At 40.7% G+C, this 144179-nt stretch overlaps 2 protein-coding genes across 2 annotated transcripts; both read right to left on the bottom strand.

Moving 5' to 3' along the window:
• Positions 1-9942: 9942 nt before the first annotated feature.
• On the bottom strand, positions 9943-76006 carry LOC117346210 (vomeronasal type-2 receptor 26-like). Its single transcript, XM_033915612.1, has 9 exons — positions 75927-76006; positions 59970-60258; positions 45523-46085; positions 45285-45429; positions 41766-41993; positions 28110-28236; positions 23659-24548; positions 12887-12918; positions 9943-10015 (listed from the first exon to the last, which is right to left on the bottom strand). The coding sequence occupies exons 1-9, from the start codon at positions 76004-76006 to the stop codon at positions 9943-9945; spliced, it is 2427 nt and encodes an 808-aa protein (XP_033771503.1).
• Positions 76007-96648: 20642 nt separating this feature from the next.
• LOC117346211 (vomeronasal type-2 receptor 26-like) lies at positions 96649-126958 on the bottom strand. Its single transcript, XM_033915613.1, has 6 exons — positions 126912-126958; positions 125655-125943; positions 123025-123825; positions 117540-117767; positions 116382-116508; positions 96649-97544 (listed from the first exon to the last, which is right to left on the bottom strand). Exons 1-6 carry the CDS (start codon positions 126956-126958, stop codon positions 96649-96651), a joined length of 2388 nt encoding a protein of 795 aa, XP_033771504.1.
• Positions 126959-144179: the final 17221 nt, after the last annotated feature.

Here is a 144179-nt window from a genome sequence, read left to right on the forward strand (position 1 = left end):
ATTGGGGTGGTCAGGCAGGGTTAGGCAACTGTCTGTTACAGATTGCATTTAATACAAAATACGGCGGTCCGTTTGATCTTTGGTCTGAGAAAGTTTGACCATGTGAGTCCTTTTTATCAAAGCTAAATTGGTTGCCTTTCAAGGCAAAAATTCTGTTTAAATTTGGGTGTATCTGTTTTAAAGCATTATTTGGCTTAGCGCCTGAATATCTTTCCTCTCAGTTTAAATTATATAATTCTAAGTTATTGATGGTGGCCTACTGAGGTTAATGTTATCGATGATGTTCTTTCCGTGCATCAATCATTGACCATCTTAGGTGTAAGACTTGATTCAGGCCTAACAATGAACTTGCAAATAACTAAGACCATTCAGGCATGCTTTGCACAAATGCACTTGTTGCACAGATTGAAACCAATGCTTGCATCATTTGATTTTTGAACTGTTGTTCAGGCCATGGTCTTGTCACAGCTTGATTACTGCAATGCTCTATATCTTGGAATAACAAAAGCAAAATTTAGAGCACTGCAGGTTATATAAAATGCAGCAGCATGTATGATACTAGGTGTTTTGTAATATGACCATATTTCACCATATCTCAAAAAACTCCATTGGCTTCCAGTCGCCTTCAGAGTCCAATATAAAGCAGTGATGATTTGTCATCAATCCTTCTATGGCAACATCCCAGAATTGCTTAAAAGTAATATACTCAGCTATACACCAATGAGATTTCTGCGTTCTGAGAGTTTGGCCTTACTGAAGATGATGAATCCAAGACTTGTTGAGACAGATAAACAAATTTCTGTTGTGCAGATGTTAAGTTATGGAACTCCTTGGGTCAGATATGAAACTGCTGTGAAAAGGGTAGGTTTAGAAAATTACTAAAGATGCAGCTTTTCGTAGGTACCTTTTTTAAGTTATCTCAGTTAAGATTAATGAATTATTCAAGAGCCCTGCTATCCAATCTATGGTATTTTCTTGAGGATTGTATGTAATTTTACATTTATTAGATGAGTATTTTACTATGTATTTGTTTTTATTTTGTCGTCATTTTAACACTGTGTATGTAAACCGTTTAGTTTTAGACGGTATATAAATTTTTAAAATAAATAAATAAATAACATGAATACTCAAAATAACAACATGTTTATGTATCCATCTATAAAATCCTTTAAAAAAACCATTAACCCCTGGTACAATAATGAGCTTCAACAGATCAAACAACAACTGCGTTCCCTAGAAAGAAAATGGCGTCAAAACAAAACAATTGACAATCTACTAAAATACAAAGATAAAGCTATTTATTACAAATTTAAAATTAATCTAACAAAGAAAACTTATTATTCCAACAAAATTGAGAAAGCGAAAAATTCCTCCATACTTTATAATATCTTAAAATCAATGGATCCTTTACATAAACTGAAAAACTCGACGCAAAAATCAACCTTAAAAGCCCAAGAACTGTCGGACGCCTTCAATCTTAAAATTAATAACATCCGGAAATCCTTCATTCAAAATCCACCTGCCCTTTCTAACGACTCTGATCAATCTGACCTTATACCAACAGCAAAATGTTCTAATTTTAAAATTCCATCCTTACAAGACATTGAATCTTTGTTTTCTCAGGTTAATCTAAAAGGCTCCCGATCTGAGATAATTCCTCCCTTCTATTTAAAAAAACACCTTTCTCATTTTGGCCCTTTCATATTGTCTCTTATTCAATGTAGCTTAACTACCTCTATAGTACCACCACAATGGAAATCTGCCTACATTATTCCTATTGTGAAAAATTACAAATCCAGTATCAATGATTTAACTAACTATCGTCCGATAGCCAACATTCCATTTCTCGCAAAATTAACTGAAAAATTGATATTCAACCAACTTTCCGATTTCATTGAAAAAACAAATGCATTACACCCGAACCAAACAGGATTCAGAAAATTCCATAATACCAAGTACTCCTTAATAGGTCTAACCTCTAACATCCATTACTATCTCGATCAACACAAATCAGTAATACTTTTTTCCTTAGACATTTCCACCGCTTTTGATACCATTGATCATGACTTACTCTTAAAAAGACTTGAAGAAAAAGGAATTAACGAGAAAGTTTTAGACTGGTTTAAATCTTACCTCACCAACCGAACTTCTATCGTTAGATTTAATAATGAGGAATCCGCCCCTTACACTTCAACCTTTGGAATTCCACAAGGTTCAATTTTGTCTCCTCTATTATTTAATATCTTCCTTGCACCTCTATTAGAACTTTGTCAGGCCATAGGCTTCATTCCCTATTCATACGCAGATGACATCCAACTCATACACCCTTTAGATCCAGAAAACACTACAGATATTTCCTCAATAAATCAAAAGCTAGAGCACGTGCAAAATTGGTTAAACACAAATAAATTGGCATTAAATATTAATAAGACTCAATCCATCCTATTCAATTGGAAAAAAGATATATTTCTTTCTAAACCTTTTTTTCTCAATAACACCCCCATTAACATGGTATCTTCAACAAAAATTCTTGGCGTTTACATAGATGACAAACTATCCTACCATGAACATATATCTTATATGGTTAAAAATTGTTTTTTTAAATTACGGCAGATAAGATCTATTGCCAAATTTCTCAGTCCTTCTTCTCTAAACATACTAATCCATTCATTTATAATAGCGAAAATTGATTACTGTAATGCCCTATTCTTAAACATCACACAAAAAGAAATAAGAAGAATACAAATAATTCAAAATACAGCAATAAAACTAATTTATAATTCTAAAAAATTTGACCATGTGTCTCCACTACTGATAGATGCACACTGGTTACCAGTAAATCATAGGATCTTTTTTAAACTAATGCTCCTAATTTTCAAAACTGTAACATCCAATGAACCGCAATTCATCTCCAAATCTCTAATCCCATACAAACCTCATCGATCTCTTCGCTCTACTGATCAATGCTTATTAGCTGTTCCATCTCTAAAAATCATAGGCACTAGAAGAGCAGATATATTCACTGTCGCTGGTCCACAAAGGTGGAATAAACTCCCTCAATTTATTAGAATAGAAAAAAATATTACAACATTTAAAAAACTTTTAAAAACATATTTATTTAAAGATGCCTTTGATTTTTAACAGTTCTTTTAAATTTCTTATGTTTTGGTTTTATTGCTTATGAAGTGTGCTTGAGCCACCTTGTACTACCTCTTTTACCCTACCTCTTGTTCTTTCCCCTTATTCTTACGAAACCCGAAATTGTAACTTTTATTTTTTCCCTTTCCCCTCAAGTAAGTTTTAAATGTTTTTATGTTATGTTAATATAGCTATTTTGTTAAGTTTCCTATTTCTTTGTATTATATTATGTACATCGCTTAGAAACTGTTATAGGCGATCCATCAAAAGATTGAATAAACTTGAAACTTTGAAACTTGAAACTTGATATAAGAGATTTCATGATGTTTGATATATGAGATTTCATGAAAGGACATTTGTTTTCCAGGCAGGGAAAATGAACGCTTGGCTGTGCTCTCTTATTCCCATAGCCCAATGTTACTATTCTTTTAGGATGGTATTACAAACTAAATTATTTGAAAAATTGTGAAACTTGATGGATTTTTCAATTGTTTATATTGTGACAGGGAAGCCCCTGTCCTAAGGGAAAGAACAGTTAAACTTCCCCAGCAGGCATCAAAGGGCTTGGTAAAACCTGGCCTGGAGCAGTCTGAGCTGACTCAGCTCAGAGGGAAGGCGCAGAAGCAAGGTTCAGTACAACATAACAGCCAGGGGGGAAGGGCACTGCAAACTAATTATCTCCCCTACCTATCCTTTCCTCAGAGTGAGAAACCTAAACCCAACCCAGGAGGGGGTGGGGTTAGCACTCGTGCTAGAGGAGACCAGCTGCATCAAATAGAGTGGAGGCAGAACAAGCAGGGGCTCTCAGCTGGCTCTAAGGGAGAGAGTGCAGCTACTAGTCAAAGGAACAGTTCCAGAGTTCCAGTTCCCCAGCCCAGGACGCTGTGCAAAGGTCAGCCTAGTAGGAGGGAGACTATAAGCCCTGGGAGGTTCATTGCCTTGCCTAACAGACCCTGGGAGGGAGACCCGGGAGGTGTATATGGGAAAGAGCACTTTGGCAGAGAACTGACAGGCAGGCAAGGTGGGGGAGGGGTGGAACAGAATGATAGAGGAACATATCGATGCAACCTGGACTACCTGTCCAATAAAGAGGAAATGCCCAGTATTCATGAGGACAGTGAAGGGGAGGAGGACATGGAGATAGGGGGAATGAAATGTGAAGGATGGTTCTAAGGAAAACCCCTTAACTAAAGCAAGCTGTAAGAAAGGCAAGAGCAACTCTGCCTAACTAAAGACAATTTGGTGGAAGTTTGTCTTCCAGGCTTTCCAATGAGCCCAAAGGACTCCAGAGGCAAAGTCAGGAGTTGGTAATTGCCTCCGGGAGGGAGACCCTTGGGGAGGGAGAGCAAGTAGCCCAACAGCAGGGTATATTGGCTGAATGAACTCCTGAACAGTGGCTGGAAATTGCCAGCCTACCCAGGGAGATGTGAGCTCCAGAAAACGAAAGCATACTGCTGAATGTGAGTTTTGAAAAAACATTTGTTTTTTTTGTTGTGCTTTTGCTGACAAGTGCAGGGCAAGTTGCCCACACTGGAGCAAGAGGGACTGCTCCAAAGGACTTATAGGACATTGCCTTGAGGAACGTATTGTTGTTCTGCCATGCTTGTGGATTACAAATAAAATGAAGCTGTTTTTCTTTTGAAAAATTCCTTTTTCCTTTCTGCCAGCCATACAAAAGGCGCTACATAAATCTACTTGTGGTCCTGGTCTGGCTTTCCTCCAACCTAGGAACCGGCCCGGCCACAATATGCATCACTGATTGTACAGTTTTCTTCTTATGTAAACCGCTCAGAACATATAGCAGGGCAGTATATAAGAATAAAGTTTTATTATTATTATTATATAGGATGCCCATATGCGATTCTCAAAAACCACTTAGATGACTGCTGACTAAGCATTCTATACAGAATCAGGCTTGAAACATTTATCAAAACTGTAATGATATTCTTTTAAAGCAACAAATATCAGCAATAAATCTGCAAAAACACATAGCAGGTAGTTCTATAACAGGGTACCACCATTTAGTAACCAAAATTAAGCAGGTCAATGGACCACATAATAGATGTGACATTTACACATGAAACATACAATATTCTGAAACTCAGGGGCTTAAATGTAAGACCTATCTATGGTCCATCCATGTTCCTTCCCTGTGATTACTCCTCTGAAATTTTCCTAACAATTTGTGAGGACTTTTCTTTTCAAATGTACTTTTATGGGTTTGCAATCAATAGAGTTCTTGCAAATTTTGACCATTCTTTAAGAGTATAAGAAAGCAGGAAAATTATCTTTAGATTTGGGCATTCTAGTTTGTGAAAGTACTTTGCTCCCCCAAGCCAAAGATGTCCTCAGGAACACCCCTAAAAGTGCATGGTTCATGAGCCCTCTGAGTGCATTGTTAAGCAATTCACTGACCTACTCTGGCAACATGGCTCATAATTGAATTTGCGGATTTAATGTCAGCTGTGTTCTGTAAAATGCTAATCATTCTTTTCTCCTATAAGGCTGATTCTGTTTGGTCAACTTTGCTAACTCAGTTACAATCTATATCTAACTTTAATATCACGAACACATCTCCTCCATTGTTAAACAATGTTTCTTCAAACTTCGACAGATAAGATCTATTTCTAAATTTCTCTATCCCTCCTCTTTAAAGATTTTAATCCATTCATTCATCATAGCCAAAATCGACTACTGTAATGCCCTATTTTTAAATATCAGTCAAAAAGAAAAAAGAAGACTTCAAATCATTCAGAACACGGCCATAAAATTAATCTATAACGCAAAAAAATTTGATCACGTCTCCCCATTATTAATAGACGCGCATTGGTTACCAGTTAACCATAGGATCCTCTACAAACTGATGTTCCTAATCTTCAAGTCCCTCACATTTAGTGAACCACAATTTATTTTAAAATCACTTATCCCATACAAACCTCAAAGATCTTTGCGCTCATCTAATCAAAATTTATTAACTGTGCCTTCTTTAAAAATCATTGGAACGAGAAGAGCTGATATGTTTACTGTTGCAGGTCCACAATGGTGGAATTCCCTTCCCCATTATATTAGAATAGAAAGTGATATCCTAGTATTCAAAAAGCTTTTAAAATCTCATTTATTTAAGGACGCCTTTGATCTATAACTAAATTTATGGACATCTTTAACTAATTTTTAATCTTCTAAATTGTTGATTTAGCTCAAACAAATATGCAAGAAATGCTTTGAAAAATTTTTACCCTACCTTTCGTTTTTCCCTGGTTTTTTTGTTTTTTTTCCTCTTCCCCATTGTAACTTTACCCTCCTTCCCTATCTCTCATGTCAGTCTTAATTGATTTTATTGTAATTAGGTTAAAGTTTCTTTATTATATTATGTACATCGCCTAGAATCCTGAAATAGGCGATTCATCAAATGTGAAATAAAACTTGAAACTTGAACTTGAAACTTAAAAATATATTTAAAATGCCCTTGTTCCTGAAATTAAACCTTTCTAGTTAATGGGTGAATCCTCTTAGCTAGATTGATTTTATTACATGTATATCATCCAGTATATGCACATGGAGGAGTGGCCTAGTGGTTAGGGCTGCAGTCTTAACACCCTGAATCTGCAGAGCCAAACCCAGCACTGCTCCTTGTGACTCTGGGCAAGTCACTTAACACTTCTTTGCTCCAGGTACTTTAGTCAGATTGTGAGTAGAGAGTTGCGCGGGGACAGAAATCCCACCCGTCCCCACCCGTCCCCGCCAAAATCCCACCCATCCCCACCCGTCCCCGTGAGGAATCCCTCCGTCCCCACCCGTCCCCGTGAGGAATCCCTCCGTCCCCACCCGTCCCCGCGAGGAATCCCCTCCGTCCCCACCCGTCCCCGCGAGGAATCCCCTCCGTCCCCACCCGTCCCCGCGAGGAATCCCCTCCGTCACCATCCTTCCCTATAAACTTCAGAAATAGTTATTTTATTTAATTATGCTACTGAATTAAAGGCTCTGGTAGAGACCCATTTACAAATAAGCAAAGAGACTATTAATTTGGAAATATTAATTGGGAAGAATACATACTTTGTAAATGGGTTTCTACCAGAACCTCTAATGTAAATATAAAATATAAATACTCAGCTGATGAGAACCCACAAACTGTCAGCTGAGGACTTCCTTTGCAGTTGGCCTGGGGTCCCTTTTGCCAAGCTTGGCAGGCAGCAGTAGCGTCCCTGAGTCACAGATGCTGGCACCTCAGTGGCTCATGGATGCTGCCAGCGACTGCTGCGCTTGGTGGAGGGGAGTTCTGACCATCTCTAGAGGAGGTCCTCTGCTGGCGGTGCTTGGGGATCCCCACCAGTCACAGCAAGGGCCAACAAGTACTTCAACACTGTAGAAATAAAACCAGAAATGCATTTCCTTTTCTTTTGAACACAAAACAAAGATATCTGCCATATACATTTCCCAAGGCAGATGACTCTATGCAATGTCACCTCGGTAACAAAATACAAAAATAGACAAATACACCCCCTCCCTTTTTACTAAACCACAATAGTAGGTTTTAGCACAGGGAGTTACGCTGAATGCCTCGCGCTGCTCTCAATGCTCATAGGCTCCCTGCGCTAAAAAACAATATTGCGGTTTAGTAAAAGGGAGCCATAGTGCAAAATATAGACAACAGATATAAATTCTCAAAACAGACACATTTTGATCACTAAATTGAAAATAAAATCATTTTTCCTACCTTTGCTGTTTGGTGATTTCATGAGTCTCTGGTTGCACTTTCTTCTTCTGACTGTGCATCCAATCTTTCTTCCTTTCTTTCAGCCTCCTGTATGTTTCCTCTCCTCCAGACCTCATTCTCTCCCCCAACTTTTTCTTTCTGTCTCCCTGTTCCCCCTTCTTTCTGTCTCTCTGTCTGCCCCCTTTCTTTCTTTCTCCGTGCCCTCCCCCAAGCCACTCGGTTTGCTGCCACCGCCATCGGGGAATAGTCCCCAAGCCACCGCTGTCCCAAGCTTTCCCTGCAGAAGCGTCGCGCTGACCAGCATTCCGCTCCCTGACGTCAATTCTGACGTAGGAGAGGAAGTTCCGGGCCAACAAGGCATTTCTCCTCATTCCATCCAGCCTGAGCCCCATCTCTCCTTGATCCAGCATTTCCCTTCTGTGTCTGTCAGAATTACCATTCCACCTATTTTCCAGCATCACCCTTCTTTGTGTCCATCTCACCTATATCCCTATCTCACCACTTTTTCAGAATCTTCATTTGTCTCTGTCCTTGTCTTTACCCCATATTCACCATTTGCCCTTTCAATGTCTTTATCTCCCCCCCCCCCACACACACTTTTTCAGCATTACTTCTATGTCTCTATTTCACCTCCTCTTCATGTCCCCTCTGTATCTCTATCCTTATTCAGAAGGTCCTGCTTACCCTTTCTCTTCTTTGTGTCACTATCTCCATTTTCAGCTTTCCCCCTTTTTCCTTTGTTAATGCACCCTGTAGCCAGAATCTTTCCACCCTCTCTCCACTCCGGCCCAGCCCAGTATGAAATATTTCCTTTTGTTTCTCTCCCCTCTCTCTTCTCCTCCCTCACCCACGAGTCCTGCATCTGGCCCTCTCCCTTCTACCTGCACCTGGCAACACCCCCCTGCTCTCTTAAGCAACTCGTCAGCAGCGGTGATCAAGACAAGCTGCCGACATCGAGGCCTTCCCTCTACGAGTCCCACCTTTGTGGAAAAAGGAAGTTGAAACAAGCGGGACTCGCAGAGGGTAGGCCCCGACGCCAGAAGCTTGTGTCGATCGTTGCTGCTAAGTTGCCGAAGAGAGCCGCAGGTAGAAGGGAGAGGGAGATAGGAAGGCTGTAGAAGCTCCGGAGCATGACACCGAACCCGGCCAGGATGATTTCTTTTTCAGGCTGCTGCTGCCGCTACCATCCCCCACCCGAAATGACAAAAAACAGCCTAATGCCCGCGTCGGGAAATAGCCATGCTGAGCAGTGAGCTCAGCACGTACACAGATGAAAGCCTTGCTTGCTGATTGGTCCGGCGGCACGGTGGGGCGGGGCCGCCGGACCAATCAGCAAGCAAGGCTTTCATCTGTGTACGTGCTGAGCTCACTGCTCAACATGGCTATTTCCCGACGCGACGCCAGACTTGCATCGCCAGAATTTAGGTAGGTTGTTTTCATCCCCGTGGGAGTCCCGTGGGCAAGGGGGCGTCCCCGTGGGAGTCCCGTGGGTCAGGGGGGCATCCCCGTGGGAGTCCCGTGGGCCAGGGGGCGTCCCCGTGGGAGTCCCGTGGGCCAGGGGGGGAACCCGCGGGATCCCCGCGGGACCCGCGGGATCCCCGCGATCCCCGTTCCCGTGCAGACCTCTAATTGTGAGCGCAATGGAACAGATAGGGAGTACCTGAACATAAACAACTTAGGCTAAGGGCTCCTTTTATGAAGGTAAGTTAAGGCCTTAACACGCATGCTAGCCACTACCACCTCCTTTTGAGCAGGTGGTTGATTTTTGGCTAGCGTGCGCTAATCCGGCGTGTGCAATAAAACCGCTAGTGCACCTTCGGAAAAGGAGCCCTAAGTGGTCTATAAATACTAAAAATAGATTTACTAATCTAGCTTCTTTCTATGTTATCCACTATGAACTAATTGCTGCCAATATTTAACCATTCTTGAAAACTGATACCATTTTTGAAATGCTAAGAAAATATTATTTCTTCTCAGATATGGATAACTTTATAAGATGCCCAGAGGACCAGTGGCCCAATGAAAAAGGAGATGTCTGCATCTCAAAAATAATAAGCTTCCTTTCCCATGAAAAACCTATGGGAATTGTTCTACTTATCAGCATTTTCTTTCTCTTCTTCACTGTCATCATTCTGGGAATCTTCATTAATTACCAAGACACTCCTATTGTAAAATCCAACAACAGAAACCTAAGCTACATTCTTCTAGTCACCCTCATGCTCTACTTCCTCTGCTCATTGCTCTTCATAGGCTGTCCTGATAAAGTGACTTGTGTTCTGTGACATTCTGTCTTTGAAGTAACTTTCTCCATCTCTCTCTTCTCTGTCCTGGCAAAAACAATCACTGTGGTCATGGCTTTCCAGACCACCAAACCTAGAAGCAAGCTCCAGAAATGGATGGGTTCCAGGGTCTCATACTCTATAGTCCTTTCCTGTTCCCTTTTTCAAGTCCTCCTGTGCCTTGTTTGGATGGGTATTACTCCTCCATTTCCGCATCATAACAATCAGAAATTGGAACAATATTAGTTGAATGTAATGAATTGTCAGCAATTTAATTTTACTGTGTTCTGGGTTACCTGGGATTTATGGCTGGTATCAGCTTCATTGTAGCTTTTCTAGCAAGAAATATACCTGGCAGTTTCAATGAGGCCAAACACATCACCTTCAGCATGCTGGTGTTCTGCAGTGTCTGGGTGTCTTTCATTCCTACATACCTGAGTACTAGGGGAAAGTATATGATAGCAGTGAAGGCATTTGCTATCCTGGCCTCTGGTTCTGGAATACTGGGTTGTATATTTATCCCCAAGTGCTACATTATTCTATTGAGGCCTGACAGGAATAACAGGAAGTTTATCACAAAAAATAAATTGACTTAAACTTCCCTAAATGTTCCAAGTTTCGGTTGTTTTCATGCGTTTCCATGCTTTGAAGGAGTCCTTCTTTTCTTTTATGGCTTCCTTAACTTCTTTAGTAAGCCATGCCGGCTCTCTTTTGCCATTTGTTTTCTTTGCTTTGGACATCCATGGAATGTAGAGGCTTTGTGCTTCCGTGATAGTATTTTTCAGAAGGGACCATGCCTGTTCTACCATTTTGACTTTGCCCATTTTTTTCTTGATCCTTGTTTCACCATGGTTCTCATACTATCGTATCTTCCCCTTTTAAAGTTTAAAGTCGTGGTTGAGGGTTTTAGTGCCTCTCCCCTTCCCGACATCGAGTGTGAAGTTGATCCTGTTGTGATCGCTCCCCAGCAGGTCTGTGACTTCTACATCTTTAGCCTGCCCCGTAATGCTGTTTAGGACTAAGTCCAAGGCTCCCCCACCAATTGTTCCAGGAATCAGTCCCCTAGAACTTTCAGGAACATTGCCTCCTTGCCACAATTTGAGGTTCCCAGGTCTATCCCCGGAAAGTTGAAATCCCCCAAGATTTGATATACTGCCAGTACATGAGTATTAAGTGGTTTGCATTATTAGTACAATAGAAGTGGAGGTTACAAAAACAAAAAAGTAAGATACATTAGGGATAGGAGTGACATGTTTACAAACCATCAGAGGGTAGAAGAAAGTTGAAAGTGTCAACAGAGGGTATGAAAGCTCAGGAGATGAAAGGAGGGTAGGAGTAATGAAGATATGAGTCATTGCTGTAAATTCTAAAGACTCAGACCCAGACTATGGTAAGTAACCGCATAGGGTTCCATAGCATTGGAACAGAGTTGATTTCAATTGTTTCTGGAAGGAAAGCTAGGGGATTTCTTCAATTAATCATTGAAGTATGGTGTTTCATAGATTAGGACCCATATATGAAAAGGCTTTCTTTCTAGTTGATTATAGTTTTATATCTCTCGGGCCTGGGATTTCAAATCAGTCATGTTGAGATGATCTTAGAGTTCTATTAGGTTGATATCTGATCAGTTTCTCGTAAAGGTATTCTGGAAGATTGAAGATGCTAGGCAGCCTGCTCATGTGGCAGCCCTTAGATCAAAGGCCAGTACTCTAAAGGAGTCCAGCCTCATCTGCGTATGTTCCAATTTAGCAGGAACTTGTCCAACTTTGTCTTGAATCCCTGGAGGGTGTTTTCCTTTATAACAGACTCTGGAAGAGTGTTCCAGTTTTCTACCACTCTCTGAGTGAAGAACTTCCTTACGTTTGTACGGAATCTATCCTCTTTCAACTTTAGAGACTGCACTCTCGTTCTCCCTACCTTGGAGAGAGTGAACAATCTGTCTTTATCTGTTAAGTCTATTTCCTTCAGTATTTTGAATGATTCAATCATGTCCCTTCTCAGTCTTCTCTTTTCATGGGAGAAGAGGCCCAGTTTCTCCAAATTTTCACTGTACGGCAACTCCTCCAGCCCCTTAACCATCTTAATCGCTCTTCTCTGGACACTTTTGAGTAGTACCATGTCTTTCTTCATCTATGGTGATTAGTGCTGAACGCAGTACTCCAGGTGAGGGCACACCATGGCCCGGTACAGTGACATGATAACCTTCTCTGATCTGTTCGTGATCCCCTTCTTAATCATTCCTAGCATTCTGTTCGCCCTTTAAACTGCCGCTGTGCATTGTGTGGACAGCTTCATCGACTTGTCGATCAGAACTTCCAAGTCTCTTTCCTGGGAGGTCTCTCCAAGTACCGCTCTGGACATCCTATATTCATGCATGAGATTTTTGTTACCGACATGCATCACTTTACACTTATCCATGTTGAACCTCATTTACCATGTCAATGCCCATTTCTCAAGCTTCATTATGTCACATTGAAGATCTTTGCAATTCCCCTGTGTCTTCACTACTCTGAATAACTTCATATCGTCCACAAATTTAATCACCTCACTCATCATATTAATGTCCAAATTGTTTATAAAGATGTTGAAAATCCGGGATCCACTATGATGTGGGCCCCGGTAGTGGTTCTGGTTATTTGGAGGGGATGGGGAGGGGGTGTGGGGAGGGGAGTTTGGGTTTGGAGTGGGCTTGGGATAGTTGGTGGTGGGGCTGGGCATTGAGGGTATATCCGCAGTCCCTTAAATTTTTATTTACAGAGTGTAATTTTTTCTTCTTTGAAATGTTTCGTCAGGGCAGGAATATGGGGAGGAGCATTTTATAGATGTATAGTCTTTGGGGAGGCTGGGCTCCTGGGGCTTCTTTATATTGGTTTCAACTGGAAAATATTTTCTTGGCTAGTTTATGAGTACGTCTCTTAGGCTGGTCTCCTGGAATGTGGGGGGTATTACTTTGCTGATAAAGCGACAAAAAATTCTTGTCTCCCTACAACGCACTAAAGCAGACATTGCCTGCCTCCAGGAGACCAGACTGACAGATGAAGAGCATCTTAAGCTTAAAAGATCATGGGTGGGAGAAGTATTTTTTTCTTCCCCCATAGGCCATCATGGCGGTGTGGCCGTTCTTCTTCATAGGTCCTCCCCCTTGGGCGTCCAGATTTTAGATAAAGATATGGAGGGTAGATATTTACTGTTGCATCTTCAGGTGGGGGACTCCTTTTATCTTTTGTTAGTGGTTTATGGGCCAAATTCTTCACCATTTCCCTTTTTTCAATGCTTGATTGCATTGTGTTCCCGCTATTCTAGTGATCCCCTACTTTTGGTGGGGGATGTCAATTTAGTGATGGATTCTGAGCTGGATAGGTCTATGGGGTTTAGTGCTTCAAAATTTTTGCTCCACCCTCGACTTAATTGACCCATGACGGCTCCTTCATCCGGAAGTGCGAGATTATACTCATCTATCTTGTGCCCATGGTTCTTGGTCTCGTCTCGATTATGTTTTGTTGTCTTCCTCTTTGTTTTCGCAGGTCACTGCAGCAAGAATTTGCCATATTTACATCTCTGATCATGCACCAGTTTGGATTGATATTCGATTGGAGGCCCCCTTCTTTGATTCAGGGCATTGGAGGTTTCCTGCTTATCTTGCCCAAGATTCTGAGTTTCAAAAATTTTTACTGGGTTAATGGGAGGATTATGTTTCTAATAATGCTCAGCACCTAGATGACTATTGTTTTGGGACACTGCTAAATTGGTCTTTCGGGGGGAATATTTTAGCCTATACCTTTACTAGGATGCGGAGAGTAAACAAAGCCATTATCGTACTGGAACGGGCATTGCAGGTGGCTAAATGTATCTATGGGGCGAAGCCTTCAGAGGCTACCAAATAAAAGTATTTAACTACACAGGTTAACCTCAATACCCTGCTTCAATCTAAGATGCAATGATGGGCTTCCTATCGTAAATATCATTTTCAAAGATATGGTAACAAACCAGGCAAATTGATGGCTAAATTGGTGGATTTGCATAAGGGTAGGTAGCCTATTTTAGCTATTCTCCCAGGGGCATGATCGTTTCCGCACCGTAGATATAGCTAATGCTCTGAAAGATTATTTTGCATCTCAATATGATGCAGGTTCTCCCCTGTCAGCGGAACTGGTTAATGATTATTTGAATTTTTCAGGGATGCCGCGTCTGTCGGAGGAGGCAGTACAGCAGTTGAACCATCCGTTACAGGCCTCTGAGCTACAGAAGGCTATCAGGGCTATTAAGCCCGGTACTGCTCCCGGTCCCGACGGCTTTTCAGGTGAATTTTATCGCATCCTTGAGACTTTGCTCTCTGGTCCCTTGTTGTCTTACTATAACGAGGCTGTGCGAAGTGGCTCATTCCCTCGATTTGCCAATGAGGCATCTATAGTTCTTTTACTCAAATCTGGTAAGGCTGCTGATCTCCCAGGTTCATATTGGCCTATTTTTCTACTTAATGTAGATCTTAAGCTTTTTTCCATATCTTAGTAAATAGATTGCTTCCCTACATCCCTTTGTTAATTCATAAAGATCAAGTTGGCTTTGTCCCAGGACAGCAATCGGTGTTAAATGTGCGCAAGATTTTACTTGCTTTAGCCCACGCTCATTAAGTGGCGGTTCCAACTCTATTTGTGAGTCTGGACGTGGCTAAAGCATTTGACAATGTCTCTTGGACTTATATATATCAAATGTTGGATTATATTGGAGTCTCTGGATTCTACCATTACGCCCTTTCTTCCCTGTACGCCAATCCTATGGCTTCCTTATTGGTTAATGGAATTTCCTCTGAGAAATTTCCTGTCCGCTGAGGAACCCGTCAGGGATGCCCGCTATCCCCACTATTATTTATTCTCAAATTAGAACCTCTTTTATGTACTTTGCGTAATTTCGTGGAGGTGCAGAGGTTGCATATAACTGATCAGGAACTTAAAATATTGGTGTTCGCAGACGATCTATTGCTCATATTAACAAACCCAACACGTTCTCTTCCGGTGGCTTTGGATTTAATATCGGAATATGGGTTTTATTTGGATTTGGTCATTAATCTTGATAAATCGATGGCTATGCCTTCCCATCCTTCCCTCCGTCATCAGTGGAAGGGCACATTTCTAGTACAATGGGCTGACACTTATTTTAAATATCTGGGAGTTTTAATTCCATTAGATCTTTCCACTTTATATGCCATTAATATAGGACCTCTGTTTCGCTCTTTGTCTGTGAAGCTACGTATGTGGCATACTTTTCCTCTTTCTATTATGGGTAGAGTTGCATTACTTAATATGATTGTGATTCCCTCTTGGCTATATGTTTTTCAAACTCTTCCTTTATATTTTTTGAGTCGAGATGAGACCAAATATATCCGTTCTCTTCAATATTTTCTTTGGAGGGGCCACCGGGCATGATTATCTTATCATCAGATGGCGTGTCTACTTTCTAAGGGGGGCCTTGGATTACTTAACCTTCGTTATTTAACTATTAGTTGTGGCATGCCATATTAATGATTATTTTAGGGGAACGTCTGATTTTTCTAATACCTCCTTAGAACTTACTTGTTTTTGGGAGACCACTTCAGTGCATATATACATTCCATTTCTCTGCCTTCTCCCTCTCATCCTGGACTAAAGTTGTTTGGTATGAGATGGGTTTGGGCATGGATATGTAGATTTCATGGATTTAGTATCCGCGAGTCCCCCTTCTTGCCTAACACGTTTTATGCCTGGAATGGGGGTCTCGCGGTTCATTTATTGGGAAACTAAGGGGTTGATATATTTGTTTCACTTAGTTTATCGGGATGGCACCATTAAATCCTTTGCCCAGTTGTGTAGAGATTATGACTTGACTGATAGGGATTGGTTCACATATTTGCAGATTCCTCATTATGTGAATTCCCTTCAACAATCTAATTTGGGTGTTGCCAGATGTGAAATATTGTCTGAGGCCTATGCGTTAGATGCCCAAATGTTGGTGCCTCTTAAATTTCATCATCGGTACTTGAAAGATGAGACCTCATTGCCTGATTATGCTAAATATCAGATCACCTGGGCACAGGATCTTAATGTTATACTGCCTGATGATACTATTTTAACTGCTGTAACTCGATTGCCTTCTTTAAGGAAATATATATATTTTTTTGAAATGCAATATAAATTGCTGTTTTGATTTTATGTTTCACCTAAGTGGGCGCACCAAGCCAAGCTTCACCCTTCTCCCTGTTGTGCAACAAGTGGACACCTGGAAACCACTCTCTGCCATATGTTTTGGTCTTGCCCGGCTGTTCAGATCTTTTGGACCAGCTTATTTGCTTTCACTGGACACATCTGGAAGATGACAGTATGTCCTTCACCAGAGCTACTTTTCAGAGCTTCACCTTCTCATCACCCTAGACAACCTGGTGCTAGGGCCTTTCTGCGATGGTCAATTTTGTCTGCTCTTAAATGTATTTTATTGTTCTGATTGGAGCCAATAGTTCCCACACTTTCCTTGTGGAGGGTCCAGTTGATTACTTTGCTAGCTTGGGAACGTCGGAGTGTTCTGGACCTTTCCTCAGTACGTGGTCTTCATTTCATGGGTGTTTGGGAACCTTTTTGGAATACTATGACACCCGTGGCCAGAAGTCAGATTTTGAACTATAAAGATGTTGAAGAGCACGGGTCCAAGCACCAAGCCCTGTGGCACCCCACTGGTGATGCTCTTCCAATCCAAGTATTGTCCATTTACTCCCACCCTCCGTTTCCTATGCTCCAGCCAGTTTTTAATCCACATGACTATTTCACCCTTGATTCCATGGCTCGCAATTTTCCGTTCATATGGAAGCTTGATGAAAACCTTCTGAAAATCCAAATATACAGTGTCGACCAGGTCGCCCTTGTCTATCTGCCTGTTTACTCCCTCGAAGAAGTGCAATAAAGTTCGTCAGGCAAGATCTGCCTTTACTGAAACCGTGATGGCTGGTCCTCATCAGACCATGTTTGTCATGGTGATCAATGATGTGATCTTTCATCAGTGCCTCTACCATCTTTCCCGGTACCGAGGTCAGACTCTCCAGTCTGTAGTTTCTCAGGTCTTCCCTCAAACCTTTTTTGAATATTGATGTAACATTCGCCACCTTACAGTCCTCCGGAATCTTTCCTGATTTGATCGACAGATTGGCTATTAGTTGAAGCAGTTCAGCTATTATCCCTTTCAGTTCCTTGATGATCCTCGGATGGATGCCATCTGCTCCCTGGGATTTATTGCTCTTAAGCCTATCAATCTGCCTGCATACCTCTTTTAGACTGACTTTTAACCCTGTCAGTTTCCCGTTTTCATTCCAACATATAGCCTGATGGGTTCTGGTATGCTATGTATATCGTCTGGTAAATACAGATGCAAAAAAATGTGTTCAGTTTGTTGGCGATTGCTTTGTCCTCCTTTAGCACTCCCTTTATTCCATGGTCATCTAATGGTCCAACCGCTTCCTTCGCGGGTCGTATCTCCTTAATATATCGAAAGAACAGCTTGAAGTTTTTCGCCTCCTTGGCTATTTTTTCCTCGTATTCTCTTTTGGCCCCTTTTACCGCCTTATAGAACCTGTGTTGATATTGTTTATGCTTATTTCAGTTTTCATCTGTTCTTGACCTTTTCCATTCCTTAAACAAAGTTTTCTTGTCTCTGATCGCTTCCTTCACCTCTACAGTGAACCACACCAGTTCCTTGTTCTTTTCCCTCTTGGATCTCTTGCTGATAGGCAGTATATATAGATTTTGCACCTCGGTGACTGTGTCCTTAAAAAGGGACCAAGCTTTCTCTAGTGTTTATATAGTGCTTATAATCTTCTTAATCTTCTTCCCCCCCCCATGAGTCTCATCCCTTTGTAATTCCCTTTCCGGAAGTTCAGTGCCTTGGTCATCATTCTGGACCGATGTTTCACCCCTGCATCCAGGGTGAAGCGGATCATGTTGTGATCACTGTTTCCCAGCTTCCCATCCACTTCTACACCTTGTGCCATTCCTCATAGTCCATTTAGAATTAAGTTCAGAATTGCATTTCCTCTTGTATTTTCTTTGACTAGTTTTTCCAGGAAGCAATCACCTACAGCATCCAGGAACTTGGTCTCCCTAGCGCAGCCGGAGGTGCCTAGGTTCCAGTCTATCCACAAATAGTTGAAGAAACCCATGATAACTGCATTGCCTCCCTTGCAGTTGTGTTTAATCTCATCCATCATTTCTTCATCAATTTCTGCAGACTGCCCTGGAGGTCAGTAGTAGATGCCGATCTTCATTTCCAGTCCATTTGTTCCTGGATTTTTGACCCATAGAGACTAACTTATCCGTCGGTTCTGGTGTATTCTCTCCAGTAGATTCAATTTCCTCTTTGACGTATATGGCAATGCCCCCACCTTTTTGAGCCACTCTGTCTCTACAGTATAGTTAATTTACCGGTAGCACAGTGTCCCAGACATTTTCCTCAGTCCACCATGTTTCTGTGATGCCGATGACATCCACATTATCTTTTTGTGCCATAGCTTCTAATTCACACATCTTATTCCTAAGGTTCCATGCATTCATGTATATACACTTGAGTTTGTGGCCTGTTCCTTTCTTGCATTTCCTTCTCTCTTGTATCCCTTTCAATCAGTCTTGCCTGTGATCCAGTGAATCCTCCCCTCTATCTTCCTACACAGTATCCTCTTGGTATACCAGTTTCCGAACCATCAACTCTCTCTCTCAGTCGACTGTCGGCTTTCCCCTTCTTCCTAGTTTAAAAACTTCAACGTCTCTCTTGATGTTGCTTGCAAGTAGCCTTGTTCTGTCTGCTGAGATGGAGTCCATCTTTCCTGAATAGCTTGCTGTTCCCTCAGAACGTCATCCAGTTGCACACAAAGTAGAATCCTTCTTCCTCACCGCGTCCACGTGTTGACTTCTTGCAGCTCCATCTGCCTCTTCTTGTCGGCCCTGGATAACAACAGGATCTCTGAGAATGCTATCTTCTGCATTCTGGTCTTCAGCTTTCTTCCTAGCATCAAGAACTGGTACTTCAGTACTTCCCTTTTGTAGTTCCTGTTGCTCACGTTGTTCGTCTCCACATGGATCACCACTGTCGTATCTTCTTCTTCTTCCACACTGTTGATGGTCCTGTAGATGCGGCTCACTCTGTCTTCTACCTTGGCTCCTAGTAGGCAAGTCACCAGCTGATCCAGTATTCCTCCCGCTATGTGGCTGCCAACTTGTCTGATGATGGAGACCCCCACAACGACTGCTGTCCTCTCTATTATCTCTTGATTCTCCAGCCGCAGGTTCATGTCCCTGGTGTATGTCCATCTCTCCAGCCGTAGGTCCATGTCCTTCATTCCCATCCATTTTCTCTCATCCTGGCATTGGCTTGCACCAGATTTGTCTTCTTGTGGATCCCCTCCGCTGTTTCCAGATCTCACTGCTGTTTCACCCATTTCTTTCTGGTGGTTGTCTGTCAGGTGGCCCACACTCGCTATAGGTGTATTACGGCAGTTCCACTTTTGCTGGTGATTTTCCACAGCCTCCCTGTATGCCTCCTCTATGAACTTCCCAGCTCTCGGACTTCTTCCTCGATGGTGTCTTCTGTATTGATGTTCTCTGTATCCTGTCTTGATGTTCTCTGCATCTCTGTCTTCCTCCTCCACTACTTGAAGTGCCTCCAGTTCCAGTATTCTGCCCTCCAGGAGTCTGACTTGTTTCTTCAGGCTCTCCAGTTCTCCACATCGAGTGCGTACTTAAGACTGCTTCCCAGAGGGGAGGTAATCATACATATGGCAGACGGTGCAGAAAACTGGGTAGCTCAACATCCTGCTTCTGTCTACTGCTTCCATTGCTGCCTGCTTGCCAGTCTGATGTGGATGGCGTCTGTGTCTGCTGTGGCTGTGTTCTGTGCCTGCTGTGTCCTCTGTGCCTGCTGTGTCCTTTATGTCTGCATGGTTGTGTATCTTCTGTACCTGCTGTGTCTGCCTGGTTGTGTGTCCTCTGCAACTGCTGTGGTCTCCTTCTGCTCTCCTTTAGCGATGGCTCATCCCTTCTCAAGACCCTTTCACAAAGGTGCATGTGCTGAATAGCTGAGTTCCATTGGCCCTTCCCCTTTTAAGGAGGAGCTCCGGTGTATGATGTCAGGGGGTGGGTGGAGCTACCTATCACCGATGCCCCTTGCTCTTTCCTGCCTTCTGTTGCTCCTTCTTCCCCTCTCCTGTTCTCTGCTCTGCTTTTCTCTCCTTCTCTTTTCTTGCCTCCTGCCCAAGTCTGTTTAACTGAGCTCCGTTGGCCCCTCCCCTTTTAAGGAGGAGCTCCGGTGGATGATGTCAGGGGTTGGGCAGAGCTACCTCTTGCCGATGCCCCTTGCTTTCTCCTGCCTTCTGTTGCTCCTTCTTCCCCTCTCCTGTTCTCTGCTTTGCTTTTCTCTCCTTCTCTTTTCCTGCTTCCTGCTTGCCTGCCCAAGCCTATTTAATAGAACAAGGGGCTCATGGAAAGGGGATTATGGTTAGGAAATTGGAACCAGGAAAAGGGGTGAGATCATACCAAAGGGAGCATTTTAGGGGGGAGGGGTAAGATCCAGGGAGTAAATGAAAGAAGTTAAAAATCTGCAAGGTACATCCAGTCTTCCAGTCTGTGCAGGTTACATTTCATTCCTCTAGGAAGGTATCTCACAAATTGTTTTAGCTGTAGCTTAGAACATTAAACATAACAGGGTTTTTTATGGCACATTATAATTGAAATGATAAAATGGTGAAACCAACAAATATTAAGTTTGAGAGTTAAAGTTCTTTAAGCTATGTGTGGGTAATTGTAACAACTATGAAACTAAAGTAGATAGAATAGAATTGCAAATCAATGTGATAGATTTTATCATTTCAATTATAATGTGCCATAAAAAACCCTGTTATGTTTAATGTTCTAAGCTACAGCTAATAAAACAGTTTGTGAGATACTTTCCTAGAGGAATGGAGTGTAACCTGCACAGATTTAAAGACTGGATGGACCTTGCAGATTTTTAACTTCTTTCATTTACTCCCTGGATCTTACCCCTCCCCCCTAAAATCCCCTTTCCATGAGCCCCTTTTGAGTGCAAATTAGCTCAAAATGTGACTTGATAGTCAACAAGCAAGTACATATTTCATCATCCATCATCTGAAGTCATTCTCTTTTTAAATTTAATTTCTGTCAAAGCAGAAAATCCAAGTTTACAAAGATAAGTAGATTCAAATGGTATCAAAACCTTGATTGCTGCATTGCTCAAGTTAGGATAACTACTGCATAAGAAAATAAAACTAAAATTACCTGCTGTGAGTTTTCAAGGACCAATCACATCGAAGAATGGATGCTTGTCTGGACTGTTGTATCCTAATGCACACAGACAGCCATAACATTGACAGACACATACTTACATGGTGTACATGTCATCTATTCTAATGTACACTTATGAAGGGAATTTTTTTAAAAATAAAGTAAAAATTCTGGAATCTCCACGGCACACCCAGAATCTCTTTGGGGTACATCACTGTACCGGGGCACACAGTTTGAGAGACAGTGCTCTAGGATATGTTTGTTCAGCTCTCCAAGTCTCTTTCTTTTTTATTTATTTATTTATTTATTTATAATTATACAATCTTATTTTACAAGAATTAATTCTTGTTACATTGAATACAGGGAAGAAAATTTCAACACAATAGTACTTTTACAACAATCATCATAATGATAAACCCCTTCTTAGACCACAATAATAGGGGGTGACCAAAACATAAATTAGAGAGAAATTTAGAGGAATACTGCAAAGAAGAAAGGCATAACGTATCAAGCGCCCATTACTATTATTGTCCCTTAATCCTTGATGATCTGCTTAACATCTAGAAATTCCTTCAGATGGTTAGGAGAGAAAAAAACATATTTAACACCTAAGTACCTAACCATGCATTTGCAGGGATACACCAATAAAAATGTTGCTCCAATATTTATAGTCTGTTGTCGCATTGAAAGAAACTCTTTCCTCCGTTCTTGTGTAGTCTTAGCTACATCGGGATATATCCATATTTTCCGACCCCCAAATAATTTTTGGGAATTTTTGAAAAACAATTTCATAATCATATTCACATCCTGTTCAAAGACAAATGATACTAGTAGCGTTGCTCTGTCCATTTCAGATGTTATTGTTTGTTCCAGTAAAGCCGTCACATTTGCAAAATCTATCACATTTGTCTCCAAGTCTCTTTCTTTACACACTTTGATGAAACCCATACCATTTTGTTGCCTTGTTTCAAGACTATTTTGTTCTTAGCAATACACTGCCTCCAAAACTGAACCCAGAACTCCAAGAAGACCATCACCAGCATTTGTGCAAGAGTGTTAATATGTCCTATTTTCTGCAAACTGGCATCTTTTAGTCACAATGGCTCATCTCCTTGATATCACCAGACACCATCAATCCAAGGTTCCTCTCCTGGTCTGTGGATATCAGACTCTTGCTCTCTGTCACATACAACTCCTTTGGAAAATGCTCAAACTCTAATGGGTCCAATGAAAGTACACAAATACTTAAGTAGCCAAAGATAGGACTGCCATTTGTGTGGTCCAATCTAGTCACTTAGATGTACAGGCACCAGCCCTCAATATGGCTCATGACCATACAATTACTCAGTACTCTTTGGTCACCTGGGTATAAACAAGGCAATGCTGAATATTGACCCCTAGATGTCTCTGTTTATGTTTCAAACTTGATAGGTGTGATAAAAAGAAAGTTGTTTGTTTCAACCCTTCTGATTGATCAGAAAAAATTATTTAATCATGTCTACTTGTATATATTCAAACCTATTTCTATTTTGTATGATATCAAAAATGCAGCACATCTTAGTTTTCCTTTATAATTTTTTTTTTATTTCTAAGCCTTTAAGAATACAATGGAGAGTGCAGCATTTAGTTCACCTTAGCAAGAGGACCCCTGAGTTATTACAGGATCCTTTTACTAATGTGCGCTAAAACATAGGCCCTTTTTAATTAAGGTACGCTAAATCAAGGCATGCTCTAAAAGCTAGCATGTCCATAGGATAACATTCACGCTTTAGAATTTAGCACATGTTTAGTGTGTGCTAAAAAGCATATCGCACCTTAGTAAAAGAGGGGGATAGTCTTAATTGTGTTTTCTCATGGTATTTTCCTGTACGCTGTCATATTTAAGGGCCAATATTTTTTTTTTTTTAGGACACATGCTAAATTTATCTTTAGCACTCAAAACTTGCAAAAATTAAGGTGGGAGCACTTAACACCTCCTGTTTAGGAAGTTCTAGCATCATTTTTTAGTTCATATTATCCATTTTACATGTGTTTATCTTAACGTGATAGCAGGATAACACTGGAAAGCATATTCCCTTCCCATGACCCACCACCTTCAATTAGTACATGTTGACAGGCAAATTACTACAAAAAAAGCTTTAATGTACTTTCTGAACAATCCTTTCCTCCATATTAAGTGTGTGATAGCATTTAATGCAGTTTGATAAAAGGGCCCCTACATTTTTCTTAAGTCCTTCTTGTTGTTCCTTTCAGGTCTCAGCAGAATAATGTAGCATTTAGGGAAAAAGATACAACCCAACAGTCCAGTGCTGGAGGCCAGAATAGCAAATATCTCCACTGCCACAATGTACTTGCCCTTGGAGCTCAGGTATGTTGGGATGAAGGAGATCCAGGTGCTGCAGAAGACCAGCATGCTGAAGGTGATGTACTTGGCCTCATTGAAACTGTCGGGTAGATTTCTTGCTAGGAAAGCTATGATTAAACTGATACCAGCAAGAAATCCTAGGTAACCCATAATACAGTAAAAAGCAATTACTGACCCTTCATTACATTCAATTAGTATTATTCCAATTTCTGATCTCATATTAAGATATGCAAATGGGGGAGCAGTGAATAACCAGGCAAGACATAGAACTATTTGAATAAGGGAACAGGAAAGGACTATATAATTAGAAACCCTGGCACCCATCCATTTCTGGAGCTTGCTTCCTGGTTTAGTAGCTTGGAAGGCTATGACCACAGTGAAAGTTTTTGCCAGTACAGAGGAGAGAGCAATGGAGAAAGTGATCCCAAATGTAGTCTGTCTGAGGATGCAAGTAACATCCTCAGGATGCCCAATGAATACCAATGAGCAGAGGAAGCAGAGCATGAGGGAGATGAGGAGAATATAGCTGAGTTGTCGGTTGTTGGCTTTCACTATGGGAGTATCTCGGTAATAAATAAAGATTCCCAAGATGGCAGCAGTGATAAGAAAGAAGAATATGCTGATAGAAGTTAAAATAATCCCTAGAGGCTCCTCAAAAGACAGGAAATTTATCACTTTTGGGATGCAGGCATCTCTTTTCTGATTGGACCATTGATATTCCGGGCATGTTGTACAGGTGTCCATATCTGAGAGAGAAGATTAGAATCTCATTATTTCAGAGACATCATGAGATCTGTTTACTAAAGTGCACTTATAGTAAAATAGCATGAGCCCTATGTCCTTCACCACACAACCATGATGCTGACTTCAAGGAGAGTGAATGACTGTGAACTGCTCATTGAGTTAACACTTGGTACTTTAACTCTAATGTCTGGAAATAACATGGCTGAATGTAACAACAGGTAGTATATGTACTCATGGTACCCTCAAGCAAATACGACAGATCATTACACAACAATGCAATCATTCCCCCACTCTTAATCCCTGATCTGAGAGAGACCCCCAGGAAAGAGACTTGGGAGTACTGGCTGACAAGTTGAAGAAGCTGTCCACGCAATGCGCAATAGCGGTGAAAAGGGCGAACATAATGCTAGGAATGATTAAGAAGGGGATCACAAACAGGTCGGAGAAGGTTATCATGCCACTGTACTGGGCCATGATTCGCCCTCACCTGGAATACTGCGTCCAGCACTGGTCACAGTACTTGAAGAAGGGCATGGTACTACTCGAAAGGGTCCAGAGAAGAGTGACTAAAATGGTTAAGGGGTTGGAGGAGTTGCCATACAGTGAGAGATTATAGAAGCTGGGCCTATTCTCCCTTGAAAAGAGGAGACAGAGGACATGATCGAAACATTCAAGATAATGAAGCGAATAGACTTAATAGATAAGGACAGGTTGTTCGCCCTCTCCAAGGTAGAGAGAACAAGAGGGCACTCTCTAAAATTATAAAGGGGATAGATTCTGTACAAATATAAGAAAGTTCTTCTTCACCCAGAGAGTGGTAGAAATCTGAAATGCTCTTCCAGAATCTGTTATAGGGGAAAACACCCTCCAGGGATTCAAGACAGGGTTGGACATGTTCCTTCTGAACCAGAACAAATGCAGATAGGGCTGGTCTCAGTTAGGGTACTGGTCTTTGACCTGGGGCTGCTGCCTGAGCGGACTGCTGGGCACGAAGGACCACTGGTCTGACTCAGAAGTGGCAAATTCTTATGTTCTTATGTTCCCCTCCCATTCCACTGGTGAAGACTTAACCTTTTTTCATTCATACTGATAACCCAGCATTTAATGGTGGTGATTCTGGGGTGGTAGGCAGAGGGCTTTAACAATCCTATGACATTTAAGTCACTTTTCAAGCTCAAATTGAAATAGTGTCTCTGATCCATAACTGTAGTGTCATAGTACTATAGTCCTCCAAATAGGGATTGTACAACCTTATTTGATAACTTTACCCCTAGAGATGGATCTGAAAGATTACAGCTATTGATTAGAGCCATGATTTTCAATCCAGCCTGATAAAGCAACATGAGCAATTGGGAATCATTATTATCCCACTTGTAATGCTTGAGAGACATCCACAATAAGTGGTAGGGGTGTGATTAAGGTCTCTTGACCTTCATCAGATAGTTATGGGTCAAAGATATTAAGAGGGAAAAATGTCCCAAAACTCTTTGGGACGGTGGGAAGAGTGGTCAGGTGAGTGATATAGAAGTCTAGAATCTTATCAGTTGTATGGTGGTTGGGGATGTTATTAGTGATAGTAATGGTTAATTTGATAAATTAAAGATTAAGAAGTCAACTGGACCAGATGGTATACATCAGAGTACTAACAATGTACAAAATAACAAAAAATTATAGGAAAAAGGAATTAAATTGCAATGTCACATCAAATGCAATACAATTGATTCTCATCGTAGTTCCAATTACTTAGTTCAGTTCTGGAATCTTGTTGTATGTTCATAAACTGATATTTCTAAACATAGGTTAAGTATACAAACTTAATAAAACCAAATTTTTGTCTGGACCTTCGGAGTAATAGTATAAACTTCCAGCTATTGCCATCTTAATTGGTCCAATTTTTATTTATTTTAATATTATTTATTTTCTTCAATATTATAATTTGATTTTGACTTATACTTTAACAAGAAGAGAGCTTATAGTGGATTATCACTCAACTTTCCTTTACCTTTCCCGACATGCTTTCAGGGTCGAGGGAAAACTAAAAAAAGATATAAAAACAACTTCAGTGTTACCTACTTCTTCTAGCCTGTTTTATCATTAAACTATGTAGAGCTACTATTACTGCCTCTATTGTATATATTATATGTTTTCCTTTAATGGCCATTAAAAAACAGAGTTGGATTTGCCATTTAAAATCTTTGGCTCCTATGGGTCTAAATGAAGAGATAGAATGGCTTTCTATCATATAGACACAGTGTAATTCAGTTTAACTTGTTGCTAGGCCTCGATGCTGGTAGGGGCGTGTCCATGAAACCTTTTACGCTGCCTTTTTGATGATGCCAGATGCTTTATCATCTGTATTTAAAATCTTAATTGCAAACCGTGGCCTTGTTACAATACAGTTGACTGCCCCCTCAAATGGTAAGTGTCTTTATAACTTTAAAGCTTTATAACTTTACAGATAAATATATACAAAAGTTGCTGTATATAGTTTAATGATGGTATGAGTATGTACATCCTTAAAGGAAAACATCTTTTTTAGTTTTACCTCGACCCTGAAGAAAAGTTTATCTTGAAACATGCAGGGGGGTGGGTGGGAGGGCAGGTTGGAATGTGTTTTTCAATTTCTCAATTTGAGTGTAGTTTTTAGATATAATTATTGGGGGGATATATCTTTTTGTCATAGATTATAATTGTAATTGTTTTTAAGTGCTTTTATAGAGTTATATGATTGTATTATAATCTACACTTACTTATGGCTTTAAAATGAATAAATAAATTTTTTTAAAAAGATTATAAGCCCTCTTGGGACAGGGCAATATTCATTTCATTTTATTAAAAATTTATGAATCACCATATTCCAAAGTGGTGTACAATACCTGCAGCTACTAATACAGGTGTGTGTCTAATATAAAATCTTAAAAATTCTATTCTAGATACAATCAGATTTTTGTTTACAAGTTGGTGATAGTAGGGGGGTCTACTTAATTTCCCTAAGACAAGATTGATGCATTTTTTTTTTTTTGGGGGGGGGGGTTCAGGGTATTTCTCTCTTTGGACTAGACTAAAAATCTCAGTTTTCATTGAAAGATAGAAACATGACAGCATAATGGCCCAGCTAATCTGCCCTTCTCCACTTAAGCGATCTCTAATGCCTACACTCTCTTGAATTCAGATTCAGTCTTTCTCTCCACCACCTAAACCAGGAGGTCATTCCACACATCTACCACCCATTCTGTAAATAAGTCTTTTTTTTACATTACCCCTGAGCCTATTTCTTAGCTTCATTATATGCCCTCTTTTTCTGGTATCCTTCCCTATGGCAGTTTGTTTTTAAAGGGCAGTTCCTGAGTTATCATCATGACTGATTGGCCTGTTGATGGGAAGGGAGGAATCTTATCAAGTATTTTCCACATTATGTAAAGAAAAAAAATAGTCCCACACAGCCTGTAGAACAATCAATTAAATGTTAAGGAGCCCTACATCCCTCCATAATTTCAAGAGCAAAGACCATAATAGATACCCTAAATTTATTTGTAACTCTTGTGTTCCATGATATCGCCTACCAGTTTGGTTGGAGACTTCTCCCTCTGCACACGGAATACATTCATAGCAGCAGACAGGCTTTCCTTCCCTGGTTAATTTCCTGTAACCAGGTTGGCAACTTGGACTGCATCTGAACTGTGGAGGTTGCTGAGGATTGAGAAAACATGTTATGTAACTTAATTTGATACTGTTGTTTCTATAATGGAATGCTCCTTTTCTGATCAGATTTTCAGATATTTTCTTTGGACATCAGAAAAGGTAATTTGTGGGTAATTTTTAAATTGTCCTGGCTATTTGTAGCAACATATTTCATGCTTAGGAAGGTCTTATAAAAATACCCTAAAAGTGTTTATTCTTATCAGCACATATAGTAGATAGATTAGAATAGCCTCAGATCAGATGTGAGCACTTTCATGAAGATACATTTATAAAATTTATAAAGGCTAATTAAGTTATATAATAATATTTAGAGATTACTAATCTAAGGACAGGTTATAGTAATCAATAATTGAACATTCATAATGCATCACATTAAAAACAAAATCTGAAATTAAATCAATTTAAAAGGCAGAACAACCAACAGCTTTCAAAATAGAAAAAAAAAATACAAAGGATACTATGCCCCTCTCACATCCCACTTCCTTCCTGAAAAAGAACACCTTCTCTTTTCAGAGGGGAGAAGTTGCCAAGTGGTTCAAGCAGCTAAATTAAACTAAGGGCTCCTTTTACTAAGTGCGTTAGTGTTTAGCGCACACAGGAAATTATCGCGCGCTACATCACGCACTACGCTTTTAGAGCTAATACCAGCTCAATGCTGGCGTTAATGTCTAGTTCATGCGGCAATGTAGCGTGCGCTATTCTGCACGTTAAAGCCCTAACATGGCATAGTAAAAGGAGCCCTAAAACTAAACTAAAGCTTAACTTTGTATACTGAGTCATCATCCTAAGAAGGCTCGACTCAGTTTACATCAATTAAATAAACAGGGGAATGGTTTACAAATGATAAATAGAAGATAATAGCAAAATTTCAAAAGAATTAGTTTTCAAAATGTTTGGCAAATAGAGTAGTTTTTAAAGATTTACAGAAAAATTGAAACAAACTGGAACTCCTTAAAAAAGGGGGAGGTCATTCCAGAATTGAGATAATTTAAAGACCAAAGATTGAAGATCTTGACTCCTTTAATCTCTTTTTAAGAAGGAAGGGGTAAATTGTTGGATACCTCTTGCAAAGGAGAATCGGAAAACATTCCAAAATAAAGGCATAAGAGGATTAAAGATACCATGTAGAATTTTAAAAGAAATACAAGCGCATTTAAATTGAATTCTAAAATAAACCAGGAGCCAACGAAGACTCAGAAGCAAAGGGGTCACATGGTCAAATTCACATTTTCCGAAGATCAGCTTCACAGCAGTATTCTGAAATAATTGTAATCTATGAAGACAAATTTTTGTAATGCCCAGGTAGATAGTGTTACAGTAATCAAGACAAGATAATATAATTGATTGAAATAAGATAGAAAAATGACAGTGATGAAAAAGATGTCTAACCTTTCTCAGCATTCACAAACTAAAGAAGCATTTCTTGACCAAGGAATTTATTTGGTCCTTAAAGGAAAGAGAGGAATCAAAAAGGACTCCCAATATCTTAGCAGAGAACTCAGAGAGCTGGATCGAGGATGTATGCTAGATGTAATTTACTTAGATTTCAGCAAAGCCTTGATACAGTTCCTCATTGGAGGCTGTTGAAGAAACTTGAAGGGCTGAAGTTAGGACCCAAAGTGGTGAACTGGGTTAGAAACTGGGTTAGAAACGGACAGATGCCAGAGGGTGATGGTTAATGGAAGTTGCTCGGAGGAAGGAAAGGTGAGTAGTGGAATCCCTCAGGGTTCGGTGCTGGAGCCAATCCTGTTCAATAGGTTTGTGAGTGACATTGCTGAAGGGTAAGAAGGAAAAGTGTGCCTTTTTGCAGATGATACCAAGATTTGTAACAGAGTAGACACTGAGGAGGGAGTGGAAAATATGAAAAGGATTTGCAAAAGCTAGAGGAATGATCTAATGCCTGGCAACTAAAATTCAATGCAAAGAAATGCAGAGTAATGCATTTGGGGATTAATAATCAGAAGGAACTGTATATGCTGGGAGGTGAGAAGCTGATATGCACGGACGGGGAGAGGGACCTTGGGGTGCTAGTGTCTGAAGATCTAAAGATGAAAAAACAGTGTGATAAGGCAGTGGCTGCTGCCAAAAGGATGCTGGGCTGTATAAAGAGAGGCATAGCCAGTAGAAGGAAGAAGGTGTTGATGCCCCTGTACAGGTCATTGGTAAGGCCCCACTTGGAGTATTGTGTTCCGTTTTGGAGACCATATCTGGCGAAGGACGTAAGAAGACTTGAAGCGGTCCAGAGGAGAGCGACAAAAATGATAGGAGGCTTGTGCCAGAAGACATATGAAGAGAGACTGGAAGCCCTGAATATGTATACCCTAGAGGAAAGGAGGGAGAGGGGAGATATGATTCAGACATTCAAATACTTGAAGGGTATTAATGTAGAACAAAATATTTTCCAGAGAAAGGAAAATGGTAAAACCAGAGGACATAATTTGAGGTTGAGGGATGGTAGATTCAAAAGCAATGTTAGGAAATTCTACTTTATGGAGAGGTTGAAAATGCCTGGAATGCATTCCCGAGAGAGGTGGTGGAGAGGAAAACTGACTGAGTTCAAAGAAGCGTGGGATGAACACAGAGGATCTAGAATCAGAAAATAAAATTAAATATTGAACTAAGGCCAGTACTGGGCAGACTTGTACGGTCTATGTCAGTATATGGTCGTCTGGGGGAGGATGGGCTGCAGAGGGCTTCAATAGCTGGGAGGGTTTAGATAGGTTTTAACAGAGATTTAAGCAGTTGGAACCCAAGCACAGTACTGTGTAGAGCTTTGGATTCTTGCCCAGAAATAGCTAAGAAGAAAAAATGTTAAAAAAATTAAATTGAATCAGGTTGGGCAGACTGGATGAACCATTTGGGTCTTTATCTGCCATCATCTACTATGTTACTATGGTAAGGAGGGCCCAGATACCAGAGCTACAGTAGGAAGAAGATAGTCCAATCTTGGACCTAACCACAAAAGCTTAGTTTTAGTTGTATTAAGCTTCATCTGGACAGATAAAGCCCAGGCTTGACGTTTGGAAATGCAAAGATTTACTTTGGAAACTAGATTGGTAATATCCGGATCAATCTCAATCAATATAAATATATCATCCACATAAGTGAATAACGTTTCCCAAGCTAACAGCTTAAAGGTGTTCAATGTGGTCATATAGAGATTGAATAAAATTGGAGAGAGTGGGAAGCCTTGAGGAACCCCACAGGGAGATTGCCAGGAATTGGAGATATCGCCTTCAATATTTACTGAATAGGAATGTGAGCATGGGGCATTGACGCCATTTGTGAAAGCTTCAGGTTTGAAAATAATTCTACATGCAAAATGACACCAGCGCAAGGTTTTAAAATTATAACCAGGATTTATTGAATTATTGGTTCTATTTTCCCATTATTAGATCAAAAGAACAGCATAATTGCTTACGTTGCGCTCATGGGAGATCATCATCGTGGCCAAAGACTGGCCTTCTCACAATGGTCTCGTTTTTCTATCTCATTACAGTCTATTATATAACTTTTGGTTTAGTGACATCATCAAGTTTGACGACCAATAACATTTCTATGGGTGGTCTTAAAGTTTAGACAAAGAAACATTCCTCCATGTTTAAAAGTTAGTCAAAGTTTCAGATGATTTCTGAATTAACATTAACATTCAAAAGAATTCACAATTATTAACATGGTAAATTCTCAGTCCTTCCATGCTGACAAGTTCTGAGCCTTAAAGGAAAAAAAACTCCTAAGCTGACAGATTCAAATTGCACAGCCTTACACAGAAATCTTACTCAGGAGAAAAATGGGGGGTTAAATCCCCCTCTCCTCTTCCTGAAGCGTGGGCTTCCAATGCCCCCCTTTTCCCTATTCTTGAGACTGACTCTAATTACTTCCAGATGTTGTGCTCAAGATTTTTCCTTAATATTTCTTATAAAACCATTTATATAAACCATTTATATTTCCACATATCACATCCATGGGCCCCAAACATTCATAATTTCATTCATATCTTGGCCATTCATACTTCATACATTTTATATCTCAGTTTGGAATATGGAGTTTTCCTAACTGGCCTGAGCACATCTGTTTTCAATTAGAACCACGAGGCTAAAGGCGGGAAGCTGAACAAAGAACAGAAACTATTCACTGGCACAAGATGCTGGCCTAAGACAGGACAGTTATAGTACATACAAAAGAATCTAAACTGGACTCCATGTCTCATGTAGTCATGATTTCCACCATGATTTAGCTCAACAGCAAAATACACAAGAAAACACCATTCTTTCCCTTATATTAATCTTTAGTGTGTTTTTTTTTCTTCTGGCCTTAGCTACATTATATTTAAATGTTTTATTCACCTGTTTTTCCGTACGCTTCTATTGGGGCGCGGTCCTTAACTAACACAGATGTTTGTCTAACTAGAATTACCCAGAATCATACGAAAAACTGGTGCTACAAAAATACTGCACTATCATGCTTCTGACATCCATTGCATCGTACCATAAACAGCACGCTAGCCACCACGAGCCACGCGCCACGCGCCATGCGCCACGACTCACTCAGTCCCCTCTTGGATATTACTGAATTTATGAAGTAATATTCATAATTGAGCTCGTGGTCTTATCTGTGGCGCTGGGGTTTACTCAGGGCACGGTTCTTCTTATGGATCAGTGTGTCTGTGCAAGTATATTCTTTTAAATGCCAATTAGATAGCAAAAGCCAGAAAAATGTACTACCTAGGCCTGCAACGGCAGGTGCCTAGAAGATCTTACCCAAAGCTTACTTGAATTCTCTAGTGAGAATGCAAGCAAATCCCATCCACTATTCTAGATAAAACCCATCTAAGTGTACATTTATGTAAGTTGCTGTCTAAACCATATCATATAGGAAACTTACCATTCCAGTGGTAGTTAGACAGTCAGTGTCTGTTCTAGGTGCAAGTACAGTCCTAGAGCAGAGACGTCTGTTGTTTTATTCATAGAGGTATTCATGAAACTCCAGTACTTTTAAAGTTTAAAAGTCAGAAAATTTAGAGAAAGTATAGCTAAAGAAAAATAGAACCCTAGATTTCCCTAAGATAAAGAGAACCTCAGTATTACCTAATTTAATTAGTCCCTATGCTCAAAAGTGTTATGTTATAAAATCTTGGAATTATATCAATAAAGTGTAAAATAATGCACAGTGTTAAGAAAACCCAAATATATGCTTAATATGGAAATGTACTCATGTGCAGATAATGCATGCACATCAGATATAAGTTTTCTTTTTCTGTGTGTGTTGCAGGAACTCATTTCTCAAATTTAAATTAAAATAATTAAAAGGACTGATGATATCAGCTGTTAAACCCAATTAAACAATATTGCAGCACTGTGTTACAGCTTAGAAGCTGCCACTGTGTATAGAAATACAGTCATATGAAATAAAATTTAAAATACAGGACAAAATATTTTCTGAGAACAATGCATGAAAACAATGATAAAGAAAATACAGTTATTAATACAATATCAGAATAAGTCTATGAAATTATGCAAAAGCATAATTAAAGTTCAGAAGCCTAATTCAAATGAAATGATTTAAAGTAACGTGGTTTAAGATAAAGTCTGTTTTTTCCGTTCAAAATTTTTTATATGAGTCCAGAAATGTCTTTTGCAAATAGTTTTAGCAACTTGTAAGGTCGGAGTCTCTAAATTAATTTCAGTGAAATTTAAATCATGGCTTTAAAAAGTTCATGCTGCAACGTTTTCATAATTCAAGCTTGGCTTTTCTGTAACTATGGAACTGCTTTTTTCTTTACTGGTACAACTGAAAGGTAAGCACAGCTCATTAGTTGAAGACAAAGGAACACTGAAATTCCCGCCGAAAATTCAGCATCGGAATTTTTCTCTGTGTTCTCCACAGCTCTAGTGGTGGTATGTGGTACTGCTGATCAGTGTAAATCCTGGAAGGAAAGCACATGTTCATTAACAAAAGAACAAAGAAAAGAGAAACACATGAAAAGTTTTTCCCCTCTGCAAACTGTACTAATTCTTGTATTGCAGAGTTACAGTTTCTGTGTTGAATTGTTGAAAGGATTCAAAGAAGGTTCTTAACTGAAACACAAAACATACAGATTAAATAGACTTTTTTCAGGGTCCTGTAGTACCAAAATATGGCCACAGGAAAATTTAAACATGCAGACACATTCTCTACATGGTAAAATTAGACTTTCTTTTTTTCTAACATCAGGGAATTATTCTCAATTCCATATTCTTTATTAGGTTCCTATCCTGAAGAGCTTACTTGTAAAAAGTAAGCAAAATTTCAATTCTGAATTCATCCACTTACATAAAAGTTTATTATAATTGTTCTTTTCCCGTTAACCAAGGTAGCAAGCCCTTTGTTTCACATTTATTTCGATTTTCAAAAAAATATAGGTACTTAACCTCTACTTTTGTTAATCTTTTTATTTTAAACTTCCCAATTTAATTTTAAAATGTATTTAAATTTAATTACTCCCTAATCATACATTTCGGACAATGCACAAGTTTAAAAATACTTTATAAACCATGCAGGGGCACAAAAATTCATATTCAAAATTAATTTGAACCCTGAGATAAAAATATAAAGGCAGGGATTTTATTTTTCCCTTATGCACACTTGCCTGCTTTTAAGCATGGTATCTGTTTTTTGGAATAAATCTTTTTCTTTTCCACAAAATTATCCTTTCACTGTTGAATACATTCCCAAGTCCAGCAGAATTCTTTTCTTTTCTCCCATCTTCCCTATCGAACTCCTCCATATCAGATCCCTTACAATCAGGTCATAATTCATAGCACATCCTTCCTTAACACGTCTCACAAAACTTTCTTCCACATTCTTGTACGTTCGTTCTACAGACTATCTCCCTGCTTTGAAATCGCCAGACATTTAATTTTCTTTTCCTTTTCACTTCACTTTCTCGTTTAAATATCACTTTCCAATTACAGTTCTGTTCTTCCAACATTCTAATAACCTTTTTTAAAATATAAAGGAACAAGGGAAAAATTCAAGCTACATAACGTCTTTTTTTTTTTCTAGAATGCATCTTGTACAGAGCCCTTAGGCTACAAACAGCTTCTGAAACTCTCCCAAAGTACCTCCATTGTTCCTAACACCGCAGGGATCACTTAGCTATGTAAACTCTGCTCTCCCAATACACTGCAAGCCTTTTTGAACTTAAATCAACATATTCAACTTCTCGACATCAAAACAATTGAATTACATGCTCGTGCTTAGCTGGTAAAGTTTTATCAGAGAGAGACCACATTGAATCCTGATATTTACACTACATAAGCTTTTCTTTTTTTCTACTACATCGGAAACAAATTTAAGCCACGGATACATAGGATTCTCATGTCTTGCTAAACTACCAGTTCTCAATAAACCCTTTTAATATGCAAAACAGACTTGCTCCGAGATAAGCAAATACCTGTTGGAAATCTGTAGCCCTGAGACAAAGGACTCCATTGCTGCTATTCCCTCCCCCTCTTTCCTCCCCCTTCCCCTCTTCCTGGTAGCTCTGTAGAAGGCATAGAGGGAGGAAAAAGGTGGGGGTGAAAATCCCCCATTTGCAGCCCGCTCTTTCAAACAAAGGAACAGCATAGAACGATAGGACTTCTTGTAAGATACCATTAACTTTTCTTTTCTTTTTCCAGAGACAAGAGAAACAGTTAGGGCAGAGCACGACAGAGAGAGACAGAACTGGAGTTTAGAAAGACAAAGCTGAGAAACACAATTTCTTTTTTCTTTTCAAAGTAGTTACTTCAGATAGGCACTGAAAAGGAGGGGGTGCCCTCAGCCCATTTTTTCAAACAAAAAGACGGGACAGAGGGAAACTTTTCAAAGTCAGATTAAAACAGACAGTTTTCTTTTTCACAGAGAGAAAGAGTTAGTTCAGAGACAAAGCTTAGACACAGTAACTTCTGTTATCAGACAAGCAAAAACTTACGTTCACAGAGGAGACCTGCTCTCTACTGCACTGCTCAGTTTAAAAGCCAGATGGAAAAATGCCAGCACTGCAAAGGATTTTTTTTTTTTCTTTCTTTTCACAAGCCATCTTTGCTGTTCCACTGGGCTGTTACATTCTTTCTGTGTTACTTTTATTTCTAATTTTTTCTTTTTTCTTTTTCCATTAATATTTAATTTCCACTAACTTCATATAATTATGTACAGATATATACAAGCATGCTCCTTATTGTTAAATAATATTTTTTAATATTTTTAATTTTTTTTATTAATTTTTTTTTTTTTATAATTTTTTTTCTTTAAACAGGCGTAATACTCACAATTTTCCAGTTTTCCGGTCCCGTTTTATCTCTAATTTCCGCCATATTCCTGCGCAGCCAGTCAACCTGTGACTACCTTTTGTTACACAACCATGCGAAATCTCTAAAGTTCCTAGAGCTTCTATGAATAACCTATAAGCTTTTTCAAGGCGTCAAATTAGTTAGTTAGTTCCCGGGTTTCGCCACCAATTGAGCATGGGGCATTGACGCCATTTGTGAAAGCTTCAGGTTTGAAAATAATTCTACATGCAAAATGACACCAGCGCAAGGTTTTAAAATTATAACCAGGATTTATTGAATTATTGGTTCTATTTTCCCATTATTAGATCAAAAGAACAGCATAATTGCTTACGTTGCGCTCATGGGAGATCATCATCGTGGCCAAAGACTGGCCTTCTCACAATGGTCTCGTTTTTCTATCTCATTACAGTCTATTATATAACTTTTGGTTTAGTGACATCATCAAGTTTGACGACCAATAACATTTCTATGGGTGGTCTTAAAGTTTAGACAAAGAAACATTCCTCCATGTTTAAAAGTTAGTCAAAGTTTCAGATGATTTCTGAATTAACATTAACATTCAAAAGAATTCACAATTATTAACATGGTAAATTCTCAGTCCTTCCATGCTGACAAGTTCTGAGCCTTAAAGGAAAAAAAACTCCTAAGCTGACAGATTCAAATTGCACAGCCTTACACAGAAATCTTACTCAGGAGAAAAAGGGGGGGTTAAATCCCCCTCTCCTCTTCCTGAAGCGTGGGCTTCCAATGCCCCCCTTTTCCCTATTCTTGAGACTGACTCTAATTACTTCCAGATGTTGTGCTCAAGATTTTTCCTTAATATTTCTTATAAAACCATTTATATAAACCATTTATATTTCCACATATCACATCCATGGGCCCCAAACATTCATAATTTCATTCATATCTTGGCCATTCATACTTCATACATTTTATATCTCAGTTTGGAATATGGAGTTTTCCTAACTGGCCTGAGCACATCTGTTTTCAATTAGAACCACGAGGCTAAAGGCGGGAAGCTGAACAAAGAACAGAAACTATTCACTGGCACAAGATGCTGGCCTAAGACAGGACAGTTATAGTACATACAAAAGAATCTAAACTGGACTCCATGTCTCATGTAGTCATGATTTCCACCATGATTTAGCTCAACAGCAAAATACACAAGAAAACACCATTCTTTCCCTTATATTAATCTTTAGTGTGTTTTTTTTTCTTCTGGCCTTAGCTACATTATATTTAAATGTTTTATTCACCTGTTTTTCCGTACGCTTCTATTTGGGCGCGGTCCTTAACTAACACAGATGTTTGTCTAACTAGAATTACCCAGAATCATACGAAAAACTGGTGCTACAAAAATACTGCACTATCATGCTTCTGACATCCATTGCATCGTACCATAAACAGCACGCTAGCCACCACGAGCCACGCGCCACGCGCCATGCGCCACGACTCACTCAAATGGTACAGAAGAAATTTAGAAAACTAATCCAAAACATCCTGATGGAGACCTGATGGAGTAGCTGAAGTAAAATATGATGTACTACATCAAACACTGCAGATAAATTGAACTGTGGTAGAGTAGAACATTTATTTTGAAGAGAAATTTGTTGAATTTTTGAAAGAAGAGAAATCAATAAGGTTTCAATACTAAAATTAGAGCAAAATCCATGTTGAAATGACTGAAGTAAAGATAATTTCTCCAAATAGTCAGTAAGTTGACCAGCTACAATTGACTCCAACATTTTTGTTAATAAAGATATATTAGCAATTGGTCAGTAGTAAGAGGGGACTGTAGGATCTAAATCTACTTTTTTTAGAAGAAGAATAAGTGTTATTTGTCCCATGAATTATGAAAAGTAACCATTTTCTAAAGAGAAATTCAGTAAAATGGTTAGCCATGTTATAGCTTCAGAAGGAATATTAAGAAACAGATATGACGGAAAAGGGTCCAGTGAACATTTACATTTTCTCATCTTTTCACACAGTCTAGAAACTTGAAGTTCAGATACTGGAGTGAAAGAACACCAGTAGCGATCAGCTGGAATCTCCTCTATAGAAGTTTTGAAATATGTAGGGAGATACTTAGTTTCGCTTGTGGGAAAAGACTGTCTAATGAGAGAGATTTTATCTTGAAAAAAACAAACAAACAAGCTAGAGTATCAGCAGAGGGAGATGAAGAATGGTAAGATTTAGAATCGGAGTTGGTCAAAGAACACCAGAGTTTAAAAAGAGTGCCACTCTGGTTATCGGACTTAGCTATTTTACAGCTTCCTCAGCACTCTGAGGTTATGAGTTCAATTTCTACAGCAGCTCCTTATGACTCTAGGAAAGAATAAAATACGTAAAACACTTTGTAAGCACAGAGAAAAAGCATTATATCAAGACCTATTCCAATGAGCTGGAAGTTTGTTCTAAGTAAGTAGGCAGACAGAAAGGACTACCAGGTGAAACTGAAAGAAGCCAAGAGAGAGATACATCTGGTGAAAGTGCAGGTGGAAGAGCAAATGGCTAAAAGAATTAAAAAGGGAGACAACTTTTTTTTCAGATAGATTAGTGAAAGGAGGAAGATGAAAAATGGAATTGTGAAACTAAAATATGCTTTGAACCAATATGTGGAGAGTGATGAGGAAAAAGCAAATGTGCTAAATAAGTACTTCTGTTCTGTGTTCACAGAAGAAAATCCTGGAGAAGAACCAAGATTGTCTGGCAAAGTTACACAAGAAAATTAAGTAGATTCTGTGCCATTCATGGAGAAAGTGTTTATAAACAACTTGAAAAACTGAAGGTGAACAAAGCAATGGGACCAGAAGGGATCTATCCCAGGATACTAAGGGAGCTCAGAGAGGTTCCTATTAAAACTAAATCCAGATAAAACAAACTTCATCCTACTTGAAAATATCAAAACCCCAACCATAACAAACCTTGTCATAAACTCTACAACATACCACATCCAACTCACGTTAAAACTCCTGGGAGTGCTAATAGACAGAGGCACTAACACAAACCAAACTAACACAATCAGAAATGTCCCAAACATCACCTACAACTACTACATATGAACTTCCAATATCATGACAACTCAGATGTAATCCTTAACAACTCAAAGAAATGTACGAACTACTCCCTAAATACTTCTAATCTCCAGAGAGTCCATTTGTAATTCACCTTAACCACAAGGTAATGGTGGAATAGAAATCCCTAATGTAATGTAATGTAATTAAAGACTTGTTCAACAAATCACTGAAAATAGGAGTGGTTCCTTGGGATTGGAGAAGAGCAGATGTGGTCCCTATGTGGTAGCAGAGATGAAGCGAAAAACTATAGGATGGTAAGCCTTACTTTGGTTGTTGGGAAAAATGGAAGTGTTGCTGAAAGAGTAGTGAACTTCCTAGAATCCAAGGCAACATGGCTTTGCTAAAGGTAAATTGTGCCAAATGAACCTGATTGAATTTTTTGATTGGGTGACCAGCGAACTGGATCAAGAACATATGTTAGATGCAATTTAGATTTCAGCAAAACCTTTGACATAGTTCCTCATAGGAGGCTCTTGAACAAGCTTTATGGGCTGAAGTTAGGACCCAAAGTGGTGAACTGGATTAGAAACTGGTTATCACACAGATGCCATAGGGTGGTGGTTAATGGAAGTTGCTCGGAGGAAGGAAAGGTGAGTAGTGGAATCCCTCAAGGTTAGGTGCTGGGGCCGATCCTGTTCAATATGTTTGTGACTGATACCAAGATTTGTAACAGATTAGACACTGAGGAGGGAGTGGAAAACATGAAAAAGCATCTGAGAATGTTAAAAGAATGGTCTAATATCTGGCAACTAAAATTCAATGCAAAGAAATACAGAGTAATGCATTTAGGATCTAGAAATGTGCTGGAAGGTGAGAGCTTGATGTACATGGACGGGGTGATAGTGATAGTGTCCAAAGATCTAAAGGTGAAGAAACTATGTGACAAGGTGGTGGCTGTTGCCAGAAGAATGCTGGACTGTATAAAGAGAGGTGTAACCAGTAGAAGAAAGAAGTTGTTGATGCCTCTGTACAGGTCATTGGTGAGGCCCCACTTGGAATATTATGTTCAGTTTTGGAGACCTATCTGGTAAAGGACATATGAAAACTTGAAGTAGTCCAGAACAGGGTGATGAAAATGGTAGGAAGTTTGCACCAAAAGATGTACGAGGAGCCTGGAGGCCCTGAATATATATACCCTAGAGCAGGAGTGTCAAAGTCCCTCCTCAAGGGCCACAATCCAGTCATGTTTTCATGATTTTCCTAATGAATATGCATGAGATCTATTAGCATACAATGAAAGCAGTGCATGCCAATAGATCTCATGCATATTCATTGGGGAAACCCTGAAAACCCAACTGGATTATAGCCCTTGAGGAGAGACTTTGACACCCCTGCCTTAGAGGAAAGGATGGACAGGTGAGATATGATTCAGACACTCAAATACTTGAAAGATATTAAGGTAGAACAATTTTTTTTTCCAGAGAAAGGAAAATGGTAAAAACAGAGGGCATAATCTGAGGTTGAGGATTGGTAGACTCAAAAGTAATGTTAGGATATTCTTCTTTATGTAGAGGGTGGTGGATGTCTGGAATGCTTTCCCAAGGGAGGTGGTGGAGAAGAAAATGGTAACAGAATTCAAAAGAGTGTAGAATGAACACAGAGGATCTCAAATCAGAAAATAGTAGTAAATATTGGCGAACTAAGGCCAGTACTGGGCAGACTTGCATAGTCTATGTCAGTATATGGCCATTTAGTTAAGGATGGGTTGGGGAGGGCTTCAATGGCTGGGATGGTTTAGATGGGCTGGGGTGAGCTTTGACAGAGAACCTAAGCACTGTACTAGACAGAGCTTTGGATTATGACCCAGTAATAGCTAAGAGGAAGGAAAATTTAAAATCTGTAATTTAAAGAGTGGGTAAGTTTGAGCAGGCTGGATGGACCATTTGGGTCTTTATCTGCTGTCATCTACTATGTTACATGCCTGAAACAACTAATTAGTGTCAATTAGCCCCAATAATTGATAGTGCCTAATTGACTAATGTACACATCTGGGATCAGCTAAGTAACCAATCTAAGTGACCAATAAAGAATGTGGAGGCTAAATGTTTGCCCATAAAGCCTTTGAGCATTTTATCATAAGTTTCATGTTACCTGTTTGGATCAGCACCTCTGATCACTTAAATCTGACCTGAATGAAAGAACTCTCCCAGACGATGGCCTTCTCATCAATGGTGAAATCCTGCCCTGGGGGAGCATGGGGGTTATAATGTCCAACAACTTCATATTTTAATGTCTGATTAGGAAGAAAGATCAAATTCAAAATATTGTATCCAGTGGCGAGGTCTCCATTTTCATCCATATACATCTCTTCCCCTAGACCATTCGTAAAGCGGAGGTTCCTCAGATAATGATGGAGCTAAGGAGTGAGGGGTGCATTTTAAGTAATGCCAGGTTAAACAGGTCATTTCAAGCATACATAAACATACTTCATTATAAGGGGAACTTTATTTCTGGAGGTAAAAACCATTTCTGGAGGTAAAAACCATTTCTGGAGGTAAAACACTGTCCATCCAATTACACTGACAGATGTATAACCTTAAAGTACAGACCAACCCCCTGAAGATGGAAGAATAAATTAAAAGGATAATGTAAAAGGATAATGTATAAGTGTAAAGACCACACCATGGCACTCATATTTGAAACAGAAAAATGACTTGAAAGTGGCACCAAATGGCAAATAGATATTTTTCCGTGCAAAAACATCAGTCATGATTTTTGAACCTCAGCATTGGTTTGTTTTACTCTACAGATTATATAAATGGGCTGAAGATGACTTTGATTTTAATTCCAGTGCTTGGAATGTGAGGATAGTCTTATGGTCTGTGTCCAGTATATGATAACACAGATTCAAATAGGCTGGAGTGGAATTTGGTGGTGACTCCAGTGGTTGGAATGTGAGGATAGTGCCTCACAGATTTCTATGGTATATTTACCAAAAATACCAAAGAAAAGTGAGGATCAAATCATACTCATTGATGGTTTAATCATGAATTAATATGAATTTAACTGTTGGGCAGAATGGACAGACCATTTGTTTTGTTCTGGTTATTTTTTCTTCTGTCATCTACTAAGTTACTATTAAGGACATAATAAAAAAAAACTTAGATGCCCAGAAACTGGCAAAAATTGGCACTTGGATGTATTACTAGTCAAAATATCCAAGTGGTCCTTTTCAAAACTGACTTTATGAATGTCTTTCAGGACTTCTTACCTGCTAAGTGTTCAAAGTAGAAATGGGCATGTTGAGAGACATGTTATGGGCAGGGAATGGGTGAGCTTTGGATGGTGTTGCAACTACGGCTTCTGATAAGCGCAGCAAGCCGGGCACTTTGCAACTGATACTGCTCTCAGCGTGTTCCTTCCAACTAAGGAACCCTTCAGGCTTCCACCCAGGCTCCAGCCTAGGGTGAATATTGTCAGATAAATGACCTCAGTGTAATAGGCAAGGAAAAACACACACACCCAGGAGTGACCAAAAATAAAGGTGTACTTTTATTTTTGACCTCTGGTCAAGCTGCCCTCATATTATTAGCAGATTGCAGTACTTTTCAATACATTTTGTATAAGAACCAAAACATAGAGCTCTGGGCCAACCTGGCCACACTGGCTTCACAAACAACAGCCTGACTCTAATTCAAAACACAAATATACACGACTTCAGTCATGGCTAGACTTCAGTCTTTATATCTCAGTCCTCTTCACCAGCCCTATGGGATTAAGATAATCCCAGCATTACTCCCTCACTAGGAAAGAGCCGGGGAGAGAAGCAAACAAAATACTTGCACTATGAAGAATAAAGTTTTGCAAAACAAAAAAGGAAAACTGCTAACCATGAAGCTCTCCCACGGAATGCCTGCAGATAGGGAGCTCATTCAAATGGAGCTCCTCCATGTCTTAAGTTTCCTGCAGTATCTTATCTCCAGCTAATTAGCCTCCAGCTGAGCTGAGAGGGAAGAGCATAGTTTGGAATGTTACACGGTCCAAGGCAATAGTTCAGGTACTTGAGTGCTTCAGAGCCTAGCTCTGGGAAGCTCAAACAATTCAGCATACAAAACAATCTTAGTCCCAAAACTTTCAGGCAAAAAGCTAAGAAACAAAAATAGCAAAAACACTTCCAACCTTGCTCAGCTTGTGTCCATTGCATCCAGTCTCCCTCCAGGAATAACCAGCACACTATTGTCCATGGGTTCCCAGCCTTCTAGCTGCCTCTCAGCTGTAATCTCAGGCCCATCTGAAATGTCCACCATTTCCCAATCTTTTCTCAGCTCGTCAGAATTCAGCTGAGGAGGCAAGCCTTGCTGCCTCTGAGGCTCTTCTTGTAGCCCCCTTTGCTCCTCCTCCTCTATGGTTCTGAGTTGCCTAATTTTAATTGGCTCCAAGCCACTCCTCCCTGCTCTGAAGAGGGGGAAAGGAGAAAGCTCCCTCTGCAGCTGTGACTGCTCTCATGTCAGTTTCCTGCTGGTTCACTGCCTTTCTGGGAAATGTAGTTTTCTAGCTTCTGAAGTTTTAGGTGAACTAAAAGCAGGCATGGCAGAGTGTACTACAGCTTGCCTGAGCTCTACCTGGCAGTCTCTGTCTAGTTCATCATTACTAGTGCAAGGGAGGTCAGCACTACTATACTCAGCAGAGCTAACCTGGTCAGTTCTCCTGCACAGGGGTTTGCTATTCCTTCTACTCAATCCTGTGCCAAAACTAGTAGGAGAGCTAGGTTTGTCACAATGATTTTAGACTTGGATCATCCTGCACCTATAATTGAACCTTTTCCAGCATGTCCTAAATGAAAATTAGATCTTAGACCAAATTGACTGTATGACCAAAGGACAGATTAATTAGTGTCCCCCACACTCCACCAGTGATCATTAACCTCTTCCTAACCCCCAAACATGTGAATAAAACAGTAAATAACTGTGTCTAGAGCAGCAGAACTTGGTATAGGAAAGCCTAGTAAAGCATTACACAGAGGTTTTAAGTAGCCAAATGGGTGGGATAGTGAACCATAGAGAGGAAGAGCCAGGCCCATAAATCCCTTTAACCAATACATTTATGGTAGAAAGTATGAGGCCACCAAAACCTACAAAATCTCTACTATACTGCCATATACAGTAGGTTCCACCTGCAGCCATAAGAGCTGATAGACAGGTGGGTATAATTGGTTTTGGAGGAGTTAGGGGGCTCAGCATAAATTATAAGGGCTTATGGTGACATGTATATATGGCACCCTTTATGTGAAGTTCACAGCAATGCCCTCAAAGATGCTTCTCTGTGTGGAATGTGTGAGTGGCCAGTCCATTACAATGATAGCCCCTCCCATGTCCAAATGGTATAAATTTTGAAGTTTCTAACCTAGACGCTTTTGTGGTCAAAAATGGTGTATAAAGTTGGACATCCTGGTAACCTAGATATCCAGGTGACTTAAACATCTAAGTAGATGGATTTAAATGAATATGAACTTTTCCTAGTCATGTAAATGGTTTTGAATATTTCATAATTATTGAGAGCATTTATCAAAATCATGTAGGGAAGAGGGTGTTTATTTGTCAAGGGTCACTCTTGCTACTCCTGTGAAATCTTTCCTCATACTCTGTGCCAAAGTATACCACTCTTTTTCTTTTGAAGAAATAATTTCTATAACAAATACTAAAATTACCTTCCATGGCAAAGAGTCCAGAACCTCTCTATTTTTTCTAGTCCATGAGGTGCCATTTCCTGAGACAGACATGATCATGTCATGCAGTGCATGTGCCACGGCATACACAGCATTGTACACACTGTAACTGTTCCCAAAATATGCACTGAAACAGTGAGCGAAGAAATAGATTTTATTATTAGTGTTGCAGTCTCTTTTGATATGTTTTGGGCATCTGCTGTCACACAGGGCCTCCCACCAATCTTTGGCCCAATAATCCTTTGCCAGCCAGATAGGTTTCATCTCACGGATAAATTTTAAAAAATTTGGCATAACTTTCTTATATGGTTTGAATATAAATAACTTGTTGCTTATTTCAACATGTTTTTGAATGTTTTTGATTATTTCTATCTCAGCTATGGTGATAAAAACCTGGCCACTTTTCAACTGAATTTGAAGATACAGTATATAATCTAGTGAAAATACAGAGTTTTTATTAAAGTAGTAAATGTTCACAGTAGATGATTGTTTAATTGCTCTATGATATTTCTCTAACAATAAATATGTGAGTCTAGTCTGGTGAGGAAAGGTTTCATGGAATTCGATGCAGCCACCATTCTGTTCAATCCTTTCTTTCAGCATCTGGACAGCTCTCATACTGCTTTCATCATCGGCTGAAAAGATACTGACCCATTTCCAGTCAAAATACTTCAGTAGCTTGCCTATCGCAGCACAGAGATGCAACTCATTGGGGACAGTCCGGTAAAAATAAGGATACTGAACAGGGTCACTCATATCAAGGTTCTGTGATATGTAGCTGACCTGTCATGAAAAATAAAATAAAATAAAGAAATACATCAACCTTTTTTCATCACTGAGAGAACAGTTTATATCACACAGGTCACAGGCTCTAATAGCATGTGTTTTGCAGGACAGTACTTGGGTCTAGGCTCCAGTTAGTTGCTCCTTTATAAAATTGTTCTCCATGAAGGTCATTTTATAGTGTCCCTGAATTCACCAAGATGTCAAAGATGAACCATCCCAAAGAGTGAGATTTATCACACCAAGGAGTAAATTGAAAGGCTACACCATTAAATAATATTTGCTTTTCTTTGGAGATTCTGGAAGAATAAAGAGAAAGTGGGAAGCAATGGGCAGGAGATTGGACGCAGATTTCTTCCTACTTGTTGTACCACTTGGTTTACTTTTTAAGGTTTCCTTCTCTTGAAAACAGATTAGTGCATGGGTAGATGATGTTAAATGTGATCAAAAGCAAAGAGATGTATATGGGAAAGAAGAACCTGAACTATAGCTACGTGATCCAGGGTTCCATATTAAGCTGCTGTTTTTGCCCCTGAGCAAGCTACTGATATCCAGTGTTCCCCTAGCACTGGGAAAATTGCCACATGCCTTCACCTGTTACCAAAATCCAAGATGTTACAGATAGCTTGCTGATACCCATAAAGCCTGATGACTATTATCCAATGCTGCTTAACCACATTGGCACTAATGATACTGCCAGGTACCCCTGCAAACATATCAAAAGTGACTTTGGGCTCTGGGAGAGAAGTTGAAGCAGACAGTTGTGCAGGTAGTATTCTCATCCATCATCCTTGTTGAGAGTAAAGGCCAGGGCAGAGAGGCTCACAACTTGACTATCTGGATGGTGTTGTTAAGAGCGTTATGACTACCTGGACCATGATATGATTTTCCAAGGGCTGCTGTGCAGGGTTGGTTTGCATCTATCAAAGAAAGGAAGATGTGTCTTTGGCAACAGGCTGGCTAATCAACTGAAGAGGGTATTAATCTAAAAGAGATAGGCAGGGTGATCAAAGCCCCCAGGTGAGATAAGGCCTCAGGTAAGTAAATGACTGAATACGTCTACACCGATGGGAAAAGGGGGACCTGTCTGGAAAGCAGTATATACTAATACTCATAGTACGGGAAACAAGATTCTGTATCTAGAAGCTGTGATAGAAGAAGATGAGTTGGATATAGTGGCAATCACAGAGATGTGGTTAACAGAAAACCTTGACTGGGATCTAGTTCTATTGGGCTATAATCTGTTTAGGAAAGACAGGTTAAGAATAAAAGGAAGGAGAGTATTGTTATATGTCAGTGGTTCCCAAACCTGTCCTGGAGGACCCCCAGGCCAGTTGGATTTTCAGGATAGCTCTAATGAATATGCATGAGAGAGATTTGCATATAATGGAAGTGACAGGCATGCAATTCTGCTCCATGCATATTCATTAGGGCTAGCCTGAAAACCCGATTGGCCTGGGTGTCCTCCAGGACAGGTTTGGGAACCACTGTTATATGTGAAAGATCATATTAAAGCCACATAATTGCAGGATCTGCAGGGCAAGGAAAAGGCACTGTGGATCAAACTGGAAAGAGAGAATGGTGAATATATTTACATTAGTATGATATACAGGCCTCCTTCATAGTTGAAAGAAGTGATTAGAAATTTAATAGTAGACATTCAGAACATATCTAAAAAAGGGGGAGTTTTACAAATAGGTGATTTTAACATGCTGGCTGCTGATTGGGGTATCCCTATTGTGGGGTCTTCTATACGTAGGGAGATTCTGGATTGTCTTCAAGAACATAGGAATAGCCTTACTGGGTCAGACCAATGGTCCATCAAGCCCAGTAGGCCATTCTCATGGTGGCCAATCCAGGTCACTAGATTAGTAGCCTAAACCCAAGGAGTAGCAACATTCCATGCTACCAATACAGGGCAGGCAGTAGCTTCCCTCATGTCTTTCTCAATAACACACTATGGACCTTTCTTCCAGAAATTTGTCCAAACCTTTCTTAAAACCAGCTACGCTATCTGTTCTTACCACAACCTCCAGTAATGCATTACAGAGCTTAACTATTCTCTAAATGAAAAAAAATCCTCTTATTGGTTTTAAAAGCATTTCCCTGCAACTTCATTGAGTGTCTCCTAGTCTTTGTAATTTTTGATAGAGTGAAAATTCGATCCATTCTACTCCACTCAGGATTTTGTAGACTTCAATCATATCTCCCCTCAGCTGTCTCTTTTCCAAGCTGAAGAGCCCTAACCATTTTAGACTTTTCTCATTCAAGAGAAGTTCCATCCCCTGTACCATTTTGGTCGCTCTTGTTTGAACCTTTTCTAGCACCACTATATCTTTCTTGAGATAAGGAGGCCAGAACTGAATGCAATTCTCCAGATGAGGTCGCACCATGGAGCGATACAGGGGCATTATAACATTCTTAGGGGTCCTTTTATCAAGCTGCGGTAGGGGTTTAACGCATGTAATACTGCGCATTAAACTGCCTGCCGCATTAGCCGCTAACACCTGCATTGAGCAGGCGTTAGTTTTTTAACCGGCCATGGGAGTTAGCGCATGATAAAATGTCCGACGCGCTAACCCCGCTAGCGTGGCTTGATAAAAGGACCCCTTAGTCTTGTTAACCATCCCTTTTTTAATAATTCCAAGCATCCTGTTTGCTTTATTGGCCGCCACCGCACATTGAGCGGAAGGTTTCATCGTATTGTCTATGATGATACCCAGATCATTTTCTTGGGTGCTAATCCCCAAGGTGGATTCTAGCATCCGGTAACTGTGATTCAGGTTATTCTTCCCAATATGCATCACTTTGCATTTGTCCACATTAAATGTCATCTGCCTTTGGATGCCCAGTCTTCCAATTTCCTAAGGTCCACCTGCAATTTTTCACAATCCGCATGCATTTTAACAACTTTGAACAGTTTAGTGTCATCTACAAATTTTATCACCTCACTTGTCGTTCCAATTTCCAGATCATTTATAAATAAGTTAAATAGCCCTGTTTACTCTCCTCCATTGAGAAAAATGTCAATTTAACCCTACACTCTATTTTCTATCTGATAACCAATTCCTAATCCACAACTGAACTTTGCTATCTATCCCAAGACACTTTAATTTCTCAGGAGCCTATTGTGAGGAACTTTATCAAAAGCTTTCTGAAAACCTAGATACACTATATCAACCGGCTCACCTTTATCCACATGTTTATTCACACCTTCAAATAAGTCAAGCAAATTTGTGAAGCAAGATCTCCCTCGGCTGAACCCATGCTGACTCTGTCTCATTAAATCATGTTTGTCTACGTGTTCCACAATTATATGAGCATTCTGGATTTGATTTATGAAAGTAGAGCCTTTGTGTGAACAAGTGGAGTTTTTTGAGCCCATGAAGCTGAACTGAGGCTTTTTCTCCACTTTTTTCTTTTTCTTTCCTTTGCTCTTCTGTCTCTCTCCTGTGTTGGGTGTGTTGTGCATGATTGCAGTGGTGTGGCTCCCTTAATTGTGAGTTATTGCTTTGTAGGACTTAATGGAATTGTCAGGGGTTCTATATATTTATTTATTTACTTATTTATAGAGTATGAGCTTATGTTACTTCATGATTTTACATACTCTTTCCCATTAATTTGGTAATTGAAATCACCCATTAAAAGGCCCATGAATTAAATAGTGGGCCAGTAACAGTGGCTGAACTATTGAAGAGTGAATAGATAGCTGAGGCCAATGAGGGGGTGGGGTTGGGGGGAGGGTATAGAGGATGTATAGAGGGTGGGTATTTGATAGAATGGAAAGAATGGGCATTGGTTGTTGTTAGGGTAAGATAGGGCGGTGATTGGTGAATAGGTAAGATGTTTGATTGGTGGAAGGGTGAGCGGGAGTTAGGTTTGTGAGGAGAAAATATTCTGTTAGTGTAAAGGGAGGAAATGGTGGTGAAGGTGCTAGCGAGTGACAATAGTGAGGGATAGGTAGGAAGTGAAGAAACGTATTTATTTTGTTGGCTTACTTGTTGGTGGGTTTATCGTGGTTCGAGGAGCGGAGTGTAAGCTGCAAGGGTCTTCCCCTCTTTTGGCCGGTTTGTGTATGTCAGTGCTTTTAAAAACGGCTGGTGAGTTCTCCTGCTGGCGTTTTCTTGGTGGCAGTAAACGCGGCACTGAGCTGGAAGCGGTGGTGTGACTCATTTCCAGTTGAGGAGCGAGTTTCTGGCATTGCGGTGGGGAGGAGAGAGAGTGGGTGACTGCTTCCTGTAGTCACAGCGGCCGGTTTCACGGCACTGGGTTGGAGCGGCACTTTTGTTTTAACTTTTGCCCAGCTGACTGGTATCGCGGTTGTGTTCTTGCGGCTGGGGAGTCAGCTGTTCCGGCGGTAAGGGGATTGGGTTAGCAGCTTAACGGCAGTAACAGGGTCTTTAGGCTGACCAGGGCTCTTGAGTGGCTGGGCATTGCTTGGCCTGTTTGGTGCACGGAGCAGCAGTGAGGAGTGTTCCTGTCAGTGGCTGATGTCTCTGCTGGACAATCTTAGTGTGGCTACCTAGATTGTTGGCAATAGCAGGAAGGGGGCTGGTAGTTGGGAAGGGGTTTGTTCCTGTCTGTTCGTTTTGCTCTTTGGGCCAGGTTTTTGTTAGGGGTGAGTTTGGAGTCTGCTTTGGCCTTGCTGGGTGAGTGTGGTCCTCGCTATGGCTCCTAAGGCACGTATAACTGGTAAGGTGCAGAAGGTATCAGCAGGTAAGCGGAAGATGCCCAGTGTTGTGGTGCATGGCAGGACAGCTGCTGGTGGTGGAGCATCTTCAAGGGCTAAGCCGTGCGGCAGTAGAGGGTCTCATCGACAGTCATCTCATGCCACTGCGGCAGCTACTGTGGCTCCTGTTGCTCAGGGGCCGAGTAATGCTGGGCAGGAAGCGGTACAGGAGGATGCTGAGGTACCGAGCCCCTCGGGCTTGTCTGCTGGTACATTGGTTCCGACTGCTGGTGAGTTGAGTCACTATGATGGTTTTTTTCATGGGGTGGGTATGCGGGGTGTGGGGGCTGGTAAGACTGGGGATGTGGATGTTGCAGATAAGGGGTGAGTTGGGGGAGGGCAGAAGTCTTTGGGTAAGACATTAAGAGATAAGAAGTTTTTGAAGCGATTACATATTGTTAAGGATTTAGATTGGGAAAAGCAGAGTAAGAGGCAGTCGGGGGATGATATTTTGCAAGTTTGGAAATCCTCTGACTCTTAGGATTCATCCTGTTCCCCGTCATCTTCCTCTTCTTTGGAGGTGTTGCCCGTGATTGAGCAGCCCGGGGCAGCACCGGTGGTGGGTGGTGTGGCTCAGATTTCTCGTAGTGGCCATATGCTATCTGCTATTGCTCCTTTGAATGGTTTACTGTCACAGAAGTTGTGCAGGAAGATTTTAAAAGGGCATTATGTTGATTTATTTTCTTTATTGGAGCATGAGCAGGATGGGGGGGGGGGTGATAAAAAGAGAGGAGAGGATGGTAAGGATGACGGAAGAAAGTGAAAGATGAAGGTCTCCAAGACTATTTTTAATTGGTTGTTGTGGTTCAATATTTATTCTAGTGTTCTTGGGAGAGTGAAGCCTCATTTGTATCCTGGTTTGATGTGGTATGGGGATATGATTTTGTGGTCTTATCACACTTATGGGGGATGGGCTTGGTTAAATTATGATGAGCATTTTCATCATAGTTTGGCTCAGGATAAGTCAGAGGCTTGAGGTTTCCGTGATGTGGATTTTTGGTTATCAGACATGACAGCGGGTCACACCCCCTTCCTTTTTTTGAGGTGGAGCCCCTTCGGGGGCTACAGGGGCCCCTGGATCTTGGGGTGGAGTTGTGTCCTTGGGTGGAACTGGATCACAGTTGAGAGGGGGGTCAGGGGGGAGAGGTGGGTTCAGTGGATGGCAGGGTAATCAGCGTAGTTCTTCATTTGGGGCGCCTTGCTTTCAATTTAATTTCGGCCATTGCGAGCACCCCGGGTGTTGCTTCCTCCACAAATGTAGCCAATGTACTAGTCCTCATCCAGCAAGTAGGTGTGGGGACAGGGCCAGTCCATCCGGTTCAGGGGGCAGGGACCATCTGGGGGGTTGGACAAGGCTCCTTCCCCCGTTAATTTGCCAGTGTTAGAGCAATTTGTGGCCTTTTATCCTAACCGTTCGGATGCCATGTTACTGTGGAATGGGTTTTCTGCTGAGTTTGTGATACCGTTTCGTGGGCCTCCTTTGATGCATCGTTGTACGAATGCTAAGTCTACGCAGATTCATGCTAAGGTGGTTAGAGATAAGTTGGCTAAAGAGATTCAGTTAGGGAGAATTGCGAGACCTTTCCAGGATCCTCTCTTTGCTAATTTGGAGCTGTATCCTTTGGGTGTGATATCCAAGAAAGATATGGGTAAGTTTCATCTTATACACAATTTGTCTTTCCCTTTGGGTAATAGTGTAAATGCTTTTATTGATCCCAGTTATTGCTCAGTAAACTGCTTTTTGTTTGCTGCCTGTCTATCCACAGTCTTTTTATTTGCTGGGTTTTCATTTTGAGGGGCATTATTATGTAGATAAGTGTATGCCAATGGGTTGTTCAGTTTCATGCGCTTATTTTGAAGCGTTTGCAACTTTTTACATTGGGCGGTGCAACAACAGTCAGGGTGTGCTTCAATAGTATATTATTTGGATGACTTTTAATTTGCCGGAATTGCCTCATCGGGACAGTGTGAACACATTGTAGCTGTTTTTCAGAATGTGATGGGGAGTTGGGAGTGCCTTTGGCTGCTGAAAAGTCAGAGGGTCCTTGCTCTTGTCTGTTTTTTTTGGGCATTGAATTAGATTCAGTACAGATGGTATCTCGTTTGCCCAAGGAGAAGGTGTTGGCACTACAGGTTGCTATTGATGGTGCATTGCAGAAGAGCAAGCTATTTGAGGGAAATTCAATTGCTTTTGGGAAGTTGTAATTTTGCTTCTCATATACACACACAGACATCTAATAAATAAACTGAGTGGCCTTGGAATGAGTCCCAAAGTGAAAGGCTGGGTTAAGAACTGGTTGAGTGGAAGACAACAGAGGGTAGTGATCAATGGAGATCACTCTGAGGAAAGGGATGTTATCAGAGGTGTGTCAAAGAACGGCACACTTTTGAAGAGTTTGAATGTTTCCTCTTGGAGCATGAACTATTCATGAGGAGGGCAGGGTGAGACATTTCCACTATGGAAAATGTGCAGCCTGTGATGTCATGCAAGAAGGCAATAAAGCCTGGATTCCAGTTATAAGAGCAGTGAAATTGCGCTCCTTCATGACATGTGAAACACAAGGAGTGGTCTATGGGATGACCTGCCCGTATGGGCTTTCATATTTGGCCACACTGCTTTAAAACTTATTTGTTTGAACACTGATCCAATATAGTACACAAAAAAGAAGTTGACATCCTTACCCGGCATTGTGTCAAAGAACGGCACACTTTTGAAGAGTTTGAATGTTTCCTCTTGGAGCATGTCCCTGTCACTTTGTGCAGGGGCAATGTGAAGCAACTGTTGTATCAGCACGAACAGCGCTGGATTTTTTTTTTTGGACACTTTATGGCCCAAGGGGCTGAATCAGCGGGTAGAATGGGTTGCGTTCTTTGGATGAACGGCAGTTTCAGTGGAGGAGCTCAGTCAGCTGTTTCTAATCCTGGTCAGCTATTGCCATTGTGGCCTGGAAGTGCCTCCGGAAGTCAGGTCCTGGGGTTCTTTTTAAGCAGGAGCCTTTTCTTGTGCTGGCGTACATGGAATAGGAGCAGAGTTTTTCATTTATATTCTCTGAGGAAGCCCTTGAGTGGTGAAACAAGGCACTTGTTGATATTGGACATGGTTTCTAGAAGATTCATTGCATGAACGCTGCTGTTTCATCTAGTCTGGCCAGACATTTACATCTACAGCAATTTTCAGACCATGGATCCCAAGATAAATAAAACTTTGATTTTTCTTTTCCTGTGCACAGTTATGGGTTTTTCACCCCTTTGATAATTACATTTCTGTGGTGGTGGAGTTTTTTGCCGATGATAGGAAATTAAGCAGAGTGAAACTTATATCAGTTTGAGTGTTTACTGCTGAAGTATTTGAAAGTTTTGAGGCTTTTTCTCCACCGTTTTTAATGTAATGTTTATCGGGGATGTTGAGCCCATCCCTGGTGAGTAATATATATTTTTGGTTTTTGAGTAATTTTGTTACTTTAGTTTTTTCTTGAGAGATGTTTAAATACCTATATTATGTGTTGATATGAAACCTGAGATTGTAAATGAATCAAATTTAAGTGAATAAATTAAAATGTAGTACCTATACATTATTGGAAACTCATCTTTGAGACCTTTTAATTAGAGATTAAGCTCATAGATTGGCATTCCTTGTCTAAATTACTGATTCTACATTCTGGCTATGCTACAGAAGTTCAGAAGGTCGATTTTGTGACTCTTAAGACAGTACCATTCTTCATATACATCCATGGAGTTTATAGATAAAGTTCTCAGAGGAACAGGAAACTTGGGTGTTTTATAGAGACAATCTGTTCCTTAAAGATTAGAATATACAATGCTAATTGGGAGGTCATATGGATGCCAAGATATAGATGTCAAGACTAGGGGGGTAATAATAAAAAAAGTCTAAAAAGTGTCCTACTTGGATAATCAAAAAGCCTGATCGTCCAAGTACCCATAACCAAAGCTATTTTTTAGACATATCTAAAAACAGCTAAGGCCTTTCCCCTGCCTTTAAACACACAGAGAGAAAAGAGGTGTGTTTAGAGGATGGAAAAGGGCAGGCAGTGGGCGGGAGGTGGGCCGACCTACACCTAGGCGTACAACAGGTATAACCAATACAGTTTAGTCGGCACTTAGACGTTATTCACTTAGACGAAATAAAACCAGGTCTAAGTGCTGAAAAAGGGGCCGCTGAGCTGATGGCCACTGGTGCCATCAGTTCAGCGGCCCGGCAACCTAATCATCGTGGAAGGAGAGATGCCTCATCTCCCCTACCACGATGCCATCACTCTTCTACCCGAACTGCCGCGACCCATGGCAGTTCGGGTAGAGGAGTGATGGCATTGCTGTAGGGGAGATGAGGCATCTCTCCTACCGCGATGCATCACTCCCCCCCACACACAACATCGGGGCAAGAGGGAGCTCAAGTCCTCCTGGCCCAGCCGATCCTGCCCCCCCGACAACATTGGGCCAGGAGGGAGCCCAAACCCTCCTGGCCCAGCCAATCCTGCCCCCCCAACAACATCGGGCCATGAGAGAGCCCAAACCCTCCTGGCCACGGCGACCCCTTACCCCTACCCCGCACTATATTACAGGCAGGAGGGATCCCAGGCCCTCCTGCTCTCGACGCAAACCCCCCTCCCCCCAACAAATGCCCCCCCAAGAACCTCCGACCGCCCCCCCCAGCGACCCGCAACCCCCCTGGCCATGGAAGGGGGTGGGGGTGTCATGAGGGACAGCCAGGGGGGTCACGGGTCATCTGGGGGGGCGGTCAGAGGTTCTTGGGGGGGGCAGTCATTGGGGGAGGGGGGTTTGCATCGAGGGCAGGAGGGCCTGGGATCCCTCCTGCCTGTAATGTAGTGTGGGGTGGGGGGAGGGGTCGCCGTGGCCAGGAGGGTTTGGGCTCCCTCCTGGCCCGATGTTGTTGGGGGGGCAGGATCAGCTGGTCTAGGAGGGTTTGGGCTCCCTCCTGGCCCAATATTGTCGGGGAGTTGGGGAGTCGGCAGGGCAAGAGGGCTTGGGCTCCCTCTTGCCCCGATGTTGTCGGGAAGGGGGGGTCACGGTTTGACATGGCAGGAGGGCTTGGGCATCTTCCTGCCTGGATCGTTGTGGGGGGGATTCTGTAACCGGTGTTGTTTTTGACAGACACCAGTTACAGAATCCAGCTTTTAGGTGTAGGACTGGCTCCTCCTTCGCCTAAAAGCCCTTCTGTTGGATGTTTGTGGCCTAGGCGTGTTTTTGTTTCATTATGGCTAAAAAGTGTAGACGTGCTGTGGGGGTACTTGTAGACGTAGTGTAGATTGGGCGTTTAGGCAGAGGAAGGCCATAATCAAAACATGGACGTTTGTTTTGGTTATGGACACATTCCCTGCTTCTGGGTTGAACGATTAGGGACTTAGGCCAAAAGGGGACTTAGACGCTTTTTTTGATTATGCCCCTCTATGCTTTTTACTGGATTTTTACTGACATGATTGACATTTGAAAAGGTCAGAGATCAAAATGATTTAGAAAGAAAAAGTGAAACACTGCTACCTGCTTGGTTTAAAATCTTAACAGAATGGACTTTATATGTTAACATTGATGTAAGGCATTTTTTGAAAGGAAGTCATGTGATCAACTGTGCCATTGTATTCTAAAGCATGATAATTATTACAAATGATGTCACTTAGGGTATAAATATGTTTGTCCTTGCTTTTTCCCTTTGAAGAACACTGACATTCTAATAGCTTGCTCTTCCCAGACAATAAGAGCACTGATAATAAATTCTAATTGTTTATTACATGGCTTTTACTTATGTCTGTTATTTGAATTCACAGAACGGAGTCTCTAGCCCAGTCATGTTGGAGAGAGAATCCATTCTGGCAATTCTTTTGCTCTTGATGTTCAAGTCTTCCTGTCTGGCTTGAACAGATATAAAAGCATATGAGTTGAATCTCATTTGAAAGGAAGCTCTGGAATGAGAGGACATAAGATGAAGTTGAGAGGTGATAGGCTCAGGAGTATTCTAAGGAAATACATTTTTACAGAGAGGGTGGTAGATACATGGAACAGACTCCTGGAAGATGTGGTAGAGACAGAAACAGTGTCTGAATCCAAGAAAGCCTGGGATAGGCCAGTGGCCTACCAAGCATATGTGACACCCGGGGCCCATCATTTTTTGACACCCCCCTCATCTGTATGAAAAACATGATTTTTAGTAACAAGCCACACGTCACACATGAGTACCTAGGAAAAGGCAGCATTTTACATACTGCAGTGAGCAGTACAACATCAATACACCCATTGTAAAACTAAACAAGCCAGACTAGTACAGATCAATCCTACACCGTCAGTCCTTACAGAAAACCATATCTTTCAAACGCACAAAACACAGAAAACACCTTCGCCTAGTATGGAATATGTCATCACAAACTAACCCCTCCCCCTTTTACAAAATTGTAGTGTGGATTTTAGCCATGGTGGTAACAGCTCTGATGCTCATAGAATTCTGAGCATCAGAGCTGCTACCACCAAGGCTGATGCTAAAAAAACACTCCACAGTTTTGTAAAAAGGAGGATAAAATAGAAATACATAGACAAAGGTTAAATTGAACCAGCAAGAAGCTGGACTCTGCATACAATGCAACACCACAGAAACAGTGACACATGTCTCCTAAAGCAATAAATAAATATAAATTTTTTGTTCTACCTTTGTCTTCTCTGGTTTCTGCTTTCCTCATCTTCTTGTTACTCTTTTCCTTCCATCCACTGTCTCCCATTTCTCTGCCCCTATATGGCATCTTCTATGCCCCTTCCAGAAACTGTATGCCTGCCCCTTCTTTCACCTCTATTGGTCTGGCATCTCTCTCCTCTCCTTCCCTCTCCCACACCTCTCTTCTGCAATCCCTTTCTTCCCTCATTTTCCTTTCATTTTCTGCATCCATCTAGATTAAGTTCTTACTACCTTCTCATCAATTTCCTTTTTTACTGTCTACCTACAGCTCACCACCTCTTTCCCTCACCCCCTCTAGTATTTCCCTAACTCAATCGTTTTCCCCATCATGTGCCCTCCTTTTATTTATCCCCTCCTTCCATCATGTGCCCTCTTTCTCTACCCCTTCCATCTAGCTAAAGACGCACTTCCTGGGCTTTACAGTCCCCAGTTATGTCTCTAGCAGGATATATATTTCAAATCTGATATATTCTAATGACAAAATAGAAATAAAATGATTTTTTTCTATCTTTTGTTTTTCTCTGGTTTCTGCTTTTATCTTCTTTTCACTCTTTTCCTTCCAGCATCTGTCCTGTCTCTTCAATCCAGCATCTGCCCATTCTATCCACTTTCTGCCCCTTCTAGAAACTGTCTGTCTCCCCTTGCCACCTCTCCTCTAGACACCCCCCCCCCCTTTGGTCTGGCATCCATCATCCTCCCTCTGTTCCCTCTCATGGTCTGGCATCTTTCTCCTTTCATCTCTCTTTCCCTCCCCCTGTGGTTTTTAGCATCTCTCTCTTCTCATTTCCTCCACTCAGATCTGATATCTCTGTCTCCTACCCCATTCTCTGGCATCTCTCTCTCCTCTTTCTCTTCCCTTTCCTTCTCTGGTCTTCCTTCTTTATTTTCTGCCTCTGTCTAAATTAAATTCTTTCTTACTATGCAGTCCTCAGTTTCCCTCTTTTCACTGTGTCTTCCCACAGCATGCCACCCCTTTCCTTTACCCCTCCACTATCTCACTAACTCTATCTTCTTCCCCATCCAGCATATGTCCTTTTTCTTTATCCCTCCTTCCATCCTGTATGTGTTCTCTTTCTCCACTTCCATTCAGCATTCTCTCTCCCTTTTCCCCACTTCCATCATCTACCCCTTCTCCCCACTTCCATCATCTGCCCTTTCTCTCCCCCACTTCCATCATCTGCCCTCTTCTCTCTCCCCCTTCTCTTCACTTCCATCATCTGCCCCTTCTCCTCACTCCCATCATTTGCCCTCTTCTTTCTCCCCTTTCTCCCCACTTCCATCATCTGCCCCCTTCTCTCAATCTCTCCATCCACCACAGGCCCATATTTCTCCCTTCCTCTCACCTTTCCAATTTTCACAACAAGATCCCCCCTCCCCCGATGACACTTAAGATCGGCAATGTGGTGCTCAGTCAAAAGCTTCCCTCTGACTGAACTGCCTGGGAGGAAATAGGAATTTGTGTCACAAGGAGTTTTGGGCTGAGCATCATCACGTTGCCGATCTGAAGTTCTGTTGATGCCGGGAGGAGGGGCCACTAATGCCGATGATCGCCGTTACAGCTCAGACGCTGCCGATGGCCCCAATCCAATCTTGCTGGCAGGAATTTTCTAGACATAGCCGGCTGTGCACCCCCTAAGGCTGCACCCAGGGTGGAACACCCCCCTTTGGTACACCATGGGATAGGCACATGAGATCTCTTAGAGAGAAGAAGAGATAATGGTTACTGTGATGAGCAGACTAGATGGGCCATTTGGACTTTACCTGCCATCATGTTTTTAATTCCTGAAGATGTATATAAGTGAAGATGGATGCAAAAGTGGAAATGACATTGGGAAAAAAGGAATATGTGGGGAAGAGAGGTACTTTGAAGGGGATCCAATGGAATAAGTTTTAAGATTGTTTAATATATATTTATAAAATCAGTCCTGAACATTTTGATACTATGTTATACTTTATCTGACCAATAATCAAGATCCAGTCTTCCCATGACGAAACCCTTCTTACCATGTGAACAAGTCTCTCTCATTCTCTTAAATAGCAAAAAGGGATGGCTTTGGGCCAGTCTGTCTACTCCTTTGCATCCTCTTCCTTCCATAACTCACAGAGACTCCAGTGAGCACTTGGTGGGATGACTCACTTGTGGATATTCTATATATTTATTTCTGGACCAACTCCTGTAAGGAGAGGGCAAGGCTCCTCCCTACTCATATTTCCCTCCATAAAGCTCAAACTCAATGCCAGTTGGGCTACTTCCTCAGCACAGACCTGTTTCTATTTAGATTTGATTGTCACATTTTGTGAGCAGAAGTCTCAAATGTTCTTCCTGCAACTGCAAAGGAAAAAACATTTTGGCAGCATAGTACAGATGAATTTATTTTGCGGAGGAGCGATGGTGTGTAGGGATGGTTTAGATAGGGTGAGGAGTATGGTATAAAGTAAAATTAAGAATCTCTCTGACCTGTGGATAGTGATATATCTGGAACATGTTGTAGAATAGATATGATTCCTCATCTGCAAAGCCTTCAATGATGGCAGCCACTATGTGAGATGAATTGCACTTGAAATTTACTACCGTATGCTGTCCTGCCAAAATTTCCAAGGCTGACTCAATTGTTTTCCTTGTATACCTTGAAGACTCTTCAACATGGAGCCCCAGTGTGATGTTGGGTAAGAGCACTGAGTTGTTGTTAATTTCCTCCACCGCAAAAACAAAGGCTAAGACATTATAAGTATTTTGTGGATAATATCTATAATGACATTAAGATCATAATTTAATAATATTGTAACTTGAAAGATTTGCAAAAATGCACATATTTATGTCTATTTTTTATAAAGTATCAGATTACCATAAAAATTAAGGGTAGATTCATTAAGGACACCGATCGTGTCCTGACCTGTTTTTGACCACTTTGTGACCCGTATTTTCCTCTGACCCGATTCACTAACCTCATGGCCAATCATCCTCTGATCCAGTCTGTTCATGCAAATAAGGGAAAAAGAAATGCAAATCAGGTAGTGAAGTAGGCGGCTGTCTAGGCCTACCTCGAAATGGAGACTTCACACACTATACACTGATTTCAATTAAAGTATATTTATTAACAAATCAGTAACAGCTTACAAGAATAAATCATTCAGCATATAGAGTAACAGAATGTGATCTTCAGGCCTGAGGATCCTTTGATGTCTGTTCTGCTTACTTCCTCTTAAAAGGCCTATTTTTATACATTTCTTGGTGGCCAGTACCACGTTGGTCTAAATCACATGATAAATCTTTATTGGTTATTTCTTACACGTCATTACAGGACTCTCATGGAGAAGAGAGGCTGAGAAAGATAGATTTGAGGACATATATTTCATGGGCGTTCAGTAGAGATTACTGGCATAAAGACCACCCTCAAAAATATGCCTGAACACCAAGTATGCACCAGCCGGTACCAGGAAGAAAATTTAGGAAGAACGAGATAAAAGAAGCCAGGCATCAGTTCCCCAACACTTATGATAATGAAGGTTCACAAAGATGCATGCTGACAGAAAATGGATATATATAGATAACAGTAATAGGTCAGATTTAGAGATTATTTACCAAAGAGATGCTGGTTCAAACATTATGAGTTTAATAATCAAATGGTAGCTTACAGGAACAAATCACACAGCATACAAAGCATACATCAGGCTGGCCAGACTGATGGAGAACTTCCAAAGAGTTCTGAAGCTCTATTCCCGGGAGCCCTCTTTTATAGGACTCTGACAGCTCTGGCCCACCTTGATGCATGTTACATTTCACATTTTCATTGGTTAATCATATTTATTATCTCATTTATTAATCTAATGATTGGTTAACATGAGTGATACTGTGTTACCACACCCCTTATGATCTAATTCTACCCTGATTTCCCGTAAATGTCCTGTTAATATACCAAGCCCCGCCTCCGAGCACCTGGCCTAATGTTTTTTAGCTCTGTGGTTAGTTTTTACTTCCTTACATCCCTTGTTCTTACGCTGCACAGCTCAGTTTCTTGATGAATTTCTTACATCAATTTCTGTGACTTCCTTTCCAGCTGTGTTTTGTGGTTTTCCTTTCCTTCAAGAAAGCAGAAGTGTCTTTCAGAGCTGACAGTTTGTTAGAGTTTGTTAGTCAGAGTCCATTTTTACTTTTTCAGCATTCATTTTAGGCTCCATCTGTAATGGCCTGTTTCTGCTTAAATGGGGGGAATTTCAGGGGTCTTCACCTGTTCTCTTCTACACAGGACTTCTATACCCTTCCTCATTCCCCTCTTCGAAGATTGCGAAATCTCCAAAATTTTCAAGATCAAATTGAAGGTCATGATGGTACTTGATTACGGAGCACAGGCATAATAATAATAATAATAATAATTTTATTTTTTATATACCGCCATACCCAGTGAGTTCTAGGCGGTTTACGTCAATTCAAAAGGATCTACGTTATCTAGCAGATTTACAAACAAATAAAATAAAACAGTTCAGTAACAAGTAAAACTGAAATTGACCGAGGATGGGGGAGGTTGTTGAAGACTTGGAAGAGAGGAGCAGAAAAAAAAGGGGGGGGGGGTGAATGCTGGGGGGGGGGGGAGAGGAAAAAGTGAGAGGGTGGGGCCGTTAGAGGTCTTGTTTGCTGAAAAGGTAAGTTTTGAGAGATTTTCTGAAGTCGAAGTAGGAGGGGGCTTCGAGGATCATTAGGGCCAGCCATGTGTTGAGCTTGGCTGCTTGGTAGGCGAAGGTTTTGTCTATGAATCTTTTATAGTGGCAGAGTTTTAGTGAGGGGAAGGCGAATAGTTGAGTTCTACGGGATTTCTTGTTTATGTGATAGAGGTTAAAGTGGGGGTTGATGTAGCTTGGAGTAGCACCATTAACCGATTTGTAGCAGAAGCATGCAAACTTGAAAAGGACTCTGGAATCGAATGGCAGCCAGTGTAGTTGGTGGTAGAAGGGGGTGACATGTTCCCATTTCTTTAGGCCGAAGATGAGACGCACGGCGGTGTTTTGGATTAATTTTAATCTCCTGGTGGTTTTCTTCGTGGCGTTTAGGTAAATGATGTTGCAGTAGTCAAGAGTGCTAAGGATGGAGGATTGAACCAGTAGACGGAAAGCGGAGTCGTCAAAGTATTTTTTTATTGTGCGTAGTTTCCATAGTACGGCGAAGCTTTTCTTGACCGTGTGTTCAGTGTGGTTTTCTAAGGATAAGTTTTTGTCCAGAGTGACTCCCAGAATTTTTAGGGTGGGTTCAATAGGGAAAGTAATTCCTTTCAATTGAATAGAGTTGTTTTTGATTTTGTCATTAGGGGTGGCTAGGAAGAATTTTGTTTTGTCGGGATTGAGTTTCAGTCTGAACGAGAGCATCCAAAGTTCGATCTGGTTAAGAATATTTGTGATGTGATTAAGTAGTTCTTTTGAGAAATTGGTTAGAGGGATGGCAATTGTGATATCATCTGCATATATAAAGAATTTGAGGTTGAGGTTGTGTAGGAGGTTACCTAGGGAGGCTAGGTAGATATTAAACAGAGTGGGTGACAGGGGGGTACTCGACAAGTTGGCTTGATATGGGATTAAGAGGACAAATAGACTAATCCATCCCCAATTAACAACCTATAAAGGCATGTGTCACAGTATAACTCAGCAATCCTATAAAAATATATGTGCAACTGTATTTATAGAAGAACAGAGGGGATAGATTATTAATTTACAGTTTGTTTAAACCAAGATGATGCTATACCAATAACCCTTAGTAACCCGATCTACAGAGGCACTATTGTAAGTGTAGGGGGGTCCCTGTTTCAACATTTGGGATAGTTCGGGCAACTAGGCATCTGCAGGGGTTCATAATTTAATCTGATACATTTTAATATATTCTCCTTTTATGGCTTCATCCTGTTATGAGCATACTACATCCAAAAGGGATAGATTATTTCCATGCTCTTCCAAAATAGCTGGGATCAGTGCAGACTCGGCTGGGTCCAGACGCCAGAGGTGAAAGTCCAGGTAACCACATCAAATCTTACGTCATCATCCTTCAGCTGGGCTCATTACTTCTTCTTCACTGCACTTCTCCTCAGCTTAGCAGCAAGAAAGGGGATGGAAAGAATCTAATTGGAAGGGAAAATAACTAGGGAGCTATTGTGGGAGTCAAAACAGGATGAAAATGCATAAAGTCACAATCAAGAAAATCACATGAATCTTGCAATAGGGCTGTTCGAAATAATTACCAACACATGAAAATATATATACTAATACTGCATGAGTCCATAACAGAGTTAAAGTGCAAATTAATAAGTCCATAATTAAAGCTGTAGAAGTTCAAGGTCATAAAGGTCATCCTGTCTTTGGTAGCAACAGTCAGGAAGTCTTTGCTGGTAAGTCTAGGTGCTTATCCGGTTCCTTCTCTGGTAGCAAGATCCTTCCGTTGGGGCTCATCCGTCATCAGGGTTTCATACGGATGAAAATTTTTCAGCGATGATATTTCAAATAGCATTAGTCCATAATTATGCAAATAAGTTATTAATAGACATTAAAAGGGTGTAAACACGGATTCTCATGTAGCATACAGCTTCCACTGATATGGCAATTGTCTTTGTAAAGTGATCCACAATTAATAAGGCAGAAATATCTGTACTGTATATATCATCTAACTTGTTTCCAACAATACCTGAGCAATATTACTAACAGGATAAGTACAGCGTTAAAAGATGACATACAAAAGAAAACAAAAACTTATCTGCTTTAATTCAAATAGACTAAGGTCTAATATATGTATTGGCTGAATTATATTTGTCAGCCTAAGGGAATTATAGTTACAATGGCATATGATGTTCAAAGGACAGGAGTAATATGCTAAACATAAATATGAATTAGCAAAGAGTCAAACCCAAGCAAAAGGATGGCTAAGCCATAGCCTTAGACATATTAACACATAGGTTATATTGAAACATACTAAAATAAAGATGATAAACCCTAAAAATTAAAATAAAATAGGATTTATGGGAGAAATGTCCTTCCCATGGGATTCTATCAAATCATGGGTTCAATTTTGTTTGACTCATAATATATTTTTGCTAAGAAATCAAATAAAATCCTACATATTGATTAAAACTAGACAAATGATTTTTCTAATGAACAGTGCACAGCCTACAATGGGTTAACAGTACAGTGTATGAAAAAAGCAGAAGTTACTTTCGCTTCGGTGTGTGGTGAAAAAAGACTTTCACTAATATTCTAAATTCAATCAGCAAAAAGACCTAAACTACAATATTTTGAATTCCAATCAATAGGACTGGACATTTCCTTCAGCAACTTATTAGAAAAGTTTTTAAGCAACAGTTAGAACCATTTTTTAAATAAAGCCAAACGCTGATTGCATTGTGTTAAACCAGAAAGTATTCCTGCGTGTATCAGAGAATATATAAGAAAAAGAGGAAGTAACATTTCTTTTACAAGTTCCAAGAAAAGGCAGAGAAAGAAAGACCGCTAGAAGTGCACTGTAGTTTTTCCTAACTCTAGAAAACAAATGATCATTAGTAATGGGAAAAAGTGAGTCTCATTCAATCTCATCCCTCTTACCCCCCCCCCAGTTTTTGTTTTTTTTTTCTCTGGTTCGTGACCACAAAAGAACAGGAAACAAAAACCACGAGAGCAATGCTTTCGCTTTCCCATAAAGCGCCATATATTACACAGGCCAGTACACAAGCGACAGCTAAAACATAAATCAAACAGCATAAACGGACAAACAAAGGAAGACATCAGGCAGCATGACAAGCTGAAAATAGAACAGTAAAATACAGACTCAGAGCTATGCCAAGGCTAGAAGACCCCTCTTGTCAGTAGCGAAGAAATAAACCCATAAAAACTGAACTAATAAGCCAAAACCCATACAAAATAGTGGCCACACATGAGAATACCACGTACATTAATAAAATCCAGGAAGACAACATAGCATGCATAAATAAAGAAAGTCAGGCAAGGTCAGTCAGGCAAGGTCAGTCAAAGCAACGTCATAATCATGCAGTATTGGGACATCAATAGGGGCTACGTAGCACAAGGCACAATGCAGAGAAAAAATGTATACTTTCCATTCAACAATGGCAGGAAATATGAGGGTAGAATAAGGAATAGTAAAATAGGATTGTCTAATTAACGGCATAACAGAAAACCTTGGGCATGCAAAACCGAAGGCTGAAATGCAAAAATAGAAGAAGTAGGAAATGGGAGGCATATGAAATCAGGAGGGCTAGGGCTAGGGGCAGAGGACAAATAATCAAGGCTAGCACTGGCAGACAGAGAAGTGTAAGACAGGGGATTCCTAATGTCAGCAAGAGTAGCGGGAGAAATCAGACATAGCGGGCATTCTTGTTCAAGATGTGGGTTTCCGAGACAGGAACACTGCTTAACCACAGTTTCCTGTAAAGTGGGGGAAGGTGGGGGATGGGGTGCATTGTTGGTGAATAGTTTCACAGATATCATCTAATGCCGGAGAGATAGTGGCCCACGTGACAGGAGAGTAACGACCAGTATGTGTTGTAAGAGTGCGATCTGCCTGCCATTGCACCTGGTGTGCAATTGGAGGTAGAGAGATAGGGTTAGGGTTAGGAGTATGCGCTGGGGAGAGCAAAGGGGCAGTTGACAGTGGCAGAGAGTGGTACAAACGGGAGGACTGAGATGCTAGCAGCAAAAGTGGAGAAGCATGAGAATAAGGGGGTGGGTCCAGTACAATGGTATCAATGCAATCATGTAGCATAGGAACTGAGGCTGGGTGGGAGACTGCAGGAGCAGGCAACATGGGAGAAATAAACAATATATCCAACTACAAATTGTACGATTAACAAACTAATGAGTCTAAAAATAAAACTAATAAGGCATTCACTAACAACATAAAAAAGAAAGAATACTTACAAAATGATGCAATGTTATCACAGAAGAGCAGGTACCTTTGTAGCAATAGCTCAGGTGTGGCCTGAGACCACAGAAACAGCATAACCACCAGTCAAAGCTGGTTCAACAGTCACACCATAACAGCGATAGACCTAATAGTTTGTTTTATTTTTATTTGTTTGATATAGCAGAGGAAACGTCAGGCGTGGCCCAAGACCACAAGAAATAAAGGAAAGAATTTAACCAGCAATCGAATCAGTGTCTATACCAAGAAAAGAGTGTGGAAAGGAAGTGAAAATAAGATTTACAGAAAAATAAAGTTGTAACGGCCGTAAATTTTTTTTTCCTCTTATTTATATTTGTTCACTATATTCTTATAACTTCCACTAGTTTTTATTTCTATCCAGGCTATGTTACCCGCCAGGTCTAATATTTATCCTATCCTGCCTACGCTACCCGCCAGTCCTTATTTTTATTCAAATTCCAACTTTAAGGACCAGTAGTACAACTAAAGATGGGAACCTGGTCCTAGGCAAGCTAACTTGTGCCTCCAGGGTCCGGGACCATCCAAATTTGATACCAATGGGTCCTATAAAGGGAAAAAAACAGGATTAGTACTGAAGAAGAAAGCAGTGTTTAATAAGGCAGATCATATTCCATTGCTGATTTAAAGATGAAAAAAAGAAGAACATAAGAACATAAGAACATAAGAAGTTGCCTCCGCTGAGGCAGACCAGAGGTCCATCTCGCCCAGCGGTCCGCTCCCGCGGCGGCCCATCAGGCCCATTGCCTAAGCAATGGTCCCAGACTATCCCTATAACCTACCGCTACTCTTATCTGTACCCCTCAATTCCTTTATCCTCTAGGAACCTATCCAAACCTTCTTTGAAGCCTTGTAACGTGCTCCGGCCTATCACAGCCTCCGGAAGCGCGTTCCATGTGTCCACCACCCTCTGGGTGAAAAAGAACTTTCTGGCATTTGTTTTAAACCTGTCTCCTTTTAGTTTTTCCGAGTGCCCCCTTGTACTTGTGGTTCCCTGTAATCTGAAAAATCTGTCCCTGTCTACTTTTTCTATACCCTTCAGGATCTTGAAAGTTTCTATCATGTCTCCTCTAAGTCTCCGCTTCTCCAGGGAGAACAGCCCCAGCTTTTTCAGTCTGTCAGTATATGAGAGGTTTTCCATACCTCTTATCAGTTTAGTTGCTCTTCTCTGGACTCTCTCAAGTACCGCCATGTCCTTTTTGAGGTACGGCGACCAATATTGGACACAGTACTCCAGATGCGGTCGCACCATTGCACGATACAGTGGCAGGATGACCTCCTTTGTCCTGGTCGTGATACCCTTCTTAATGATACCCAACATTTTGTTTGCTTTTCTTGAGGCTGTGGCGCACTGTGCCGACGCCTTCAAAGACGTGTCCACCATCACTCCCAGGTCTCTTTCAAGGTTACTTACCCCTAGCAATGATCCTCCCATTTTGTAGCTGAACATCGGGTTCTTTTTCCCTACATGCATGACCTTGCATTTCCCTACATTAAAGTTCATTTGCCATTTTTTGGCCCATTCTTCTAGCGTCATTAGGTCCCTTTGCAGATCTTCGCAGTCTTCCATGGTATCAACCCTGCGGTAGAGTTTGGTGTCATCCGCAAATTTAATAACTTCGCAATTTGTTCCTGCCTCCAGGTCATTAATAAATATATTGAACAGGAGCGGTCCCAGCACCGACCCCTGCGGAACTCCGCTCGTGACTCCATGCCAGTCCGAGTAATGGCCCTTCACTCCAACCCTCTGTTTCCTGTCCGCCAGCCAGTTTTTGATCCATCGGTGGACTTCCCCTTGCACCCCGTGTCTCCACAGCTTTTTAAGCAGTCTTTCGTGCGGTACCTTGTCAAAGGCTTTTTGAAAGTCAAGGTAAATGATGTCAATGGATACCCCTTTATCCACCTGTCTGTTTACCCCCTCAAAGAAGTACAATAAGTTTGTGAGGCATGACCTACCCTTGCAGAAGCCGTGCTGGCTCGACTTTAGCTGTCCATTGTTTTCTATGTGTTCACAGATACTGTCCTTAATCAGTGCTTCCATCATTTTTCCCGGGACCGAGGTCAAGCTCACCGGCCTGTAGTTCCCCGGGTCCCCCCTTGAACCCTTCTTGAAGATGGGTGTGACATTCGCAATTTTCCAATCCTCCGGGATCTCTCCAGTTTTTAAGGATAGGTTACATATTTGGCGAAGTGGCTCTGCTATTTCGTTCCTTAGTTCCTTGAGTACCCTTGGGTGAATGCCGTCCGGACCTGGCGATTTGTCGCTCTTTAGTCTGTCTATCTGCCTGAGGACATCCTCTTGGCTTACCTCTAGTTGGACCAGCTTTTCATCCCGATCCCCATTTACGATGTCCTCCGGTTCCGGAATATTGGATGTGTCCTCCCTCGTGAAGACTGACGTGAAGAACTTATTTAACCTGTCTGCTATCTCTTTTTCCTCTTTTACCACTCCTTTTTTGTCTCCATCATCCAATGGCCCCACTTCTTCCCTTGCCGGTTGCTTCCCCTTCACATATCTGAAGAACGATTTGAAGTTTGTTGTTTCCCCCGCCAGTCTCTCCTCATATTCCCTTTTAGCTTTTTTAACCACACGGTGACACTCCCTTTGGTGTTCTTTGTGTTCCTTTTGGTTGTCCATTGTTTGGTCCTTTTTCCATTTTTTGAACGATGCTTTCTTGTCACTTATCGCCTTTTTTACTGCAGTTGTTATCCACGCTGGTTTTTTTTTTCGGTTTTTTTTGCACCCCTTCCTGAATCTGGGGATGTACAGGTTCTGTGCCTCTTGCATGGTGCCCTTGAGTAGGGACCAGGCTTTTTCTACAGACTCCATCTTCCTTTCGCTACCGTTGAGTTTCTTTCCCACCAATTTCCTCATGCCATCATAATTCCCTTTTTTGAAGTTGAGTGCTGTCGCTGTGGATCTTTTCACCTTTGATGGTCCAATTTCCAGCTTGCACTGGATCATGTTGTGATCGCTGTTTCCTAGGGGTTCTAGCACCGCCACCTCCTTTGCAGGTCCCCCTAGCCCATTGAGGATTAGGTCGAGAGTTGCATCCCCCGTGTTGGTTCCGTGACCAGCTGTTCCATGAAACAGTCCCTCGTGGTTTCCAGGAATTTGGTCTCCCTTGTGCAGTTTGAGTGTCCAATACTCCAGTCTATCCCAGGGTAGTTGAAGTCTCCCATCACCATCACGCTTCCGCTTTTGCATATCTGCCTCAGCTCAGCCTCCAGGTCCTGGTCGAGTGCTTCCGGTTGTCCAGGTGGGCGATAGTACAGTCCCAATTTTATGTCTGCTCCAGCTCCTCCAGGTAGCTTAATCCATAGTGATTCCAAGTCGTCCGCCCTTACTGTTGTTTCTATCCTGGTTGAAGGTATGGAGTCCTTTATATAAAGCGCTATTCCTCCACCCTTCTTGTGTGTCCTGTCCCTCCTGTAGAGTTTGTACCCTGGTATGGCCACATCCCATTTGTTGTCGTCAGTCCACCACGTTTCTGTGACTCCTATTATGTCCAGGTCCTTTGTACTGGCTATGACTTCTAGTTCTCCCATTTTGGCTCTTAGGCTCCTAGCATTAGTGTATAGGCAATTTAAGTCCTGGTTTTTTGCCTTTTCCGCTGGTTTTCCTCGTGGTTTGGCGCCCCTGCCAACCTCCTCATGGGTTGCCAGCCCCGGAGCTTTGTTGTGTTCATCCCCATCCTGCGGTGCGTCTATGCTGTCCTCAGCCTGCTCCCCCATGTTTGGATGACCCTCTGGCTCCTGTTGCTCTCTCTTAATTCTGCTTGCTAGTTTCGTTTGTGCATTGGCTCCCTGCATTGCGTCCTTGTGTCCTTTTCCCAAAAGTTCCCTCTCAGTCCCGAGCCCTCTTTTACAAATTTCTGGTTCAGTATCCTTGTTTGATACTTTGGTCCGATGTGTCGAGGTCAGGTCGACTGTCGGCTTTCCCCTTCTCTTCAGTTTAAAGCCAAGTCAATGCTGCTCTGGACGTTGCGTGCCAGCAACCTCGTCCCAGCCGTGCTCAGGTGCAGTCCGTCCCTCCTGTAGAGCTTGTTCTTCCCCCAAAAAGTTGTCCAGTTCCGTACAAAGTGGAAACCCTCCTCTTCGCACCATCTCCTCAGCCAACCGTTTACTGCTTGCAGCTCGGCATAAGGGGGAAGCAAGATGAGTAGGGCAACAATGCAAATCTGCAAGAAAATAAGGAAGTTTAGGTAGAGACAATGCATAAGTACAAGCATGAAACCCAGAAACACACTTTTGGCCAAAAGTAATGGAGAGGCAATCTGACAAGCAGAGTTTAGGCCTGCAATCCAGTGAGGTCGCTTAAGGCACGTGTCTTCCCCTCTACACAGTAGAGGGTCACCACTGAAGTAGGCGGCTGTCTAGGCCTACCTCGAAATGGAGACCTCACACACTATACACTGATTTCAATTAAAGTATATTTATTAACAAATCAGTAACAGCTTACAAGAATAAATCATTCAGCATATAGAGTAACAGAATGTGATCTTCAGGCCTGAGGATCCTTTGATGTCTGTTCTGCTTACTTCCTCTTAAAAGGCCTATTTTTATACATTTCTTGGTGGCCAGCACCACGTTGGTCTAAATCACATGATAAATCTTTATTGGTTATTTCTTACACGTCATTACAGGACTCTCATGGAGAAGAGAGGCTGAGAAAGATAGATTTGAGGACATATATTTCATGGGCGTTCAGTAGAGTTTACTGGCATAAAGACCGCCCTCAAAAATATGCCTGAACATCAAGTATGCACCAGCCGGTACCAGGAAGAAAATTTAGGAAGAACGAGATAAAAGAAGCCAGGCATCAGTTCCCCAACACTTATGATAATGAAGGTTCACAAAGATGCATGCTGACAGAAAATGGATATATATAGATAACAGTAATAGGTCAGATTTAGAGATTATTTACCAAAGAGATGCTGGTTCAAACATTATGAGTTTAATAATCAAATGGTAGCTTACAGGAACAAATCACACAGCATACAGAGCATACATCAGGCTGGCCAGACTGATGGAAAACTTCCAAAGAGTTCTGAAGCTCTATTCCTGGGAGCCCTCTTTTATAGGACTCTGACAGCTCTGGCCCACCTTGATGCATGTTACATTTCACATTTTCATTGGTTAATCATATTTATTATCTCATTTATTAATCTAATGATTGGTTAACCTGAGTGATACTGTGTTACCACACCCCTTATGATCTAATTCTACCCTGATTTCCCGTAAATGTCCTGTTAATATACCAAGCCCTGCCTCCGAGCACCTGGCCTAATGTTTTTTAGCTCTGTGGTTAGTTTTTACTTCTTACATCCCTTGTTCTTATGCTGCACAGCCCAGTTTCTTGATGAATTTCTGTGACTTCCTTTCCAGCTGTGTTTTGTGGTTTTCCTTTCCTTCAAGAAAGCAGAAGTGTCTTTCAGAGCTGACAGTTTGTTAGAGTTTGTTAGTCAGAGTCCATTTTTACTTTTTCAGCATTCATTTTAGGCTCCATCCGTATTGGCCTGTTTCTGCTTAAATGGGGGGAATTTCAGGGGTCTTTACCTGGTCTCTTCTACACAGAACTTCTATACCCTTCCTCAGTAGGATGCAATTCACTAAACAAATGTAGGCACACCGACTGGGGTGGTCAATCCAAAAAAAAAACAAGCAACTGCTGAGGACCGTAGCTTGTGTAAAAACCCTGCTCTCTGTCCTGGTCTCCTGTTTTCTGCTCCGATCTCCTTCTGCTCTCTGATCCGATTTCCAGGGCAGGATTAATTCTTTGAGGGCCCCTAGGCACCCAAGTACACTGGGCCCCCTAGCCATGCCCCGCCCATGCCCCACCCCCACCCTGTCCCCTGTCCCGCCCCATTTATTTACCTGTTTTCTTATTTACTTCTTTATTTCCACTTGTATTTATTTTTTTTCTTTTATTATAAAATTCAAAACAAACAACAAAAATTACCATACCAGTGCCAGTGTACAGTTTTAGTTCTATGCAAGCCCCAACCATCTCTGAACAAATCTCCCCTTCCTTCCCTACCTACCTACTTGCCCAGGATTTTAACTCGGAACCCTTTCCTAATGTATATAAAAATCTTCAAATGCATTGTACAGCAGTAATACTATCCAATAAGTTTATATTAATAACAGTTTGCAACTCCTCTCAACTGCCTCACTCTGTCATCCAACTTTAACCCATATGTATAAACAATCAAATCTGTAACTCCTCTGGTACGTTCCACTCCATGTATGTTAATTTGTAACAAAACAACAAGGCAAGTGGTCCACCAAAGAATCCAACGTGGAACAAAAGATCGGCAGACAATAAGGAGATTCAAATCAGGTTTATTTTTCAAGGTACTCCCAGGAACCATGCCTGTTGCATTTCGCCAAACAAGGCTAGTCAACACTGTCAGAAAACAATGTCTTTCATATACACAGGACACAGAACTGCCCTCATCCAGTATGGAATAAGTAATCACAAACTAATCCCTCCTTTTTTATCAAAAGCACAGAAGAGGTTTATAGTGCTGGTTGGTGGGCTGAATGTTCTGTGCTGTTCTGACGATCATAAGAATTCTATGACCATCAGAGCAGTGCAGAGCATTCAGCATTCTGGCTTGTGCTACAAACCAAAGGGAAGGTACAGTTTAGGGGTGAAGAAACAGTGGTGCATATCCCCCAATACTGAACAAAATATTTCTATATATATTTATCCCTGGTGCTTAGCATTGTAGACTACTGCAACAGCCTCTACTTATCATGCCCAAACAACATGATAAACCAACTTCAGGCCGTTCAGAACACAGCCCTCAGACTCTCTTAGCAAATTTGACCACATCACTAATGCATACTTAGACTCTCAATGGCTTCCGATAAAAGCAAGATCACAATTCAAATTCTACTGTCTACTATTCAAAGTAACCCATGGAGATGCACCAAGTTACCTTAACAACCGTCTATACCGCATCCTCACACACAGAACAAGGATAACTCAAAGCCTATTCATACACCCACCTCTCAATGGTACTCGATCCAAGAAACTTTACGACAACCTTCTAGCGACACAGGCTGCGAAAATTGACCCAACCGTCTCCAAACTGCTGACCAAAACAACAGACATCAAACTTTTCCGTAAAGAAATCAAAACTCTTCTATTCAAAAAACACCTTCCATCATTCTAACCTACACGCACACGCATACCCCTTCATAAACACCACCCGTATAGTATCCCCTAGCCAAATCCTTCAAACCTTCCCCAAAATCATACTCAGAAACCTAAAAATACAACCTCCATCCGGGATCAGAATATTGCTTCCCTTAACACTATGTAAGCAACCTCCATCTGTAACCAGAATATTCCGTCCCTCAACGTTATGTAATAATCTTCCTAATTTGTATGTATTGCTATTGCTATGTAAACTTGTTATGTATATGTTACATATCTGATATGTAAACTCCCTGGAAATGTCCAGTTTACACCCAATCTTGTAATCCGCTTAGAACCGCAAGGCACAGGCGGAATAGAAATCTCTAATGTAATGTAATGTAATGTAATTTATTGAATTTTTAATATAATCAAGCATAACTTGTACAGAAAGGAAATTCAGCAAGAAAATAAGTAAATAGACATTATAAAACATCAAAACATCAAATATAAGCTTAAATCTCTACTCAAGTCCTCAAATGGGATCCACCTTCAGGTTTTTAATCTCAGTCTCACGATCATTAAATTTGATTTCAAGTTGTTGTAACTGTGGACTTATGAATTTTGCCAAGTTAGCCACTAGGTCCCACAAGGAGTCTAATGTTACCTCCCGGGGCTTCTCTATTTGAAGAAAGTGTAAATTAGGTTTACTTAGCTCACCCACTGGCAACCTATTCCTTCCAACGTCCTGTTGGGCTCTTGCTTCCCCCTCCGCTTCCTCCTCAGTCTCCACATTTGGGCTTCCCTGCAGCAGCAAGGACCCCGGCAGCACAGTTCTCCCTTCGATCTCCTTAGCCTCAGGGAGGAGGTGAACTCCAACCTCCGGAAGTACCTCCGCTCGCGGGGAACTGGTGGACTGAGGACGTGGGGGATGTGCTCTCACATCGGGGCTTAGCGATATCTCCAGCCCTATGGAGAACGGCACAGATTCGCCACCACTGCGTGACTCCTGCAGGGAACTCCCCGATGGTATTGGCATTTCCTGTATTCTCCTTATCAGCTCCTCAATGTTGCCGAAGACGGCAGTCCTGGAGTGCTGTGAGGCTCCACCAGTACTTCATCCTCTCCTCTTCAGCATTTCTAAGCAGGTAAAGTTCTTGCAAACAAGTAAATGAAGTGAGTTTAGGGAGAATGTACCCAGACCTCCTAGCGTTCGGCCATCTTGGATCTCAAATACCCATACTGAACAAAATATAAAGATACCATATGTAAATTTGAAAAAAATTAACAAATAAAAATAAAACAAAAAATGGAAAATAAGATAATACCATTTTATTGGACTAATACATTTTTAAATTAGCTATCAGAGGTCAAAACCTCTTTTCATAGGTCAGTAAAGTATACTGCTGTTACAGTATCCTGTCCTGACCTGAGGAAGAATTTGGCCTCTGAAAGTTAATCAAATATGTATAAAAATTAGTCCAATAAAAGGATCACTATTTCTATTTCTAAACATTTATCAACACAGCTACAATATTACTTTATCCTAAAGCAGAAAAATAAAAAATATAATTTTTTTTCTACCTTTGTCATGTGGTTTCTGCTTTCCTCATCTTCTTGTCATTCTTTTCCTTCCATCCACTGTCTGCCCCTTCCAGAAAATGTCTGCCTCCCTCTGCCATCTTTCCTCCTGCCCCCTCCCCCTTGGTCTGGCATCCATCATCTTCCCTCTGTTTCCCTCATGGTCTGGTATCTTTCTCCTTCCATCTCTCCTTCCCTTCCCCCTGTGGTTTTGAACATCTCTCTCTTCTCATTTCCTCTATCTCTGTCTCCTTCCCCATTTTTTGGCATCTCTCTCCTCTCTCTTCCATTTCCTTTTCTTCTCTGGTCTTCCTTCTCTATTTTCTGCCTCTGTCTAAATTAAATTATTTCTTACTATTCAGCCCTCAATTTCCCTCTGTGTCTACTCACAGCTTGCCATCCCTTTCTTTCACCCCTCCACTATCTTCTTCCCCCATCCAGCATGTGGGAAAACAGCATAAGTGGTGAGGAGGTGAGGGCTGGGCACAAGTTCTCCCCACTTTCATCATCTGCCCTGCCCCTTTCTTCCCACATCCATCATCTGCCCTGTTCTGCCCCCTTCTCTCTCTCCCTCCATCCTAGGCCCATCTCATCACTCACCTTTCACTCTAATTTTTTTTTCAAACAGCAATGCTGCTCCAGTATTGATCGGCAATGTGGCCCCCCCATTGACGCACCCCATCGGAAACAGGAAGCTGCATCAAAGGGAAGCTTTGGGCAAGCAGCACCGCTTGGAAGATTACAGTTGCTGTTGCCTGTCTTACCCACGTTCCTTGCTTATCTTACTTTCTGTTGATGGAGGAGGGGGGTCCATTGCTGATCGATCCGTCGATGGGGGCCGCATTGTCTGTAGTTCCCCGGGTTGCCTTTTGATACTTTTTTAAAGATGGGTGTAATATTTGCTCTCTTCTAATCCTCTGGGATCACCCCTGTTTTCAGGGATAGATTACAAACCTGCTGTAGTAATTCCGCTATTTCCAATGAGGTAACTTTTCTGCTTGATCTCCTTTAAATATTTTTTCAGGTTCCGGCATGCTGGATGTGCCCTCTCTTGTAAATACTGATGAAAAGAACATGTTTAGTCTATCTGCCACTTCTTTTCCTCCTTCACCACTCCTTTCCTATCTCTGTCATCTAGCGGTCCCACTTCCTCCCTTGCCGGCTGCTTCCCTTTAACATATCTGAAGAATGGTTTGAAATTTTGTGCTTCCCTGGCTAGCCTCTCTTCATATTCTCTTTTTGCTCTTCTGTCTATGTGGTGACATTCTTTTGATGCCTCCTGTGCTCTTTCCAGTTTTCACTGGTTATGTCCTTTTTCCACATCCAGAATGATTTTTTATTATCTCTTATCGCTTTCTTCACTTCTTTAGTTATCCATGCCGGGTCTTATGTTCGGTCCTTTTTGCATCCTTTTCTAAATCTGGGGATATACAGATTTTGCACTGTGCTCACCGTGTCCCTAACTAAAGACCAGGCTTGTTCCACAGTCTGTGATTTCTTTGAATTCAAGTTTCAAGTTTCAAGTTTATTGATTTTTGATATCCCGATCATAAAACAAATATCTGACCGGTTAACAATTTAAAAAAAAGAATTTCAAATAAGAGAGTAAGAACTAGTTATTGGTGTGTTGGAAAAATTAACGAAAACATATTAGACATATACTGACAAGCATGACCGTGAGGAAAATTTGGAAGGAGGGAAAAAGTTACATAATATTAGAGGAAATGAGATAGAGGGAAGGGATAGAACATGAAGGACAAGGGTGCAAGGTATAAATGATATGCGCTGAAATGAAAGAGATCTTTTGTGAAAAGGATGAGTAAGTGAGTGGATATAAAAGATTAGGATTTATTAAAGGCATCCTTGAATAGAAAAGTTTTAAGATTAGTTTTAAATTTAGGTAAATGAATTTCATCCCGAAGAAATTGGGGGAGAGAATTTCATAATGTAGGGGCTGTTATAGCAAAATTTGATTTCCTTGTATAGTAAGATTCTTTTAAGGAGGGAATGAAAAGGAGTTTTTGGTCAGTAGATCGTAAGGTACGTGGAGAACTTTGGGGTATTAGTAATTTGTCCAAAAATAGGGGCAGATGTGAAAGTTTGATTTTAAAAGAGAGCAGTAAAATTTTATAAGTTATACGGTGTGTAACCGGGAGCCAATGAGCCTCCTTAAGGAGCGGGGTAACGTGTTCGAATTTACCTGATTGGTAAATGAGTTTGATTGCGGTATTTTGTATAATCTGCAAACGGCGAATTTCTTTTTGGGGTAGTCCATTTAATAATGAATTGCAGTAGTCTAGATGAGAGATAACTAAAGAATGAATGAGAATAGTGATCGAATCGGTATTTAGGGTGGAAGTAAGTGAACGAATGATACGAAGTTTAAAGAAACAAGTTTTTACAACTGTACTTATGTGATCATGGAAAGTGAGATCTCTATCTAGAGTAACCCCCAGTAATTTTATTTTAGTGTCCATAAGTAAGGGTGTGGATTTGATGTAGATTGTTCCTGGTAATGTTTCGGATTTTTTGATGGGAAGGAGTAAGCCACAAGATTTGGCTACATTAAGTGAAAGTTTATTAGAAAACAACCAATCACTTAGGATATCTAATTTAGTGTTAAGATCATTAATATCCGAAGAGTTTGAAGTATTGATGGGATAAAGCAGCTGAATATCATCGGCGTAGGCGAAAATTGAAAATCCTAGCGATTGTGCCAAAGACAGAAGAGGGGATAGAAAAATGTTAAATAGAAGTGGGGATAGGATAGAGCCCTGAGGAACTCCGAAAGTTTGAGTTACTGGAGTAGAAGTTTGGTTATTTATATGGACTTTAAAGTTGCGTTGATGAAAGTAAGATATAAACCAGTTAAGAGCGGGACCTGTGATGTTGCAGTCAGCTAGTCTAGATAGGAGTAAAGAGTGGTCAATGGTGTCAAAAGCTGCAGATAAGTCAAGGGAGATTAGTATAACCGATTTTAGATGGTCGTGAAAGTATTGAATAGTAGAAATGAGACCTAGTAATGATAATTCAGTAGAATGAGAAGTTCGAAAGCCAGTCTGATAAGGATGTAAGGCATGAGTTTGATCAAAGAAATCTGATAGTTGAGAGTGAATCACTTTTTCGATAAGTTTAGAAATAAAAGGCAGATTGGCAATGGGACGATAATTGTTAGGTAAAGAAGGATCAGTGTTGTATTGTTTTAGTTTTGGAAAAACTAGAGCTGATTTCCATGCGGTAGGGACACAACAGTCAGAAAAGGATTTGGAAATCAGTTCCCTTATATACGGTCCAAAGAAAGAGAAAAATCTTTTGATAAGATGAGGAGGGAAACTTTCAGTAATGTTATTAGGTAATTTTATGGATTGTAAAACAGTGGATAGTTGAGTTAGTGATGGTACTTTGAAATTAGAGAAAGAACTGAGAGGTAGGAAAGTTAGATCATTATTAGTAGGAACGGTAAAAGCAGGAGGGGAAGGTCCAAGATTGGTACGAATAGTGGTGACTTTGTTGTTAAAGAATAAGGAAAGTTCGTTAGCAGATGGTATATTTGAAGCAGGGGGAGGAAGTTTTTTTTTTGAATACTTTGATAGAGATTGGGCAATACTGAAAAGAGTGGATGAATTGCTAGAGGTAGAGATAAGTTTTGAGTAGTAGTCCTTTTTAGTCTGTTGAATAGTCTTTTTATAGTGAGAAGCTTTTTCTTTATAGGAAAGAAGGTGACTGTTAGAACGAGATTTACGCCATTTGTTTTCTGCAGTCCGGACCTGTCGACGGAGGAGGATCAAGTTTTCATTAAACCAGGGTTGTTGTTTTCTTGAGGAAGTGTTGAGAGTGGGTTTATTTTGTTTGATAGATGAGGGAGCTAATGAGTCTAATAGGGTTTTCGTAGCTGTTTCCCAATTGGAAAATTGTTCTGTAATTGGAAGGGAAGAGAAATCTGTGAGATTTAGAGTAAAAAAAGATTGTATAGCGGGAAGAGTTATATTATTTAGATCACGAGAGAAAGAGGAGTTATGTGTTTTTGTAATGGGATTTAAATGAGTTGGAATGTTTGATTGCCAAATAATTAGTGTATGATCTGACCATGGTACAGGGATGAAATCGAAAGTATGAAAGAAATGGATCATGGTGGTTGGGCAGAGAATCATGTCCAGAGTATTTCCTGCTGAATGAGTGGGCGTATGGATAAGAGGTGATAGAGATAAATCAGCTATTGAGGTTAGGAGTTCAGAAGTGTTAAAGTGATTAGGACAGTTAAAGTGAATATTAAAATCTCCAAGGATTATTGACTCAGGATAGGCGATATTGAAATCAGTTAAAGTGGAGATAAGAGATGAAAGAGAGACTTTAGTTATTGGAGGGGGTAAATAGATAAGAAGAAAGTTGAGAGGAGAGGGGAGTTTAATAGAAAATTGGAGAGATTCAATAGGAGTGTGAGAAAAAAGGTTGGCGGTATTTACTTGAATAGGAATTGAAACATGATGTATGATTGCTAGTCCACCTCCTTTTTTGTTTGGGCGGGGTTGGAAGTATGCTGTATAATTGGGTGGGCAAGCCTGAGTGATATAAGCATCATCTCCCTGAGTTAACCATATTTCTTTGAGCTGTTCCTTAGTTTCTTTCTTACCATTACTCTCATCGCTTCGTAGTTTCCTTTCTTGAAGTTAAAAGTTCTCATTGTGGTTCTCTTCCCCTTCTGACAAGCTGCTCCATTAAGCAGTCCTGTATTGCCTCCAGGAATCCGGTTTCCCTACCACATTTTGAATTTCCAAAACTCCAGTATATCCCGGGATAGTTGAAGTCTCCCATAACAATGGTGTCACCGTTTTTGCATTCCCTTTATTTACTTTCTGCCGAAAGTTCATAAGAATGTTGACATGCCTACAAGACGTCCGATGGTTTCAACTAGGGGCTCCATCCTCAAACCGCTATCTCAACTAGTTGATAAATTTCTTCAGAAATCAGTGAAACCTATTCCATCTTTTGTGCAGCATAGCTCTCACATGAATTGTATGTTAGAAGAGCTGGAGATTGTGAGTGGTGGAGTACTCTTAGGCCCTCTTTTACTAAGATGCGCTAACCAATTAGCACACGCTAATTGATTTAGTGCACGCTAAATGCTAATGCATGCATGTTGGTCTATGGACATGTTAGCATTTAGTGCATGCTAATTTGATTAGTGCACGCTAATCGGTTAGCACACCTTAGTAAAAAAGGGGTAAGTGACAATGGATGTAGCATCCCTATGCACGAACATCATTCATAGTGAGGCATTGAGAATAATTACTGAAACATTACATGAGAATGATGATGACCAGCAGAGAAAATCTGTGGAATTTTTTGTACAGTTAGCAGAACTGGTTATTGCAAGAAATTATTTTTTGATTTAAAGACCTTTACTATGAGCAAATCCATGGTGTGCTATGGGGGCTACTTTGGTGAACTTTGAGAAATAGGTGGTCAACCTGTCCCAGTTTTTTCAGAAGATTTTATGTTGGAAACAATATTTAGCCAACATATTCTTCATTTGGACTGGAACTATGGACGAGATTTTTGCATTTCATAGATGGTTGAATATGCAGAACGTAAATTTGAAATGAAATTTGATCTCTGCTCAATTGAATTTCTTGATCTTTTCATTATGAAACAACATAATAAATTATGTACGACTCTGTATAGGAAACCGATTGAGAGGAATACATTGTTATCATTTCATAGCTTTCACCCATAACATCTCCATTACAACCTGCCTGTCAGCCAATTTTTAAGAATACAGAGACTCTGCACTTCCCTTCAAGATTTTAAGATGCAATCTAAGGTTTTGGAAGCATGTTTTTTTTATCACGGGGCTATCTTAAAAGTTCCATCAGGAAAGCCTATTTAAGATTTGCTAAGAGGCAACTTCTACTGCAATATTGCAATAAAGAAGAAACAGATAGGGTAATATGTATCATTCCTTTTTCTATACTCTCAAGATAATTTGGTCAGATAATAAAGAGGCACTGGCCTGTGGTCCAACTTCACCAAAGACTAAGAGAAACGCCCATATTTGCCTTTAAACGATCTAAAAATCTGAGGGAGCTTCTTCAGAACATCAAATAAGAGAGACTGGAAGTGATTAGTGAAAAGTTTGGTATGCATGAATGTTGTGATGATGCCAATCGTATGATCTCACCATTCAGGGACCCGTATGGACTGTCCCTGGATTGGGCAATAAGATATTCTGAAGAGATTACACCAACTGCAATAGCAGTCATATGGTATGTATTCTAATGTGCCCATGTGATAAAATATATGTAGGGAGATACAGCAGACAGAGTAACACAGGAGAATCAAATCCTCAAACACAACGAGGGCACGAAGGAGTGGAAAAGTCCAAATAAAAGACTGGTGAACTCTGAATTATGAAATTTTTTCTTTATACCTCTTTTTAACTTGTCCTTTTGATATATTTACATTATTCTTTTTATCATTATGTATTTATGATTAATTAATGTATGTGTCTATGATTGTAGACTCCTGATGCAGGCCGTCTGGCCGAAACATGCACATGTTGAGTTGGTGTTTTATTGAAAAATAAAGTAAGGGTATTTTGAAATATCCGGAGTTCACCAGTCTTTTATTTGGACTTTTCCACTCCTTCGGGAGATGCAGTAGACCTATTAAACTCAGGTTTAATGAGCATAAATCTAGGATTGTAACTAAAAATGAGCAGGCTCCAATTATAACCCATTGGCTAGAAAAACAGCATACAGTAGCTGAGCTAAGTTGGTGTGTTATAGATCAAATTAAGATTGGGTGGGTGGGTGGTGATCTGAACAGATCTCTCAATTACAGAATTTATGAATTGAACTCCGTTAGCCCATGTGGGATGAATGCCAAACTCGAATGGATGAAGTTAGTGTGAATCAAGCGGGTATTTGTTCCCAAACCTTTTGTGACTTAACCCTCCCCTTGTTTTATCTTCATTCTTAATTTTTTTTTTTTAGAATTGTATTTATGCTAATTGTTGTTAACCTCTTCCCTCCTTACAAGTACTATTGTATTAGTAATGAATGTTATGTTTGTTGGTTTTTAATATTTTACACAATTTTGGAACTTATGTAAATCGCATTGGATTTGGACTATGCGTATCAATCAAAGAAGCTAAATAAACTAGAAACTTGAAACTTGAATGTGGGTGCATTTGTGTAGTGGCTCAGTGATTGGTTGATTTGTCAGTGAGTATGTTTAAAAGTGAGAAGAAAGACGGTACCGCCATATTTATACCAGCACGGAGATAGTGGTGTGATAAATGGTGAGAAGTTTTATTATCTATATCAGTAGTTCAAGTAGCTTTTAACAGTAATGACATTATTTACAAAAAAATCTGTATTACACACTTATAATGTGTTTTATTATTATAGGGGATGCTCCTTGAAACAGCTCCTTGGCGAAACACTGAATTCACATCAGAGCCCCGATTACTATATCACTTAGATAAGTTTATTTAGCTTAAAACCTCACAATAGAAAAAGAATAATTAATATTTAAATATTTTGGCCAATGAGGAACTGTTTAACTCAAGCTTTACATGAAATATGATGCTTGAGTGTAGCCGCTTAGGTCACTGTAAAAGTGCGTATTAATTGCTGGGGGTTTTTTTGTTTGTTTTTTATGCTTTTGAATACATTTACAATATCCAATAATTCAAGGAAAAAAAGAAACATTTCTCAAAACAATTCATAATCATTCATTCTTACAAAATTCTTTTTAAGCCCACATTATGGTGAAACATGTTACTATTTCTAAACAAACAAGTTTAAAGGAAAAGATTAAGGACACAAATTCTCAGTTCGTCCCATCAAACCTTGAATCATTCCTTACTAATAGGGATTCTAATTTCTCAATTGCTGTTTAAAGAGGACTATAAATTATTTAGAAGGAAAAAGAAGAAAAAGGATTGTAATAATAATTTTCTTAGTTTGAATATTGAATGAGAGTGTGGCAGTTGGTTACTTCAGTTTATATACTGCTTTCACCCAGAAGAAAAAATTTTCTCCATATTAGTTAAGGCCAGATATATTGTAATAAATATTTCAGAACATAAAATTCTCAATATTTGATCAACTTGGAGCAAATGTGTGTACTTAACTCTCAGGATTTTTAAGGGTCCTTCCACAAGTGTGTCTTTTTTTTTCTCCCTGTACCTCTTTAAGTCTTTTCCAGCACAAGCAGCATCTCCTACCTGTTGCCTACTCTGGTCTTGGTTTTCCTTCTGATGTCACTTTCTGGGTAAATTTCAGCATTACCCCCAGACTCTCTTACATCTGATCAGTTAGTGCTGCTTCAGTTGCACGGCATTTTCAGTGGCATTAACCAGTCAAGTAGTGCTGAATATCCAGGAGCAGCCAGCTCAACAGGACTTAACTAGGCAGGAGCCTCTCATGATGTGTAACTGCTTCTCTAGGGTCCCCTCCTAAATGTCTTCATTTTGTAAAGTATGTATTTTAAATGAATCTGCACCTGCTATTTTGGGATGTTCATTGAGAAGGGGAAAATATCCTGCCACCTTGTGAAAATGTCATACACATTCTATGCTTTTCTTATCTTTTTAAAGCACACCTCTGGGAAAACCTCACTGTCTTCCTAAAGGTTGAAGAATAAATGTACTTTTCACTGAGCAGAGGACATTTTCAGACAGAACTGTGAAGGCATGTTCATCTGTTTTAAAATTGATAAAAGTGCAAGAAATATTAAACTGCAATTTAAAGAAAATAAAGATAACATATTAGCAGTGTATGGAAGCTCGTTGCTTGGCTCGAAAGAATTCACTTGCTATAGTTTATCATTAGTTTATGTGTTCAAAAGTGAATAGAAATATTCATAGACTCTGAATGAGGACACCAATACCTGTAATGTAATTATAAACACTGTAATATCTTAAACCACAGGTGTCAAAGTCGGTCCTCGAGGGCCGGAATCCAGTCGGGTTTTCAGGATTTCCCCAATGAATATGCATGAGATCTATGTGCATGCACTGCTTTCAATGCATATTCATTGGGGAAATCCTGAAAACCCGACTGGATTACGGCCCTCGAGGAGGGACTTTGACACCCCTGTCTTAAACAATAGAAGCAGGAAAATGTAAACTCCTAATTAGATATAGACCACCAAAGATCCTTCATACAGGTACAAGTTACATCTGCAGTTCAAAATCAACAGCTAGTAACAGTGAAACTCACAAAAACTTCTCAAATGGGAGGTAATACACAATGCTACTTACTGAGAGTTTTGAACAGATATTATGTTGCTAAAGGATTTAGTTAAGTGAACATCATACTGTTGAACAAATCCCCCGATTATAATGTCCCTAGCCATGTAGTAACCATCTTTTTTAAAGTTCATATTCATCTTTGGACATTGGCACTCAACAGGCTTCCAGAGATCAGTGCAAAATATGAATAAAATCAAAAGGGAAAGAGCTCCCATGTTTCAAGGTGAGAACCAATTGTTCTTCCTGCTCTGTCACTCTGGAAAATTTATAGTGGAGGATCTTTCACAGGTCATGCTGATCCCCAGCTTTTCAAATCTCTGTGTTAAGTATTAAGCAAGAAGTTTCAAACTGACATTAAGAAGACCCTTTGATGGACACAGATCACGTTATGGATGGACCAGAGAAGCCTCCTCCTGATCTAAGTAAGTATCCTGCAGCTGTATGGTCACCATGTGATCTTTATAGGACTCTGCTCCTAAATGGTTCAGCCTCAAGGGGTATCATCCACTGACTTGTGCATTTAATATTAAATATAGATTGTTTTTATAAACTTGTTTTTCTGAACATGACCTTGCATGACCTTGCATGACCTTGCATGATAAATGTTAATTTGAAAGGAGTGCTTTGTGAGGCATTTAATAACACCAGCAAGGGAATTGTGCACTTGATTTATAATACATGGAAAATAAATGAAGAAGAAAATACATTTCTATAATTAGAATCTAGAAGATATCCAATCCCTTCAAGGCCAGGGCAGGACTCAATGCACATTGTGACAGGGAAGCTCCTGTCATGACTAGAACCCCTACAGCCAGCCCAGGATTAACTGAACCTGTTCCCCTTCCTAGGATAAAAAAAGCAGAACTGTAAAGCTTGTGCAGAAGGCTAAGGTCCCACAGGACACAGGGCAGAAGTAATACCAGATTCTGCTTTGTCGCCTTTTTCAAGCACCCTGAGAAAGTCTGCTTTAAACCTCAAGCCTTGCTCCCTAACTAATCCCACATCGAATTATATACAAAATAGCTACTGTCTCCTTCAAGTCCCAAAATGCTAATTAACCAGCATTTATCCACAAGCTTCTTATTCCATGTGAACCTTCAAGAGTCCTAAGATCCTCCTCTCAACATCTTCTTTATACACCATCCTTGAAAATCATTAACGCGTATCAGTCCACTTCATTTACAGTTATGGCCCCTACAGTATGGAATTCCCTGACACTTCATATCAGAGCAGAAAAAAATATAGATAAATTTAAGGGACATCTAAAGTGCTCCCTCTTCCGAGATGCATATGACTTCTGAATAGACTTGGAAACAGCCAGGCTTGTTTAATAATCTTTTTCTAGCTTCCCTATTGTTGCTTACCCTTCATGTTTTCTTTACTTTTAAATTGTAGTTTTCCCCACTTTCCTATTGTTTTATGTTTGTGAAGTATTGTTTAGTCTGTATTTATTTGTTCATTGTTTCCCCCTTTTTAATACAAATTGTAAAACGCTTAGAAGTCCTGATTTGCATTTTATCAAAATTTTAATAAACTTGAAACTTAAACAGAGGGGAGGGACTAGCAGAGCTGAGGTGTCCCAGGCACACCAGCCAATTGCTAAGGGAAACCAAGCTGTGCAGAAGCCTTGCCTGGATAATTTCTACTCAGCTGGGAATCCTAATGAGCAAAAGCTGCAGTGATGTAGTTAAGGTGAGTAGCACCTGGGGGGTGGTGCCCCTCCACCACCCTTTTCTCTGCCCCAAATCCTTCCCATACCCGACCTCCAGCATCTATCCCTGCTTCCCTTCCCCATATCTTTTAATTTTCCAGGTGGGAGCAACCCCTCTAACTTGATGCCCACATCATGCTGGCTATCCCTCTGATGTCACTTCCTAGGCTCGGGGCCCAGAATTGACAAGAGAGAGGCAACACCAACACAGGCAGCAAGTTCATAATGCTGCTTGTGCAGGGAATATTAAATATGGAAGGGAAGGTGTTCACGCATGGGACAGGGGTGTGTGGAGAGGAGGACAGGTACAGGCGCCTCTATCAAGTCCATGCCCAGGGCAGACCATCCCTGGACCCCTCTTACTGAGAAGCAGCACAAAACTGGAGAGCTGAGAAACCTCCCAGCCATGCAGGAAGCTCAGGAGAGAAACTGGATTACTTAACCTGTGCCCTGTTTCAGAGCTCTAACAGAATGGAACAGTCAAGTCAGGAACAAGGCTCTTAAATAGAAATGTTCCTGGAGTAAAGACAGTGGTAAAGGAAGATGGGTGAGGGCAGCTCCACTCCAAGTGCATTCTTCCTAAGGGCGTGGTAGCACCTCTCCTCCTCTCTGATTCCACCTGCATGCTTGCTCGCTCACTCCTCTCTTTGCCACGTATATATGCCACTTGCCTTTCCCCATACCTTTCCCTGGCATGAGATGACTTCCCGCTTCATCATCAGTGCTCTTTCTGACATCACTTCCGGGAGCCACGCCTAGGATGTGACATCAAAGGGTGAGTCAACACCAATGTGGGCAGCACGCTACTCATGCTGGAGAAGCTGTAAAGGTACAGGGAAAGGGAATGGGGAGTGCATGCAGTGGGGTGGCAGGGAGAGAGCAGGGCAGGGGTGTCACCAACTTGGGTGCCGCTCACCCTTACTTTTCCACTGGGTGAAAAGTTCTCAGGTAAAGACTTCCCAGAAGCTGCTTTAGGAAGACATTTGCACTCACTGGGAGGGGATGGGGAACAGCTAGCTGAGGAAGAAAGCTGTGTGGAAGTGGGAGATTTCCTAGAGTTAAATAACCCAGAATATATGGTCTGGTGGCCAGAATCAGAAGAAAAGGTGATAGATGAATGTACAAGTAAAGCTGGTTTTGGAGTAAACCTGACAGTTTGTGTTTAAATAGAATGATTCTGAAGTTGAAAGAATATGAAATGATGTGGTTATAAAGCTTGGAGTGGAGTATGCAAAGCTGTGGGTGTGGGGAGAGACTGAAATCACCAGCACTGCTGCTAACAGGAAACTGGGTTAGCAACTAGCAAGCAAGTAGAATTTGCTTTTTAAGCCATGAGGTTTGAAACCTCAGTGACACTGAATATTAGGGAACATTGGGTGGGTACAGGATTACAAAATCACTACAAGGGTAGAAGCTCCCATACCTTCTGGCCTTGAGGTAAAGGTCACTTAGATGAATGTATTTCAGTGCTTCAAAGAAAGCTAGGCCCAAGAACTGTTTTATCACTTCTGCAGGACTGGTGTAGATAAAATGTAAAGCAGGAGGCTGTTCATCCCTGCAGGCTGGCTTGCAACAGGGCAAGGTACCCACAGAGGTGACTGCAAGAACTGAATTGAAGTGACAGCCATGTTGTACACAGCTTACAGGTGTTTGGAACTGTCTTGGATTACAGTAATAAACTACTGAGAATATGTTCCAAGGATGAATTGCTTGTCTGAAGATAAATGTATGAAGAGTGGAATATGCTGTTGTTTTGAATTATCTAATTGAAGGTGATACAAAAGAGAATCACTTTTTTTTCTGTTTGTTTGATGTTGCATGGAACTGATATGTGACTCAGAGACTAAAAGTGTTTTAATAATACTTGTTTGACTCCATTGGCATGCCTAGGAGCACTGGTCCATGCACAAGTGGCCTTACCTTACCTGATGGGCTGGGACCCCACCACAATATAGAATAATAAGAACATAAAAACATAAGAATAGCCTTACTGGGTCTGACAAGTGGTCCATCAAGCCCATTAGCCCGTTCACATGGTGGCCAATCAAGGTCCCTAGTATCTGGCCAAAATCCAAGGAGTAACAATATTCCATGTTACCGAAGCAGTAGCTTCCCCAAGCTTCCAAGTTTATTTACAGTTTGATATACCGACCATCAAACAAATATCTGGACAGTTTACAATTGTTAAAATTGGAGTTTAAGAAAGAGTAATTATAAAAAAAGTAAAACAGAGCAACATAAAGACTAGACAAAGACAAAGTAGATACAATAGGCACTGGGGGAGGGGAAGATTCAAAATAACACCGAAATAAAAGGGAGGTAGGAAGGGGAAGGGACATAATGAATGGGGACTGGGTTGCTTCTTAAAAGAGGTTCTCTTTTAGAGTTAAAGATGGAAGGAAAAGAATCTTATCCAGAATTTTAGTATGCATCTTAAAATAAAAAGGATTTTAATTTGGTTTTGAATTTGTCGAGTACATTTTCCGATTGAAGATGAGATGGCATTGCATTCCAGAGGGAAGGGACTGTGATGAAGAAAATAGAGTTTTGAGTGTAGTAAAGTTCTTTGAGAGACTGAACAGTCAGTAGATTTTGATCAGCAGATCTTAGGGCCCAAAGAGAAGCATAAGGAATGAGATATTTATCAAGGAATGATGGGGAGTGTGCGAGTTTAATCTTAAATACCAATAGGAGAATTTTATAAGTAATTTGATGTGAAACAGGAAGCCAATGTCTTTCTTAATAACAGACTTTTCCTCCAGGAAATTGTCCAAACCTTTCTTAAAACCAGATACGCTATCCGTACAACCTCCAGCAATGCATTCCAGAGCTTAACTATTCTCTAAATGAAAAAAAATCCTCCTATTGGTTTTAAAAAGTATTTCCCTGTAACTTCATCGAGTATTTCCTAGTCTTTGTAATTTTTGATGGGGTGAAAAATTGATCCACTTGTACCCATTCTACTCCACTCAGGATTTTGTAGACTTCAATCACATCTCCCCTCAGCCTTAGAGCCAAATTTATCAGTTATTATAATTCACAAAATATAAAATTTTGAAGACATTTATTACCATATTGAAAGGGAATTGTGTTGTGTTTTGTTTCATATAGTTTGGATTTGATTTAATGGAAATAGTACTGAATCCAATAAAGTTGTCTCAGTACTGAGCTTGATGGACCAGTGGTCTTACTGATATTACATGAGCAGCCCCTCCCTCCCCAACTATATCTCTCTTTTCCATAATCTCTTGCACAAAAGCCACAGCACTTAGGAGCCATTTACTAAATGCATTATGCAATCAGGACTAGATTTTCTATATGGCTTTGGAAAAAATAAGCTGTAATCTGTGATAACCAGTCAGTTATAAACTGTGTGTGATGACCAAACATATGCAAACCTGTGAAGCAGATGTTGTATCCTAAGTTAGAAATGGACACAAATTAAAAATGACAGAATTGAAAATAAGACCGAGATTAAAACAGCTGTAAAAATGGTTAAAAAGGTATATATCATGAGGTGGAAAAGACGCCATGAACTGAGAGAAACGCAAAGTTGCTGACCTGTGACTGCAATAATAATAATATAAGATCACTAGAACCCTTACTAACAATTATTGTACATATATACTGAAGGGTGAACCATGGTTTTACTTACAATTTTCACTTGATAAATCCTCCTACCTGCAAATCCCTCCCCCCACCTATATATCTAAACTCCTGCGGTAATCTACCTGCTCTCTTCTCATGTATCAGTACCTGCGGTACCTGCACTGTATCTCTACTTTACTATATACCATCTTGAACTGAAAAGGTATGACGGAATATAAATAAAGCTATTATTATTATTAATAACAGCCATTCACAGCAAGTACTATTAGCCAAAAAACTGTTGGGATTCCATTATGCCTTTTTAAAGGTAGGTTAGGATGGATGGTTAATAGCCATGTGTATCACATGGGCCAATGTAAGCATCACATGGATATAATCACTTTTGGAAACTACCACGAGTGATGATATAAATGAAAACCATGGAAAAAATATGTACTTGTTGAGGATGGATCACCATTGTTTGCCACATTACCCCTGAAGATGCATCCACTAAAATGGTTTATACCCATAGGGATTTGAATTGTTTTCAACACAGCTTTCTGGATGACTATCATAAGATAAGTGGCCATAGTTCTTGTGCTGTTGGATGTTATTAATGACTGTGTGGTGTGACGGTTCAGCCCTGCCACACAGAAAAAGAAAGAAACAGTACTTCCAGGCAGTAAGAAAAGGCAGGCACATAAAAATAATTCCAATGCATTCAGAGCTGCCTATCCCGTCTGTGCTCAGACATATCCCTTCTAGGAAAAAGCAGAAAAAATCTCATGGGCGGCCACAAGGAGAGCCAGATGGATCTGAAGCCTGCTTTCCTCTCAGCCAGGTTAGGGTGTGTTCCTGCAAAACTTAAGCCCAGCTTGCAGAAGCAGTTGCTGCAAAAAGCTCTTCAGGCCAAGCAGCGGTCAGAAGAAGACCTGATGGAATGGCAGTTCTGAGGAATGTCCAAATCACAAAACACAGAGTCGCAAAATCAAGAGTGTAGGAAGACCTTCCTACACTCTTGATTTTGCGACTCTGTGTTTTGTGATTTGGACATTTTTTGCTGATATTATTAAGTGCATTTTGTAGTGGATATGAGTTCTGAGGAATCACAGACACCCAGAGTCATGTGAAGTGATTGAAAGCATGGAGGTTACTGAACCAGGGCCAAAGCCTGTGCAGTCAGAGGAAATGGAAGTGAATCCATCTGTGTTGGGCAAGTGACAGTTTGTTTGATTTTCTCTTTTGAATGGAGAAAAACAGGCTTGTTCCTTGCACTTTAAAAAAAGGGATAAAAGCCATTCTAGTTTAAGGGACTGTGTTTGTCTGCAAAGCTGCTAGAAATGACACTGGGACAGTTTTTTTTTTCATCTTTTGGGAGAAAATAAAGTTGTTTTTCTTTTTCCCTGCTTGTGACTTAGGCCATTGTTATCAGGGCCTCAAAGCAGGTGGCATTGCTGGGGATTGTTAAGTTGGGGAGTGTGCTGTGATATCTGGGTGGGAAAATTTCTTTTTGAGGGATACTTTTTGTGCAATCAAAAAGTAAGTTAAAACAGACACAGCAACTTTTGTCCTGCAATCAGTTCTAAGGAACAAGAACCTGCCAGTGCTTATGAGAGGCAGGGAAAGGAACTGTGATCAATGTGACAAATCCTGATAAAAAAGATAGACTATTGTGTTGGATCAAGGGCCCAGTGAGGGGAACTTTGCAAGGACCACTGAAATCCAGGCACCTTACTGGGTTGTGGTCTATTTCCTTTCCAAAGGACTATTGTGAAGACTTCTTGTGAAGGTTGGGGGGGGGGGGGGAATTTCTCATTCTACTTTTGGGCTTGGGCCTGCTTGAAGAAAGGCAGTCCAGGAAAGTTGGAAATTTTCTTCTTTGGATTTTCATGGGCTTGTTTGAATTGATAGAAGCAAGTGTTTTTCTCTTTTGATGCTGGTGCATATTGGCAATAAATTGTATGAACTTACCTGAGAGTTTTGAGCTAGCCACCCTTTGAGAAAGGGGATATAATAAACCTGTGATTTTCTTTTGAAAGCAAGAACTGTTTGGGAGTTTTCTGTTTGAGTTGCTAAAATCCCTCCCTTAGTAGTCTTTTGGCAATTTTCACCCTGAAGGGTCATTCTCCCTTTTGAGTGGTGCATTATTCTCTGTCAGGTCACCTACTATAGCACTGTCGCTACACCAGTGAAGGCCGGATGGGTGACAGTGGATATACTTTGTATTAAGGACAAAATACAAGTGGTTTTTCTGGTGACCTATGTCAGTTATGGGACCACTTTGTGAGCTTGTGAGCTTCATGTTTGTAAGTACCTGCTTAATTAGTGGTTTCCTAGCCATTATTGGCTTTAACAGAAGTCTTTTTTTTCCACCTGTTTGAATTGATGTACATCTGATCCTAAGTTATCGTCCCTTGCACCAGAAGAGAGTAGTCTTCCCTTGTAATGAATGAATCTCTGATCTTTCTTTCTTTAAATTATTATTGTAGGTAAATTAATCCCAAAAATAACACCTTTGCCCCCCCTACCCATCCTTAAATCAAAAGTGTTGCTTAAGCAAGGAATTTGGCATTACTTTGGCTCAGTTCATTTAAGGTAACAAGCCCTCAAACACACTGTGTATTTTTAAAATCCTTGGTCTAGAAAGAACATTTTGGCCCTGATTCTGCAAAGTGCCGTCCCGATTTTAGGCAGCTGTAGGCATCCTACAGTTGTTGAATCAGCCAATCGGGATGCACGTTTAAAAAAAAAATGCTTCCCAGGCAGGCCGCCTATATTGAAGGCGCCCCTGGGAGCCTAGGGAGGCCCGCAAGTCGCCTAAGCTCGCCTAAGGGCCTTAGGCGAACCTAGGCAGCCCTACGCGTCTCCCTAGTAGAGGAAGAGACACTTAAAATATAGGCCAGCAAATTTCTGGTCTACATTATAAGTAGATGCGGGATGTCCCTGCCGCAATAAGTATAGAGGCCGCGGCCGCCTGTCCAATCAACGGCAGGAAGGTGCCGAACCCCTCCTGCCGGAAAGCCGCCCCCAGCCCCCGAAACTCTTGATCACCGGCAGAAGGGTGCCGAACCCCTCCTGCCGGAACACCCCCCAAAACTCCCAATTGCCGGCAGGAGAGTGCCCAACCCCTCCTGCTGGAAAGCTGCCCCACCCCTCCGAAACTCAGGGACTTCCTTAGGCTCAACCCAAGGGAGGAGCCCGAGGTACCTGAGCCAATAAGGGCCTTAGGCCTCTCCCTGTGCAACATATGATGCGGCGGGGCCTAAGGCCAACATTATGCAGCAGCTAGCCTCAGGAGCAGGAGTGGAACCCTGTTCTTGACTAAAGGTACCACCGGGGGGCCAGACCAGGGAGATGTTCAGGGTCAGACAGGGAGGATGTGGGCCAGGCCAGAGGGTGTCCTGAATGTGGGGGTAAATCTTGATGGCAGGAGGGAGTGGGCATCACACTTGCCATATGTAAAGGTACCAGTGATGGGGTGGGCCAGCCAGGCAGTGCAGATGGTGACGGCGGTGGCTGTTAGTTTGATGGCAGTGCTAGCATCTCTCCTGTAATTTTTTGGGTTGGGGAGGGGACGCTTTTGGGGATAGGAGGCTTTTTTTCATTGGCAAGATATTTTGTGTGTGTAATACATGCAAAATAGTGCCATTATAAAAATGAAAAAAAACCCACAAAAGGAAGCCGATATGGTTCTCCAACCTAGTGGCTGAGAAAATAAAGGCGAAAGAGTTGGCGTTCATGAAATATAAAAAAACCCAAGAAGAGGAGAGCAGAAAGGACTACAGGGTGAAACTGAAAGAAGCCAAGAGAGAGATATGTTTAGCGAAGGCACAGGCGGAAGAACAAATGGCTAAAAATGTAAAAAAGGGAGATAAAAATTTTTTCAGATATATTAGTGAAAGGAGGAAGATAAAAAATGGAATTGCTAGGCTAAAAGATGCTGGGAACAAATATGTGGAGAGTGATGAGGAGAAAGCAAATGTGCTAAACAAATACTTCTGTTCTGTGTTCACAGAAGAAAATCCTGGAGAAGGACCGAGATTGTCCGGCAAAGTTACACGAGAAAATGGAGTAGATTCTGCGCCGTTCACGGAGGAGGGTGTTTATGAGCAACTTGAAAAACTGAAGGTGGACAAAGCGATGGGACCAGACGGGATCCATCCCAGGATACTAAGGGAACTCAGAGAGGTTCTGGCGAGTCCTATTAAAGACTTGTTCAACAAATCTCTGGAGACGGGAGTGATTCCTGGGGATTGGAGGAGAGCGGATGTGGTCCCTATTCATAAAAGTGGTCACAGGGATGAAGCAGGAAACTACAGGCCGGTGAGCCTCACTTCAGTTGTTGGAAAAATAATGGAAGTGTTGCTGAAAGAAAGGATAGTGTATTTCCTTGAATCTAATGGGTTACAGGATCCGAGGCAACATGGCTTTACAAAAGGTAAATCGTGCCAAACGAACCTGATTGAATTTTTTGATTGGGTGACCAGAGAGCTGGATCAAGGACATATGCTAGATGTAATTTACTTGGATTTCAGCAAAGCCTTTGATACAGTTCCTCATAGGAGGCTGTTGAACAAACTTGAAGGGCTGAAGTTAGGACCCAAAGTGGTGAACTGGGTCAGAAACTGGCTATCGGACAGACGCCAGAGGGTGGTGGTTAATGGAAGTCGCTCGAAGGAAGGAAAGGTGACTAGTGGAGTCCCTCAGGGTTCGGTGCTGGGGCCAATCCTGTTCAATATGTATGTAAGTGACATTGCTGAAGGGCTAGAAGGAAAAGTGTGCCTTTTTGCAGATGATACCAAGATTTGTAACAGAGTAGACACCGAAGAGGGAGTGGAAAATATGAAAAAGGATCTGCAAAAGTTAGAGGAATGGTCTAATGCCTGGCAACTAAAATTCAATGCAAAGAAATGCAGAGTAATGCATTTGGGGATTAATAATAGGAAGGAACCGTATATGCTGGGAGGAGAGAAGCTGATATGCACGGACGGAGAGAGGGACCTTGGGGTGATAGTGTCCGAAGATCTAAAGGCGAAAAAACAGTGTGATAAGGCAGTGGCTGCTGCCAGAAGGATTCTGGGCTGTATAAAGAGAGGCGTAGTCAGTAGAAGGAAGAAGGTGTTGATGCCCCTGTACAGGTCATTGGTGAGGCCCCACTTGGAGTATTGTGTTCAGTTTTGGAGACCGTATCTGGCGAAAGACATAAGAAGACTTGAGGCGGTCCAGAGGAGGGCGACGAAAATGATAGGAGGCTTGCGCCAGAAGACGTATGAGGAGAGACTGGAAGACCTGAATATGTATACCCTAGAGGAAAGGAGAGACAGGGGAGATATGATTCAGACGTTCAAATACTTAAAGGGTATTAACGTAGAACAAAATCTTTTCCAGAGAAAGGAAAATGGTAAAACCAGAGGACATAATTTGAGGTTGAGGGGTGGTAGATTCAGGGGCAATGTTAGGAAATTCTACTTTACGGAGAGGGTGGTGGATGCCTGGAATGCGCTCCCGAGAGAGGTGGTGGAGAGTAAAACTGTGACTGAGTTCAAAGAAGAGTGGGATGAACACAGAAGATTTAGAATCAGAAAATAATATTAAATATTGAACTAGGCCAGTTACTGGGCAGACTTGCACGGTCTGTGTCTGTATATGGCCGTTTGGTGGAGGATGGGCTGGGGAGGGCTTCAATGGCTGGGAGGGTGTAGATGGGCTGGAGTAAGTCTTAACAGAGATTTTGGCAGTTGGAACTCAAGCACAGTACCGGGTAAAGCTTTGGATTCTCGCCCAGAAATAGCTAAGAAGAAAAAAAAAAAAAAAAAAAAATTTAAATTGAATCAGGTTGGGCAGACTGGATGGACCATTCGGGTCTTTATCTGCCGTCATCTACTATGTTACTATGTTACTATGTTACTATGTAGGCAGACCTGTTGATAATACAGTTACCGACAGGTCTGTAGCAGTTGGGTTTGACAATAGTAAAACCTGATTCAAAATAGCCAAGCAATTGTTAGTGAATCAATTGCTTGGTTGTTTTGCATGGGATTTTGCTCATTTGCATGGGAGGATCAGATCAGATCAGAGATTGATAGTATAATAGTTTAGTGAATCGGGTCAGGGATAGATTGCAAAACCAGTAAAACTGGTTTTGTGATCGTTGGTGCAGGATCGGAAGTTGTAGTGAATCTAGCCCAAAGTCTTTTTTTTTTTTGGAAATCATTTTTATTAGTAGGAAGGGAACAACAAGATAACAAGGGCAATAAGGACATCAATGTTACACATACCAAAAATGCAAGTACAAACAGCAATGTGAGAACCAAAACTGCACCCAAATTGGGGGGGTTTGATTGGGGAGAATGGTTGTGGAGTGTTTGTTGCTGTTCTGGATGATTGGAGATGAGTGTTGTGGTGAGTGGCCCTCCCAGTAGGGGGAGCTGCTTTGGATGGCTGGTGTTTGTTGTTTGTTCTACTAAAAACTCAAAATGGTTGGGGGCTGATGGGGTACCAGGGACCAACGCTTTCTGTGTCTGCGTCCTTTCACCCAAAGTCTTAATTGTGCTTTCACATGGTATTTTCCTGTGTGCTGAGTAATATTTAAGGGCCATTCTTTTATTTTATTTTATTTTCAGGACACATGCTAATTTTATATTTAGTGCTTGGGACTTGCAAAAATTAAGGTGGGAACATTTAACATCTAACAATTAGGAAGTTCTAACTTCTTTGTTAAGTCCACATTATCCAGTTTGCATTTGATCATTTTAATGTGCTTGCAGGACAACATTGGAGTGCCCATTCCCTTCCCATGACCCACCACTTTTGATTAGTACATGCTAACTGGCAAATTACTACAAAAAGCTTTAATGCACTTTCTGATCAATCATTTTCCCCATATTAAATATGTGATAGCATTTAATGCAGTTTGGTAAAAGGGCCCCTATGTTTTTCTTAGGTCTTTCTTGTTGTTTCTCTCAGGCCTCAGCAGAATAATATAGCATTTAGGAAGAAAGATACAACCCAACAGTCCAGTGCTGGAGGCCAGAATAGCAAATATCTCTACTGCCACCATATATTTGCCCTTGGTGCTCAAGTATGTTGGGATGAAGGAGATCCAGACACTGCAAAAGATCAGCATGCTGAAGGTGATGTACTTGGCCTCATTGAAACTATCAGGTAGATTTCTTGCTAGGAAAGCTATGATGAAGCTGATACCAGCCAGAAATCCCAGATAACCCAGAACACAGTAAAATGCAATTACTGACCCTTCATTACATTCAATTAGTATCGTTCCAATTTCTGATCTCATATTAAGATATGCAAATGGAGGAGCACTGAAAAACCAGGCAAGACACATAAATGTTTGAATAAGGGAACAGGAAAGGACTATAGAGTTAGAGACCCTGGAACCCATCCATTTGCGGAGCTTGCTTCCTGGTTTGGTAGTTTGGAAGGCTGTGATCACAGTGATGGTTTTTGCAAGTATAGAGGAGAGAGCAATGGAGAAAGTGATCCCGAATGTAGTTTGTCTGAGAATGCAGGTAATATCCTCAGGATGCCCAATGAATAACAATGAACAGAGGAAGCAGAACATGAGGGAGATGAGGAGAATGTAACTGATGTGTCTATTGTTGGCTCTCACTATGGGAGTGTCTCTGAAATAAATAAAGATTCCCAGGATGGCAGCAGTGATGAGAAAGAAGAACATGCTGATAAACGTTAAAACTATTCCTAGAGGCTCTTCAAAAGACAAGAAAGTTATCACTTTTGGGATGCAGGCATCTTTTTTCTGATTGGACCATTGATCATCTGGGCATGTTGTACAGGTATCCATATCTGAGAGAGAAGATTATCATCTCATTATCTCACATATATCATGAGGGCTGTTTACTAAAGTGCTCTAAAAGGGCCCAAGCCCTATGCCCTTCACCACTCAGCCAAGATGCTAACTGTATGGAGAATGAATGTGATATGCACATTGAATTAGTACCTGGTACTTTAACACTAATGACTGAAAATAACATGGCTACATTTAAGAGCAGGTAGTATGTGCACTCATGCTACATACAAGCAGATGCCACAGACCATTGTTCAGAAATGCAAGCATTCCCCCAATTTGAATCCTGATCCCCTCCAACTCCACTGGTGATAGACCTAACCCTTCTCTTACTGATCCCCCAGCATATAGTAGTGGTGTCTCTAGGGGTTTTGATGGAGGGCATGAGATCCTCAGAAAATTTGGTTGATTTTCAAGCTCAGATTGAAAATAGTAGCTCATGGTACTACAGTAGGCTCATGGTACTACAGTCTTCCAAACAAGGATGGTACAACCTTCTTTGATAACTTGACCATTAAAGATAGTTCTGAAAAACTATAGCTAAGGATCAGAGTCACCATTTTCAAGTTTTCAAGTTTCAAGTTTTATTTAAAATTTGATAAAACACTTATTAAAAAATTTCTAAGTAATTTAAATTTAAAAAATGGGAAGACAAAAACACATGAGTAGACTGATACATTAGGGAAGGTTTATTAGCTGCATGCAGAAGGCTGATAAAGCAATATGAGTATTTGGGGATCATTATTGCCCCACTGGTAAAGTAGTAAGTGTTGGGGCATGATTTAAAGTTGGGGCTCTGACCCTTCCTCTCAGAGTTATGGGTCAAAGATGTTAATAGAGACAAATGTCTCAAACTTCATTCAGATGGTGGGAAGGGTATGCAGGGAAGTGGTATAGAAGTCTAGAATTCTCCTCTTGGGTGGGATGGTGATTGGGGATGTTCCTCATGATAGTACACATTGGGGTGGGGGATTTGGGGTTGATATTGGAGGAATTATGTTTTAATTTAAAGCTGCTTCTTTGATAAATGCATATTGATAGGATAGATCCATTTCCAGTGTTACCAATGCATTTTCTGGACAGTATCTCTATAGAACTTGAAGATGTTATGGGCAATTTGACAATAAAAGATTAGCAAATCAATTGAACCAGATGATATATATCACGAAGGGCTAACATAATTTTTAAAAAATGAATGGAGCTGAATAACTTTTATCAGTGATTAAATGAATGCCATCCAAAGATTTAACTTTGAAACACCCATCTGAAACATATTTTCTGGATATTAGGCTTGTAAAAGACAATGGTTCATTTAAGACAATGGTATTTAAGAAAAGTACTGATAGGAGGGGAGGAGACAGTTGTCTTGGTACATGTAGGAACCAATGACATAGGAAAATGTGGGAGGGAGGTTCTGGAAGCCAAATTTAGGATCTTAGGTAGAAAGCTAAAATCCAGATCCTCCAGGGTTGCATTTTCAGAAATGCTCCCAGTTCCACACACAGGACCCACAAGGCAGGTAGAGCTCTGAAGTCTCAATGTGTGGTTGAGACAATGATGCAGGGGTGAGGGATTTAGATTTGTAAGGAACTGGGCAACCTTCTGGAAAAGGGGGAGCTTGTTACATAAGGACAGACTCCACCTTAACTGGGATGGAACCAGGCTGCCGGCCCTAACATTTAAAAAGTAGATAGAGCAGCTTTTAAACCGAGATGTGGGGGAAAGACGTCAGTTGCCCAGGAATAGATGGTTCAGTGTGAGGTAACCTTGGAGGATATTGAAACAGGATATTTAGGGAGTCCCGGTAGAAATGTTCCAATAATGGTCAAAGAAAGCTATGAGGGTTTAAGAGGAAGTCAGAGTAAAAGACTCAAATGTTCCCTATCTTCTCAGCAGCTTGTAGTTGCAAGAAAAAACCCCACAATTTGAAGTATCTGTATGCAAATGCTAGAAGCCTAAAAAATAAAATAGGAGAGTTACAGTATATAGCACTGAATGATGAGATAGATATAATAGGCATCTCTGAGACCTGGTGGAAGGAGGACAATCAATGGGACACTGTGTTACCTGGGTACAAATTATATCGCAAGGATAGAGTAGATCAAATTGAAGAGGGGTTGTGCTATATGTTAAAAAGTGAATTGTATCAAATAAACATTCTGCATGATATAGATAGCAGTGTAGAATCCTTATGGATATAAATTCCATGTGTGAAGGGAAGGAATATAAAGGTTGGGTTATACTAACATCCCCTGGGACAAAATGAACAGACAGATGAAGAAATGTTTTCAGAGATTAGGAAAGTTGGAGAAATGGGCAATACTATAATAATGGGTGATTTCAATTATTAAGATCTCTTCAGGAAAGGGACATATACAATCAAAACTACTTCAATTTATGCCCTATATGGAAAAAACAGGGATCTTTGGGATACTGCAAGGCCTTCCCATCCACCACACACACACTACACTCACTCACTTGCACACAGAAAGAGAGGAGAAAAGAAAAAGAAGTGGAGAAAAAGCCTCAGTTCAGCTTCATATGGCAAAAAATTCCACTTCTATTCAAGCAAGCAGGTCAACTGAAACTACTTGCACATGTGTGTTAAATCAAATACGGTAGAAAAAAATAATGCACTGTAGACAGCCCCCTCCAAAACCACCTTCACAAAAGGCATGCCACAAAATCACAAATTCAAAGTGTGGATCAATCTGCACAAAAGTGAAACAGTCACAAAACTTTTTTTAAACTTTATTTAATTTTTAATGCCAACAAAAAGTGCAATACAACTTACATACAAATAATAATAATCATCATCAAATAAGCACTTAAAAACAATCAGAATCTATATAAAAGATAAAAATTCCCTCCCCATCTATCACTACCATCAGGAATAATACCAAACAAAAGATATACCCCCCTCCCGTTCCCACACCCCTGGATGTGTGGGTGCAATAAAATGGAAACTAAAGGGCAACTATAACAAATCTACAAAAGATGTCAATGGACACCAAACCAATTTGAATATCTTATTATGCCCCAGCTAATCAGCATTCATTTTCTCATACTTATAAGTTAAGCACAAGCTTGCCCACCAGAAAGGAAAACTAGGGCTATCCCAATTCTTCCAATTGCGAGTAATCATTTGCATGGCTATCCCGGTCATAATTAGGAAAAGCTGGCATTTATAGTGGTCCATGGGGGGCTTAATATGCCTCCAGTATGGTATTAATCTATCCCCATATTGACTTCCAAAAGTTAAGTATCAAAGGACAATAGAACAGCAGATGATCCAGTGTCTCTACATCAAGATGACAGTGCCAGCATCTATTATATTTACAACTGTCTAAGTTTTGTAAACTAACAGGGGTCCAGAAACTTCTATGTAACAAAAAAACCATGTTTGTGTCATAGATGCTGATGCTGTACATCTCATCCTCCAAAAACAAATCAAATTCATGACCATTGAGATGCAGAAATATGCTGCTCTATCTCAATACTCCAAATGTCTCTAAGACAAGTTTTTGGCTTTTTATTCAAGAATTCAGATATTAATTTATACCACCGGGTGGCCTGATGTCCTAGCAAATCTGTCTGGAAGCTTAGAACCTGCAAGCTATAATAATTTTTTAAATTTTATCATTCAGGGCACCCCTTCTGAATGGCTTGCTTCAACTGCAACCACTTATAAATTTGAGTCTTTGAAATACCAAAAGATTGTTGCAGTCATGAAAAATCAAGCATTTTCCCATTTGATATAGTATCATCTAGTGTACTTATGCCTGCCTGCATCCAATGATTCCAGGTGATCTTAGACTCACTAATTTGAAACTTGGAGTTTAGCCATAAGGATTGACACATGGAATTCTCTACTGGCATTTCTGTTAAATTGTTAATAAATTTCAAGGTTTTCCAGGTGTCAAATATAATACTATTGTCCTTAACATAACTAGGTAATTTGATACTCATCACATGAGACAGCCGTAATGGGGACATAATTTACCACTCTAAGTGCAGCCAATCAGGAAGATGTTCCATGAGCTCAGGAAGGACCCAATACATATCCTGACGCAGTATATAGGCCTGATGATACCTATAAAAGTTTGGGAAATTTACCCCATCCACCGTAATTGGTTTTTGTAAAGATACTAAAGCAATTCTAATAGTTTACCTAGCCAAATAAATTTGGTAAGAATGCTATTCAGCTTCTTGTAAAAGGACCCCTGAAAATAAGCTGGCAGCATACCCAATTGGTAGCAAACCACAGGCAAAATAATTATTTTAACCATTTGGACTCTCCTCCACCAAGACAGATGTAGTGGATTCCTTTGCTCACACAATTCTGAGACCTTTAGCAATAAGGATTTTTCATTTACTTTCATAGTCTCTTCTAACATTTTCTGAATCTAAAACCTAAATATTTTATACCCCCTTCCTTCCAAAGAAAAGGGAATGTGTTAAATAATCCTTTTGGACAGTGTAAATTTAATGGAAGGACTCAGATTTACTCCAATTTATTTTATATCCTGAAAATTTTCCAAATCTGTCAATCAAATCTAGTAAATGTGGGATGGTAGATTCAAGATTCCTCAAATGAAGCAAAATATAATCTGCATAAACAGAGACCTTATATTCTCAACCAGCATAAGGAATACCCTGTATCTCCTCTGCCTGTTGAATAGCCAATAGCAAGGGTTCCAGAATAATAGCAAAGGAGATAATTGGTACCCTTGTTTAAATCCCCTCTCCAGACGAAAACATTCTGAAAAAGTATTATTTATATATAATCTGGCAGAAGGGGAACTATACAAGGTTTGAATCATTTGTATAAATCTGGAACCAATACCAGAGCACAGAGGAAAGGAACCGCCATCTTCCCTCCCTGCCTTGCCGACCTGACCACCGGACTCTGCTTCAGGGCCTTTGGCTCTGCCCCAAGGTCTGCCCAGTGGTTCATCAGCCCTTTGAAAAGGTCCATTGAGGAGCCACAACCTTTTTCTTCAGCTGGCAGAGCACAGAGGAAGGGAACCTCCATATTCCCTTCCTGCACTGCCGACCTGACCTTTGGCTCTGCCCCAAGGTCTGCCCAGTGGTTCTTCACCCCTTTGAAAAGGCAGAGCCTAATGGCGCACCACCGTTCGGCACGCCGTCTAATACTTGAGTCAAAGGCGAGTGCCCGCCTTTGCAGAAAGCCATGCGGAATTCAAAACTAAAGATTTTGCTCCTCACTTGCTGAACAGTGTTCGTTTTTCAAGATTCTACATGCTGAACTTCACTGCACTGAACTGTGAATTGGGTGAGAAATTAAGCTGAGGTTCTTGCACTCTGCACTTTACTTGCTGGTCTGTTAAACATTTGTGAGATTTGGGTCATGAGAGTTAACTCCCTCAACATAATTATTACTATTTGGAATTGGCTACACTTTAAGAACTGAGCAATCTTATTTAGTGCTAATTAAATAACTTAGAAATTGTGAGTGATAGGGAAACCACTATAGTTATTACGACAGGAATGAAACATGAATTTCCTATTGATATATTTAATAAGCGGTAGCATTAAGGATGTTAACTCACTCTGTTCACAATTACACTCAGTCCATTATCTGGATCCATCTATTAAGTTTATAATTAACCAACAGGAAGACAGAGTAAACCATATTAATGTAATCTCAAGTAATGGAAGACATCAACATACCCTTAAACAAAGGATAAGGGAAGTAAAACCTAACAGAACCACTACATCTACCAAACCTGAAGGGGTTGATTTCTGTGATCACTGGAAGAAAACTAGCACATCCATTTTAGATAAAATTGCTCCTAAACGAAATAGTAAAAGCTACTCAAATAAATACAACAAATGGTTTGACAATGAATTTCTAAAAATGAAACAATTAGTAAGACGAATGGAAAGAATTTGGAAAAAAATGGGAAAATTATCAGACCGGAACAACTGGAGATCCAACATAAAACTCTACAAACAATTGCTAAAAAAAAAACGTAAAGCATTTTACTCATCCAAAATTAACTGATCTAATACTAGCTCAATAGAAATCAACACAAAAGAACTGTTCAACTTGGTTACAAATTTATTTGATACCACACGTTAAACTCAACTCATGCATATTATTAAACTACCTTCAGCAAACAATTTAGCACAACATTTTGATTCAAAAATTAAAAATCTGAGAAATAACTGTTCGGCAAAAGACATATATGAACATCAAATAGCTAACATACAAGGAAATGAAATACCAGCGGACATGATTTGGAGTTCCTTTCAAGATTTAGAATGGAATAATTATATCAAATTATATAACAAGTGTGTTTTGGACTCATGTCCCCCAGAAATTATGAAAGCAGCTCCATTAGACTTTAAACTATCTTTGCTGAATTATTTAACCAATAACTTAAAAAATGGAAAATTCCTCACTAATAATGGTCATATTATAATAACCCCAATTCCAAAAAATTGTAAAGAATCATCAGCATTAGTAACCAACTATAGACCAGTAGCATCCATTCCATTTATTATGAAAATCATGGAAGGACTGGTACATACCCAATTGAAGGAATATCTTGATCAGTTCTCTCTTTTGCATGAAACTCAATCTGGTTTTAGACCTTTGTTTAGCACTGAGACAGTAATTGTGGCTATCTTGAATAATTTGCGTTTCTTATTTAGTAAGGGCCTTAATGCAATTTGACACGAGCTCTGCCTTTGACTTAGTGAACCATGGGAAACTGTTACAATGCCTAGACGCAATTGGAATCAGAGGAGAGGTCTTAGATTGGTTTTGAGGTTTCCTTATGTCTCACAATTATCAAGTACATTTTAATTACAATCTCTCTGATACCTGGAGCAATCCATTTGGCGTGCCGCAGGGGTCACCACTATCCCCATAGCTTTTCAATGTTTACATGTCTTTATTAGGTGCGCAACTCTCCCAGCTAGGGATAAAATTATTTAGTTATGCAGATGACTTTATGATCATTATCCCATTCACCACCTCTCTCTCGGAAATTACCCCTAAGGCAACAAAAGCACTAAATTTGATGGAGCAATGGATGAGTGAATTCAGATTAAAGCTTAATTCGGAAAAAAACCCCAAAATTCTTTGTAGCTTCATCACACCCGCTTGACAATAAATCATCACTGTGCATCCTCAGTTATCCTATTCAATCTATATGAAAGTATTGGGTGTAACATTGGACCAGAACCTAACCATAAAGGACCAGGTGGACTCCTTGGTTAGAAAGGGTTTTTTATTCTCTGGAAGCTTCGATCCATTAAAGCATATTTTGATGTTTCATCATTTAGAATTCTGGTACAGTCCCTTATACTGAGTCAACTAGATTACTGTAATATAGCCTATTTGGCAATTTCCCAGAAGAATATGCGGCAATTACAGCTGATACAAAATGCAGCGGTCAGGATAATTTTGGGGTTGAAGAAGTTCGATCATGTAACGCCTTCCTACCAACTTCTGCATTGGCTGCCGATGGAGGCACTTGTGAGGTTCAAGTTTGGATGTTTTTGCTTTAAGGTACTATTCGGATTAGCCCCTAAATATATAACTGCCCTTTTCTCTTTCACAACCAACAGATATAAGAGAAGTTCACACTTTAATTTTGTTTCCCCACCGGTTAGAGGATGTAAATTTAAAAAACATCATCAACATCTTTTTGCACATCAGGCAGCATTATGGGATAAAGACCTGGAACAACTGCTTATGTCTACTATTTATGGGGAATTTAGGAAAAACCTTAAAACATATATTTTCCTGAAGTATTTAGGTAACTGACCTGTACAATCTTAGTCCACAATATCTGATCTCTAGAGCTGTTTATCACTAGCTCTTAACTTTGTTAATTCTACTCAATCTGTAGCATCTTTTAATCATTGTAAACCACATAGAACTTCATAGTCTTGAGATATATAAACTGTTGTTATTATTATTATTATTATACCAAACACTATTGGGTTTCAAGAAGGGATTAGATAATTTTCTGAAGGAAAAGGGGACTTAAGGGTTTAGATAGAGAATTACTACACAGGTCCTGGACCTGATGGGCCGCCGCGTGAGTGGACTTCTGGGCACCTTGGACCTCTGGTCTAACCCAGCAGAGGCATTGCTTATGTTCTTATGTTCTAAATCAATCCATTGCTTGATACATAAAGGCCCATTCCACATGATCAAAGGCCTTCTCTGCATCCAAGGACACAGAGAAAGCCGGATCATCCATGACTTTCATCAAATTTAACATATGAAAAGCCAGTCTGGTGTTATTTGAAGAATGTCTTTGAGCATCAAACCCCATTTGGTGCATACCTATGATATAAGGGAGAGCCTTGGCCAAGCATAAAGCTAGTAATTTAGTTAGAAGTTTTCCATCAACGTTAATCAAAGAAATAGGCCTATAATTTAAAACCAACATGGGATCTTTATTTGGCTTTGGTAAAACTATAGTTAAAGATTCTGCCATAGTACCTGTAATACAACCTTTAGATAGTTGAGCCTGATATAAATTTAATAGATGAGGTAATAGGGTAATGTTTCTTCTGTACTGTAGTGAATGAGCAATTGATGAAAGTGCCTTACAGTGTACAATTGTTATGCTGTAAGGTGTATATATAATGATTTTATTGGGTTCCTGTGTAACAGTTTGTGTATATATTTTATGTTCTTATGTGTGTAATTTTGGAAACCGCTGAGATTCATGGCGGTATAAAATTTTATAAAATAAATAAAATTTCCTTGTCATCAGCAGCAGATGAATCCAGAGACTAGTGGGATAATAGCCATCAACCAGCAGGTGGAGATAGAGCTCACTGAGTTGTTCTCAGAGAATATATTGGATGCACAGCCTCCTAGCCAACCAGTAAACTCTATCTCCAGCAGGTTGGCGGACGTGTTTCTCACAGCTCCTGGATTCTATTGGTCCTGGGTCTACAGAGCGTTCGAGCCAGGTCAGGCTTGTAGAATGGAGAGGTGTTCTAGCACAATATGCCAGCTTTGGAGGTATACCTGGGTCCCCCCAATGTCCCTACCTCACCCTCTTCAGGGTAATACCTAGTTTTCCCCCCCCCAGTGTCCCTTACCCGAACCAGCAAAGTACCTTCAGGAAGTTTCTTCTTACCCAAGAGGATTGCCTGAAGATTAGACAGTAAGGTATTGAGTGCTAGTCTTTTTGTTGGGAACTCTGGGTGCATCGCAGTTCGGGGTTGCTATGGCTCGATTCACGGACTCTCCCGGGGACATGAGTGCCTAGTTCGAGGTGCCTGGTGGTATTCTTTCCTTTCGGGGGGTATCAGCAGCAGGGCTTTTGATACCTTCCCGTAGATGAGCTAAGGCTGTGTTTTCCTTCCCCGCCTTGCGGCAGTGGCAAGCACGTGATGGTGAGTTGACTTTTGGCAGGTCGGGTTGCTGCCTTGGTGCAATCTGGTGAGAAGAGCTTGAGTCCTATAGGGGCACCTTAGGGCTTGTATGTCTGGGAGATCCCCGGAACCTTTCAGTGCGATGCTGAGCATTTTTTAGCTGCTTCTGGTTACGCTTGGAATCGGTTGGAGCGCGGTCTTCGGTAGCCTACCCTCCTTCTGCTGGTTGGTCCCGTAAGCTTTTGGGTGGTGGTTCCCTTTGGTTTATCAGGTCCTCCAATGGGGGGTGGCTGGTCTTCTGGGAATTATGCAGTCAGGGGTGATTGATGGCCACTGACAGGAACATGGTTGTGTTTTTGGCCAGATGCCTTCTGATAGGGAGAGGTCGGCAGGTCTTTGTCGATGCGGGACTACCCATGGGGTAGGCATGGCGTTAGCTACTGGCTTCAGTGTTATGAAACGTGGGGAGCCTTAAGCACTATTTTCTGCCACGGTCCTCCCCACTGCATTTTCTATTTGTAGATTAGCCCATATAAATGTCTTCCTTTCCCATACGTTTTTTTTGTATAAGAAAGTTAAGCAACTGACGGTGTCCAGTTTTGATCCCTATATGGTTCTAGTCTGTGTTAAACATCAGTAGTTGTATGCCTGTGGCTTTGGCCTCAGCGGAAGTGTGTCCTTGTTCCTGTAGGTTAGGCTTCAGATAAGGAGTGTTCCTGTGGCTTAGGCCTCAGATGAGCAGTGTTCTTGGGGCTTAGGCCTCAGACGCAGTGTGTTCCGGTGGCTTAGGTCTTGGATGAGGAGTGTTCTGGTTGCTTAGGCCTCAGACGAGGAGTGTTCCTGTGGCTTTGGCCTCAGATGAGGAGTGTTCCTGAGGCTTAGACCTCAGACGCAGAGTGTTCCGGTCGCTTAGGCCTTGGATGATGAGTGTTCCTGTGGCTTAGGCCTCAGATGCGGTGTGTTCCTATGGCTTAGGCCTCACACAAGGTAGATTCCTGAGGCTTAGGCCACAAACAGGGGGTGGTCCTGTGGCTTAGGCCTCAGAGAAAGAGTATTCCTGGAGCTTCGGCCTCAGACAGAGAGTGTTCCTGGGGCTTCGGCCTCTGGCAGAGAGTGTTCTTGGGGCTTCAGCCTCAGTCAAGGAATATTCCTGGGGCTTAGGCCTCAGATGAAAGATGTTCCTGTGGCTTAGGCCTCCATTTAGGGATGTTTCTGTGGCTTCAGCCTCAGGTGAGTGGTGTTCCTGCTGCTTAGGCCTCAGTTGAGAATTCTTTCTCATGGTTCATGCCTCAGTTGAGAAGGCTTTCCTGTGGCTCAGGCCTCAGTTGAGAGATTTTTCCTAGGGCTCAGGCCTCAATTGAGTGTTCTTTCCAGTGGCTCAGGCCTCCGTTGTATGTTCTATCCAGTGGCTCAGGCCTCCGTTGCGTGTTCTTTCCGGCGGCTCAGGCCTCAGTTGAGAGTTTTTTCCTGTGGCCTGGCCTCAGTTGAGGGATTTTCCTGTGGCTCGGGCCTTAGATCAGTGTGTTTTCCTGTAACTCGGGCCTTAATTTTGGTGATTTTCCTGTGGCTCAGGCCTCAGTTGAGAGCATTTCTTGTGGCTCTGGTCTCCGTTGGGGACTTTCCTATGGCTCAGGCCTCAGTGCAGAAATTTCCCATGGCTTGGGCCTCAGTTGGGAGATTTTCCTGTGGCTTGGGCCTCAGTTGAGGGATTCTCTGGTGGCTCAGGTCTCAAATATTTCTCTGTGATTCAGGCCTCAGTTGTGTGTTTGTCTCTGCCGCTCCTTCTAGGATTCCTTCCTATGGAGGAGTGGACAGGATATTTAGGTCTACTTTCTCGGCTTCTGAGGTTGTCACTGTTTCTTCCTGGGAATTCAGGGTTGGGGGAAACCTTATCTCCTCAGTGAGAGTTGCCAAAAAGGTCTACGAGGAGAAAATAGCCCTTTTTCAGATACGTAAAAGGGAAAAAACCTGAACGGAAGGTGGTGGGACCGCTGGACGACCTGGGAGGAAAAGGCTGCATTAAGGATGACAAACAAATTGCAGACAGACTGAATTCCTTCTTTGCTTCTGTCTTTACAAAAGAAGACACAGCAACAATACCTGATACAGTGAAAGTGTTCAAGGGAGTCGTACAGGACAGCCTCACCACAGTAGAAGTGGACTTGGACCAGATTTACCACCAGATCGACAAACTTAAAAGTGATAAATCTCCTGGACCAGACGGAATTCATCCGAGAGTCCTAAAAGAACTGAAATCGGAGAACTATTGAAAAAAAACTTGTCAATCAAAACATCACGCCAATATTTAAAAAAGGATCAAGAGGAGTGCCAGGCAACTACAGACCTGTGAATATCACGTCTGTCCCTTGAAAGATGGTTGAGGCGCTGATCAAAGATAGCATAGTCCGGGACCTGGACACACACGATCTGATAAAAGCTAGTCAACATGGGTTCAGGAAAGGGAAATGTATTATGAACCTACTTCAATTTTTTGAGACAGTGAACAGACAAATTGATAGTGGAGAACCGGTGGATATTGTATACTTGGACTTTCAGAAAGCATTCGACAAGGTTCCACATGTAAGACTTCTCAGGAAATTACAAGGCCATGGAATAGAGGGAGATATACTAAGATGGATAGGCAAATGGCTAGAGAACAGAAAACAGAGAGTGGGCATAAATGGGAAGTTCTCAAAATGGGAAAAAGTATACCCCAGGGCTTGGTACTTGGACCCATCTTATTTAATATTTTCATAAATGACCTGGAAGAAGGAACATCCAGTGAAATCATCAAGTTTGCAGACGACACAAAGCTATGCCGGGCAATCAGATCGCAGAAGGACAGCGAGGAACTCCAGAGCGACTTGAATCAATTGGAGAAGTGGGCAGATAAATGGCAGATGAATTTTAATGTGGAAAAATGCAAAGTGATGCATTTAGGCAGAAAAAATAAAGATCACAAGTATAGTATGTCAGGTGTAACTCTGGGAAAGACCGAACAGAAAAAGGACCTGGGTGTACTGATAGGACCCTGAAACCATTGGCACAATGTGCGGCAGCGGCGAGGAAAACAAATAGAATGCTAGGCATGATAAAGAAGGGAATTACGAGTAGATCAGAGAAAGTTATAATACCGCTCTACAGAGCCATGGTCAGACCACACCTGAAATACTGCGTCCAGCATTAGTCTCCATAGCTAAAGAAGGATATAAAACTGCTAGAGAGGGTGCAGAGATGAGCAACAAAGCTAGTGAAAGGTGTGGAGAACCTGGACTATGAGGAACGACTTAGGAGACTGGGGTTGTTCTCCCTTGAGAAGAGGAGACTGTGAGCGGATCTGATCGAAACTTTCAAAATACTGAAAGGATTTGACAAAATGGAGCAGGGAAAGCAGTTATTTACAATGTCCAATGTGACACGGACAAGAGGACATATTAAACAATTAGACTTACATTCATTAATAACACAGCCAACTCACCAAGCTGGTCATACCATTGATACAGCCTTAATAACAGCATCTGCAAGAAACAACTTTTCTATAAATTGTTGCCTTCCAGTGCCATGGTCAGATCATTACTTAATTTCATTAGCATATACCAGTCCATATATCAAACCTAACATTAAGCAACAAACAATTGCTTTTAGGAATTTTAATGATCTTTCTTCAGAATCAATACAAGCATCACTTAAATTAGATTTTTCTGAATCAGTCACTTACTCAATTGATGATTTAATCAACCTTTGGAATACAGCCATACAATCAGTCATAAATAAACTTGCACCAGTACAAAATAAAACCATTTCTGCTCGTAAAACCCTTAATCCATGGTTCACCACTGAACTTTCACTCCTCAAAAAACAACTAAGATCTCTTGAGCGAACGTGGAGGAAAGACAAAACTCAAAATAATTTACAAACATACAATGAACATTCTAAATTCTATAAAGCAAAAATAAATCAAACTAAAATGAAATTCTATTCCGATAAAATATTAAAAGCTAAAAATCCATCAGTTCTTTATGCCATCCTAAATAATATAACAACTTCAAATAATAAACAACAATCAGAACCAACTAACACCATTCCCACTGCACAAGAGCTTGCTGATTATTTTATCAAAAAAAATCAATAAAATTAGGAAAACTTACTAATAATCTACATATTACAAAGGATCTTGAGCAAGTTAATCCAGAATCACTACTTCCTAAATGTTCAAGATTTAAAATACCAAGTCAAAAAGAAATTGAATCCACTCTTAAAACTCTGAATATCAAAGGCTCTAAAGCTGATCTAATTCCACCCTTTATTCTTAAACATTATTTCGACATCTTTGGACCTTTCATTCATACATTAGTTATAGAAAGTTTAATTCAACATATTGTACCCATGGCCCTAAAAAAATCTTACATTCGTCCCATTATCAAAGATAAAAACATAGGCTATGAAGATCCATCTAACTATAGACCTATAGCAAACATTCCATTTCTGGCAAAACTCACAGAAAAAGTAGTTTTCAATCAAATCTCAGAGTTCGTAGAAAAAAACAACGTGTTACATCCTAATCAAACTGGTTTCAGACAGCACTGAACATTCACTAATTGGCATGACCACTTCTATCCAATATTTCTTAGATCATCATCAATCAATGCTGCTAATTTCTATCGACCTTTCAGCAGCATTCGATATGATTGATCATCAACTTCTTCTTGGCAGACTTCAATCTATTGGTGTTACAGATCAAGTTCTCTCTTGGTTTACATCATATCTCACTGACCATACCTCTACTGTTCTTTTCAATGAATCCTCTTCTAAACCTACACAGACTGCACATGGGGTCCCCCAAGGATCTATTCTCTCGCCTTTACTTTTCAACATCTTTCTTGCACCACTAATGACTTTATGCCAATCTGTAGGTTTTCAAGTTTTTGCCTATGCTGATGATATCCAGCTATTGCATCCATTAAACACTAATGATACTTCTGAAATCTTAGCGATTAATGAGAAACTTGACCAAATTTATCACTGGCTGGATACAAACAGATTGGCGCTTAACATTAAAAAAACTAATGTTATGCTTTTTCCATGGAAAGATAGTTTTCCTCTTGTTACTCCAATTACTATACAAAACGTCCCCCTGCTATTAGTTAATAATTTAAAAATTTTAGGGGTGATTTTTGATAATAAACTAAATTTTCATGATCATATTAGTAATATTATGAAAACTACCTTTTACAGATTACGTAAAATTCAATCTATTTCTAAATTTCTATGTTCCAAATCACTTAATATCCTTATTCACTTTTTGGTGATTTCTAAAATTGACTATTGCAATTCTCTCTTCAAAGGAATTGTGTTAAACGAAATAAAACGTCTTCAAATCATTCAAAATGCCTCAATTAAGCTTATAACCAAATCTAGAAAGTTTGACCATGTAACACCACTTCTTAAAAATGCACACTGGCTTCCAGTTATTCATAGAATTACGTATAAGCTTTGTATAATGACCTTCAAAACCCTTTGTAATAAGACTCCTGCCTTCTTATTTAAATTATTAATTCCATATTCCGCAAATAGAGTTTTGAGATCTAATGAACAAAACCTATTGACTATTCCTTCATTGAAAATTATTAATACAAGACGGCAATTTATTTTTTCAGTTACTGCACCACAGAATTGGAATGCCCTTCCAATATTTTTAAGGGAAGAACAGGAATTCGGAAAATTTAAAAGTAATTTAAAAACATTTCTTTTCAAGGATGCCTTTGAAAACTAATTTTAATATCCGATAACCCTATTAAGTTTTATCCTATTATACTTTGTTATTTTGTTAACTTTTTGTATTTTTCCCTTAAATGTTTTCTCTTTACTTTAAAGATTTGTATTTCATCCCTCCTTACCTAATGTTAAGAGTATGTTAAAATTGATTGTAATTCTGTATTGTTTTTTTTTTGTATTGTCATCCAACAAATGTAATTTTAAACTGTACATTGCTTAGAAGTATGATTAAGCGATTAATCAAAAAAATTATTAAACTTGAAACTTGAAACTTGACATAGACTGAAGCTGAGGGGGGACAGGTCCAGGATGAATATCAGGAAGTTCTGTTTCATGCAGCGAGTGGTGGACACCTGGAATGATCTCCCAGAGGAAGTAATTGCAGAATCCACCGTTCCTGGATTTAAGGGTAAACTAGATGCACATCTCCTTAAGAGTGGCATAGAGTGATACGGGTAAGGGTAAATTAGATGTACATCTCCCTTGAGAAGCATACAGTGATATGGGGACTAAAACTATGCCAGGGTACACCTGCCAGAGCATCCGCATGCATGGATCACTGGACATGATGGACCTAGGGTCTGATCCGGAGATGGCAATTCTTATGTTCTTTTTTTTTTATTTTTATAATTTTTATTTTCATTTTATAGTATTAGAAACATAGAAACATAGAAAGATGATGGCAGAAAAGGGCTATAGCCCATCAAGTCTGCCCACTCTATTGTCCCACCCCATTAAGTCAGAGTGCTGCTCGACCCACGTAGAGATCCCACTGGATGTCCCATTTATTCTTAAAGTCGAGCACGCTAGTGGCCTTGATCACCTGCACCGGTAGTTTGTTCCAGTGGTCCACCACCCTTTCTGTAAAGAAATACTTCCTGGTGTCACCACCAAATCTCCCTCCTCTGGGCTTGAGCGGGTGCCCCCTTGTGACTGAAGGACCCTTAGGAAAGAATATGTCGTTTTCCACCTTGACATAATATTAGTCAAAACAAGGAAAGTAATACAACTCCAGTTCAAAATTTAAAATGAGACCATAATCAATATAGAAAATATACATTAGAAATACATAAACAAAGCAAAAAATTTTTCCTTTCTCATACGGCAAAACATTAGACCCATACATAAATTTTACTGGTTTGTATCATTAGACCTCATTTAAGAGGGGATAAAGCTTTACAATGGCTGAAATCTTTTTCAAATAATACAAAGAAAATAAAAGATGGTAGCGAGGAAGAACAAACCTTAAACCTTGTACTTGAGCTAGGTTGAGACTGAAATTCTCTCAAGAATTTTAAGTTTGATTTTTAGCAGAAATAAATTTTGTCAGCTGCTGAGGTTCAAAGAAAATAAATCTATTCCCTTGATAGGTCATTACACATTTACAGGGGAATCTGAGTGCAAATGTCGCACCTAACTGCAGAACCCTTGGTCTCAAAATGAGAAATTGTTTTCTTCTCTTTTGGGTCATTCGTGACACGTCTGGATACATTCTCACTATTTTAGTCATAAATGGTACATCTTTAAACTTAAAAAACATTTTAAGCATCTATTCCCTGTCAGCATCAATAGCAAATTGTACAAATAGCGTAGCAGTTGCCGGTATCTCTTCACCTGACCTCTCAAGGAAATTTGTCAAATCCAAACTATCAGCAGACAAATTCTGCTGGTTTGGTTTTTGAGCAGGTACTCTGGTAGGTAAATAATATATTTTAGTGAGAGGCAGATAGGAGGTTTCGGGAACTTTCAAAACTTCTTTCAAATACTTTTTAAATGTATCCTGCGCTGAGATAAGTGGCAATTTTGGTAAAGTTAATAATCCGAAGATTACTTCTTCTAGTCATGTTTTCCAACATTTCCACCTTAAAATTAAGGTTTCCACTATCTCTTACCCAGACCAAAGCCTGGGACTCCACTGTTTTTATTCTAATTTCATGTCCATCCACTTTATTTTCAACGCTGGATATCCTATTCTTCATTTCCAAATTTTCAGACACAACAGAGGTATAACGTGTGGTAAGTTGCTGCATTTGGGTTCCCAAAGAGATTTGCAAACTAGATATTGCTTCCCAAATTGTCTCCATATTGAAAACCTTGGGTCTCTGCATTGGTATCAGTTCAACACCCAGATCCTCTGATGAAACAGTACCTGGAACTTCAGCAGGCGATGAAGTTAGTGTCAGGAAATCCTGAGGCAATTTCTGTTCCAACTCCTCCGAATGCTCTGATAATCGATTTGGCTTCACCACTCCTCCTGCTGGGCTGACTCCCGATCTCAGCAGGTCTGGAGAGTGAACACCCTGGGACATTTTCTCCACCGTCGACTGGTCAAACGCCCCCGAACAACTCGGAGGACTTTGCTCTTCCGGGGTTAGTGATGTTGCCTCGAGGGAGAGCTGTGACGCTTCAGCCAGCGTGTCTCTCCCAGCCGAGAAATCCTCCGGCTGTGTTGGCGTCCCTCACTGAAGAAAAGTGTCCATCGGGCCCGAAGCTGCTGGCAAAGATTCATCGGGAAAAACCCAAAGTTTAGATTTTCGTTTCACCATTTCAAAGGTAAGAGCAGCCAAGGATCATCCGTGGCATCTAACTCCAGCTACCCGCGGCCATCTTCCTTAAGCCACTCCCCTCTTATGTTCTTATGTTCTTTGGTCAGCAGTTTGCCTCCTGTGGGAGCCCCTTGGACTTTAGGCTTGGGAAGGCTTTGATTGATGGGGAGCCTTTCCTTGTCGCAGTCTTGGCTTGCTGCCCTGCCGCCATGCGGGGGTTTGGCTGTCATCTAAAGACGGGCCCCTTACATAATGGGGTTATTCCATAGGGGGTTTTCTGGGGCATTGTAGTCACGGTAGGAGGCTGCTTGCCCTCTTATGTTCCAGGGAGCAGCACGGGGCAGTGATTTCCGCAGCATGGTGCTCTCTGGCGATAATTGCTCCTACTGACAGGAGCTATGGAGGGGGTTAACCTCTACATGAGTATGGGATACATACTCTCTGGAGTTTCATATCTCCTTGGCCAGGTGCTGCAAGGCAGGATTGGGGGAACGTGGGCTTGCACGTTCCCTGGGTTCTTTCCCTCCCTATGTTTGGATTACTTTGGTATATCTCACTAGTCTCTGGATTCATCTGCTATTTGTTCATTTTTTTTCCTTTAGTTACAGCAGATGAATCCAGAGCCCCATCCTGTTGTGGGGTTTGGCACTCGCAGGTATGGTTTGAACATGCCTTGTGGGCTGGAATTGCATTCTCAGTTTGAGAGCCTCAGGGATTTGGATAGCACATTTGCGGACAGATGTTACATTTGTTCTTTATGTCTCAAAGGTTTCATTCCTTTTCTTTGCGTTGTTTCAGCTGCTTTAAGAAAACTTTTACTGGTTGGCCAGGAGGCTGAGCATCCAAAATATACCCTGAGAACAACTCATTATGCTTTATCTCCACCTGCTGGTTGATGGCTGTTATCACACTAGTTTCTGGATTCATCTGCTGTGACTAAAGGAAAGAAAATTAACAGGTAGGACATAATTTTCCCATAGTATTTTCTCCATTCTGTAAAGAAAAAAATGTTCCACCTAACCTGTGGAGCAATCAATTAGACTTTTTGGAGAGCAACTTCCCTCCCTAATTTCAAGAGCAGGGATCATAATAGATAGCCTATACTTAATTATATGCTATGTTTTCCATGATATCACCCACCAGTTTGGTTGGAGATCTCTCCTTCTGCACACGGAATACAGTCATAGCAGCAGATTGGCTCTCCTTCCCTGGTTAATTTCCTATAACCAGGGTGGCAACTTAGACTGCATCTGAACTGGGGAGGTATCTGAGGATTGAGAAAGCATGTTCTGTAACGTCATTCAATAATGGATGGTTGTTTCTGAAATGGAATGCTTCTTTTATTTATTTTTAAATTGTCATCATATATAACAGCATATTTCATGCCTAGGAAGGCATCTGTAAAAATACCTCAAAAGTGTTGATTCTTATCAACTCATGGACAGATATGAACAGCCTCAGATCAGCTGCGACTGCTTTCATGGAGACACATTTATAAAGACTAATTGAGTTATATAATAATATTTAGAGATCACTAATGCAAGGACAGTTTATAGTAATCAATAATTGAACATTCCTAATTTATCACATTAAAAAGCAAAAACTGTACAATGAAAACAATTAAAAAAAGGCAGAAGAGCCAACAGATTTCAAAATAGAAAAAACAAACCTCCAAATAAACAAAAACAAACTGCATCATGCCCTTCTCACATCCCACTTGCTTCCTGAAAAAGAACACCTTCTGTCAAATGGTTCAAGCAGCTGCCTCAGTAGCTTGAAGTTGTGAGTTCAATTCTCACAGCACCTCCTCATGACTCTAAGAAAGTTGTTTGATCAAACACTTTGGGGTACTTTTACTAAAGTGCGGTAGCCATTTTAGCACACGCTAAAAATTAGCGCACACTAAACACTAATGCATGCTAACACGTCCATTATATCCTATGGTTGTATTAGCACATGTTTGCGTTTATCACATGTTAAATTGGCTACCACACCTTTGTAAACAGACTAGTTTGATTGTAACCAGAAAGAAAAAAAACAACAGTATATCAAGCCCCCTAACCCTTTCTGTTTTAAATGAGCTGGAAGTTTGTTCCAAGTAAGTAGGCAGACATACCTGTAACAGCTAATTAGTGTCAATTAACCCTAATAATTGAGATTGCCTAATTGACTAATTGCTATATGTGCACATCTAAGATCAGCACACTACTTTTTTGTCCATAAAGCCAAAATATACCATTCTTTTGACCATTTCATGATTCCTGTTTAGATCAGCATCTCTGATCACTTAAATCTAACCTGAGTGAAAGAACTGTCCCAGATGATGGCCTTCTCATCAATGGTGAAATCCTGCCCTGGGGGAGCGTTGGGGTTATAATGTCCAACAACTTCATATTTCAATGTCGTATTAGGAAGAATGATAAAATTCAAAATATCATATCCAATAGCGAGGTCTCCATTTTCATCCATGTACATCTCTTCCCCTAGACCATTCTTAAACTGGAGGTTCCTCAGATAATGATGGAGCTAATGAGTGAGGGGTATAGGTTAAATAGGTAATTTCAAGTTTGCATAAACATTTCTTTATAACTATAAGAACTAATTTTAAAGCCATTTCTGGAGGTAAAGCACTTTTCATCTCCTCCCACAGCCCATGACCTTAAAGTATGGACCAACTTCCTGACTTAGAAAAATGATTTTATAGCAGCTATATAAATATCTCTGATTCCATTGTAGAAGTGCAGTATATAAAAATCCAGTAAATAATGTAAGTAGCCAGTGAGTGAGGAAAGGGAAGGCACAAATAAAAGAAATACACTTTATCCCAACTTCATATAGATCTCATTGAAGACATAAGGATTAATTGAAACAATAGTGTATGAGTAAAGACCACATCATGACACTCATCTTTAAAACACAAAAATTGCTTGAAAGTGGCACCAAATGGCAGATAGATATTTTTTTCTTGCATAAACATCTAAGTCTTGATTTTTGAACCTCAGAATTGGGTTGTTTTACTCTATAGATTGTGTAAATGGGCTGAAGATGGCTTTGAATTTAGCTCCAGTGGTTGGAATGTGAGAACAGTGCCTCACAGATTTCTATGGTCTATATTTCAAAAATACTAAAGAAAGAAGAGGATCAAATATTTTATATCATATTCACTGTAGGTTCAATCATGAATTAATATGAAGTTAACTGTTGGGTATATAGAGAAAGAAGAATCAATAATTTTTGAACTCTACCTTTGATACTGATCTTGGGATTTGTGATCGTTCAGTTTTATGCCTGGTTCTTGTGTAGTGTATGTTGTAAACTATTGAAAAAAAATGGCCAGTAGTTCCTGGAAGACTAGCCTCAGCTTTTCAGCTGAAATGATGAATGATCTTTTAAGCACACTGACTGATTTTCAATCCTACCACTGGGACACATTGCTGACTGGGACACATTACAGACTCTGTTTAAATCAATAATTAAATTGAAAATGAATAGTGCCACCCTCATTTAGTACTATAAATTAGAGTGCATACTAAGAGGCTTATGAATTTTTAAGGGGCCTCAGATCTTTCAAGATGATGAATAGTTTGTTGCAAGATGGAATAAATAAATGTTCTCTAGCTTTGATGTGGTTAATCATTGAGAACATGCATATTCTAAATAAGGAAAAAGAACATTTGGATAATGATCTGAATAAATTAAAGGATTTCTTATCAAGTACAGTGTTCGACACACATTACATCAAGCGACACACATCAAGTTGAAAGAAAGGCTCCAAAGCTTTAGAGAGGACATTTGAAATTTAAAAAATGTTCTAGGGATGAAAAGGATTACGCTACTAACCATGTATACTCCTGGATTTATAAGACATCAAAGAATACAGGAGGAGCAACGAGACAAGTAGGATTCTCTGGAACATCTTCAAGCAGTTTCTCTACAAATAGTGATTCTAGAGAATATTTTTTTGACAACCAACACCTGAACAGATAGTAGGGACATCAACCTAGATGCCGAAGACCATACCCTCAAGGAGGAGGTCGCTTGAGACCTCAAACAAGGTCTCAGATGACAGTTCATGAATCAATGGTAATTAATCTGTCAACACGCCTTTTTACTGAGGCAGAAAGGTATTTACTATCTCGAAGACTGTCATTTGTAGCTGCTATTGGATTTGATGATTTTCAATTTCAAATAGATCTAGAGCAATTTATTTATTCTTTACAATTAAAGATATTCTTTTGAAATAAAGAGACTGCTAGTGTTAGCTCATGGGTTCCCATTAAGTCTCCACCAGGACCACTGGACCTGATGGTACAGGTTTTTGAGATGCTTGTGATTAGGGATATTAGAGAACATTTTGAGAAGCTGTCTGCATGGGGATTCAGGGATAATCTGATCATTGATGAGCGTACCTCACTAAGGTTATTAAGCAGAGACCAGCAAGTAGTTATCAAAAGAGCAGGCAAGGGGGTGCTGCCACTATTTAGCTAGGAGCTTGAACTACATACACCAGATTGATGATGGATTTGACTGAACATTTACAGAATATAATTATTGCAGAGGTGACTGAAAACTTTTTCCTGTTCCAGGATGAGTTGCAAATACACCCAGTGTTTAGAGACACATGGCTCCAGGTGTCTTTCTCTTGGAGTAGGAATCTAAAGGAACTATTAAGCCCTGTGATGTTACAGTTAGTATCAATGGGCCTCCATAACAGTGGAGCAATCAACCACATGTAAATGTAATAATGCTATATATATCTTGATATTTTTGTGCAATAGGATTTATGTAGGGAAAAACCACACGGTCCTTACAAGTTAGGTTTACAGAACATAGATCAGCTGTTTCAATGAGTAAATTAGGGGCACCATTAGTCCAGCACTGTCAAGCCACAGGACATAATTTTGACTGCTTTAAGGTAATGACCATTGATATGATATTGCACAAAGCAAAATACTTCAATTCACACACAATGGAATCAACAATACAACTTGGTTAATGTTCCTTCTAATGATCTAATCCATTAAATGAAGTAACTTAAACCCCAATTTTATTTTCAAAAATACCTTATATTTTATATCTTCACTCTTAAAATGGAAAAAGGCCTCAGAATTAGAGTGTATACATGTATATCATCTGATGTTAATATCCAGCATTTTAATCGCTCTTGATTTTAATCATTGGCCAAAACCACCATCCTCCGTTTCCTTATTTATTTACTATTTAGTATTTTCTTTTTCTTTTTCTCTTTAAATATTTTCTTATTAGCACTGATCTAGTATTATCAGGAGGATACCAAAATCAGGAATAGACTTCTGGGCAGGATTATGTCAAAGTTCTTCAAATAGTCACTTATCCCTTAATAAGTTGTATGGCACTTTGCAGATGAGAAAAACTTACTGAAGTCAGAAAGCAATAATACTTATCTGAAATGTTGCTTTCAGCAATAGGAAGTTCAGACCAATTTCAATTTTTTATACAGTCATAAGACATGTGGAGGCTGCCAAATATGTATAGTAATGGAATGTACTATTTTCCAGAATCCTAGAGATCAAAAAAGCTATGAACTTGTGCACTCAACCAATTATAGATCAGAGGGGGTAATTTATGTAATCAAATGCCCATGTAACCTTATATATATAGGACAAACATCTCATAAGCTTAATATCAGACTTACAGAACATAAAAGCAACATTAAAAGACAAGTAATGGGAGTACCATTAGTAAGACACTGTGCGGAGAAAAAACACAAATTTATCTAATTGAAAGTATTAGTTTTAGAAAAAGTACCTAAGGGGAGGAGAGGTGGGGAATTTAAAAGATCCTTGGTGCAGAAGGAGCAGAGGTGGATATATAAACTGAATCCCCTGACTCCTTACGGACTTAACAGTAATATGGAGTGGCAACATTTCTTCTGAAAAATAATTAATTAATATGGAAGAATAGAGTCTGCTTTATACAGATGCGATTTCCCTCCATGAACTTCCGGTTTAAGTTCATTACTAAATGGATACATATGAGCCCGTTGGGTCTGATGTCATTACACTTAACCCCTCTTTTATGAAACTGTGATAGCAGTTTCTAGTGCAGGGAGCTGCGCTGAATGGCTCGCACTGCTCCCAACACTCATAGGAAATCAATGAGTGTCGGGAGCAGCGTAGGCCATTCAGCGTGGCTCCCTGTGCTAGAAACTGATATTGCAGTTTCATAAAAGGAGGCCTTAGTAAGGATAAAAGACACCGCCACCATTTTTGTTGTATACGGGAAAAGCTTGAAGTTTGAATTACGAAAGGTATGCACAGTTTATAACAATGTAAGGTGAACATATTAGAAAAGGGCTGAAGATTGTTATGTTATGTTCTGTTTAGAAAACCATTCCAGTATGATTAAACCCTGAAGCAGCGGATTGAAAGACTGTACTGCGAAACGCTGTCTGTGTTGGTAAACTCTGAGGTAGCTCATGCTGTGAAAGTTAATGACTGCGTAAAAAATTGAAAGCGGTCTGAACTTCCTATTGCTGAATGCAACATTTCAGATATGTACTATTGTTTTCTGACTTCAGTAAGTTTTTCTCGTCTGCAAAGTGCCATATAACCTAGTAAGGGATAAGTGACTGTCTGAAGAACTTTGACATAATCCTGCTCAGAATTCTGTTCCTGATTTTGGGATCCTCCAGCTAATAATAGATCAGTGCAAATAAGAAAATATTTAAAGAGAAAAAGAAAATAGAAAATAGAGTTAAACCTCGGTTTGCGAGTAACGAGGTTTGCGAGAGTTTTGCAAGATGAACAAAAACACTCGAGAAAAACTGTAAATTCCAAACCAAGCATTGACTCGATTTGCGAGCCCACATCCCACCCCAGGAACTGGCTTTGTTGCTCCCCCAAGGCCACCGGTGCTGCTCCCTCCCTTGGCAACCATGATTGCCTCCTCCTCCTCCCCACTGACCGGCGTTGTCCTTACCCTTGCGCCGGTGCTGACAGTGCACAGAAGCTCATGGCCTAGATCTTATGAGAATCTCAGAGAGGGTGAGAGCCAGGAAGGCCTTGAGCATGCACAGATGCTCAAGGCCCTGCAGCAGTCCATCAGAGAACCAGTATCAGGTACTTTCAGCACCGGTGCATGGGTAAGGACAAGGCTGGTCAGTGGGGGGGAAGAGGTGATCATAGAGTTTATGTCTGGGTCAACAGAAACCACAAATAGAGACTGGTCTGACCTAGCAGCGGCAATTCTTATATTCTTACCTTTGAGACTCTATTTTCTATTCTTAGAATTGGTAACTACATCTTATTCTTTAACTATATGTGACACTTCAAGGAATTCCCCTGATCTACCCATAAATCTCACCTTTCCATGCCCACTTTTTGGACTCATTTGTAAAAAACATAAGCACAGATTCCACATCTAAATTTATACATGAACATTTTAATTAATGCCAATTAGCACCAAGATTTGCTTGTTTGAGGGGGATACATTCCATGGTTTTCTCAGGTGTGCAGGGGCTCTCAGGTCATGTGGCCATCTTGTGTATGCTACAAATCAAGCCCCCTTCCCAACATGGGGATTAAAATGATTTAAGCACTGAATACAAACTTTTCCTGGTCATTTCAATTGTTTTGAATATTTGTGTTTGATTGTTGATTGTTGCAAGTATTTATCAAAATCATGGGGGGAAGAGGGTGTTTAAGGATAAAGGGTCACCCTTACTACTACTCTCACTCTGTGCCAAAGGATACCACTCTTTTTCTTTTGAATGAAGAATTCCTGTAACAAATACTAAACTTACCTTCCATGGCACAGAGTACAAAATTTCCCTATTTTCTCTAGTCCACGTGGTGCCATTTCCTGAGCCAGACATGATCATGTCATGTAGTGCATGTGCCACAGCATACATGGCATTGTACACACTGTAACTGCTCCCAAAGTATTTGCTGAGACAGTGAGTGAAGGGAAAGTTCTTATCCGAAGAGTTGCAGTCTCTTCTGATGTTCTTTGGGCATCTTCTGTCACACAGGTCCCTCCACCAATATTTAGCATTGTCATCACATGCCAGCCAGACAGGTTTCATCTCACGGATAAATTTTAAAAAATTTGGCATAACTTTCCTGTATGGCTTGAATATAAAGAACTTGTTGCTCATTTTAAAGTATTTTTCAATTTTTTTAGCTATTTCTACTTCAGCTATGGTGATAAAAACATGGCTACTTTTCACCAGACGTTGAAGAAACAGTACATACGTTAATGAAAATGCAAAGTTTTTATTAAGGTAGAAAATGTTCACAGTTGATGATTCTTTAATTGCTTTAATAATTTTATCTAATTGTGATTTTGTGAATCCCCAGTTGTGAGGGAATATTTCATGGGATGCGATGCAGCCACCATTTTGTCTAATCCTTTCTTTCAGGATCTGGACAGCTCTCACACTGCTTTCTTCATCAGTTGAAAATATATTGACCCATTTCCAGCCAAAATACTTCAGTAGCTTGCCTATCCCAACACAGAGATGCAACTCACTGGGGACAGTCCGGTAAAAATAAGGATACTGAACAGGGTTACTCATATCTAGGTTCTGTGAGTTGAAGCTAACCTGTCATGAAAATATAAAATAATGAATGCATTACCCTTTTTTGAAACTCTGAAAAAACAGTTTATATTACACAGGTCATAGGATTAAATAGGCCATAGTTTGCAGGAGGTTTTTGTGTCTGGGCTCCTGTTAAGCTCTTCTTCATAAAATTGCTTTCAATGAGGGTCATTTTATAAAAGGGATATATACTGTACCTGGTATTACATGTAAATGATTTAGTCATTTACATATAGACAGCCTCACGTTAGGCCAACTCTCTTCCTCCCACCCTCCCCCACAAATCCAGGGACACTCCTAAGAGGGTGGTACATAAATGTATTTAACACTCTCTCAGGAGTGTCCTTGAATTCACAGAGATGAAAACCATCCCAAAAAGTGATTTAATAACACTATTACTTTGCAAGTGAATCAAGACAGCATTACATGGTATTGGTCTTCCTTTGGAGCCTCAGGAAGAATACAGACAAAGAGGGGAGCAGTCAAAACAAATATAAATTTAGAAATTATCAAGAAAGGTATGGAAAAGAAATATGCACAGCCAGCTGGAACGCATTTATCCACTTGAGCGTTGTTCAACAAAGATAGTACAGTAAGCAAGTATAACCATCATTGAAGGGGCCAGTAAAAATGTTAACTCCTTGTTTGTGGAACGACAGCTACCAACATTACAAGGAAAGAGCTGTGGGATGGATCAAATCCCAGTGCTGCTCCTTGTAACCCTGGAAAAGTCACTCAATCCACCAGTGGCCACCACTTTGAATGCCAAAGCTACAAAAAAGGTGGCATATTCCCTTCCCTTCTATTCCCCTCTTACTGAAAAAGAGCTCCCTTGAGCTGTTATCACTAGCTTCCACCCTGTTAAGTTCATCACTAGCTTCCACCCTGTTAAGTTCATTCTATTTGTAACTTGTTTTAATCTTTGTAAACCGCATAGAACTTCAAGGTCCTGCAGTATATAAACTGTTATTATTATTATTATTATTATTGATGAGGACATGCTTCAAAACTACCAACCACTCTCCAACATTCCTTTCCTGGCAAAACTTATAGAATAGACTGTCTGCATTCAACTCAATGACTGGCTAACTCAAAGTAATTGGCTAGACCATATCAATCTGGCTTCAGACCTGAGTAGGGAATAGAGACAGTTCTTGTGTCCCTTCTTGATGACCTGCACAGAAACCATGACAGGGAATCTACCTTGATATTAGTGTTGCAGGAGTTCTGAGCAGCCTTCAACACTGTAGATCATAATATCTTTCTTAGAAGACTGGCAGATAAAGGTTTCTGTGGCACACAATGTGCCTTAAAGGATCAGTTGTGAGTCAGAATTACATGTCTCTGTTTAGTTCACTTAGCATGTGAAAAAGTCTATTTCTCTCTCTTATATAACAAAAAGGGACAACTATGGACCAGACTGGCAATTCCTTTGCTAATTTTTCTCTTTCCCCCTTCCATAGCTCATAGAGACTCCAGTGAGCACCTGGTGGGATATTCCACTTGAGAATGTTCTACACATTCCTTGTAGGACCACCTATGGGAAGAAAAGGACAAGGCTCCTCCCTAACTTGGAATATTATACTTCCCTCCATAAATCTCAAACTCAATTCCAGTTGGACCACTTTTTTAGCTCAGACCTCTTACTATTCAGAATTGATTGGAATGTTTTGGGAACAGGAGGTTCAAATATTCTTCCTGCAACTGCAAAGGAAGTAACATTTTTGCAGATTGATATAGATGAATTCATTTTGTGGAGGAGTGATAGTGTATAGGGATGGATTATATGGGTAAAGGGTATAATGTAAAGAAAGATTAAGAATCTCTCTGACCTGTGGGTAGTGATATATCTGGAACATATTGTAGAATCCATATGATTCCTCATCCATAAAGCCTTCAATGATGGCAGCCACTGTGCGAGATGAATAGCACTTGAAATTTACTACTGTATGTTGTCCTGACAAAATATTCAAGGTAGATTCAATAATTTTCTTTGTATACATTAAAGACTCCTCAACATGGAGCCCAAGTGTGATGTTGGGTAAGAGCTCTGAGTTATTGTTAATTTCCTCCACCGCAAAAACAGAGACCAAGAAGTTATAGGTATTTTGTGGATAATAACTGTAATGACATTAAGATCATAATTTCATAACAGGGTACCTTGAAAGACTTGCAGAAATGCTCATATGTATGTTTTTTTAATAGAATATCAGATTACATTAAGAAACTATGGGCCATTTTACTATGCAGCGCAAAAAAAAGAAACCTGCAGTAGCCCTAATGCAGGTCCTTCTGGTGAGCTGAGGCCACTTTTAAGGCTACCAGGAAAAGGCAGATTTTTCTATTTTTCTGATAATGGCTATGAGCTAATTTACCCACTAAAGCAAGGCCATTAGATTATGAGCCTTTCCAGCACCTCTTTTGTGCTCACACACTCACAAGCGAATCCTGAGCTAATTAGTAAGCACTAATAGATTAGCATAGCTGTGCCACACTCTGCTCCCCAAAAAATGATATCAGTTCTAAAAAACAACTTACTATGGTTTTTTTTTTAGCATTTGGTAAGCACATATTAGCGCTTACCTCATTTAGTAAAAATGCTACAATATAGAACATAAGAACACCCATGCTGGCATAGACTGAAGGTCTATCAAGTCTAGTATCCTGTTTCCAACAGTGGCCAACCCAGGTCCCAAGTACTAGGCAGAAACACAAAGAGTAACAATGTTCCAAAGATAAGATTGTGATGCCATAATGCCTCATTCAACCAATGCCTAAGAGCCAACCTCATCAATGATGTCATAATGGCTTGATTATCCTATACTTGGCTCTCAGAAGAACAGCCATAGTCAGTAAGACCAATGGTTCATCTAGCCCAGTATCCTGCTTTGAACACTAGGCAATCCAGGTCACAAGTATCTGGCTGAATCCTATAAAAGGAGCCTGAAGTTATACTTCATGTACAACACAGTAAGGCTACACCCCTGCAGCACACAGGATGCTCCCACAGGCCAAACCCCTCCAATCCAGAGCATCGCTCTCAACTCTGCGGGCAAACTCCAATCTTCCCATCACTTTAGTAAACTCACCATTCCACTGTGAAGGTGAGAAGAATGTTTACTGCCATTAAGGCCATTAAGGCCGTTAGCCCGTAGAACTAGATGTGAAGAGAATTGGTTAAATAAAATAAACTGAAGGGCAAAATATTCAAAATCAGATAAAAAAACAAAAGGACAAATTAGAGGATGATGAAAAATAAAGTAATGATGTAAGGGGAACTCACTGCAAAATTTCCTTTCAAATGAAAGAGACTTGACTCATGTGCATTTACATTATGTAGATATTTAAATATCTGTATCATATCTCCCCTCTCCCACTTTTCCTCCAAAGAAAGCTTGAGATCTTTAAAGTCTGTCCCTATATACCTTATGATGAAGACCACATACCATTTTAGTAGCCTTCCTCTGGACTGACTCCATCTTTTGTATATCTTTTTGAAGGTGCGGCCTCCAGAATTGTGCTCAATATTCTAAATGAGGTCTCACCAAAGTCTTATACAGGGGCATCAATACCTCCTTTTTCCTACAGGCCATACCTCTCCCTATGCACCCTATTATCCTTCTAGCTTTCTCCATCACCTTTTTAACCTGTTTGGCCACCTTAAGATCATCGCATACAATCACACCCAAGTCCCACTCTTTTGTGGTGCACATAAGTTCTTTACCCCCTAACTGTACCATTCCCTCAGTTTTTTGCAGCCCAAATGCATGACCTTGTATTTCTTAGCATTAAATTTTAGCTGCCAAATTTCAGACCATTCTTTAAGTTTCACGTATCTACTGTATTGCAGATTTTGATATCATCTGCAAAGAGGCAAAACTTGTACGACAACCCTTCTGCATAATCCTTTATAAAAATGTTTTAAAAAATAGGCCCAAAGTAGAGAGACTGGATGGGTGGCTTATTATGGCTTTAAATAATGTAAGAATCTGAGGAGTCAACAAAGCTGAAAACTTACATTAGAACTCAACTGAGGTTGCATATGCTTGAGAGAGTCCTCAATCTCTTTCTGTGTAATGGGGTCATCCAAAAATTTATGAACCTCTGGAGTTAAACTCAGATGAGGCCACGCCGGTGGTGTACCTAGGGGGGCGGTCCGCCCCAGCGACGGCTCTCAGCGGCATCAGCGCCTCCCACCTCTGCGACAGCACTCAGTCGCTGAGTGCCATCCCCGTTGCAGCCCAGGAATTTTCCAGACCTAGCCAGCTGTGCACCCTCCCTAAGGCTGCACCTGGGGCAGACTGCCCCCCGCCCTCCCCCTTGGTACATAGGGTAAATAGTGGGGTTCCTCAGGGGTATGCATGGAAAATGTGACTCTGAATCTCCCTTTTTTATATTCTTTTCATCTGCAGTATTAATTTTTACACTGTTGCTGATACTTTCTTTGCTCTGTGAGGGTATCCTGGATCCCTTATCATATCTGCTTTACACCCCACACAAATTTTCTGTCATTTTTTTCTTTATAATAATCTCTACTATTTTGCCCAGCACCAACATCGGACTCATCTATAATTTCCCATATCACCTCTAGAACCCTTTTTAAAAATTGGCATTACATTGGCCACCCTCTTGTCTTCTGGTACTATGCTGAATTTTAAAGAAAAATAACATAATATTAACAAAAGCTCTGCAAGTTCATTTTTCAATTCTAGCAGCACACTGGGATGTATACCATCTGGTCCAGGTGATTTATTTACTGTTTAATTTGTCAAATTGACCCATTACATCATTCAGTGTTACAGAGATTTGTATAAGTTTCTCTGATTCATCAGAATTGAATACCATTTTAGGCACTAACTCCTGTATATTTGGTGGAGTCATTATATACAGTATATGATTAAGTTATCTCACATATTCTTCCATCCTAGTTATATACAGTACAGTATATCATCACATGATTTCATGGAAGTGTGCACTATTAATGAGCAAGAGTTGTAGTTTCTCCACAAGCCCTGAATCTTCTTGAACTAAGAATTGTTTTGAGCTAGTTGTAATAGAGTGAGTTTTGATTGTTTGAGGTAATTTTATTCTTGTTAGATGTTGGTGTAGGTGATTCAATATTTACTGAAGCAGGTTGTGTCAACTGAAATGCTTGGTTGATGAGTGTTGGACGTTACATTTTACTAGCTTTGGAGTCTTTGCAGAAAACTGGTTGCCTTACATCATGTTTGAAGTTGAAATTTTTGAAATTTGTAAGCACTCTGCATTTACAAATTGATGGTGACTACTAATAACAGAAAGTCAATAGGGAGAGATCACTTGATTAAAGGCTTACATTATAAATTCAGGACCTGGATTAACTGTGTTATAGGAGGCTGTATGATTCAGTTTTGATAAGCTACTCTGAAGCATCTCTTCCAATTTATTGTTTATTGTAAGAACATAAGAATTGATGCTGCTGGGTCAGACCAGTGGTCCATCGTGCCCAGCAGTCCACTCCCACGGCAGCCCTTAGGTCAAAGACCAGTGCCCTAACTGAAACTAGCCTTATCTGTGTATGTTCCGGTTTATCAGGAACTTGTCTAGCTTTGTCTTGAATTCCTGGAGGGTGTTTTCCCTATAACAGCCTCTGTAAGAGCATTCCAGTTTTCTACCACTCTTTGGAAGAAGAAGAATTTCCTTCTGTTTGTACGGAATCTACCCCTTTTAACTTTAGAGAGTGCACTCTCATTCTCTCTGCCTTGGAGAGGGTAAACAACCTGTGTTTATCTTAGTAAAAGGAGTTAAGGGCTCCTTTTACTAAGGTGCATTAGGGCATTAATGTGCAGAATAGCGCGCTGATTTGCCGCGCATGCTAGTCCTTAATGCCAGCATTGAGTTGGCATTAGTTCTAGCCAAGTAGCGCGTGGTGTAGCATGTGGTAATATCCTATGTGCGCTAAAAACACTAGCACACCTTAGTAAAAGGAGCCCTAAGTCTATTCTCTTCATTATCTTGAATGTTTCAATCATGTTCCTTCTCAGTCTCCTCTTTTCAAGGGAGAAGAGGCCCAGTTTCTCTAATCTCTCACTGTATAGCAACTCCTTCAGCCCCTTAACCATTTCAGTCACTCTTCTCTGGACCCTTTCTAGTAGTACTGTGTTCTTCTTCATGTACAGTGACCAGTGCTGGATGCAGTATTCCAGGTGGGGGCGTACCATGGCCCAGTACATCAGCATGATAACCTCCTCCGATCTGTTCTTGATCTCCTTCTTAATCATTCCTAGCATTCTGTTCACCCTTTTCACTGCTGTCATGCATTGCGCAGATGGCTTCCTTGACTTTTCTATCATTATTCCCAAGTCTCTTTCCTAGGGGGTCTCTCCAAGTACTGCACCGGACATCCTGTATTCATGTATGAGATTTTTGCTACTGACATGCATCACCATACACTTATCCATGTTAAACCTCATTTGCCATGTCGCGGCCCATTTCTCGAGCGTGTTTATGTCACATTGCAGGTCTTCGCAATCCTTCTGCGTCTTCACTACTTTGAACAACTTTGTTTCTTCTGCAAATTTAATCACCTCACTCGTCGTACCAATTTCCAGGTCATTTATATATATGTTGAAGAGCACGGGTCTAAGCACTGAACCCTGCAGCACTCTACTCTGTTTGTGATGCTTTTCCAGTCCAAGTATTGTCCATTTACCCCCACTCTCTGTTTCCTATCTGCCAACCAGTTTTTAATCCACATATTTCACCCTCGATTCCATGGCTCGCAATTTTTCAAAGTAGTCGTTCATGCAGGACCTTGTCAAATGTCTTCTGAAAGTCCAGATATGCAGTGTCAACCGGGTCATCCTTGTCTATTTGTAATATAGAAAGCATTTTTTCCAACAATTTGTTCCTTTCATCAACTCATCTCCACAAAAAGGATAGTGCCTATAAACTGGAAGTCGATGGTCATCAGGCCGATCTTGAGAAAAACCTACACTCAACCCTAAGGTGCCTGGCAACTTTAGACCTGTCTCCAACCTACCCTTCATCTCCAAGATCCTGGCAAAACAGTGTTAAACTAATTACACTCCTTCATTGATGAACAAGGCGCCCCATCCACCTTCCATTCAGGATTCCGGTACTACTACAACTACTATTAATTATTTCTATAGCACTACCAGATGTACCCAGTGCTGTATAGACTCAAAAATAAGAAAACAGCCCTTGCTCAAAAGAGCATAAAATTTAAACAGACAAGACAACTAAATAAAAAAGACGTCATGAATGTAACCAAGGTTATAAATAAAATAAAAAAGGTATTCCTGTAGGTTTAATAATTTTGAGCTGTCCGTGCCACTTTTAGAATTCTGGACAGTTTAGCTCTCTCCTGGAAGTGAGCAGTGCTAGGGAGTTCTAAATCTGATAAGGATAACAGTTGGAGTGAGTTGGGTTGGTTTTGTTGGCAGAAACAGATGTAGGTTTAATTGATGTCTCTGTAGAATTTGTTTGTAAAGATAAATTTTCATTTTAATAATTGATTTGGTTTAGGAAATTGGTATTGGAGCTGAGGTATTTACTTTAGGTTAGCTCAAGTGTGGTGATTTGGCATATTTGTTAATAGAGTAAATTTATTTGTAGTGAAATAAATTTTATTGGAGATATCAGCAAAGTTTTATTATAAAAGATTTGTGTTATGCTGATTTAAGTAAGTTTCAGTTATTTTGAAGTCTGTATACTTAAAACCAAACATTTTAAACCTTTAAGCTGAAAACTCCATTAAAACAAAAAAAAAAAAAAGAATTGAACACGTGGAGGGGCATAATCAAAAAAAGCGTCTAAGTCCCCTTTTGGCCTAAGTCCCTAAACGTTCAACCCAGAAGCAAGGAAAGTGTCCATAATCAAAACAAACGTCCATGTTTTGATTATGGCCTTCCCCTGCCTAAACGCCCAATCTCCACTACGTCTAAAAGTACCCCCACAGCACGTCTACACTTTTAAGCCATAATGAAACAAAAAAACGCCTAAGCCAAAAACGTCCAACAGAAGGGCTTTTAGGTGAAGGAGGAGCCAGTCCTTCACCTAAAAGCTGGATTCTGTAACCGGTGTCTGTCAAAAACAACACCAGTTACAGAATCCCCCCCTCCCCACAACCACTAGGCAGGAGGGTGCCAAGCCCTCCTGCCATGGCAGAAAGCGACCCCCCCCTCCCCGACAACATCGGGGCAAGAGGGAGCCCAAACCCTCTTGCCTCTTTGAAGCTGCGACCCCCCCCCCCCCGACTCGATCAGGGCAAGAGGGATCTCAAGCCCCCTTGCCCCTTTGAAGCCATGACCCTCCCAACTCGATCGGGGAAAGAGGGAGCCCAAGCCCTCTTGCCCTGTTGAAGTCACGACCCCCCCGACTCGATTGGGCAAGGAGGGAGCCCAACCCCTCCTGGCCCAGGTGACCCCCCTACACGTTCGGGCCAGGAGGGAGCCCAAGCCCTCCTGGCCCAGTCGACCCCCTTACCCCAATCCCCCACTACATTATAGGCAGGAGGGATCCCAGGCCCTCCTGCCCTCGACGAACCCCCCTCCCCCCCAATGTCCGCCCCCCCAGAACCCCCAATTGGACCCCCCAGCCAACCCGCGACCCCCCCCGGATGACCCCACGACCACTCCACCCCCACCCCCATTCCCCGTACCTTTTCGTCGTTGGCCGGACAGACGGGTGCCAAACCCATCCGTCTGGCATGCAGGCCACCGAAGAATGGGGCCGGATTGGCCCAGCAGAACCAAAGCCCTGCCTACTGGTGGGGCCTAAGGCACCTGGGACAATCAGAATAGGCCCAGGAGCCTTAGGCCCCTCCTGTGGGCGGGGCCTTAGGCACATGGGCCCACCCGGGGCTTCAACGGGGCAAGAGGGCTTGGCCTCCCTCTTGCCCCGATGTTTGTGGGGGGGAGTGATCCATCGCGGCAGGAGAGATGCCTCTTCTCCCCTACCGCGATGCCATCACTTCTCTACCGGAATTGCCGCGGGTCACGATGGTTAGGTTGCCGGGCCGCTGAACTGATGGCGCCAACGGCCATCAGCTCAGCGGCCCGTTTTTCGGCACTTAGACCTGGTTTTATTTTGTCTAAGTGAAAAAGGTCTAAGTGCCGGTAAACTGTATTGGTTATACCTGTTGTACGGCTAGGTGTAGGTCGGCCCACCTCCCGCCCACTGCCCACCCTTTCCCCTCCTCTAAACACACCTCTTTTCTCTCTGTGCGTTTAGAGACAGGGGAAAGGCCTAAGTTGGTTTTAGATACGTCTAAAAACCAGCTTTATTTATGGGTACTTGGACGATCAGGCTTTTTGATCGTCCAAGTAGCCATTTAGGACACATTTTAGACTTTAAAAAAAAATTATTATTAACCCCATATGCTGGCAGGGCTGCGTACTGCTTTTGGATATTTATAGATCTAATAAAGAAATTTTATTAATTCTTAATTAAACCTTGCTTTAAAAAAACAAAAAGTGGGTGGGCTCAGTTATAGGGAAATTTGAATTATTCTTTGATTTATTTGGGTAGATAGTGGCCACAGTGTTTATTGTTGTAGTTTTTTTTACCAAATAGTGATATAGGGTTTTGCTTCCTTTGTTGTTGTTTTTTTAGCTAGGGAGTAGGTATCATGGAAGAAGCTGTTCCAGGACAGAAAAGGAAGAAAGGTAACAACATATCCCAATGGAGAAATAAAAAGACTGGATACTTACCTATTTTGCTGCAGAAGATATCCTGTCTGCGGAAATCAGTGAGGAAAATTTTGGGACAAATATTGATAACAAATAAACTGCTCTTTTAATATTTATTGTATTTTACCTGTTTTTTGTACATTTGGGTGAAGTTTATTTTAAAATGTAAATCTGTTACTTCCTTAAAGGAAACATATTTGAACCTTTGACCAAAATGACTACATTGTTGAGAATTACGCTTTGAGAAAGTAGCAAGTTATATGAATACATTTAAGGGGAATGGTCAATCTGCTGGCTTGGTTGGTGAGAAGTGGGGAGTAGGGTTATAGATTGAAGGCTATATAAAAAGGTGGGTTTTCAGTCTGCTTTTAAACAAGGGAAGGGGCTTAGCAGACAGACTCAGGTAAATTTATTCCAGGCATAGATGAAAGAAACAGAGTCTGGAATTGGCAATAGAGGAGAAGGGTACAGCTAAGAGAGACTTAGTGGTATAGTGAGGGTAGGAAGCACTTGGGGTGGTGGCACCCTCCTGCCTTCTTCTTTTCTCCCTTATACTTTTACCACCCTAAAACACCTTTCCTGCCTCCCTGCGATACACGCACCTTCCTTTCTCTCCCCATACTAGAGAATGACACGGTGACGGTTTACCCGCGGCCACCGCATTTAAGCCGCGGGTCACCGCCGAAAACGGGGAAGAAAACTAGCAGTCGCTGCGGTGACGGGGACAAGGCCATTCACTGACCGCGGAAACGGTGAACAGGTTTGTCCCCGCGGGCCAATGTACCCCCTTCTAGGAACCGCTATTTACCTGTGTTTCACCGTGCTCCTCATTTGTCAGATCAACCCTTCCTGCCAATCGCAGCAGAAGGGTACCCAACCCCTCCTGCCGGTCCTCCCAATGGCCTCCCCTAAGATCGCCGGCAGGAGGGTACCCAACCCCTCCTGCTGGACCCCCCCCCAACGAACCCTCCCACCCCGGAACCCCCTTAGTCTTACTTTCCAAGTTGGACCGGACAGCTCCTCGCTCGTCTGGCCAGCAGGCCTGCCTCCATCCAAATGAGGCGGGCCCACCCCTCCCCTCCCCTGCCTCCCAATGGCCTCCCCTAAGATCGCCGGCAGGAGGGTACCCAACCCCTCCTGCTGGCCCCCCCCCCAACGAACCCTCCCACCCCGGAACCCCCTTAGTCTTACTTTCCAAGTTGGACCGGACAGCTCCTCGCTCGTCTGGCCAGCAGGCCTGCCTCCGTCCAAATGAGGCGGGCCCGCCCCTCCCCTCCCCTGCCTAACCCACAGGATCCTAGGACCTGATTGGCCCAAGCACCTAAGGCCCCTCCTATAGCGGGAGTGGCTTTAGGTGCCTAGACCAATCAGGCCCTAGGATCCTGTGGGTTGGGCAGGGTAGGGGCGGGCCCGCCTCATTTGGACGGAGGCAAGCCTGCTGGCCATACGTGTGAGGAGCCGTCCGGTCCAACTTGGAAAGTAAGACTAAGGGGGTTCCGGGGTGGGAGGGTTCGTTGGGGGGGGGTCCAGCAGGAGGGGTTGGGTACCCTCCTGCCGGCGATCTTAGGGGAGGCCATTGGGAGGACCGGCAGGAGGGGTTGGGTACCCTTCTGCTGCGATTGTCGGGAGGGCCGTTGGGGGGGTCTACAGGAGGGGTTGGGTGCCCTCCTGCCGTGATCGCTGGGGGGAGGGGAGACTTGCAGCCGTAGCCGCGGTCACTATGCTAATCACGGCAGCATTTAAAGTACATGTCGTGTTTGTTTTTGCATTGCTAGCCCCAGGGGTGGTGGAAGATTAGTGATTGAAAAACTGTATGAAAAATAACTATTTTAAATTTAGTGATCAAAATGTGTCAGTTTTGAGAATTTTTATTAATTAATTTTTTCTCTGCGTGTTTTGTTTTTGTATAGTTATTAACTAATATTTAACTAAGTTTTAAAGTTTTAAAGAATGTTTCCTTTATACGTAAATAAAGAAAAGTGAATGGGATTGCAGTGGCGGTGACGGGGCGGTGAATAGGGGTGGCAGTGGCGGTGACGGGGCGGTGAAGAGGATGGTGAGACGGGGACGGGGCGGTGACGGGGATGGTGAGACGGGGACGGGGCGGTGACGGGGATGGTGAGACGGGGACGGGGCGGTGACGGGGACCAATTTTTTCACCGTGTCATTCTCTACCCCATACCTCTTTAACTCTTTGTTGGGGTGAACATCATATCCACCCTGCTGCCTGTGCCAACCTTGGCTCTCCCTCTAATGTAATTTCCTAGTTTTTACTAACTGGATAAATCCCATTGTTCTCAGACTATATTACCTTTAATCAGATGGTGCTGCTGTAGTTGCACTGCATTTTCAGTGACACAAATCAGTCAAGTAGAACTGAAAATCCAGGAACATCCAGCTCACAAGGATTTAGTAAGGCAGGAGTCTCTCATGATGTGAAAATTCTTACTTAGGGGTCCCTCTTAAATGGCTTCATTTTATAAAGTATGCATTTTAAATGTGACTGAAGCTGCTATTTTGTGTGGAAGGTTGGGAAGGGAAATTACCCTGTCTTCTTGTGAAAATATCTGATACATTCTCTGCTTATTCTCATCTTTTCAAAGCACATCACGGGCTGCTTAAAGATGAAAGAAAAAATATACTTTTCACTGGGCAAAGTACATTTTTTATATAGGACTATCAAGGCATGTTCATCTGTTTTAAAGTGCAAAACTATTAAACTACAAATAAAACAAAATAATGATAAAATATTAGCAGTGCATAGCAGCTCATTGATTGGCTAGTAAGAATTCACTTGCTATATTCCTCCTTTTACGAATAGCAGTTTCTAGCGTGGGGAGCTGCGCTGAATAGCCCATGCTGCTCCCCATGCTCATTGAGTTCTATGACTATCGGGAGCAGCGCGGGCCATTCAATGCAGCTCCCCATGCTAGAAACTGCTATCACAGTTTTGTAAAAGAGGGGGATAGTTTATCATTAGTTTGTGTTTAATGGTGAATAAAAAAAATATTCATAGACTAAATGAGAACACCATAAACACTATATCTTATGAAATAGAAACAGGATAATGTAAACTCCTAAGACACTGACCTGACCACAAAGATCTTTCATACAGGTTTAAGTTACATCTGCAGTTCAAAGTCAACAGCTAGTCACAGAGCAACTCACAAACAGTTCTCAGACGGGAGGTAATACACAATGATACTTACCCTGTGTGTTTAGCAGATATTATGTTGCTAAAGGATTTAGATAATTCAACACCGTACTGTTGAACAAATCCCCCAATTATAATATCCCCATCCATGTAGTAGTCATCGTCTGAAAAGTTTATATCCAGCCTTGGACATCGGCATTCAATGGTCTTCCAGAGATTAGTGTAAAATAATAAAATCAAAAGGCAATGAGCTCCCATCTTTCAAAGTGCTCTTCCTGCTCTGTCACTCTGGAAAATTTCTAGTAGAGGATATTGCATGGGTCATGGTGTCAGAGGTCATTAAAAAAGGATTTTATTCACTGAGAGCTTTGAGGACTAAACGAGACTTATTTCAGGAGAAATATTTACAAACCCTTCTTTATGCTTTAATAATCTCAAAATTAGATCATTGCAACACTTGGAGACCTCAAATAGAAATCTGAATAGATTACAATCTTTACAGAACACAGCAATAAATGTTTTAGGCTTCAAGGAAAAATTAGATAGTGTAACACCTCTTTATTTGCAATATCATTGATTACCTGTTTATTATATAATTTGATTTAAAGCTTTAATTCTTGTATATCAAATCTTCTATTCTTTACAGCCTGATTATTTGCTTTCTTTTCTAATTCCTTGTTCACAATCAAGAACTTTAAGATATATTCAAGATAATAGATTAGTATTACCCTCTGTTCATAGAGCTAGGTGGGAGTCTACACAAAATAAAGTATCCTATTTTGCAGTTCCAAATTTATGGAATCATTTGCCAAGAGAGTTAAGATTAGTGGCAAATTGTAAATCTTTTAAAATGATGTTAAAAGCAGATTTTTTTTTAAAAGAAGTATTCGGACAAGATTTGAATCAATCTCATATTACTCATATCTGCTAAATGTTTTGGATCTACAGTCAGCAGTCCAGTGAAATCTTAAATCTTAATGATATTATTAGTTTATTAAGGAGCAAATGTTTTCTTGTATGCTTGCTGCTCGTATAGGTTAGGTCTATCCTATTTAACAATGGAGTTCTTTATTATATTTTTATTTTATTATATTTTGGTTTTTTAAAATATTTTATGGTATTTTGTAAACAACTTGGACCATTAAAATGAATATATAACAAGATTATTAAACCATAAACCATAACCCACACCTTTCAAATCTATGTATTAACTGTTAAGCAAGAAGTTTCAAACTGATACAGAGAAGACCCTTTGATGGACACAGACCACATTATGGATGGACCAGAGAAGCCTCCTCCTGATGTTCACAAGAACTCTGATCTGAGTGAGTATCCTGCAGCTGTGTGGGTACCATGTGATCTTTATAGGACTCAGCTCCTGAAAGGTTTAGCCTCAAGGGATATCATTCACTGACTTGTACATTTAATATTAAATATAGATTGCTTTTATAAACTTATTTTTCTGAACACGACCTTGCAAGATAAATATTATTTTGAAAGGATTGCTTTGTGAGGAGAGTAATAATACTAGCAGGGGAATTGTGTACCTGATTTATAATACATGAAAAATAAATAATGTAGAAAATACATTTCTATGATTACAATCTACCAGATATTCAATGCCCTCAAGGCCAGGGCAGAACTCACTGCAAATTGTGAAAGGAAAGCCCCTGTCACAGCTGGAACCTCTGCAGCCTGCCTAGCATTGACTCAACCCGTTCCCCTTCCTAGGATAAGAAACAGAACTGTAAAGCTTGTGCAGAAGGCTAAGGTCCCATAGGATACAGGGCATAAGTAATGCCAGAATCTGCTTTGTCAACCTATTCTTCCTTTCTTAAGCACCCTGAGAAAGTCTGCTTTAAACCTCAAGCCTTGATCCCTGACCAGGGAAGGGTTAAAGAGAGGGGAGGGACTAGTAGAGCTGAGGTGACCCAGGCACACCAGCCAGTTCCTAAGGGAAACAGCAATGCAGAAGTCTTGCCTGGATAAATTCTACTCAGCTGTAAATCCTAATAAGCAGGAGCAGTAGTGGTGTAGCAAGGGTAAGTGGTGCCCCTCCCCCTCTTCTCCTCCCTGCTCCTTCCCAACCCTCCCTGCCATACATTGAGCATGGGAAATTGGACGCCGCACACTTATGAAGCTCAAGGTGTGAAAAATAACAAAAAAAACATGCAAATGACACCAGCGCAAGGTTATAATAATTATAATTATGATTTATTGAGTTATTGTTTATATTTTTCCATTATGAGACTCAAAAGAATAAAGCATAATTGCTTGCATTAACAGTTGCGCTAGTGGGATATCATTATAATTGCTAAAATGTTGGCCTTCTGATAACGAGCTCAGTTTAATATCTCAAGACACTCTATTATATATTTTTGGCTCAGTATGACATCATCAGTTTGACAGCCAATAAAAATCAACAAAGGAGGTGTTTAAAGTTAGACAAAGAAAAAAGTTTCAGAAATCCTATTTGTTTGTTTACATTCATTTCTGAATATACATTAACACTTTATAACATTTCCAATATTCCTTTATCATTCTTAAAACATATTTTAGACAATTTGTCTATGTATCAAACAAGCTGCTAAAAAGTTCTAAACCTTACAGTGCTGAAAAGTTGTCAGCCTGCTTGTCATTCTTAAAGGAGAAGGAGGACGAGAAGGAGGGGCTGTTTCCCCCTAAGCTGACAGTTTCAAATTTCATCAATCTTCACACAGAAGCCTTCCTATGTTAGAGACTGGAACAGCAGTCTCTAACTTTAAGTTAACCATTCCTGGATGTTGTGTTTTCCATTTTATTTTTAATACCAATTTTTTCATATCCACACATTCATATTTGCTTGGACCCAAGCATCCAGTCGTAATTTCATTCATATCTCGGCCATTCATATTCAATGCATGTTATATCCTAGTTTAGGATACGTTATCCAATATGTTTTTCCTAGCCAGCCTAAAGCACATCTGGTATCAATTAACACCACGATGCTGAGAAGCGGGAACCTCTGAACAAAGACTTGACAGAAAGTCAATGGAGTCCATGCACATCCCGATTTCCTCCATGATCTAGCCCAATAGCAAAGTACACAAAAAGAATATTATTATACTTTCCCTTATATTAATCTGTAGTGAGTTATACTGGCCTTGGCCACATTTATATTCAGATTTTTATTCACCTTTTTCATACGCTTCTATTTGGGCATGGCCTTAACTGACACATATGCTTGTATCTAACTAGAGTTATCCAGAATCATACGAAAAACAGGCACTTAATACCGTCCCATAAACATCACCCCCTACTGGCCATGAGCCACTACTCCTCAACATGCACCCCTTCTCTTCCTCTATACCTTTTTAATTTTCCACATGGGAACAACCTTACAAACTTGCTGTCCACACTGTTGGCTATCCCTCTAATGTCACTTTCTAGGCATGGGGATAAGAATTGACATCAGAGAGATGTGATACCAACAGGGAAGCAAGTTTGCAATGCTGTTCACAGGGAAAATTAGAGGTACAAGGAAGGGGTGCATGCAAATGGCAGGGGGCAGAAAGGAGTGGGAGTGTAGAGAGGAAGATGGGTGCTAGCACCTCTACTAAGACCATGCCTGGGGTGGACCACCTCTGGACCTCTCTTAATGCATCACTGAGGAGCAGCACAGAACTGGAGAGCTGATAAACCTCCCAGCCACGCAGGAAGTTCAGAAAAAAACTGAGTTCCTTAACCTGTGCCCTGTAGCAAAGCTCAAACAGAAATGAACAGGAAAGTTAGGTACAAAGCTGCTAAACAGAAATGTTCCTGGGGTAAAGACAGTGGTATAGTAAGGGTGTGGTGGTACCCCCTCCTCATCTCCACCCCCACTTCCTTGATTGCTCACTCCTCTCTCTGCTGCACATGTGCCCCTACCTTCCCCTGTACTTTTCCCTATCATGAGATGGCTGCTCGTATTGGCAATCGGCGCTCTCTGGCATCACTTCCAGGACCCATGCCTAGGAAGTGACATCGAAGGGTAAGCTGATACCACCGTGGGTAGCATGCTGCTCATGCTGGAGAATCTGGAAAGGGAAGGGATGTGCATGTAGTGGGGGTGGCAAGAAAGAGAGCAGGGGAGGGGTGTCACCACCCTGGTTGCCACTTACCCTTACTACGTCACTGATTGAAAAGTTCTCAGGTGAGGACTTCCCAGAACTGCTTTATGAAGTCATTTGCATGCACTGGGATGGGGTGGGGAACAGCTAGCTGAGGAATAAAGCTCTATGAAAACAGGAGTTTTCCTAGAGTTAACCTAAAACTTTTATTGCTATAGTCTGTAAAGGTTGTAATCTTTTCAGATTTCTTTTTAAGGTCCCCAAGTATTGCAATGATCTAATTTTGAGATTATAAAAGCATAAAGAAGGGTATGTAACCCAGAATATATGGTCTGGTCCCCAGAACCACAAGAAAATGTGATAGATGAATGTATGAGTGAGTGAGCTGGTTTTGGGGTAAATCTGACTATGTTTAAATAGAATGATCCTAAAGATGAAAGAATATGATATGAACTGGTTATAAAGTTTGGAGTGTAGAATGCAAAGCTGTAGGGGTGGGGAGACTCTGAGATTGCTAGCTCTGCTGCTAACAGAAGCCTGGTTTAGAGACTGGAAAGTGAATAGAATTTCCTTTTGAAACCCCAATGTTTGCTACCCCAGTGACACTGAATATTAGGGGAACATCGGGCAGGTACAGGAGCACAAAATCACTATAAGGGTGGAGGTTCCCACACCTTCTGGCCTCAGCTTGAAGGAAAGGTTGCCTAAGTACTGTTTGATAGCTCCTGCAGGCCTGGTGTGGAGAAAATATAAAGCAAGAGGCTGTTATTTCCTGCAGGCTTACACACCAGCAGGGCACGCTGACCACAGAGGTGATTGCAAGAACTGAATTGAAGTGGCAGCCATGTGCACAGCTTACAAGTGTTTGGACTTGTCTTGGATTACAGTGATAAACTACTGAGAATATGTTCCAAGAATAAATTGCATGTCTGAGGCTAACTGTATGAAGTGTAGAATATGATGTTGTTTTGAATTCTCTAAATGGAGTTGATACAAAAGAAAATAAAGGGTTTTTTTTGTTTGGTGTTGCACGGAACTGATATGTGGATCAGAAACTAAAAGTTTTTTTATAATATTTGCTTGACTCCATTGGCATGCCTAGGACCGCTGGTCCATATATAAGTGGCAGGGGTCTGGCCTTACCTTACCTGATGGGCTGGGACCTCTCCACAATATAGAATAATATTTTCAGTCTTAGAGCATAATTTATCAGTTATTCAAATTCTGAAACTACAAAATTTTGAAGACATTTCCTGCCATAATGAAAGGGAACTGTGCTGTGATTTGTTTCATATAGTTTGGATTTAATTTAATGGAAATAGTACTGAATCCAATAAAGTTGTCTCAGTACTAAAATCCATCCTGATTATACTGATGTTACGTGAGTAGCCCCTCCCTCCCCATCTATATCTCTCTTTTCCATAATCTCTCACAGAGCAACCACAGCATTTAGGAGACTTTCACTAAAGTGCATTATGCAATTAGGACTAGATTCTCTATATGGCCTTGGGGGAAAAAGCAGTAATGTCCAAATTCTATAAAAGATGCCTAATGTTAGGCACTAAGATTGGCCTGCCTAGTTGATCTAGGAGCCTAACTTATTTGTTAATTGGTACCATATAATTGATGCAAATTGCACATAATTGAATGGTAATCATCTAGTCAAAGGCAGCTACCTGAAAGTAGGCAAGGTTAGGTGTGGATTGTAGGCATGTTTGTCATGTAGGCCTATTCATAATCTGTGTTCAATATCTGCTGATCAATTAACTTTGTCACCAGTTCATTTGGTGTGACAGGGTTCAACATGTAACTCTGCCTCTTTTTGCATCTGTCCCTAGTTCATATAATTCTCTTCCAGTTGTGATTCACTCTGAGCTTTCTTATCCAAAATTTAGGTCATAGGTGAAGACGTATCTTTTTGGTCTAGCATGTCCTTGAAAATATTAGGAGTGGTGTCCTTTCTTAGGCAAATACTTAGACTTTAATTTAAATTTTGTTTTTTGTTTACTTCTTTTTTTGCTTTTCTATGTTTTAATGGTGTTTCTTTCTTCTTTAATATTTGTAAACCATGCTGATGCTAAAACGAAGTGTAGTCAAAATTTTTTAATAAACATGGGCAGATGCTTTGAACTTAGATGTACTTATTTAGATCAAGAAACAACTGGCTTATGGAAAGGGCAGGCTGCTTAGACCCTTACCATAAACTGACTCAGACCACACCAGAAATGCTGTTGCTTAAAAGTAGAGATTTATTATAAAGTAAATAGCAGCATATGAAAAGAGAACAGATTATCAAATTGACAGTATTCAAAGTGTCACAGAGTAGATATAGTTCTACACCCTGCAGAAATGCAGAAAAATACCCTATCTATGTCACTTCCTTATCTTACATGAATTGATATATTATTAGCTATGCATTACAATCTCTTAGAAAGTGTCTGATTGGTTATTAGCATTATCATAAGTGATCAGTTGTTAGTCTGATTTGTAAGCATAATTAGCAAAATTAATTCCGTGGTTACAGATACATATAATTGGCTATGTCCCTAATTGACGTGAAGGTCATTAACATCTGCGTATGTCCTTGAAGCAATATTCTATTTAAGTATGTCGTTATCAGATTGGTTTGATGGCCCAAAAACCACCTAAAATTATCTACCCTGACACCCTTCAGCTTGGGGCTTTTTCAGAGGTTATCTATGCATGACCTATGACCAATTTCAAGAACAACCCCCATCCCATCCTGTCAGGTGCTGTGGTTTTGCATACGTTCAGGCCATCTCAAACTCGTGATGTTCCATGGACCAAGACAGCTGTAGTTCAAATGTTATCTATATTATCTGATATCCCAAAAGGCTGTTACTCCATCTGTAGTGGGCAACTGACAGAAGGATAACCTTGTCACTTGTCCAAGCTTTGCATTCTGTGCATACAGTGCATAGGCCTCAAGCCTGGCCTGCTGTCCATTGTTTCACCTTTGGCCAGGGAATATAGAAAATACAGAAATCACTTCTGGAGGCTCTGTCTATGTCTTCCAGCTGGGCACCAGTATTATAATTTTATTTCTATGCAATCAATGATCTGTGCTGTGTGGTAAGATCTATGCAGTGTGCTTTGTCTTACTTGTCTTGATCAGCAGAGGTTGGAGGAAATTGCCACATAAGGTACAGAAAACTGTTTCTATTCCAGAGTTCTTGTAAAGATGAAATTATGCTGAAATCAAGCTTGGCCTATTTTTAAGTCTTGTAGTTATATACCGGGGGTCTTCAGGGAGGGGTCCAACAGGGATTCTCCTTCATTTAAATAGGTTATACCTAAGCTTAGGATACCTACCAATGCCTAAGCCCACTTTAGGTATCTCAAGGTGCAATTCTCTATGGTGTGCCTAGATTCTGATAGAGTCACGCTTAACGATGTTCTTCT

This window comes from Geotrypetes seraphini, chromosome 12 (assembly GCF_902459505.1).
Source record: "Geotrypetes seraphini chromosome 12, aGeoSer1.1, whole genome shotgun sequence".
NCBI lineage: Eukaryota > Metazoa > Chordata > Amphibia > Gymnophiona > Dermophiidae > Geotrypetes > Geotrypetes seraphini.

Bases quoted from the DNA above. Each gene is read 5' to 3' on its own strand.
- LOC117346210 (XM_033915612.1), bottom strand. From the start codon at position 76,006: ATGCGGCCCCCATCGACGGATCGATCAGCAATGGACCCCCCTCCTCCA. The intron at 41,994-45,284 runs GTAATTTTAGTA...CTCACTCCTTAG, and splicing joins TGGACTCTTTGCCATGGAAG to CTCCATCATTATCTGAGGAA. The intron at 24,549-28,109 runs GTAGGCGATATC...CTTCTCTCTCAG, and splicing joins AGAAGTCTCCAACCAAACTG to ATATGGACACCTGTACAACA.
- LOC117346211 (XM_033915613.1), bottom strand. From the start codon at position 126,958: ATGGCCTTAATGGCAGTAAACATTCTTCTCACCTTCACAGTGGAATG. The intron at 123,826-125,654 runs GTCAGAGAGATT...TTTTCATGACAG, and splicing joins AGATATATCACTACCCACAG to GTTAGCTTCAACTCACAGAA. The intron at 97,545-116,381 runs GTGGGTGATATC...CTTCTCTCTCAG, and splicing joins AGAGATCTCCAACCAAACTG to ATATGGATACCTGTACAACA.